Source organism: Trachypithecus francoisi, unplaced genomic scaffold (assembly GCF_009764315.1).
Source record: "Trachypithecus francoisi isolate TF-2019V2 unplaced genomic scaffold, Tfra_2.0 Lachesis_group10, whole genome shotgun sequence".
NCBI classification, from domain to species: Eukaryota; Metazoa; Chordata; class Mammalia; order Primates; family Cercopithecidae; genus Trachypithecus; species Trachypithecus francoisi.
This window is the reverse complement of record NW_022681455.1, coordinates 54,876,315-55,020,493: the sequence shown is the minus strand read 5'-3', so window position 1 is coordinate 55,020,493 and position 144,179 is coordinate 54,876,315. Positions and strand designations below refer to the sequence as shown.

The 144,179-nt window shown below is 36.5% G+C and overlaps 1 protein-coding gene across 1 annotated transcript; it reads right to left on the bottom strand.

The window, feature by feature from the left end:
* Positions 1-30,505: 30,505 nt before the first annotated feature.
* FAM83B (family with sequence similarity 83 member B) lies at positions 30,506-134,911 on the bottom strand. Its single transcript, XM_033217492.1, has 5 exons — positions 134,821-134,911; positions 107,223-107,726; positions 50,031-50,195; positions 48,929-49,053; positions 30,506-35,894 (listed from the first exon to the last, which is right to left on the bottom strand). Exons 2-5 carry the CDS (start codon positions 107,664-107,666, stop codon positions 33,593-33,595), a joined length of 3,036 nt encoding a protein of 1,011 aa, XP_033073383.1. The 5' UTR covers positions 107,667-107,726; positions 134,821-134,911; the 3' UTR covers positions 30,506-33,592.
* Positions 134,912-144,179: the final 9,268 nt, after the last annotated feature.

Here is a 144,179-nt window from a genome sequence, read left to right as displayed (position 1 = left end):
ATAATTTAAAAGAAAATTTAGAATGTTTCATCATTCTAACATATTATTTAAAAAGTTAATAACTTTAATTTTTTAACTTTTATTTTAGGTCTGGGGGTAGGTTTGTTACACAGGTAAACATGTGTCATGAGGGCTTGTTGTACATATTATTTCATCACACAGGTATTAAACCCAGTACCCAATAGTTATCTTTTCTAATCCTCTCCCTCATCCTTCCTCCTCCATCAAGTAGACACCAGTGTCTGTTGTTTCTTTCTTTGAATTTGTAAGTTCTCATCATTTAGCTCCCATTTATAAGTGAGAACATGTATTTGGTTTTCTGTTCCTGAATTAGTTTGCCAAGTATAATAGCTTCCACTTCATCCATGTTCCCACAAAAGCCATGATCTATCTCATTCTTTTTTATGGCTGCACAGTATTCCATGATGTATATGACTATGTTTTCTTTATCCAGTCTCTCATTGATGGACATTTTTCCATGTCTTTGCAATTGTGAATAGTGCTGCAATGGAGATTTGCATGAATGTGTCTTTATGGTAGAACGATTTATACTCCTCTGGGTATATACCTAGTAATGGGATTGTTGGGTTGAATGGTAGTTCTGCTTTTAGCTCTTTGAGAAATCTCCATACTGCTTTCCACAATTGTTGAACTAATTTACACTCCTGCCAACAGTGTGTAAATGTTCCCTTTTCTCTGCAGCCTCACCAGCATCTGTTGTTTTCCAACTTTTTTATAATAGCCATTCTGACTGGTGTGAGATGTTATCCCATTGTGGTTTTGATTTGCATTTCTCTAATGATCAGTGATATTGAGCTTTTTTTCATATTCTTGTTGCCCACATGTATGTCTCCTTCTGAGAAGTTTCTGGTCATGTCCTTTGCCTACTTTTTAATGGGGTTGTTTTTCTGTTATAAATGTGTTTAAATTCCTTATAGATGTTGGATATTAGACCGTTGTCAGATGCATATTTTGCAAATATTTTATCCCATTCTGTAGGATATCTGTTTACTCTGTTGATACTTTCTTTTGCTGTGCAGAGCTCTTAGGCTTAATTAGATGCCACTTGTCAATTTTTGTTAAGATTTGTTTGCTAGTTTTTGTCATGAAATCTTTGCCTGTTCCTATGTCCAGGATAGTATTGCCTAGGTTATCTTCCAGAGTTTTTATAGTTCTGAGTTTTACATTAAAGTCTTCAACCCATCTTGAGTTGATTTTTGTATATGGTGAAAAGTAGGGAACCAGCTTCAATCTGCCTATGGCTAGCTAGTTATGCCAGTGCTATTTATTGGATAGGGAGTCTTTTCCCCGTTGCTTGTATTTGTCAGCTTTGTCAAAGATCAGATGGTCATAGCTATGCAGCCTCATTTTTCGGCTTTCTGTTTTGTTTCACTGGTATGGGTCTGTCTTTGTACGAGTACCATGCTATTTTGGTTACTGTAGCTTTGTAGTATAGTTTGAAGTCAGGTAACATGATGCCTCCAGGTTTGTTCTTTTTGTTTAGGATTGCCTTGGGTATTCAGGTTCTTTTTTTGGTTCCATGTGAATTATAAAATAGTTTTTTCTAGTTCTGTGAGGAATGTCTTTAGTAGTTTGATAGGAATAGCATTGAATCTATAAATTGCTTTGGGCAGTATAGCCATTTTAATGATATTGATTCTTCCTCTCCATGTTCATGGGATGTTTTTCCATTTGTTTGTGTCTTCTGTGAGTTCCTTGAGCAGTGTTTTGTTATTATCATTGTGAAGAACTCTCACCTCCCTGATTAGCTATAGTCCTAGGTATTTAGTTTTGTAAATGTGACAGTTGTGAATGGTATTGCCTTTCTGATTTGGCCGTTGTTGGTATAAGAATATTAGTGCTTTTTGTATGTTGATTTTGTATCCTACAACTTTGCTGAAGTTGTTTATCAGCTGGAGGAGTTTTGGGCCGGTGACTATGGGGTTTTCTAGATACAGAATCATGTTGTCTACAAACAGAGATAGTTTGACTTCCTCTCTTTCTACTTGGATGTCCTTTATTTCTTTCTCTTGCCTGATTGCTATGGCTAGGACTCCCAATACTATGTTAAATAGAAGTGTTGAGAGAGGGCATCCTTGTCTTGTGCCAGTTTTGAAGGGGAATGCTTGCAGCTTTTGCCCATTCAGTATAATGTTAGCTATGGGTTTGTCATAGATGACTATTATTATTTTGAGATATGTTTCTTCAATACCTAATTTATTGAGAGTTTTTAACATGAGGGGGTGTTGAATTTTATTAAAAGTCTTTTCTACATCTACTGAGATGATCATGTGGTTTTGTCTTTAGTTCTGGTTAAGTGATGAATCACATTTATTGATTTGCATATGTTGAACCAATCTTGCATCCCCAGGATGAAGCCTACTTAATCATGGCAGATTCACTTTTTGTTGTGCTTCTGGATTTGATTTACTAGTATTTTTTGAGGATTTTTACATTGATGTTTATCAAGGATATTGGCTTCAAGTTTTCTTTTTTGAGCAGTGTATAATAACATGTATCCACTATCACAGTATTATACAGAACAGTTTCACTGCCCTAAAAATCTTCTGGGCTCCATCTGTGTATCCTTAAACTCCTCTCCCCTGAGCTTTGGGCAACCACAGATCTTTTTATTTTGCCCATGGTTTCAGCTATTTCGGAACATTACATAGTTGGAAGCATACAGTCTGTAGCCTTTCCAGATTGGCTTCTTTCACTTAGCAATGTGCATTTAAGGCTCCTCCATGTTGTTTTGTGGCTTAATACCTCGTATCTTTTTATCTCTAAATAGTATCCATTGTATGGATGTACTTCTACTTCTGTTTGGTTATCCATTCACCTACAAAGGGCATCTTGCTTCCTTCCAAGTTTTGGCAATCATGAATAAAGCTGCTATAAAAGTGTCTAATGCCATAAACCATCATTCTCATATTTTTTTCATTCTATAGTCCTCTGGATTTAAAAATAGGAAGCCTAACAGATCTCCATGAATAAATTCCAGAAGCTGGTTAAAAAGAACAAATTCCTGATTCTAACCCATTTATAACCATTTTACGTATCCATAGATTAAGGAAGTGTTTGTAAATGCATGCTGTAACTTTAAGTTTTAGATAAATAGGTGTATAATTATATGTTATTTAAAGGCTAAAAATAATCAAAATTCAAATTATAATAAATGAAGTCCATTTTCTTTAATTTTGGAAATGACTGAAAACACAATTTACTCTCTAAATTACATTACACTATATAGCATGTAATTTTTTTTCTTTTCTAAAGGACTTAAAAATTTTTGCTATAGCATACAATATTATGTTAATTTTCTTTTGTAAAACAATTCTGGTTTGCAGAATAAGCAACATAAAGCAAATAATCAGATTGCCAATAATATGTATAAGTATCTACAGTTAACACTTTCATAATGTTTACTAAAAGATTCTCTCTGGAGCACTTGCATCAACAAGATAGCAGAAGCAGGAAGAGAGCTGGCTGGAAGACACGTACCCCATGAAGACCCAGAGAGAGGCCATCCGGGTACAGCCTAGCAGTTATATCAGACTGAGACGCTTCCTGTTTACAGGAGACTATAAAACCCCTGCCTCGTCCTCATTTGTTGCTGACGCCATTTTAGGTCTCAGCGCGTCTGCACCCAGGCTCTCATTGAAAACAGCATGTTGCCCCACACCACCTTGTGTTGTTTGCTGGCATGCTCTATGGGTTCAAACCGATACAAGAGCCTTGCATTTACTATGTGCAGGCACTGTTTTGAGTGCTTTTATATACATTAATAAATTTTTTCCCTTACGATAAATGGGTGTGTCAACACTATTAATAACTCCATTTCACAAATAAAGTGTTGTGGTCACCCTGAAGAGGCAGAATGGGCCCTCCCCACTCAAAAGTTGGTTGAGTTGTTGAGAATGATGACACTACACATGCACAGAGGGTATGAAAATATTTGTTACTCACATAATGAGGTTTTCTGAGAGAGGAGGCTCCCAAACAGTCCCGAAATGGCTTGAGAGTAGCTGCAAGAGACCGGCTTGGCTTTTAGGGTTTTTGTACGGTTTAAACTTTTTACAAGAGCCAAAGGAGGGAAAACTCAGGCTCCCTTATCACTTTCTCTAGAAAGGAGGCAGAGGATCCATAAGGCGTGGCAGGGCTTGAAAGCTGATAGCAATCAAACAACAGAAATGGAGTCAGATTCTTCGTTTAAAAGACAAAAACAAAGGCTCAGCTTGGATAGTTTACCCTAATCACAGAACTTTTAAATTGCAGATCTCAATTACAATTCAGTCAGTTGGTTTCAGTATCCATGCTCTTAACTCAGGTACAACTTTTCTAACTATAAAAGCATCACTTGCTTGCTGTAGAAAATATGGAATTTATAAATAAGCTTTGAAGAATAAATAAAAATCACTCAATTATACAACTCAGGGGAAGGCCATTGGTTATATTTAGTTTAGTTCTACATTGTCCTTTAACTGTTACACTGTTTTAATATTATGTACGGTGTTTTGGATTTTTTCTAAATTAAATATTATATATAAAACATTTTTTCAATATATTAAATATTCCTCAAAGTGGTAGATAGAACTCTAAGATGCCCCTAAGAATCCAGCTCTTGATGTTATGCCCTGCATTATCCTCTCCCCTGTGATTTGATTCTAATGAATAGAACCTGGCAGAGGTGATGGGCAATTAGTACCATAATTACCCTACTTTATAAAACAGGTGTAAATATTTTAGAGATATGACTGAGGTCCCTTGAGTTCATCAAAAGGGATATTATTCTGGATAGGTATAATGTAATCAAGATAGTTCTTTAAAAAAAAATACTATCCCCGAAGAGAAATATTCTTCTGCAGGTCTTGAAAAAGTAAGCTGCCATGTGGAGAGAGGGACTAGGAGACGCCATATGACCAGGAACTGCAAGTGGTCACTGGGAATAGCAAATCCTGGCTGATAGTCTTATAATCACATAAAATCAGAGAAAATAGGGACTTCACTCCTATAATCACACATACACACAAATGGAATTCTGCTGGCAACCACGTGAGCTTGGAAGAGAATGGTGAGAATGGAATGCAGTCCAGCCAACACCTGGATTGCAGCCTCGCGATACCCTGAGGAGCGGATCCAGTAAGCCACCCCTGGACTCCTAACCCATGGAAACCATGAGATAATAAATGGTTTAAGCTGCTTTCTGTGGTAACTTTTTATGCAGCAACAGAAATCGCATAAACGTGTGTTTTCAAATCACGGCGCAAATAACTAACAGATGACTCAGACTTAAATTATTTAAGTATTTTTAACGTAAACACCACCCTAAATCCATGATTGTTTTCTTGGTATAGATTTAAGGAAATATAGAGAAGAGAGTGCACATATGTTATTTTTTGCATTTTCAAATTCATGGCACCTTATTTTAGTAATAGCAACTCAATTGTCCCATACTTGCAGTCTTGATGAGACGTCAGCCTTGGTATGCAGCCTTTGCCTGACCTGAGGAGAGTTCTGGACCTAACAAGACCCATCAGACTCTCTTCCTGGAATTTGAATCTAAAAAAAACAAACAAAAAAAAGGCACTGAAAATCCATAAATCTGATTCATGCTTATTATGACATCTGATGAGACTTTCTGTAATTCCCTTCCAACTGGATCCCCATGTGCCTGTTTCATACCACTTCTTATGCTTCATTGTTCAATTTTTCTTTAACTCCATGAGTGCTGACACATATCCTTCAAATAAATCTCTCTCTCTCCCTCTCCATGCATACACACAAACACACACACACACACAAGTCAGTCCTCATTATTCAGTACTTGTGAATTTGCTTGCTAAATGTATCTGTAACTCCAAAATTAATATTCACTATGCTTTTGTGGTTATACCCTCACATGTACAGGGCATTGAAAACTTTGTGTCACCCGTACATACATTCTCTGATGGGATGGGATTCCACCTTCTTGTTCCAGCTCTCACACTGTAAACGTGCTCCTTACACAGTCTATGTAATGCCATTTTCACATTTTTGTGCTTTTTGGGGGTGACTTTGATGTATAAAATGGCCTTTATGTGTTAGGCTGAAGTGCTGTCTAATATTTCTAACCATAAGAAGGCTGTGATGTTCCTTAAGGAGCAATGTGTGCTAGATAATCTTTGTTTAGGCATGTGTTACAGTGCTGTTGGTCATGAGTTCAACGTTATGAGTCAACACTACCACATGTCTGGAAAAAGAAAGCGAAAACTCACTGATGTGTACATGAATGAACACACAAGGCTGCTTTGGAAGGTGCTAAAGTAGCATAGACACAGGATATAATGAAACAGAAGAGACAAAAAAGTAGTTAAACGTTTGGATTCATGTGATGACTACGAATTGTTAAGAAGCATAGTGGTCAACATTGTTGTGAGGTTAAAACCCAAAAATATGTATGGTCACCTTATCCATAGTCAAGAAAATGTTAAACTATTCTCAGCTAGTGCTGGCTGGTTTGCATGTTTCAAAAAGCAATGCTACATGGAAAGTGTTAAACTGGCAGGCAAGGCAATTAAAAAACACTTGCCAACTGTCATACAGAAAATGGGTTGTGTAGAAGAGCAGATTTTCAAAGGTAATGAGACTGGATTGTTTTTCAAAGACTTTGGCAAACAAACCTAGATAACACAAGTGGTGTTTGGAGTGACAAAATTTTGTGACTACAGGCTCACAGGAACCTAATCCTGTATTTCTCCTTGGAGCAATCGTTTGATATCTGCTATTCATGGTGACTTTATGGGACATAGCTACCATGAATAATGAGAATTAACTATGTGTGTGATACACACACACACACACACACACACACCCCAATGTTCTGTTGCTGGCAGCTAAAGAATCCAATCAATAATACACTATATCAAAAGATTGAACTTCAATCACTTTTAATACAGCTTGCCAACCAGAAAACTTTATCAGCTTGCATCAGTGATATTTCCAGTTTCCCTATATCATAAATCTTGTTATATCTTTCCAATTTGCTAGACAAAATATTTCCAGTTTCCCTATATCATAAAACTTGTTATATATTTCCAATTTGGTAGACAAAAGAGAAACATCTTTTTGTTTTAATCTACACTTCCATTCAAGCAAAATTTGCCTTCTCTCATTTATTGTATGTGCAATTCTCTTTTGTTGTTGTTGGGATGTATTCAGGCACTATCAAATTTTCTTAAAGCTTTCTGAAATCATTTTTTACAATCTTCAGACTGAACCAATCTCAATTTTCTGGTCTAATTCAATAACCTATATAGTTTCCTCATTCTTTTGTGTTTCTTGTTTTCCTCATCTTCCTTTTGGATTCATTTTGTGATAAAAATCTATCCTACAATATTTCTTCAACTAGGAATTTTGAGAATAAGCTTTATGAGTCCTAGAGGTTTGAAACTGTCATATTGTCCTCACATATATAATTCATTGGTTCTAGAAAATTCTAAATCAGACCATTTTTTAAAATCAGATCGTATATTCAGAATTCTGGCAATTATATTCAGAATTGCCAACTAGAATTCCAATGTCAATGTAATACTTTGTCCTTTAGAGTCTCTGATTTTGTTCATCTTGAAGCTCACAGTAAGTTTCACTTTATCCTGGGTTTTCTAAAATGTTATCAGTATGTCTAGGTATGAAGTTTTGCTTTGTTTCATGTATTTACAGTATGTTAAGCACCCAGTTAACAAGATTAATGCACACCTTTCTTCAATTCTGATAGTATTTATTATTTCCTCCTTTCTAATTTTGAGTATTCTATTTATAATGAAATTACTTTAGACATATGTTGGAACTTTTAGATCTAACACTCTTTTTTTCTCACTTCTGTTTTCATACATTTTAATTCTCTGTCTTTTGTGGGTTGAATTAGGAAGGATTTTTTTTTTTTTATTTAATCTTGTACTTCACTAATTCACTCATCTGAGTCCCATTCTGACATCAATTCTATCTGCTAATTTTATTTATTTTAACAAATTTTAGTACTTGCAAAATTTATTCTTAGCTTTTTTTGTGTTTTGGGAGGTGTATTAAATTTCTTCTTCATCACTTTCAGGATAATTCTGTCTATTCTAAAGTTGTGTGTTCTATTCACGCTGTTTCATTAGGCATTATTTCTTGACATTCATGTCTTTTCTTGATGGAGTTTTGTTGCTTACAGTAAGCCCAGATTTTTTTTTCTTGTGTGCTCATTTTACTGGGCAAACTAGTGAGAGGCAGGATGCTATAGAAAGAACTACATCAGAAGTTAATTTTCTGGTCACAGAATTTTACATTTTACATTTCTTCCTGGCTATCTCTAGCTCTTCAGTACATTGCCATGCTTCTGTGACCCAAATGACCAATTTCACAGCTTGTGCCTGGCCACAAAAACCTCTACTTGGCCTTAAACTAAGAGAGACAGGGAAGGGTTGCATGTCTTTGGGGTAGCCTCATCTACCAAGGCTCTGTTAGTTGACTCAGGGCCCCTTTCTCCTTAACACATGCATCATGTCCAAGCTTGGAAAAACTTCCCCCTACATCCCCCCAGCCCACCATCTTTATTTTTTCTATCAGTTTTCTTGTATATAGCTTTTGAGCGGTGACTCCCTCCTTTAATCTCATTCTGTTGTCTGCCAACTTTCAGTGATTCATTTCTGGTCCACTGAGGTTATGACTTTTCTATTCCTAGTTCTAATGAATGTTTTTTTTTTAAGTATACTGTTCAGCATTTAGTAAGGGAGGGTTGTTTAGAGTGTGTACTCTGTTAATCATGTTAAGGTAATCCTTAAACAACTTCCTAAGTTTAAAACCATCTGAAAACCTAAGAAATAAAATCAGCTTTAGATTTGACTTATTTAAAAATTCAAAGCTACATTACATTAAAAAATAAATAATTGAATAGAATAAAATGAAGTAATGCAAAGGGGACATTTGCAATAAACACAACAAAAAAGTGTTCATATGAATATATAAAAAATTAATATTCCAATAGATAAATAAAAAAATTAAATGGAAATTTAAATGACAAAGATAAACGTAAACAGAGAAGTACAATCCAAATAGTAAACAATATAGACACTGAAAAACTGGGAAACTTTTATGTTTGCTAAATTCACTCATAAAAATATATTTTAATGAGAATATTTAATACTACCAAGTATGTGGTAAAATAAGCATTATTATATACTGCCAATGAGTATTGGAATTGAACTACTTGCTAATGCATTTCAAATACCCCAAATGTTTACCTATTTGAGCCAAATATATGACTAGATTTTTAAAAATGTTCAACTGATGATATGTTCTATAGAAAATGTATAATGAAGAAAAACAAAGTGTTCTTTGAGAGAACAGTTAAGTGAATTAGAGTTCAGCCACATCATAGACTATTCTGTGGGCATTAAAATTGATGTTTACAGAGATTTATTTTATAGGGAAATACAATAGGTTATGTCTTTAAAATAAAATATAATTATGTATACAGGTTTATTTTGACTTAAAAAAATCCACATATGAGTAAACCAAAAACTAAAAGGATGTTTATGAAAATGTCAAGGAAGGTTTTCTTTAGTTGATGAATTTATTTTAAATTTTAAAATCTTCTTAGGCATTTTCAAAATCATCTGCAGTGAGGAGATAATAAACTGATAAATAGTAACAGAAATTATTTTAAAATGTAGTTATCTGAAAAATACTTTACTTCTCAGGATCCTTTCCTTTTATTTCATGTCTGGTAGCTTTTTTCTTCTCGTATTAGTTTCCTAGGGCTGGTGTAGGAAATAGTATACATTGATTCTGTGACGGTTCTGGACACCAGAAGTCCAAAATCAAGATCTTGGCACATCTATGCGCCTTTGGAAGCCTGTGGGGAAGAATCCCTCTTTGCCTCTTCCTAGCTTCTGGTGTTGGCCATGGATCCCTGGTGTTCCTTGGCTTGTGAGAGCACAATTTCAGTCTCTGCCTCCATCTTCCCATGTTCTCCCTGTGTCTTCGCATCATCTTCCTTCTGTGCAAGTCTGTCCTGTGTTCAAGTTCTCCTTTTTATAAAAAGCACACTGGTCCTATCAGTTTAGGACCCACTCTAATGATTCCATTTTAACTTGATTATCTCTGTGAAGATCCCAAATAAGGTCACATTTGGAGATACTATGGGTTAGGACGCCAGGGTATCTTTTTGAGGGGACACTATTCAATTTACCGTAACCCTGCTTGCCAAGTAATGATGTCATATCTATGTCTGTCTTCAAAGAGACTATCTCTTGATTCTGAACATCTCTCTTAATCTTCTCAATTATCAAGATGTACTGAATTAGTACGTTATCGCTTCAAGTTGTCTTCTCAATTAGTTGGAAATTTTCTTACAGAAAAGGGCTTGATTTTAAGGTAGGCTTAAGGTACAGTAATGGCTTATGGGGTAAGAGTAATTACAGTCTGGAAGACATTTGCAGCACCTCTCCAATCATGTCGTATGGGAGACGTGATAAACTACTTCACCTAATGCAGGGAGAGCAGAACCAAGCAGCTGTCACCACGCTGGCTCACTAGAGGCAACAAAGGAAGACAAGATTCAGGATCATTGAGAAGTGGCAAAAATGTCATGTTAGATAATATGTGTAGTGACTCTTTAAATTGCTTCCTTAATTTAATATTGTAATTTTTGTTTAGAGAAACCTCTCTTGGAAGTAGTAGTAACCCTTTCAAAGTAGAAAATAATAGCATGAAGCTAGAGTCAGTTTCCTGGCTTTCTTTTCAAAGTCTGCATCCAAAATACAAAGAAGCAAAAATATATAATATGTATGGTAATTTAGGTGGTCTTGGAAATTCTCAGTAAGATGCATTGAATAAGGTATCTATTAAGTACTTGAGAGGTACTAAGCATTACTTATTCACTAAATGGGTTATAGGTTTCATCATCAAAATAAATCTTTAATTGTGAAGGCAGTAAGTGAGAAATCTGGGAACAATACATTATTAATATTTCTTGATCCCCCAAAGTGTTCTGGTATGCATTATGAATTATACCTAGAAAGATTTTTGATTTTAAAGCCACTTTGGAACCAGTGTCAGTGTCTATCATTTAGATCTCTATATTAAATTACATGGCATTTTTTTCCAGTTTATTTCCACATTTAAAATGTCTATGCCACACAGTATTACATCTACAGGCAGACTTGCAGGAACTAATTTCAGAGGTAACCCTGTTACAGAATCAGTCCTAACCCATTACCTCAGCATGACTTTGTGGGATCACACTGGGAAAAAAAATGCCCTTTCTTTTATGGTGAGTGATTTTTTTCTGGCCCTGTCCATTCAGTTCATGAGAGCAGAATTAATGGTTTTGACATGTAGAGATTATTCTAAGCCAATCCAAAATTACAGATGAGTGTCCTACCTGTGTAAACACTGCTGCTCTTCCAAATGGAAGGCTTACATTTGAAATTTTCTAAAACAAATCTAAGCCCTATTTTTATATTTAAAACCAGATGTATTTAATATATTAGTTTTGTTGTTATTCTGAGGGAAATAATGATTTAATACCAAAATATCTTTAAAAATCCCTGAATCTGAGAGGTAATCATTCATGTTGCATTACTCTCCCAAGACATTGTTTTATTTTTTTTTCTGCTTCATAAATTCCTTAGTCTTTATGATACTGAATTCAGAAAAACACTGAAAAATTTCAAACAAAAGCATGGGTTTGCTAAAATGCCTAAATTATCTCTCAGAAGACCAACTGGACATCTACTGGCCTATATTTTCAACTTCCTCCAGGAAGATTTTTCTGGTAATTTTTATCCAGCATTAGCCACTTCCCTATCTTGAATTTCTCAACACCTTGATTATTATTGGGGTAAATAAAACTGCACAGTTTTATTTACTTTTATCCAGCATAAATGTTCTTTAAATACTTTTGGCTGTTTCTCTTTCTTGTGGTAGAGATATCAAGTCCTCAGTTTTGGAAAGGTCACTGGAATGCCATCCCAGTAATTACCTCCCACCATCCCCCACCCCCACCAAAAAAAAGCACATGACCAAAGTCATGATGTATTTTGTGTGGGTGAAGATTTTTGGCTTAGACACTGGTGTTGGATGGTGGTGTATTATGAATGCACTGCCTTACCTGCTGTACGTCTCTGCATCCAGAAATTTACTCAGAGATGAAGGAGAAAACTAGAAGTATTGTGAAGGAAACATCTGTTCCTTTCTTTTAAGGTTTGAATATTTAAAATAGGAAAATATTTTTGCCATGATAAAATGAAACCAGGGTTACCCTGGTTTTAAGATGGGGATTTGGCCCATGACCCAAATTGCCACGGAGGCTTTGTTCACTGTGTGACTCTTGCTGGAATCCCGTGGAGCCATTGTACATAGCATAGGTGGGTGTGCCTTAGGATTGGAGGCTGTAGGTAAGAATAAAAGAGCTGCTCTATAAGAACTGAGTCTAATTCTGGAGGGAGATGGACTCCTACTTAGAACTCTTGCCATTTAAAAATAAGTGTAGGAAAATAAATATAACATTTTACCCCAGTGAATAAATGCAGCATACCAGTTACATTTAAATAACATTTTTTGTATTTTTGTAGATGGTTCCAGCATAGTAGTTTTATTTCTTCAAGAAGGTTATCTCCCTGAGAAAAAGAACCATATTTCCTACAGTTTTTTTTGGTTTATGATAACATTGTGAATTGTATTAATTTGTGGATAGTAAACATCTGATGTGTCGTTGTTGAGAAAATGATATCTCACCTTTGTATGGCTTTATGGTTCATAATGTGCTTTCACAAAATTATCTTACATCTGAACAGAGAGGCAGCTATGCCAAATAAAATTGTGTCCCTGAGACTTGAGGACACAATTTGTTCATAGCTGAAATCTCATAGCTAATAATGGGAGAAACCAAAACTCAAAAGTATGATAACAGAATCTGAATAAATTACTAGTTCAATGAGCACTAGAGGCAGCAATCTAGGAGACTTCAAGCTAGAGTTTAGTCACAGATTTTTTGTTTGTTTGTTTGAGATGGGGTCTTACTCTGTTGGCCAGACTGGAATGCAGTGGCACATTCATGGCTCACTACAGCCTTGAACTCCTGGGCTCAAGTCATCCTCCCACCTCAGCCTCTCAAGTAGCTTGAACTACAGGCATGTGACATCACACCTAGTCTTTTTTTTCACCTACCACTTGATGAGATGGTCTCTCTCCAGTTGATCACATTACTCAGGACTCACAGTTAAGCGATGCCTAGCATTTCTCAGTGACTTATGTTACCTGCCTAGTCACTGAAGACATGATTGCCTAAACTTCACTATAAACTAATACAAGATGTAGAGCTTCTGTATCAGCTTGGGAACTTGGCTTAAAACAGAAATTATTAGGAGTTAGAAAAAAAGCAAAGTAATCAGTGAATGGACTTGGAAGGATGCAGAGCTGTGGGAAAAGACTTTTATCAGAGATCCTCATGAAAATTTCAGTGAGCCCTGAGACCTCCATCATGTAATGATCATCCCCTCATCCCTTCTTATAGAATGCAAAGGAATTACAAACTCTGAATTTTGGTTTTAAGCAAATAAATCTCTTAATACCCCTTTCAAGAAATAAGCACCATATAAAAAAAGGGATCCAATTATGGAAGTCTACAGTTTCACCCGTATAATCTCTCAGTGTCTTTAAGGGATCTCAACATCTGCAAAGTCCAAGCATTTATCTGTGTTTCATACCCCGTTACTGTGAGAGAACCATGAGCCTCCGCTCAGAATTGGCAAGATAAGGAACAAATCCCAAATCAAGCCGAAACTGGAAGGAGTGCTAGTACTAGTAGATTCACATTGCTTAGCGCCGTATTTAATAGGGAATTGAAAGGTAGGATATCTCTTTCTAGCTGTCTATATCTCTAATTTTCCTGGAAATTTAATCTTCTTGATGCTCTTTAAAAATCAAATAAAACTTAAGCTCAGAGAAGGAAATCACTCTTAATTTTCTTGAAAGAGGATTGCTGTTCTAATTTGTACTGAGGGTCTTTGAATCATTGAAATGCCTTAACTTGCATCACTTTTATTAAAAATCTCTGTCCCTTTCATTTTCTCTAATTCCTATCACATTTTTCAAGATTGCATAAGAAGGTTCTACACATTTTTTAAATAGAGCCCTTTGGAGAAAAGGGTCTTTCTGTGGAAAACAAGTCGTTAAAGATTTAGGTTTTATTCCTCTGTTGATCTATTGGTAGTAGTTTTCCACAGCAGTTAGTTAAGAGGAACTATAAGTCTATGTTGGGCTCAGTAAGAGTTTTAAATCAATTTGTGTCTTTTTCAGAGGCTTCCAAGAAAGAGTGAAGACGGAAAGGCCAGGCACTTAATGTGATCACTATGATAATCTTGTTATGATCAATATGTCCACATGATTAACTCAGGTGACTATGGCTCCGGTTTGCTGGAATCTCAGTAAGAAACAAAGGCTAAGGACTTGGTCAACTGTATCACAAAACTAACAGCTGACCCTGGCTTACCCAATGCCTCAGAATAAAATTGCAGCATGCAGAAGGTCCAAAGGAACTGAAGCTCAGGCAGGTCCATCCTCAAAAGGCCTGATGTGGCAACTACAAATCAATTCAAATCTTAATACGGAAAATAACTTAAGGTGATGTAAATGCTGAGCGCCTGGTGGATTCATCGTCTGTTTATGACTCATGGCAGTGTTTTCTAGGGGAGAGGAACACAGGAACTGGATGGCATCAAGGGTCAGTTGGTCAAGGCTGAGCCTAGTAGGAAATGGGGCTGGGAAGTAGAAATTGAGGTTAAAAGAGAGTAACAGCAATTGGGAAAATCCGGCCAGGGCGAGCAGAGGAAGCTTGAAGTTAGTTAAGCTGGGCATCCCAAATCCTGACGATAGTGTTGAAGACTGCAGACCCCATGACCAGTTCAACATAGTCCTACCTTTTCTCCAGCCAGCCCTCTGCTCCCTGCCTCATGTTGAGTTGCAGGGGCGGGATGGGGATTCTGCCTGGGACTCCAGGTCAAACTGGGTCCACTGAGAGTAGTGTGTCATTGGCATCATTGAAAGAAGATCCTTTTCTGAGCTTCCTAGGGAATACAATCATCATGGACCTAAACTTGGAGTAACCATTTTGACAGGATCTCCACTTCTAACTATGGTGGAAGAGAAGGGTTCAAAACATTTTACCTACAGATTTCATGCTGCTCAGTACATCTCTTACTTATGCCAAAATGCAAACATTTTTACCAAAATCATTTTGATTTTTTCATAGGTGTGGTCTTAAAAAGAGCAATTTATAGACAACAAATCCAATACAACAAACTGCCTAGTGTCATGGAATGCATTCCATGTAAAAAACTTCTAATATATTTAAAAAATAATTATTATTTATTTATTAGAAGATATTGTCTGCTTTATAATTCTTTCCCAACACTGGAACATTGGGACAACGCCAATAAGATAAATGACATAATGTGGATGTTAATTTATCCTGAAAAACTGGACATATTTTGCCATCAAATAAAATATAAGAAAAGAAGAAATCATGATGGGTAACTGCTCAAATCTGGAGTTGCCATGGTTCAGTACAAAAGTTTCTCAAAATGTAGTATATGAGAATCACCTGGCGATCTCTTTTTGAGTCATAAGTTTGAGGATTGCAGATTTATCCAATTTAGAAAATTATCTTAAGTAAGATAGTTTCCCAGGTTAAGTTTTAGAGACCCAATTATGAATGTTAAATGCAAACTGTATACAGCAAGAAATTATGAAGATTATTTTATATGGTGTACTATAATTTTAAATTATTCCATATATCAAAGGACTGTTATCTCTGTCTTTAAAAATTGAATTGATTTTCATAATAATGAATGTGAAAATGCTCAATAAGTAGAATGTTCTAAATCTACTTCAGCTATGGAATACTATTTTTTGTTTGCTTTTTGTATATGTGCATTTATCTATATCATTAAAAATATAAAAGCAATGCCATTTTCTAATGTACTGGAGAAAATACATGGCAAAAGATGTAACTGCTAAAAGACATGTAACTTCTAAATAAGAAGGATATGTTAATTTGGCATACTGAAATACATTTTTAACTATTAGGTTGGTGCAAAAGTCACTGCAGTTTTTGCTACTGAAAGTAATGGCAAAACTGCAATGACTTTTGCACCAACCTAATACATAACTACATAATTGATGACCTACCAAAAAAATGGCTAGTAGACCTGAACTTGCTCGGTGGAAGAACACAAGGTCTCTAGGTAAAGGCAGTGCTGGTGTTCAGATTCACCTGGATTTTTGCATTTTCTAACCAGAAACATTCAGACAAATAATACATTTATCATCACAAGTAGTAAGAAATTTGTTTATTTTGTATTAATGCCAGTATGGGTATTTTATCTGACTATATGGAAAGAATTTATTTTTCTTATTATCAATAGCTGTGAATTCAGACACATAATTTTAAACAAAACATAATTTAATATGACTTCCTCTGTACACTGTGCAGGACTGGGTTTTTGTTCTTTTATATTTCAAGCTGAATTCTAACTGCATTAGGAAGGAAGTTAGATATAAGTTTGCCTTGAATTTATAAAATAGTTTTCTTCCCAGGAACTCAAAATTACTTGTATTTATTCTTTGGAAATGTTTGTCAGGCTGCCAGTCTTATTGTGTTCTTTTATGCACTAAGATGTGCCTGGTAGAATGTCTGTTAACCTCTCCTGCCTTCTAATCAAGAGAACTGGGCAGACTCAGGTGGAACTATATGAGTTATAGGTCTGATTTACTTATTGACACAATAAAACTTAGACATCCATGTGTTTGTGAAACTTCATCAAAGTGGTCACCTTGGAAGGATAAACATTTAAAAGAGATGTTATTGTCTCAAATGTTTAGTGCCCTTTTTGATAAGGGATGGCATTGCCTTCAGAGCCAGTGGATGGACCCCTTTAGCACCACACATCACTCTTTCATCTTTCATCCCAGTCCTCCTTCATCAAACACAGCTCCCACTTATTTTATTATTGTTTCTCTTGTTGTTGCCTTCTATCAAATTATTCCCATGAGGAAGATTTTGTCACCACTGTAAATATGCAAAGAATGATAAACCAGCTCCTGCCTTCATAGATCTGTTTAACAAAAATGATGTTCATAAACATAATGTTATGTTTTGTTATGTTATGTTATGTCATGTTATTTTTTAAAATTTGCTGAGGTTCATTTTTTCATTTCTAATAAATATACAATTTCTTCCCCTATCATTGTTCACATTTTTGTAATCTTTTTCTTAAAGGGCAGATTTTTACTGAAAGTTTTCTGTAAGCCAGAAACATTCTGAGTCCTTTGTTTGCATAATTTTAACATTCAACACAGCTCGGTGGAATGGGAACTATTATTCCCATGGAACAACTTTGAAAATGAGATATTGAGTGATCTCAAGCCTATAGTCATAACTTGTAAAATGTTCATAGGCAAGCTTGATGTTGCCCATTTTCAAGTCATCTCTGACCAAGGCAGGGAATATATGGGAAGGTGACACAGACATACCACTAGCAACACAGAGAGTGAGAAAAATGTACTATAAAAATATTAACAAGCAAAAAGTTTGCAGTAGAGTAGACATGACTCCTCATCCTCCAGTTTTCTATTTATCAAAGAAGCAGTATTGTGCTGGGCACGATTGCATGCCAAGAAAGAAACCCACCCTTGGACTCAGCTGACTCAAATTTTGTGGTGCCTGAAGCATTTTAATTCAGGGGCCTGCCCTTTAAGGAAAAGATTATAAAAATGTGAACAATGATAGGGAAAGAAATTGTATATTTATTAGAAATGAAAAAAGGAACCTGAGCAAATTTTAAAAAATAAACAGTATCCCAAGTTTCACAAAATAAATAAAAGAACACAATAGTATTATTAATTAATAACCTGTATATCTAACATTTTATTTCCTACAATTTTTGGTGTATACTCTCTGACTGTCTTTTCCCATGGCAACAATTTTGTGACATAATTTTCTAAAAAGAAAATAAAAAGGTAACAGGCAGTCTTTCTTCTGACATGCTTGATGGAAAGTTGGGTGTACTTTTAAAAGTTATTGACACAAAAGTGTCTGTGTATGTCACATTTCTTTACTAATAGTGCCACATCTGCTCAGACAGTGCTCCTTGTCAGGAGACAAGTCATCACAGAACTGAAAAGACAGCAATTGGACCACCTTAACTGTGTCTTCCTTGAACCATACCAGCCGTCACCAGACCATTGGTGTGCAGAGCATGAGGTAACTATGAAGCTTTGTCATAGTAACTTCTGGATAGGAAGCAATGGGGCAGACTCTGAGTCACTTCCCTCTTCTTTAGGTCAAAGAGGGGGTCCAGATGAATGATGACATCTACTGGGAACAGATCTAACTACTGAAGGCAAAAATGGAGCCTATTGGCCCACCCTCAGCCCCAGGGCCACCATTGGTGAACAGAGTGTGGGACCTAAGCTAGGCATCATGCCATGCTCCCAGCACTTCTCCACATACACTATGAAGAATTCTCCTACTCATTTTTTATCAGCTTCTTGATTAAGCCGTCTCTAACTGCAATATTTTTCAGTAGTTGGGAGCAGTTAGGAGGTGGCAAGTAACACCATGGACTATGCAACAATGGAAGGTTTTAGCCAGAGAAATGTCTGGTTAGAAAATGCAAAAATCCAGGTGAGTCTGAACACCAGCACTGCCTTTACTTAGAGACCTTGTGTTCTTCCACTGAGCAAGTTTAGGTCTACTAGCCATTTTTTTGGTAGGTCATCAGAACTTTGAGAGACAAGAGGATATTTATTTATTTATTTATTTATTTTTTTTTTGAGGCGGAGTCTCGCTGTGTCGCCCAGGCTGGAGTGCAGTGGCACGATCTCGGCTCACTGCAAGCTCCGCCTCCCGGGTTCCCTCCATTCTCCTGCCTCAGCCTCCCGAGTAGCTGGGACTACAGGCGCCCGCCACCGTGCCCGGCTAGTTTTTTTGTATTTTTAGTAGAGACGGGGTTTCACCATGTTAGCCAGGAGGGTCTCGATCTCCTGACCTCGTGATCCACCCGCCTCGGCCTCCCAAAGTGCTGGGATTACAGGCTTGAGCCACCGCGCCCGGCCGACAAGAGGATATTAAGGAGAAAAATTTTCTCCTTCCTAATGCTCTAAGAAAGAATGCGTTTTGGATCCTGATAGACAAGGTCTGACTCTATTACTATTTTTATAAAATTGGAGTAATACATACGGTGTAATGTTGAGTAGAGATTAAATGAAATATTTTATGTGCAAATAACAGTGTAGTGCTTGGCTCATATATGTTTTATGATAAATCTTTATCATCTTTCCTGAACGAAATAGGACCAATATTTTCCACCAGTGGAATAAGTTTGACTGCTGTAAACTTGGCAGGTGGGGCATCTTGTTGAGCACTGGAAATTCAAATATGCACCATTGCACAGCCAACCTCAATCTCTGCTATGTTTGATATTGCACTTTTGAGCATAGTATGCCAGATCCCCAGTGGATTGAATCTGTGCTGTAAATCTCTGCTCACTTGACTAATTCTGAATGTATTCATCACTAGGATACTTTGTGTTGGCCTCTTAGTGACTTAAACATCCTTTGATGTGAGTGACCTTTGCTGCCTTGTTCAATCAACTAAATTAGATTGCCTTCAGTGTTGTTGCTGACCTGTCTGAAACCTAGAATTATCCAATTCCTGTGGCACCAAGGGCCTGGCTACAAAGCTAAGTCATTTGATTTTACCTGGAGCATTAGTGCTTCTCTTTGCTGCTGTCTCATGCTGCCAGGTACTCAGCCAGAAGGAGAGTCTAACGCAGTCTCTTAAGCCATCCCTAAAGGTGGACATGAAACTGCTCTCAATAACAACATAGTTGAAAAATACAAATTGGCTTCTAGGATGACAAGTTTGAAAATCCACACTTACCTGAATAGAAATTGTAAGGGCCAAAATAATGCTCACAATTGCGCCTACCTTCTCTCTCTTACTCTTCAAAAGAACTCTGTAAGGGAGCTATATTGTTATCACCATTTCATAGATCAGCATTTAACAAACTATGGCTCGTGGATCTGGCCTGCTACCTGTTTTTGTATGATCCATAAACTGAGAATGGTTTTCACATTTTTTAGTGGTTGAAACAAAATCAAAGGAAGAATAGTATTTTGTGACATGTGAAAATTACATGAAATTCAAATTGTAGCGTCCACAAAGTTTTTTTCAAACACAGCCACATCCGTTTGTTTACATATTATCTATAGCTGATTTGGCTCTATAAGACAGAGTCCAGTAATTGTAACAGAGACCCTATGGCCCACAAAGCCTAAAATATTTACTATTTGACCTTTTATGGAAAGCTTTGCTGACTCCATTTACCAGACAACGAAGCTCAAAGAATTCTGTAACTTACCTAAGGCTACCCTAAAAATCAGTGGGGAGATACATGAAAACCCATGTCTGATTGCTCCCAGAGATCATGCTCTTAACAACTACTCACTGTCACTGTAGTGCTTGATTGTTACGAAATCAGTGAATTTCACACATGAAAAGTAAATCACATTTTAGTGACTCTTTAGTTGTATTTTCTATCTAGAACATTGCAGAAAGGTTTGGCAGAAGGTGACTGCTACCACTTCTGTAAAGTGGCATGCTGCTGAATTTAGGAGAGTGTTTTGTTTTGCTGACATCTGCACAGCACGGTGAAGTTCCGGTCCTAGTTCAAGTGCAACGGTTGCCAGCCACAAATTATAAACACTTCTACTTCTAACCTAACTTCAGAAGCACAGCACATATGCTAGGGTTTTGGAATTGGATAAAAGGTATGGGGACCATGCCCAAGAAATAATTACAAATGATTATTCAAAATTATACATTCGGTTAATTGCCAGTGAAGAGAAAAAATAATCCCTTCCTGGTTTCAGAAGCCAGAAATAGTGGCAAGATTTGGTCCAGTAAACCAATGAAAAAAAAAATTATTATGTCAGAATTATTCTGTCACAGCAACATTTTAATATCCAATATTCATTTTAATATCCACTTTTAAATGCATTTATAATATTTTTAGTTTGCACCTTGACAAATTTTACATTTTAGATATTAGGGTTTAAAACAATCATACAGCCTGGTTTTTTAACTATAAAAATGGCATACTGCTAATATTCAAGAGTACTATTTTGTATTCTGTTACGGCACCCAGGCAGGGCCATGAAGGATTGAGGGATATCTTTTTAAAAATATTTGCAGAGATGTGTAGACAGGGGCACAGTGGCTAACTAATAATTAGTTTGGGGATTATATGTTGACTTATGAATTAACAAATGTGTCATTTGTATCCAATGCCATCCATGTTGTCAATGGTTTTAGGATCTTTGGAGTGAAACACTTGATCTGCATTTGTTTCATGGCCTATTCTGGAACATGTTGTCCTCCAATGATTGTTATGTTGGATCTTAGGATGTCTATTTTTATGACTTTGCAGCAAAGATATATAGCACAGCTTGGAAGAGCACTGCTTTGGTTAAATTAGTATTTACCTTAAGTGGAAAAGGCAGATAGTTATTAGAAAATTATACAGAGTAAATGTCTTGCCTAAAAATTAAACTGGATATTTCTAAACTTTGTTACTTTTGGGTATCTCTGATTCATTTTTTGGACAAAGTTTGCTTCAAAACTAAGTCATTTTCAAACAGCAAGTAAAGCATGAATTTTCATCAGGTTATGTTTTCTCCTTCCTCTGAGTCGTCTTAGTATTTTGTGTACATGGCTCTTACTGTACTTTTGATCTTTCATTACAGCTATTTATTTACCTCAGTCATTCTACATAGCCCTATATATTATTAAGTCATTGAAGGCAGGTACCAAATCTTTAAATGATATTTTTTATTCTGGTTCTATGATAAAAGGGAAAGCATTAATTAAAATTGAGTAAAACATTTAATTGCGGAAATGTGTATTATAAGGAAAGCTGTGTGCTTTTGTTTGACAGACACAGGCAAATTAGGTGCCACATAGTTTTCTGTGTTCAACTAAAGTAAACCTGACCACTTATAATGTTTGATTTGCTTTGATCATTTGCGATGATGAAAGAGAGATATATATGTAGCAGAGAGGGCAATTTGTATTTTGAAGAAAAGGAAAATAAGGAGAAAGGAAACTTTAGGGAGAAGTAAGAAGACTAGACATGAAAAGAACTTGCAGTTCCTAAGGCAAGAAAAGTATAAAGATATAATATTAGGAGCACTGGAGAACACGCCCAGTCTGAACAGTTTTCAGCATTATCCTCTTTTCAGATACAATCACAGTATCCAAACATTTTCCTCTTTTTTCACTGTCTCTAACATTTATTATTTAGTATATGCAGGACATTCTGCTAGGAACCATATCTATACCTTATAGGCTATATGTGTCAAATTAATTTTAAAGAGGTAAATAGATAAATATGACTATTTTAATTTATAAGAATAAATCTGGTCTGAACAGACTTTGTGGTTAAGACATTAATGGGCATATAATGTGTTTTGAACCACAGTCAATCAATCCAATGAAAGATGAATCTGCTTTAAAATATGTTTTTTTTCTTATGTGGACTTTGAAAGCTAATTTTTTCAGTTCAGATTCTAATTCTGCCACTTACTAGCTCCTTGTCCTGTGAGTCCATTAAAGGAGTTTCAGCTTCAGTTTTCTCATTGGGTGAATGGAGATGTTAGTAAAACTGAGTCAATACAATTATGGGTACCCAGGTGTCTCATGGTCAACTGAAACATAATCCAACTGCAAATGACTCACCATCCCTGTGCCCCGTACCCGTCACACAAACACACATTGAACATGCTCTTCCTTCTACATGCCTTATCTAAGCTAAGGAGACCATGCAGTTTCCCAAGATAAAAATATTGGAATTATCTAAAATTCACCCCCTTTTAAATAAAAATAATACATTTGTTATTAATTTTTATTTCAATTCCATAGTATAGTATTTCTCAATTTTTCTCCTATTCTTCCCCCAATGCCACTGTATTAGTTTGTCACTCATTACAAATTTCTTGGATTACTGAAATAGCTGCTTAGTTGGTCTCCAAGCCTCCAGGTTTCCTTCCAGTCCATCTTCTGTATCACTTGAGATTTATTTTTAACAAAAATAAAAATAAAAATAAAAGTCATTCTGTACCTAAGAGCCTCCAAAAATTCCTCGCTGTTTCCAAGGTAAAGTCTACTTCAGCTAGGCACGTAAGACCCCTTACAATTTTGCTCTAAAATCTGTTTTCTATCATTTACTGTTTCTCCTTTGCACCTCCATAAATGCTAAGTTCAAACCACACAAACTTAATTGTTTTAGAAAAATACCTTTTATGCTCTTTTTTGGGGAGTCGGGGGGTGGTGGGATGGAGTCTTGCTTTGTTGTCCAGGCTGGAGTGCAATGGTGCTATCTCAGCTCACTGCAACCTCCACCTCACCTCAGCTTCCCAAGTAGCTGGGGTTACAGGCACCCACCACTACACTCAGCTAATTTTTGTATTTTCAGTAGAGACGGGGTTTCACCATCTTGGCCAGGGTGGTCTTGAACTCCTGACCTTGTGATCCACACCCCCCTTGGCCTCCCAAAGTGCTGGGATTACAGACATGAGCCACCACGCATGGCCCCTTTTATGCTTTTGCTTCTTTTTACAGTATATGTTTTTTTCTCTACGTGGAGTATCTCTTTTTTTTATCTTACTGGCATGCAGTATCTCCACTATCGCTTCTCAAATGGCATGTTAGTTGTGTGTTTGTGACTCTTTGCTCATTGAACTGTGCTCCTGGAAAAAGGCATGATGAGTATACTGTAGTTATCTAGCAAATAATGGACATTTAATTTAAGTGAATGATTAAACGAATCAATACAAGGCAACATGCTTAGTAAGTACACCTATAAATAACAATTGTAGTGATGTTTGAATAAAGTTGATAAATGAGTGAGTAGTAAATTGTACATATTTGAGGAAGGACTACAAATCTGGAAAGATACCAGTTTTCTTCTCATTTACTTGCAATGTAAAGGAAAAGTTATCTTCATGTTTAAAGTACACCATGTTTGCCATTTTACATCTCTGTCGAAAACTAACTCAAAAATTTTGTCAGAAATTTTCCTCATCTAATATCAAGTCAATCCTCAGTGTGTAATATTAAGGACACGTCTTTTAAGTGAAGTTTAATGTTGACTATGAGCCAAACAAAGAAAAACATTTTTGGATCTTTGATGATATTAAGAAATAACTTGTACTGGTATTATACAGTTACATTAGATAAGAATCTTTAAATTTTAGAGATACATTGAAAACACAAATATGACTTGTGAGATGTGCTTCAAAATAATGCAAAATGGTGATGTAATTAAGAATGTAGACAAGACATGCTTATCCACAGTTTAATGGGTGTATTAGTCTGTTCTCACGCTGCTGATAAAAACATACCTGAGGCTGGGTAGTTTATAAAGAAAAAGAGGTTTAATGGACTCACAGTTCCACGTGGCTGGGAGGCCTCACAGTCATGGTGGAAAGCAAAAAGCACGTCTTACATGGTGGCAGACAAAAGAGAAGTGAGAACCAAGTGAGAGGGGTTTCCCTTGTAAAACCATCAGATCTCATGAGACTTATTCTCTACCATGAGGACAGTTATGGGGAAAACCACCCCCAGGATTCCATTATTTCCCACCAGGTCCCTCACACAACATGTGGGAATTATGAGAGCTACAATTCAAGATGATATTTAGGTGACAGCCAAACCATATCAATGGGTATATAGGACAGGTGATGGATAATGAACATTCATTCAAATATATGTTCACTTTTGTGTATGTTTGAAATACTCTACAACAAAGTTTAAAAAACAAATACATTTTCCATCATGACCAGTGCCTACACAAATATGAACAATTAAAATGACATCAAATGCTTGTTGCTATTTGTGACATACTCTAATATTTTCTTTTCTATTCTATTTTTAATTTAAATTAAGCCTACTAAAGATGAACCACTAAATTTATTTCAGTCTTTGCTAAAAATTAATGGCAAACACTGTTCTGTTATAAAATAATCCTTCATGAATTAATCTCCCTCTTATCCAATGCCCACTTTTAAAATCTTCCATAACTCATATTAAATATTAACCTCTCATAAAGCTCCTAATCTTTTAAGCATCTCCCTAATGTTACTCTAATTTCATCACATGGTTCTTGTCATAAAGTCTGCAGCAGAAGAGTTTTCTGGGGTTGGTCTAAACAGTTGAAGACTAAGACACACTATGGACAACGTTATGTTTTGATTTCATGTATTGTCCTTCCTTCGAAAAATTTTTTTCTGACTCTACATATTTAAAGATAAAACAATAAGCAGTATTGTCAACAATATTGTCCCAGATGATTAAACTGTATCCTTTATTTAAACTTGACCCTAGCATAAAAAGAGTCTTCCTGAACGTTCACCCTTCCCTGTGTTCTGTTCTGTGTAAAATCATCTGCAACTCTCTTTGTTTTGCTGGACTTTCTAGTGTTACATTCGGATTGTTTTTTAGCTTTGCAACTACAGAGAAACTTCCAGTTTCCTATATTCTCCAGGCATTCCAAGTCACTCCTTAGATTTTATTTGTACAGTCCATTTTTTTCTGATTAAAAAAGTGCCATTCTGTTTTTATTAATAAATACACTTGCTTTTACCCATGTCATTTGTTTTCTATGGTACAAGCTAGGCCTCCTGGGATGTGCCACTAACAAATAATAAACATTTTTAATATTGGACCAGTTAGTGATACTGTTGCATCTTATGCAGTCCCACTTAACTGCCTTTATTTTTTGCCCAACTTAGTTGGCAAAGAGATTAGAGTCAACTTAGTTGGACTCTCAAATCTATTTTAACTGATCAAATAAGTATACTTCCTCAAACCTGTTTTCAAGTTTCAAACTTATTTTAACTGATAAAATAAATGTTTTACCTCAGACTTATTCTCAAGCCTCAAATCAATTTTAACTGGTCAAATAAATATGTTGAAAATGAAAAACTGACTACCACTAAGTTCTTGATATTAGCAAGCCATATAGGCATCTACATAGTGACAAATCAGTTTTTGAATTATTTAATAGATATTATCTACATTACTACATTTAAGAATAGTAAAGCTTGATAAAAATGAATACATTTAACCTATACATTGTGTTATAATCTCTAACCCTTCAATAATTGTTCTTATGTATTTACATTATTTCTATAGATGTGTTTTAAGGTACTTGAGGCCTGCACCCCATAATTTTGAAGACAGTGTTTGATGTGTGCTAGCTAGTTTGACAGTATGCATATTGAATTAAAGTACCAACTCATCAGCTGGGCACGGTGGCTCACGCCTGTAATCCCAGCACTTTGGGAGGCCAAGGCGGGCGGATTACCTGAGGTCAGGAGTTCAAGACCAGTTGGCTAACATGGAGAAACCCCGTTTCTACTAAAAATACAAAAAAATAGCCGGGGCATGGTGGTGCATGCCTGTAATCACAGCTATTCAGGAGACTGAGGCAGAATTGCTTGAACCTGGGAGGTGGAGGTTGCAGTTAGCCGAGATAGTGGCATTGCACCCCAGCTTGGGCAACAAGAGCGAAACTCTGTCTCAAAAAAAAAAAAAACAAAACAAAACCCCAACTCATCCTAGCTCTGTAATGTATTACTGTGGTCTAGGGAGAAATAAGAACAAGATAACGTCTAGGTGTAAAAAGAAAATAATTTGGTAAGCACTTGAAAAAAACTGACCTATAAGTAGTTTTTGATTATATACATCAAGTAATATTATGGGGGGAAAAAGCCTTGCCTGAATCTGATGAGTCAATATGGAGTCTAACATGGAAAAGTTTGTAACTAATCTAAAATCTATCATGTAGTATAATAATCAATCCTGGTTGCCACCTTTAAACACAGATTTTGCCATTAACCAAACTGAGCTGTGTTGCTATTGTGGTAGAAGGTTCATAGAATCTCATTCTTGTAATTGCCTGACATTAGATAAAGATAACTTAAAAATAACTTCCCAGGTTTATTAGGTATTAAAATATTTTACAGTCTCTTAAAATTATTGTCTGTAGGATTCCAACAATAAGAAATGGGTCCTGTCATTCTGACTGATGGAGTCATTGTTACTCTACGCATGTCACAGGGTGGCTGCATCAGAACACGTTCAATCTTGGGGGCACTAGGAGCAGCACCTGCTACTGGCATGCTCTACCTCTAAATCACTCTGTTCCAGCCAGTCTCTGACCTCTGATTATATGGGCCTTAAAGTTTATACATAAACATTTAATCTAGATGACATTTTAAATTATATTTTACTCTCAAATACTTAGTTTTAATTCCAGCATCTGGAAATCTACCCTTTTGCCAAACTCTGAGTCTAGTGAAGAGAACTACTAAGAATGTAAATATTATTACTGTTTTTACCTAAGTAGAAAAACAATGCAAGAGGGATGATGATCTATGGTAATATTTGCCTTGTGCCCCTTTCAAAGGGGTACAACTTGTAAGATAGACGTCTTTAATATTTACATATTCCCATAAAGTAAAATATCATGTTTTATTTAATATGAAGGAAACCAAGTACAAATAAGTTTAGTGTCAAAAAGTGAGTTACCAGAAGGTAGAAGTAACATTAGGCCTTTCACCTGTCCTGTGCTCTTTTTTCTATTTCTATCTAATTTTATTTCAAAACAGTGTCTTTTGCCTTAAATTATAATGCAAAATCTCTCTCAAATTCTTCCTCTGAAAATCAAATGAGATCAGCACTTATTAAGTCCCTTTCCTATGTCAAGTACTGTGAAAGCACATGGTGTAGCCAGTATTGTTTAATTTTGTATCACACGAAACACATTTTGTAAATGCTTTGCAAAGCAAAATATTTTTTCATACTTGAATTAGCAAAATACATAACAATTTCCTTCTGTCTTTAAAAAGCTACATTATATTCTGCTTGAAGAAGAAAAACAAGAAATCAAACTTCAAGTATTTTAGACTTTCCACTTATAGAAATACATTTAGTTCTTAGCTTTATGGTAGATCCCAATTAACTAGAACACTTAATAACTATCTGACTTAGCCTTAGCAGTTAACTAACATTAAATTTTGGTAATGTGTAAAGCAAACAACAGGCAAACCAAAAATACACAAACAAGAAAAAATAAGTTTCTTTCTGAAATGTAGGCTATTGAGTCTAACTGAATCTGCCAATTGAATTGAGACACATACAGATTATTAAAATGCTAAAAAGAAATTTAGAAGCAAAATACACACAGATTAAAATATACACTGAATGTTGTTTTGTAAAACAAATCCCCGATAAAAGGTTTTGTTGTTGGACTTAAAAAAAATTTACCTCTTTTATTCTTTTAGATGGAGTCTCGCTCTCTCACCTAGGCTGGAGTGCAGGGGTGCGATCTTGGATCACTGCAACCTGGGCCTTCCAGGTTCAAGCGATTCTTCTGCCTCAGCCTCCCGAGTAGATGGGACTACAGGCATGCATCACCATGCCCGACTCTAAATTTACCTTTCTAATGAAAGTAAAATAGTGATCATTCTGTCAAAGTCAAATTTTGTATATTGTGTCTGCAGTTGTTATAACCGTTAAACAATAGCACAAGGGCTGCTGTTGAGCGCAAGAGGTCGAGTGTTCTGAGGTCCTCAGTAAAGGTGCTCACCGCTGTCACTACTGACACCAGGCTGTCTTCACTATAGAGATTTTAGAGGAGCCATTCTTCAATTACGGTTCCCATACAACCTGCCTATGGTAGCTGAAAATCTAAAGGACTAACACAAAATCACCACTCCCTTCCCTCATGTACCAATTGCCTTTGAACTTGATAATACAAATGCCTCTTCAGGTAGTTATAAAATGTCTATCTTAATGTATGGATATTAATGGGCTATTATCTTTTCCTAACTGCAGCTAAGGAAATGACTAGATTCACACATCAGGTATGTATCAGGTATCTTTTATACGCACCCTTTTTTAGGCACTAGGAGTACATTAAGTAACAAGTTAACAAATACCCCTCAAGTAACATAGGCTTTTGCTGCAAGTTGGCGTATTCTTAAAACATGTATGAAAACTTGCTGGCAGCCTCTGATCATCCTGATTATCCAGACAACCTTTTTTTTTTTAATTTTTATTTTTTCCATCAAAAGCCTACTATAACCTACATACTTGGAACAAAGTAGGTCCCCAGTATAAGTGTTAAATAAATCAGGCAGATTGTTGAAACATTCATATTATAGCAGAAATGTCCAAACTTAACATACTAACCCTTTGTTAACTCAGAAATATTCCTCTGTATATCTCTTGCTTATGTATCTCACTGCTTGAAGCTCAGGTAATTCCCCTTATGTCAAGTGTTTACCTGGACAGGATACACACATATCCCCTTCAGTGCCCTTCCATCTTTCCCCGGTCCAATTACTCAAGATGGTCTTTGACTCCTTAAACTGAACCTATTGATAACTTCCCTTTCAGATGGCCACAAAAGTGAAGTCTTATCCATTTCCCTTACTATGTTAACTGAACTAGGCTTTTCCTAAACATAGGCACTTATGATTAATTTATTCTACCATTTGTTCTACCATTCATTATAATTAACTAGTTAAAAAGCACATTTGCCTTTAAAAGGACACAACTTTTAATTTGCAATACATACTATTTCAATTTTTTCTAATAAATTCTGAGTCTTAATTCACTAATTCTCAGACTGTAACTTAATATCACTAATACAAATGTGCATTTAGAATATTTTACTCAAACCAGATGATATGAAGTTATACAGAAGTCAACCATCATTTTTTTTTTTCTTTTTTAAAGATTCTCTATCTTTTAAAGTAAAAATCAGGCCAGGAACAGTGGCTCATGCCTGTAATGCCAGCACTTTGGGAGCTCAAGTGGGGGCGGATTACTTGAGGTCAGGAGGTAGAGAGCAGCCTGGCCAACATGGTGAAACCTCATCTCTACTAAAAATACAAAAATTAGGTGGCAAGTGCCTTTAACCCCAGCTACTCAGGAGGCTAAGGCAGGAGAATTGCTTGAACGTAGGAGTCAGAGGTGGCAGTGAGCCGAGATGGCGCCACTGCACTCCAACCTAGGTGACAGGGCAAGGCTTCATCTCGAAAAAAAAAAAAAAAAAGTAAAAATTATTTAAAGTAACCACTATATTACAGTAATAATAGAAATAAAGAGAACGTGGATATATAATATTTCACTTAAAGAGAATTGCCACTGAATTTGAAATATGAATAAATTACTACATGAAATATAATTGCTAATCAAAATAATGTTTTAAAGATGATTTCAAAGTTCATGGAGAAATATTTAAAAATACATCCACATCTGAATTCCTGATTAGAATAACTAGGGGAAAGACTGAGCTTGAATGCAGAAATGCAGAGTATGAAGATTAAAAAAACAACAGCTTACAATATATTGATATTTGTACAAAATAATTTATTATTCATTTATTGATTTAAAAACAGAAGTTCATTTGGAAGAATATTTCTTTATAATATCGTACGTATATAAAATGTTGAGCTACTCAGGAACCTGAGGCTGGAGGATTGCTTGAGCCCAGGAGTTGGAGTCCAGGCTGGGCATACAAGCGAGAACCCATCTCTTAAAAAAGAAAAGTTAACAAGTTGACTCTTTGGTTTATCATTTTATCCTTTTTGTTTTAAATATTCTAGAACCCAGAATCTATCTGAATATCATGATAAAGTTATTTTAAAAAAACAGCATTGTACATGTCACACATATAGTCAGTGTAAAACAATTCTGCTTTGCATCCCTTAGCCACAGGCACATTAAGAATCAACAGATATTCACAGAACACAGAAATATCTGTGGAACGATACTTGAATATGTGGATCTTGAGTAAAGCTGAATTCAGCCAGAATTAAACTTTTTGCATTATTTATCTAGATGACACTAGACATCATCTTGATTAAACAAGATATTTGCTTCCACAAGTGTAGACTGACAACATATCCCCATATCTGAACACGCCCTGTCAGAATTATGGCTAACCCCAAACTTGTAATAGAGGGATATCTGCGTATTCGGGATATAGGGTCACTTACAGTATTCTCTAGCCATCTGCCAAGAACTACTTTGAAATTATACCCATTTTCTTGTGTTTCTGCTTAAAAACTAATGTACAGTATTTACATATAAAGTAAAAACTGCATTACCAAACTTTAATATCAATGTACATCAAAGTGATATTATCTGTCCCCCAATATTAATATAGGGAGAAAAAGACAGAAAGTATATGGCCTAAAACTATTTCATCCACAAACTGTGATGGTGTCTGTTTAAAACTTAAACAGTAGCTGTAAATTTTTTGAAGTATTATATTCTTGCTCAGTCTTATCTCTGGAGAGTTTCTTGGCCACAGAGACTTTGGAAAGTTGCTACGTACATATTCTCAAGTATAGATATTTTTGAAGAAAAAAGATGCAAGAAAAACAATTTTTTAAAAACGCAGAGAAAAGTAAATCTGCTGTACAAAAGCCTAAGTTACCTGTCAGGGGATGATGAAATAAAGCATTCTGTACTCCTCAATTCCACTTAAGAGGAAGAGCTCAGGAACTATTTAAAAGGATGTTTTCATAAGCTATCTATATTTCCTGAAATTAAGGAAATTTCTGTACAAAAAGGCAACAGGCTTTTGGTTGTAATTAAACATGATTAAACTTCTACTCTTTATATAATTTCAATTTTAAAGTTACATTGCACTAAATTTCAGGGCTTTCCATTTCAGAACTGCCTAATGGCTCATTATCCTAATTCCCCATCCAATACTAACAAAGAATGGGTAATAACAAAGTCAGTCTAGTTTGGTTAACTGTGGGTTCTTGGCTTTGTTAGGTTTTCTTTTCCTGTCATATTTTCTCCTGCTATGTTTTCTTTTTCATGGTTTCTAAACACTATGTAAAATTATTTTAATGACATAGATATTTTATACCATTATTTTAATTATTTTAATGAGATATATATATAAAAATTTGTCTGAATCTTGCATTTTTAAAACAATAGTATACTGCTCCACACAGCAACTTAGAATGTATTAAGTAATATATTTAAAGTGATGTAAAAACACTTCACACTTCTCACAGGATGCATTGCTTCTTGAATTCTGTTCTTTGTGAATGAAGCAAAGTCAAGTTAAAGTCTCTGGAACAGATATGGAGCTTATACTTCATTACTGTAAGAAAGACAAAGGGTATCTTATAATCTGAATATCATCCTCAAATCATGGACAAACTAGCTCAGTACAGCTTTTCATTTTCCCGATGGTATTCTTACAAAAACACTATGCAGTCATATCATATTTGGCACAACTTAAAGAAGAGCAAGACCTGTAATCCCAGCATTTTGGGAGGCCAAGGCGGGCAAATCATGAGGTCAGGAGTTCAAGACTAGCCTGGCCAACATAGTGAAATCCTGTCTCTACTGAAAATACAAAAATTAGCCAGGTGTGGTGGTGTGCACCTGTAATCCCAGCTACTCAGGAGGCTGAGGCAGGGGAATCGTTTGAACTGGGGAGGCAGAGGTTGCAGTGAGCCAAGATCATGCCACTGCACTCTAGCCTGGGAGACAGAGCGAGACTCCATCTCAAAAGAGAAAAAAAAAGGAGCAAGAATTTTCACAAGAAGGACCCCTTTGCATTGTCATGCCAATCTAACAAAAATTTAGGCAGAAATTTACATTTCTAAAAGCTTTTACACAAAAGAAAAAGGAGGGGGAATCCATTCAGATTTTCTAAATTCCTACTGGTTTGTTCTAAATGTGAAGTAAGGAATGACTATAAAAAATCAGCAGCCTATGGGTAAGAGGGGGACAGCTCCCTGGGTCCAGTGTAGAGAGAAGCACATCCCAGACCGTTTTCAAAGGCTTAGGAAAATAAATTCCTACGAATGTCATTATACTGCATGAGACTGATACTTTGCAAACACTTCAGGCCAAAAAAAAAAAAAAGTTTAAAAGGTACTGCTGTTGCCCAAACAGCTGTACAATGCTCCAGAGAAAAATTAATATTAATAAAATATAACAAGTTATCCTATAGAATTTAAAGTTACTCTTAAAAAATGCTTTGTCCCATTTGCTTATATTTTTGAAGATATGAAAATACTATAAAGACATATTATAAAGGGTTACTGAGGGTAGTATGACCTTTTTAAAAGGAAATGGTTAAAATCCATACACCATACACTATACATCATCCACGAAAGTTTCTAAGTGAGACTTAAAATCTTCAGTCTAAAGAAAATGATTTAAATACACCTGTTATTTTTACCATTACCACTTACAAATCATGTGTTTACAGAGAAATCCTATCTACAGCAGACCCTAACTTTATCACACAGAAAAATAACTTTATACGAGGACACTGGTAAACATAGATATCATACCCATAATTCTGTCCTTAGGAAAATCTATTGGCATGTTACAAAGACTGTCCACAATTTTCTTTGGACAAATATTTATAGTCTCATTCATTTTGCATTTTAATAGCTATTTATTTTTGTGTATAAAGTTTCCAAACTTTTGCATAAATCCTCGAAACTTGTTCTCATTGGGTTGATACGAGCGATAAACACCAGCGTTGTAATTCAGCATTGGACTAGACCTGCCATAACTGTTGCTCACAGTCGCAGATTTTATTTCTGGGCGATTTATACTGGTATTTGGCATGTTGCTTGTTGGCTGAATAGAGCTCTCAATCTTACAAAATGGCTCAAAACGACTGTAAACACGCCTATCAGTTGAATGAGAACGTAGAAGCTCATTGGACGTTGGCCTTGGAGAAGAAGTTGGTCTTCTTTCAGGAGTAACAACTGCATTAATCTCCCTTGAGTCTCGGTATTGGATCTGTTCAGTGTTAAATCTTGGGGCAGAGGCATCTCCTGCTCTTTCCAAGAACTTGCTTTCAACTGGACCTGGAGAAGGTGTTCTTTTATTTTCATCTGATGGAGCATTTATCTCTTGAGATGGACTAACTGTTACATCTTCCTTACTCTTGTGGATGCTGCATTGAGAATTCGATGAGGAAGAATGTTTTCTTCTAGGAGATGAATCAACTTTTGTGTCTGATTTCTTTGGTTTTTGATTTTCTTCACCCTCAGAAACTAATGTGTCAGAGCTACTACACAATCTATAAAAGGCAGGTGCTTTATTTTTGGATAGATTTTCTTTCTTATCTGGGGTAAGGCTAAGTAATGACCTTAACTTCTGAGACCCCTTCTTCAAAAAACTTGGGGAACCCTTAACTTCCTTCTTTGAAGTGAGTTCTTTGTTGGATTCCTCTTTATTCACATCAAGTAAAGCAGCAATGGAAATTGATTTGGTAGTAGTCCCACTTGGAGGGTTTTCCTTGGTGACTTCCTCCTCATCCTCCTCCAAGTTATGAGCCACGTTGTGCATGCTTTTAGAACTTTTCAGCAAATCTTCTTTGGGCTTTTCTGGTTGTCTAACTCGATTCCTGGTAAGTGTACTATATACATAATGCTTACTATTTCCAGGATCTAAGTTGGTTCTTGAGTTGTCAAATAATGGGAAACTTCGCCTTTTAAGTAGATTCTCAGTCTGTTGATTCTTTAGATTTTCTGTCTGCTTATTTACACACAAGGTTGTGTATATATAGTTATTTGATTCAGTATGGCCATTTGTAGTTTGGTTTAAGGCTACTGAGTGGTTTTCAGGAACCTGCAAGATGTGCATTTTTGGTGCCTCTGACTGCAATGGGAGCTTGGGGATTGATTCTGGCAAGGGTTTGTCTGTCAAATGCTGTACATTTGTAGGGGTGTCTGGGACCTCTTTAGGTGTCTCACTTCCCTGAGAACCAATGATAGTTGAATTTGAGGAGCAAGTTGTGCAACTGTTAACTTCCTTTTGCTCAGGTAAAGTGGGTTTAAATACTAAAGAGGAACGAAGCCGAGAATGAGTATAAAGGGCATTGGCCTTCAAATTATCAGGATTATCATAGCCCTCAAATCGGTCACCTAAAGCTGATCCATTTGAGTCTGGTATAGCTTCTGAATGATCATTTAAGTAGGATTCAATTCTCCAGTTACGCAGGAATGACTTTGTAGTATGTTCAAGAGTTGGCATTCGTTGTTGCAAAAAGCGGATATGGTTATCTGTTCCATTAAAAGACCTCCGAACATTTGAATTCCTGTCTGCAAGATTTGTTGTTTTTCTCTGTGCAAGCCGATTGGCAAAACTCTGGGCGGGTGCGTTGTGGTGGCTTGCATAGCCTTCCCGTAATGAGGACGCCACACTGAGACTATCAGATGGCTTTTTCCAATTACCAGGTGGATTATTGGTTCTATTCAGAGCTCTGTTAAGCAGGAGGTATGGCACTGTTTCTGGCTGTTCCCCAGCATAACTATGTCTTTTCCAATTTTCATTTATCTGACTGGGTTGAAACTGACGTATTGCGTTTGGACCATTAAAGTTTGGAACAAAATGAGGTTTGTATCCATGACTTCTTATGTTATATTTGTCATGTTCATTTAAAGTATATATCCCTCTGTTTTTGAAGTAACTAGAATCTAGTTTATGAATCTTGTCGTGTCTACCAAAAAGGTTTCTTTGGCTGGAAACAGATGCTAATGAAGAAACCGAATGCTGGTAAGTGCCATTTTCCCAGAGGGCTTTGCCATGCTTCACCCTTGCTGATTCTTCCTGAGCAAATGAACTGGGGACACAGGATCTGGCATAGAGAGTTCTAAATTCTTCATCAAAGGACTCAACAAGTTGTCCTGTAATTATCTGAACCATGCTGAGGTGAGCTTTCTCAAATGACCACATATAGCTGGGGAAAAAAAATGGAAAAATTTTAATCATTTAAGTTAAAAGATTGATAATAACATATAGTTCTACTAGAAAAAGTAAAACTTAATGACTGAAATATGTTTTTGTACTTTTCTTTGGCTACCATTATTTAGAATATTTACCATCATTACATGCACTACATGTCTTCCCATCCTCATATTCACATTTTAAGTATCAATGCAACTCAAATTATGGCTTTGAATTCACTACTTTCCAGAAGTCCAAAGAAAAACTTGCTGTGCATTTTCAAAAGCAATCTGCAGATTCAATGCAATTCCTATCAAAATACCATCATCATTTTTCACATAAGAAGAAACAATCCTAAAATTCATATGGAACCAAAAAACAGCCTGCATAGCCAAAGCAAAACCAAACAAAAAGAAGAAATCTAGAGGCATTAAATTACCTGATTTCAAATTATACCACGAGGCTATGGTCACCAAAACAGCATGGTACTGGTGTAAGAATAGGCACATACACCAATGGAATAGAATAGGGAACCCAGAAATAAAGTCAAATACCTACAGCCAACTGATCTTCAACAAAGCAAACAAAAACATAAAGTATGGAAAGGACACCCTATTCAACAAATGGTACTGGAATAATTGGCAAGTCACATGTAGAAGAATGAAACTGGATCCTCATTTCTCACCTTAAGCAAAAATCGACTCAAGATGGATCAAAAACTTAAATCTAAGACCTGAAACCATAACAATTCTAGAACATAACATCATAAAAACTCTTCTACACATTGGTTTACGCAAAGAGTTCATGACCAAGAACCCCAAAACAAACGCAACAAGAACAGAGAAAAATAGATGTAACTTCATTAAACAAAAAAGCTTCTACACAGCAAAATAATCCTCAGAGTAAAGAGACAACCCACGGAGTGGGAGAAACTATCTGTGAACTATGCATCCAACAAAGGACTAATATCCAGAATCCACAAGGAACTCAGATTAGCCAGAAAAAAACAAATAATCCCACCAAAAGTGGGACAAAGACATGAACAGACAATTCTCAATAGAAAATACAAATGACCAACAAAAATACAAAAGAAAATGCTCAACATCATTGATTATCTGGGAAATGCAAATTAAACCCACAATGAGGTACCACTTTACACCTGCAAGAATGGCCATAATTAAAAAATCAAAAACTAATAGACACTGGCATGCATGTGGTGAAAAGAGAACATTTTTACATTCCTGGTGGAAATGTAAACTAGTAAAACTACTATGGAAAACAGTACAAAGATTCCTTGAAGAACTAAAAGTAGAACTACCATTCAATCCAGAAATCCCACTATTAGGTATCTACCCAGAGAAAAAGAAGTTGTTTTATCAAAAACACTTGCACATGCATGTTTATAGCAGCACAATTTGCAGCAGCAAAAATATGGAACCAGCCTAAATGCTCATCAACCAACAAGTGAATAAAGAAAATGTGGTATGCATATACCATGGAATACTACTCAACCATAAAAAGGAACAAAATAATGGCATTTGCAGCAACCTGGATGGAATTGGAGACCATTATTCTAAGTGAAGTAACTCAGGAATGGAAAACCAAATATTGTATGTTCTCACTTATCAGTGAGAGTTAAGATATGAAGATGCAAAGTCATAAGAATGATATAATGACTAGAGGGAGAGGGTAGGAGAGGGGTGAGGGATAACAGACTACACACTGGGTACAGTGTACACTGCTAGGGTGATGGGTGCACCAAAATCTCAGAAATCACCACTAAAGAACTTATTCATGTAACCAAAAGCCAACTGTTCCCCAAACACTAATGAAATAAATAAATAAAATAGAACATTAAAAAAAAAAAGAAAAATTTGCTGTGTATTTTGCATCTGTGTCAAAACTTTGTGGCATAAAAACTGATATTATATTTCATATATAACATCTTGGCAGAATGCAGTAAAGCCAGTGTTGGAGAAAAAGTCGAGAGGCCTAGCTTCTGCTGAATTGTAGACACATGAGCTTGGGCTTCACTTTCCTCATGTCCAACGTAAGGATACGGACAGCATAATAGCTATAATGCCTTATAGCTTTAACATGATATAATGTAAGATACAGTTGTGCTAATGCATATATTTTAAGAGTCTATAAGTTTTCAGACCGCTATCTCTGTGGTTTACTTAATAAGTGTAATTTAGGATGCCAAGAGCTGTAAACAGGATTTGTGGCCAGCTGCCTCAATCATTAAAGGGCAGACTTCACTGTACTTACTGTACACAGTATTAGTAAATGTAGACCTCAGAAACCATGCCAGTCAAAATGCCAATCAGGATCTTTTAATATAAAATATATTTTTTAGGAAATTAATGTTTATATGACTTTATAGTACTTTATGGAAGCTCCAATTCCTTTCCTAGAGTTTAGAGGTAACAGCTATCTTTAAACTTCATATCAAATTTTAAACCTCATTTTTGAAAATCTAATGATTTAATATACAGTCTCTGAGCTGAAAAATAAATGAATTGCTGTTATGCTATGCATAAAGTAATGTATATGACACAATGGGGATTAATACAAAAGAAAAAAGAGACACTCTCCACATTGAAGCATCTTATTTCTATAAAGGAGACAAAAAATGCAGAAAAAATAACTAAAAGAATGTGCAAACATTTAAAATATATAAAATATTACATATCACAAACAGGAGTATGTAATTTAAGAAACTTCTTATTTGGATATGCTTAATTTTATCTAGCATGCCTACAGGAAGCATGATATTGGAGGAATATTGATTATGCCACTGGGCTGACTTAAAAGAAATGGTACAAAAGTAAGTAACTAAAGAAATTTTCAATCTGACTAAAGGTATGAATACAAAATATTAGAAACAGCAAGCAATGGAATGAACAGTCAACTATCAAGTATGAGGAAATCCATGAAGAAAGTGAAGTTTTGCAATATTTTGATACATACTAGATTCCCAGTTCAGACACAAAAGATGTGGGAAGACAATTTGTGTGGAGGGAGTAATATGGAAAAGGGAAGAATGCAATAAGGGTCATGTTCTAGCTGAACACAGAAAACATACTATATATAGCTGGAGCAAAGAAGCCATATAAGAGACTGATGAACTAGTGGTGAAAATCTTGAAAACAAAACAGAACGTTTGATTATGTAGAATTTGTTTCCAAATTTGGATAAATTATAATAGAAAGAACTGTCTGAGGAACTATTTTTTTCCAGCAGCTATTTGTAGTACTATTGCAGTATAGACTTAAAAGTAAGAGCCCAACCAAAGTAGAAATTGGAATAATGCGTGAAAATGTTGAGCCAGTAGTAAAAAGAAAGAACCAAAAGATGTCATGTCAAAAGAATATCCATACGTTATTAAATAAAAACAACTTCCAAGTGTTGAGGTTAGGAAACTAAGAAGATATTGGTATTGGCGGGGCGCGGTGGCTCAAGCCTGTAATCCCAGCACTTTGGGAGGCCGAGACGGGCGGATCATGAGGTCAGGAGATCGAGACCCTCCTGGCTAATACAGTGAAACCCCGTCTCTACTAAAAATACAAAAACTAGCCGGGCGAGGTGGCGGGCGCCTGTAGTCCCAGCTACTCGGGAGGCTGAGGCAGGAGAATGGCGTAAACCGGGAGGCGGAGCTTGCAGTGAGCTGAGATCCGGCCACTGCACTCCAGCCTGGGCGACAGAGCGAGACTCCGCCTCAAAAAAAAAAAAAAAAAAAAAAAAAAAAAAGAAGATATTGGTATTGATGAATGTGTGGCAATTGGAAAAGTTTCCCTGCTATAGTAAATCAGAAAATGATATTGTAAAAAAAGTTTAGGCAACAGGAAGACATTCAATTGAATATATTCAGTAAGTAAATCTGAAAACCTACAGACACGCTTTGGGGCTTGGAAATTAATCTCTATATTCCTCTGTTATCATAGGTGATTTCTATGCCATTAACTACCAAGTCTGTATTGTCAGTGCTGACCTCTTCCTCATCTCTGGAATCAGTGTTCCATCTCTACTCAAAATTTTAGTGGGCCTTGCAAACCTAACATGTATGACTGGTAAGTTGTCATCTAGCACTCCTCCTTCCCCGACCTATTTCTTCCCTAGTATTACTTATTTAAGTCAGTGACTCAACCATCTTTCAGGTGATCAAGACAGGAAACAAGCAGTCATCTTTGAATACCCTCTTTTTCAGAACCAAAGGTCCTGTTGACTCTGCTTGCAAAACCTCTCACAAATCAGTCCTATCCCACTATCACACTAGTCTTAGCATTATCAGCTAATTTGACTCTTAGCGTCCTCATTTGCTCATTTTTCAATCAACAGAACAACAGAAGTGATCTTTGCATAAAACAAATTGGGTCATGTCACACTTCCATACAGAACTTTCTATTTTGTTTAAAAGAGAATTCAGACTCCTTACCTGGCCTAAGATAATTCCTCCCCTGCTTGCTTTCCAATTCTACTACGGATAGCTCTTCCCTTGATTAATGTGGTCCTACCATATTGGCCTTTCTGCTTATCCCCCCAGATATTTACTCCAGGATCTTTTATCTATTGTTCCCTCTTCAATACATCTCTTCTCTCTGACAGTCCTGGGCTGACATGCTCTTAGAATACATTTATGATCACTCTATTCAAAGTATCCATCTGATTAAGCTTTATCATATTCCCCTGATTTCATTTATACAATACCCCATTACCACTATCTGACATTTTCTTGCATGTTCTCCCTTTGTGAATCATCTATCTCCAATGCCCTACTAAAATAAAATTTAGCTCAACAATCTTGTATACCTTATTTAGGACTGCATTCCCAGGGGCTAAGAATGGTGCTTGGCATATTGTAAACTCTTAAAAACATTAGTTGTAACTAAACAAATGATAATATAAATGAATTATTAGTTTCAAAATCAAATAAGACTAAAAGGCAAAGATGTTTCTGTTGGTGGAAAACTTCAAAGGTTTACATTAAATCCGGATTATCATGCATGTTTATTTCTTTTTCTTCCCTACACACTACTAAAAAGATAGAAAAGGAAAAGGGAAGTAGCAAGTGAAAGTATTTAATACAAGTTTAGAATAGAGAAATCTGATGGAGAAGTGGTAGCTGACTTAGAGGAAGTTTCCATGAGGTAAGCACCAATGAGAATAAGCCAGTTAATCTATGAATTCAACATTGGATCAAAAGGTAATAAAAATGGTGGGTTAGAAAGGTCATGAAAATAGAGAAACAGGAAGATTGAAAGTCCCATACAGAGCAGTTGGGCCCCCAGTTTCCCTACTCTTTCCTTTCCCATGAAGCACTCCTTCCTATCCCTTTCAGAAATCCTAAGGTTTACTTCAGCAGAAACCAAACCAGAGAAAGTCTGAATTCAGAAACTTTAAACAACTCACGACTGGGATAAAGGTGAGCTAAGAATGAGGCTTATCAGACCCTCAGCTCTCTTCCCCATTCTGTTTCTATAGTATCTTCAGCTAGGATCATATTCTGACTTCGTTCCAAATTCCATCTCCTTTGACAATCTTTTGGAGAAAGAGATTATTCTCTGGAAACATCGAAAAACCCCAGATAAGTGATGTTTATATTGATAGTCAGGGATCCTCCTGTAAAGTTGCCAGGACCCCAGTCTATCATTCAGCTGTAAACTCAAACGTTGATAAGCATTTCCCCGCTCAGTTTCTAATCAGCTTTACAGTGCCTTGTTCTTAAATATAAACACATAGCAAAGATTAACAGACGAATAAAGCAAGTTTCAAAGACAGCTTATGAAGCTTAAGAGCTTAGATGCAATCAGAGATCAAAACAAACTGGAAAATGGCACCTAGAAGAAACAGACACAAACCACAAATAAAAATACTTCCCAAAACACAAACACAAAGTGAGTAAAGTAGCAGATTAGAAAGTTACAGGCCCTACTTACCCCAGAGAGATACTAAGTTAACAGCAATATGTGAAACAGAAGACCTCTGTGAAACGCTAGAGACCAACTGCAAAGACAGAGCACCCAGAACATTGTATTCCAGCCAAACAGGTTGGAAAACCTGTGATGTTTGGCAAGCTCATTCCTATTCCTCCCCCATATGGTATAGCATGAAGCAAACAGAGGGAAACTTTTCCCCCAGCCCCCAGATTGGGGGTCCTCCCTCAGGATGGAAATGGAAGAGTAGACTATGGATCATAATTCTGGCTTGTCTTCAGTGCAGCCCAAGAGACTGGCTTCTATCTTGCCTGAGTGCTGGTAGGATTGGAACCAGAGTTTAGAAATCATTGAAAATAGAGGTAAGCAGCATGCAGTTCCATGGGCAGACACCAAGGGAACAAGAGGTCAGAAAAGATCTGAAAGGTCCTAGAATCTGCATCTGGGCTGAATGATAAAGGTCTTCCCCAGAACAAAGACAGCCCATAAAGACTGGGAGAGGTAACTGATTATTTATAAAATGCCTGAATACTAGTAAAACATTACAAAGCATATGAAGAAGCAGGGAAACTAAGCCCAATCATAAGAAATGAAATAAAACTCCAGAAACTGACTCCAAAGAATCACAGATCTATGAGCTGCCTGATAAAATATTTAAAATAACTATTATAAAAATGCTCAATGAGCTAAAAACAAACAAAAACTAACAAACAAAAACATCAACAACACACACACACAGACAAGTAAACAAAATCAGGAAAATGATATACCAATGGAATGAGAATACCAACAAAGATAAACTATAAAATAGAACTAAAAGGAAATTCTGGAACTGAAAAATAAAATAACTGAATAATTCATTAGAAGGAAGGATTCAACCACAGACTTGATCAGGCAGAAGAAATAATGAATAAATGTGAAGACAGGTCATGGATATAATTGAGTCAGAGGAGCAAAATGAAAAAAAAGGAATGAAGGAAAGTAAAGATATACTAAAGAATTTACAGAACTACCAAGCAGATCAATATATGCATTATGAGAAGCTCAGAAAGAAGAGAGGCAAAGAAGCAGATGACTTATTTGAAGAAATAGTGGACAGAAACTTCCCAAGTCTGAGGGAAAAAAATTGACCTACAAATTTTAAAGAACTCAAACTGGGATAAATTCAGAAAGAATTATACCAAGACACATTATAATCAGACCTGTTTAAAGTCAAAGACAAAGAGAAAGTCTTGAAAGCATCAAAAGAAAGGTGATTTGTCACATACAAGGGAGCTACCATTAGACTATCAGCGACTTTCTCAGCAGAAAGTTTGCAGGCTACAATGAAGCAGGAAAATATAATCAAAGAGCTATAAGAAAAACACTGAAAACACCAAAAATCCAGCAAAATTGTCCTTCAAAAGGAAGGAGAAATTAAGACTGTCCCAGATGAATGAAATCTGAGAGAGTTCACTATTAGATCTACTGTACACAAAATGCTAAAGTGAATCTTTTAAGTTGAAATAAAAGGATGGTAGAGAGCAACACAAAGTCTTATGAAAACATAATGTTCTCCAGTAAAAGTAAATATGTAGACAAATGAAGTGACCTGTACTATTGCAGATGTGGTTCATAGAATTTAAATGTAAAAAATATGAAAAGTAACTTTAAATCTGTGTTCATTGCTATACAATATATAAATATGTAATTTGTTGCAACAGTTATATAAAGTGAGGAGTAGAGCTATAAAGGAGTGGAGTTTTCATATGTGATTGAAGTTATCAGTTTAAAATAAAATGCTGGCCGGGCGCGGTGGCTCAAGCCTGTAATCCCAGCACTTTGGGAGGCCGAGACGGGCGGATCACGAGGTCAGGAGATCGAGACCATCCCGGCTAACACGGTGAAACCCCGTCTCTACTAAAAATACAAAAACTAGCCGGGCGAGGTGGCCGGCGCCAGTAGTCCCAGCTACTCGGGAGGCTGAGGCAGGAGAATGGCGTAAACCCGGGAGGCGGAGCTTGCAGTGAGCTGAGATCTGGCCACTGCACTCCAGTCCGGGCGACAGAGCGAGACTCTGCCTCAAAAAAAAAACAAAACAAAAAAAAAAAAAACAAATAAAATAAAATGCTATAACTTTAAAATGTTTTATGTAAGGCCATGCATGGTGGCTCATGCCTGTAATTCCAACACTTCGGGATGTTGAGGTGGGCAGATCACCTGAGATCAGGAGTTCAAGACCAGCCTAGCTAACATAGTGAAACCCAGTTTCTACTAATAATACAAAAAATTAGCCAAGCGTGGTGGTGCACACCTGTAATCCCAGCTACTCAGGAGGCTAGCTTGAACCTGGGAGGCAGAGGTTGCAGTGAGCCGAGATCGTGCCATTGCACTCTAGCTTAGGCAACAAAAATGAAATTTCGTCTCAAAAAAAAAAAAAAAAGGCCGGGCGCGGTGGCTCAAGCCTGTAATCCCAGCACTTTGGGAGGCCGAGATGGGCGGATCACGAGGTCAGGAGATCGAGACCATCCTGGCTAACACAGTGAAACCCCGTCTCTACTAAAAAAATACAAAAAACTAGCCAGGCGTGGTGGCGGGTGCCTGTAGTCCCAGCTACTCTGGAGGCTGAGGCAGGAGAATGGCGTGAACCCGGGAGGCGGAGCTTGCAGTGAGCTGAGATCCGGCCACTGCACTCCAGCCTGGGCGACAGAGCGAGACTCTGTCTCAAAAAAAAAAAAAAAAAAAGTTTTATGTAATTCCAGTGATAACTGAAAAGAAAATATCTTTAGAATATACGCAAAAGGAAATGAGATGATAATCAAAGCATATATGTGCAAAAACAACAACAACAAAAACCCCACAAAAAACTGCAGTAAAAGAGGGAAAGAAGAACAAAGAAGCTAAAAGACATACGGAAAAAAAATGACAATAGTAAGTCCTTCTCCATCAGTAATTAGTTAAAAGGTAAATAAATTAAATTACCTCATCGAAAGACTGTAATTGACTGAATGGATTAAAAAGAACAGTATCCAAATATATGCGATCTTTAAGAGACTCACTTTTGATCTAAGGACACACATAAGCTAAAAGTAAGAGGATAAAAAAAGATATGCCATGCAATTGGTAACCAAAAGAGAGAGCAGGAGTTGCTATAAAAATATCAGGAAAAACAGGCTTTAAATTAAAATAAAAAAACTTACAAGAGATAAAGAAGAATATTATATGATGAAAAAGGGGTCAATTCACCAAGAAGATATAACAATTATAAGTATTTGTACAGCAAACCTCAGAGCTCCTAAATATACAAAGCAAACTTTAACAGAATTGAAGGGGACAGACAGCAACACAGTATTAGTAGGAGACTTCAATTCTCCACTTTCAATAATGAATGCAATAAGACAGAAGATGAAAAGGAACACAGACAACTTGAACAAGAGTACAGACCAACAGCACCTAACAGACATAATAGAGAACACCTGACAAAAGCAGAATATACGTTCTTCTCAAGTACACATGGTACATTCTCCAAGATAGACCACAGGTTAGGCAAAACAAACCTCAACAAATTAAAGATTTAAATCACACAAAGTATCTTACCTTGATTGCAACAGAAAATAACTAGAAATCAACGGTATAAGGAAAATTGGAAAATTCACAGATATGTGGAAATTAAACAACACAACTTTGAATAGCCAATGAGTCAAAGAAGAAGTCACAAAGGAAATTAGAAAATACCTTAAGACAAATGAATATAAAAACACAAGATATCAAAATTTATGAGATGTAGCAAAAGCACTCTTAAGAGGGAAGTTTACAGCTGTAAATACATATCTTTAAAAAGTGAAAAGATCTCCTCTGACTTAACCATTACCTAGTCTATGCATGTAATAAAATATAAAAAATACGACCTATACCATATGTACACATATTTTTATCAATAAAACATTTTTTAAAAAGCTAAAAGATCTCATGCTACAACCTAACTTTATACCTCAAGAAACTCGAAAAAAGAAAAACAAACTAATAGGGAAAAAAGGGAAATCCTGAAAGGTTCAAGAAAGACAAAATGGCTGCATGAAAAGAATGTGACTAATAAAAATTGTTGAAACTTCTCAGCAGCAACTTTGATTACGGGGCAATACCTTACCAAGTCGGAGGAAAAATGGTTCAACTTAGAGTTCCATCCCAAGTTAAGCCATAAATGACCTAGAAGTATACATTTTTTAAACTTAAAAGTCCTTGAGCAATTTTGGGAGAAAGATGGAGACGTAGAAACAAAATGAGGAAATATGGGATTTAAGAAATCATGGATCAAATCACTTAGAAACACAAAAAATATCAGGCCCCCAGGTGTGCTTCCAATTTAAGGACCTGCTAGTTCAGATGGGATGTCATAGATGGTTGGCTGTAACTGAACATTTGGGAAAGTTATCCATGTGTTGCAAAATCTGTGTGGTCAACTGGAGAAAAAAGTAGCAACAGATAAATAGAAAACAAAGACAATGAATAAAAACAAAATGGCCATTATTAACTTGGTTTTGAAAAAAGAAACACATCACTCTATGGCTCATCAGTGATCCATTTTGACAAAGTTTCAATAATGTAGACCTGGACTTCTCATTTAACCAAAAATTGTGATAAAACTATAATGCAGACAAGAAGGAATAGTAGGTAGGAAATACAATTCTCCAAAAATAAAAAGTCAAGATAATATATGAAATTGGTAAATCAAACAAGAATAGCATAATCATGTTATTTAAGGGATGAAATAAATATCGGAAGAACCAACTAAAAGAATTGAGCAACTGCATCTGGAGATCGAGTTGGCTAGAGATGGAAAACAAAAATCACTGTTTTGTACTGCACATATTTTAGTAATATTTGGTTTTTTAGAAAAGTATGCAAATATTTTCATGGATAAAAAAGCTAACTATCTACTCCCAGCTCCACTAAACACACACTGTCAGACATTAGTCACGAAGTTGACTTAAAAATTCCGAGTTCCTGGCTGATGGCTTAAATAAGTCCATGAGTGTAAATAGTAACAGTATGTTGGTTGCAGCATGGACCTCAACTGTGATGATTTTTATGTGTGGTTAAAAATGGAAGCTGAGAATTGCCAATATCAGCCAACTTGTCTTTTGAAAGTAACTTTTATCGAGCTCATGAGATTAAAAATGAAAAAGCCTATAAAATTATCTCTCAGTCTGATTTATAGACAATGGTTTATCAAACATTCATCAATGGTAGTATCACGTTATGGAAAAACTCCTCATGCTTTCCTGATAAAGTCATCATCATGTGAGTGAGCTGCCACACAATGTGTAATTGTGGAAAATACAGATTCTGGGCCACTCCAGGAACGGGAGCAGTTTAGAATCCAATTATATCCCATGGCAAAGAATACTGAATTAAAGAAGAAGGCATTTTCAACTCGCCTGTGAGGAAAATAATAGCAATACTAGAATATGAGGGACAAAGGCTGTTTTTAAACCAAAAGGAAATTCACTTGTAACCAAGCTAGTTCATAACTAGTTCATAACTAAGTCTACCACATCCTGTTCGAATACTGTTAGCAATAGGAAAGGTCCACAATAATGTCAAAAAAATGAAAAGGACAATGATTGACAACTACGAATTATTTAAAGAAATGTATTTAAAACGAACTTGAGATAACACAGAGGGTGTTAGTTAAGAGTTGTGATGAATTTTTATAATCCATGGTCCTGGGAATCCCATAGTTACTATCATAAATAGTAACTTAAATTCTGCCGCTGGCTTCTGATATAGACAGAGAGATACAGATATATAATTTTTTTGTCATTGCTGTTGTTTGATTTTCCCCCAAATTAATAGAAAGTAGCTCAGCTACACTCATTGCAACACTAGGAACTACTAATATCTAGTGGCAGCAAAACAAAGTTGAAGTAAATTTACTGTCAAAGATAATCTTAAAACTTAAATAATAACCATAGAAACTATTAATTGTGATGAGCTTAAATAACAATCATTCTACAACTCAAGTGAACTCTCAATTTTAATTAAAAGTTCAATTAAAACCTCTCTAAAACCAAGTGGGTCTGGACAAATATATTCACATATAATGAGTCTTTAAAAGGACTCACTAATTTCAAGCACTAGTTGTATTTTCTGCTCTTAATATATTTTCATTTGGAACTCCAAACAACATTTTTTTAAAAAAAGGTCCTGAGCTTAAAGAGAGGGTTAGCAGAAAGTAACAAATCAAGTCCTAAAATAATAGTTAACATTAGGGGTTTGGGATGCATGAACTCATTTAATCCTCACAACAATGTCATGAGGCCAGTTCTATGATTCCCCTCATTTTAGAGCAGAGGAACCTAAAGTGCGACCATATAAAGTAACTTGCTCAAGGCCACCATCTCAATGTGATACTTCCTTCCCATGGGCTTTCTGTTACTAAGACAGGAGACAAAGGTTTCGCCTTACACAGTCATGTTCACATCCATAGCTCTTCTGGATTCTTCCCTCAGTCTTTAATAATGAATCTACTCTGCCTCAGTGACCTGGCAGTTCATGGGTATTTGCTGGTGCTTTTATCTGCCTGTTTGTATAGCCTCACTCTGTATCTGATTCAGGACTGAAGCTAGGGGATTTATTTACAAAAGAATATTAGGGCAGGCTTACACTCTGGAGCCAGCCTCACCTGGACTGGGCTGCCAGTTCTACTTTGATCAGATTCTTAAGAATACAAAATAAGAAAAATCCATTTACCAGATTATTTAAAGTGGTAACTAACTTATGCTTTCACAAACAATTGTAACTAAATTCATACTATATAATGTTTCCATAAGGAGCAAAACCACTGTAGTACCATAGAGCTGTAGGGAACCTTAGATATTGGTCAACGTCTTCATTTTCTGGATGAAGAATCTGAAGCTCAAGGAAGTTATCTGATTTGCCTAAGACCTTAATGCTCTTTAGTGGCAGATTCATAACTCAAACCTAGGTCTCTAATCTCCCATGCAAGTGTTCTCTCTCTCTCTTTTTTTTTTTAAATTTTAAGAAAGAGCTTAACTGATTATGTTAAAATTTGAAACTAATAAATCATCTAAATGATTTTTAACACTGAAGTTAAACACAATGATCTTACCTGTAAGAACCGTACATCACTTTCTGGCAGTCAACTAACAAAAATTTCTGTTCCATTTTTCCATGGAATTTTGCCCCTGTTTTTGAAAGATAATCTTGGCCTTTTACTGTTCGTACTCGAATATTCTAGAATTATATATAAATAAAAAGCAGACATTATGGGTAGGAAAAGAATATTTTGAAAACTAAAACCCATGAAATAATCTTAATAAAAAAAAATTTACTTCAGGTAATTTTTAAAAAACTCCCAAATATTAAATCCTTAAGGAAAATAATCATTTAAAATATACATTTCAACACAGCTTAAATAGGAGACTTCACTTTACATTTACACAGAATGGCACCAAAAATCATCAGGCTCTGACTATAAAAAACCCTTTTGGGTTATAATGCCTTGATCATAAATTAACTAAAATAAAAATTAACCTTCCTTTTAAAAAGTCAAAAGTAACAGAAAATACTACGCAAAATGATTCTGATAAGCAATACATGCTGAACCACAGATGCTTGTGAGTCACTGGTTTCAAAGCCGTGCATGCAAAACTGATATATGAAATATTAATCAGTAAAAGCACAGTAAAAGCCCTCATGAAGGCCGGGCATGGTGCTCATGCCTGTAATCCCAGCGCTTTGAGAGGCCAAGGTAAGTGGATCACGAGGGTCAGGAGTTCACGACCAGCCTGGCCAAGATGGTGAAACCCCGTCTCTACTAAAAATACAAAAAAAATTAGCCAGGCATGGTGGTGGGCACCTGTAATCCCGGCTACTCGAGAGGCTGAGGCAGGAGAATTGCTTGACCCAGGAGGTGGAGGTAGCAGTGGCTAAGATTGCACCACTGCACTCCAGTCTGGGAGGCAGAGCAAGACTCCTTCTCAAAAACAAATAAACAAACAAACAAACAAATACACACTCTCATGAAGATGTGCTTTCAGTCACATTCTAAAAAGTACAGGGGACCTTTCTGTGATCAGTCATTTCATAACCTTAAATATGTATACTTTTTTCTTTTTAACTTTTATATTTATCTACCTTAATATGCCTTACATTTGACTGAGTTGAAAATGACACACAAAATACTTGAGAAAAAAACGCAGAATTCTTACCCTGAGACGCTGAACTGAACAACCTTGTTTCTCAGTCATATTTAGAAAATGATTAAAATTGGACTCATCAAGCAGAATGTAAACAGATACTCCTCGAGTTGATGCCTCAACTATTTCTTTGAAAATGTCCACATCTGTAAATATATCCATCACTAAAGCAATGACCTGTTAAAGAAAAGAATATGAAACAATGTTAGATCCTTGACAGAGAAAGATTACGAAACTGCTTATTTTCAGTAAAGGTCAGATAAAATTTTTAAAAATTAAATGCATAAATGTACAGATGTGTAATATATATGTATATACAAATACACAGTTCATTTTCTAAAATGGAAGATAAAACCATATTAAAATAAGCAAATAACTATATGCAGATTTGTAACACTAAGTCATTTTCATATTAGCTTTAATTTAAAGGAAATCTGCATTTTAGTAAGATTTTGAAAAATGGGCAAATCCAAATCATGGATTTCAAGACTGCCCATCAGGTAGACAAACGGGACAAGGTGGAAACCAGTGTTACTATTTTTCTAAGAGACATTTCCAGGGGAAAGTAGGATTTTTTGAACAGTTGTTAAGAATAAAGGTCTTAGGGGAAGTGAGACAGAGAAAAAACTATTCTAGAAATAGAAATATACCTAGGAAAGGATGAAAGATGGAGAAAGAGTATAAGATGATTTGAAGACCAAAAAATTAAATATACAGTTGTTCCTCAGTTTACTGAGGGAATGGTTTCAGGACCTCTGCATATACCAAAATCTGCACATACTCAAGTCCACAGTCAACCCTGAAGAACCCACGTATATGGAAAGCAGGACCTCCATATATGCAAGTTTCATACCCCTTAAGTACTGGGGTATTTTATCCATGTTTAGTTGAAAAAAATCTGCAATAAGTGGATTGAAGCAGTTCACACCCATGTTGTTTAAGGGCCAAATGAACTTGCCTAAAATTAGTTTAGCAGATAACATAAGCAAAAGAAAAAAGTGAATTAAAAAGGTGATATAATTGAGAAGGAAAATGCCCTAAAGAACAGGTCCCTAAGATGTAGAGTCCGTGTTGATTGTTGGAATAAAAGTAAAATAATGCTAGAAGAAGGGGAAAAATCATTTAAGTGGTTGTCCACCTTCTATGTGCCAGGCATATTTATTGAGCACCTACTATGGGCCATGCAAGAAGAACAAAATCCTGCCCTTATGAAGCTTACATTTTACTGGGGGAAGACATAAAAAGTAATAAAGATAATAAATAAGTCCGGCCGGGCGCGGTGGCTCAAGCCTGTAATCCCAGCACTTTGGGAGGCCGAGACGGGCGGATCATGAGGTCAGGAGATCGAGACCATCCTGGCTAATATGGTGAAACCCTGTCTCTACTAAAAAATACAAAAAACTAGCCGGGCGAGGTGGCGGGCGCCTGTAGTCCCAGCTACTCGGGAGGCTGAGGCAGGAGAATGGCGTAAACCTAGGAGGCGGAGCTTGCAGTGAGCTGAGATCTGGTCACTGCACTCCAGCCTGGGCGACAGAGCGAGACTCCGTCTCAAAAAAAAAAATAAAATAAAATAAATAAAAATTAAATAAACAAACAAATAAATAAATAAGTCAATTATGTAACAAGCTATAGGTTTTTTGGGGAAAAAATAGAGCAGAATAGGGGATCATGGGTTCCCGGAAATTCAGGAGGAGTTTGGGGGTTTCAGGGAAGGTCTCTTTGAGAGAGTGTCCTTTGAATAGAATTTAAAGGAAATGACATTATCCACATTGATATCTTCAGGAAGACTGTTGCAAGCAGAGGAAACCAGCAACTCTGCTCTGGCAATCCAAAAAACAGAAAGGAGATAGCAGGAATGAAATGAGAATGGGAGAGTTATCACAATGTCTTAAAGGCATTAAAAGCCTTTTTTTTTTTTTTCCTGAATAAGACTGCAAGCTATTAAAGGGCTTTGAGTTGAAGTAATAAAATGATCTGGTTATGTTTTGAAAGGATTGTTCTGGCCACTGTGTTAAGAACAGGCTTTAAAAAAAGGTAGCAAGGATGGAAAACAGGGAGGCCAGTTGGAACTATTGGGGCAACTGAAGTGGGAGGTGATAATGTGTAGGACTAGGACGGTAGAGTCAGGGATGAAAAGAGATGGTCAGATACTGGATATCTTTGAGTCTAAAGGTCTTGTGGATGGATTGACTGTAAGGTATGAGAGAAAAGGGAGAAAAAGTGAAGAAGACCAAGGATCGAACCCTGGGACACTCCAAGTTAAGAAGTCTAATACCAGAAAAATTCACAGCAAAGGAGACTGAGGAAACAAAGGGCAGGTGGAATCCTGAACACCAATAAAGACAGTGCATTTGTAAGAAGGAAGGTGAACTTGAGAGGTTCCAATCCTACAGCTAGGCCAAGAATAGTTTTAGTGGAGATAGAACAGCAAGAGCTTCAGTGGAAGACATTTAGTAGAGACTTGGGGCAGACACTAGACAGAAGATACAGAAAATCACTTTTGTGTAATTTGGCTATAATAGGAAGCAGAGAAATTGAGCAGTAGGTGGGGGTGGAGCTGAATCAAAAGAGGTTGTACTTTTTATTTTTTAATTGACATAAAATTGCATGTAATCATCATGTACAACATGATGTTAAGATAGAGACTCAATCTAGGTGTCCATCAACAGATGCACAAAGAAAATGTGGTGTGTGTGTGTGTGTGTGTGTATAAATAAATACTATTCAGCCATAAAAAGAATGCAATTATCCTGTTTGTTATAATGAACGAACCTGGAGGGCATTATTTTAAGTGAAATAAGGCAGACACAGAAAGACAAATACTGCGTGATCTCACTCATATGTAGAATCTAAAAATATTTTAAGGTGAGAGAAATAACAGTATGTCTTTATGCTAATGAAATGCTACAGTAAAGAGTAAAATTAATAGTGCAAGAGAAGGTGGGAGGTGAGGTGGAGAAGGGGAGAATTTCTGGAACAATGTCTTTTAGTAGACAATAAGGTACAGAGTCTAGTGCAAAGGTAAATAAAACAAAATAAAATAAAATGAAATAAAATAAAATAAAATAAAATTATAGCACAAAGAGTAAAGACCAGTAACTGATCATCTGTTACATGAAGACAGAGGGCCAAGTATGAAAGTGCAGATGCTGGTGGGGGAGACAGTGCGGCAGTGGTGCTGTAGATGTTCTCTTCTGAGTTCTTTGATTTTCTCAGTGTAGTGGGAAGCAAGGTCTTCAACTCAGAGTGAAGATTCTAGAAGACATTTAAAAGATCTAAGGAAAAGGTTACTATGTAGTCATCTAGGAGAGTACAAAATAAAATACACTAAGAAAATATAATATGGTTGCTGGTTAGCTTTAAGGCTCACCAGGTCATAAATTTAATATGGGACCAGTCAATGTGGTTGTAAGTTATTCTCCAACCCTGTTTGGTGGCAAGACTATAGACATGGAGTAGGCAGAGTTTGATTTAGCTATGGCTGTGGTTCTGCCATGAGTGTATAACAAATTGAAGGAGGACAGGGAGATTGAAGGTGTATATAATATGGAGTGGCTGAAATGACTGATCATGGGCTTTAAGTTTGATATAGAAAGGAGAGAAGATGTCATGAATGTGAGAAACAGTGAAATGAGGGTAGGATAAATCAATTTTAGATCCTGCTGGCATTAAAGAACATTAGATATTAAAGGATTATTGTTAAAGATTGAATATATATCTTATCTTTAAAATATACATGTCAATATAGTTATAGATGAAAGCATCATACCTTATATTTACTTCCCGTTATAATGGATGAAAAACATGGCCATGAATGATAATTGTTGAAGCTAGTTGATTGTACACAAGGGCTCCACATACTATTCTTCCTACTTTCAAAACTTTTTATAACATGAAGTTTAAAAAATTAAAAAGACAAGAATATTTTACACTAGCAGATACTAGAGATGATAAGCCAAAAATAGAAGTAGAGGTGGTAGTCAGAAGAATAGTGTTGAAAAGAGTGACACAGACCAGAAAACAAAAACTGTAAAGAAATGAGGGGGAATGGAATGACCTGAGAATAGGCGCACGGCTATGTACAGCATAATGTAATGGATACACTGTGAATACATTAGAAGATGAGCAAAGTTATGGATAATATATGAAATAATTTTTATTTACTCTAATTAGAGTATTTAAACAAAATTCTGGACCATGCTCAAATTCTATCTGTGATGACATTCTTCAAACTACCTGTGAAACATACTCCAATCAGATTTTCTCTAGAAATAACAATTTCAATCATTCCAGTAGCTTCCCACAATCTTTTTCTTGTTTGTAAATGGTATGAGGAGCCAGATGAAGGGAGAAACTAGTGATAACAATCTCATCCATGTTTGAGAATATTTTTCATAATGTCAAATACACAAAAAGTCTTAAAATCATATCCCAAATTATTAATTTAATGCATTAGCTATGCATTAATGAGGGGTGTAATGATATATAGGCATTAAGATTTTTTTAAAGTCCATATTATACATTTATTTTACAAAATAACTTTCAAAAACATATGTCTGGTGCAGTCTGGTACTAATTTTTTTTACCAGAATTTTTTGAATACAGAAACAGTATTGTACAACATGGTATTCTTTAATTAGCACATCTAAAAATTTATTTTTAATTTGTCAGATAGTCTCATGTAACACATTACTTTAGACTTTGGAAGTGAACAAAAACACATTACTAGGATACATAAAGGGTTTTGTTTGCAAAAAGTAATTGAAGTCACTCAGCCAATGGATGTTTCTGTCACACTAAAGGCAGAACAAATGACAGTCTTTCTTGCATGACAAATAATACGCTGGATCAGGATCCAGGAGACTAGATTACCCATCTCTGACAAGCTTATCTGATGTCAACGAAGCCAGGTTGCTTTTCAGGGCTTCTGTTTCTTTGTACTCTCACTTGATGTGTGGAAAAATTACATGAAATCTACAGTAACTTTTAGCCAAGCTGCAAAAGGCAAAATAAAATGTAACTTTTAAAAAAAATGATGGATTACATTCCTGGGAAAGAATAACAATTAGAAATGAGGTATGCCAAATCTGATCTGAAATTATTACATGCTTGGTTAGTTATCAAAATTACACTGTGTTGCACACATGGCCACATGGCTACATATAATTGAAGAAAAGTTATATGCCTGATTAGTATAAGGCTTTTCAAAAGGTACATCAATCGATTATATTAATACAGAAACCGGTTCTATTAATTGGTATTCATTAAAATACCATGACATTATATAGTTCTTAAATTATTTACTTGCTTCTTCATTAATTCTTGTCATTAATTCACAATTCTTGCATTATAATTTGAAAAGGTAAATAAATAAATGCATTCATCAGAAACATGAGACTTAGAAAACTTTTAGAATGCTATCCCAGGACATTTTTAAGATCTGAGTAAAACTTCCCATCTTTTTGTATTAAAGGTCTCCGAGAACCTAACCCAAGGACATTCGCCTTCACTCATCTTTCTTACAGTACTAAATTTTCCCGAAGTGACCCAGACCCCAGAGCATACCGACGGTATATATTACATATATAGTCAATGAATATTTTGATAAGTTCATATGCATTACAAAATTTAAGGTCATTCAGGAAAGTACATAATCAAGTGTTAAGTAATACACGGGAATGGTAATTCAGAGAAAGAAAAAACAATAATCTATATGTACGTGGTTGTAAAGGTGGGTATACAGTAGAATGAAATAAACAGGCCTTCATGGATAAGCAGTAAATAATGAGTAAAATTATTTTTAGCCATTCAAGGTGAAAGGCTAGTACTGCAAAGATACAGAGGCAAAGGTAAAAAAGATGAGAGTTCTAACAAATGTTTGTTGAATTAACATAAAGTTAAATACAAAGATCATTATGCTCACAAATAAGGAATATAGTTAGACAGGATTTATACAGATTATGAAAGATCTTGAAAATCTGATTCATTATTACATCTGGTCTGGAGACCAATATAAGTGCTAGAAAAGAGAATATCTAGTCAAAACAGTGTGTTGGGAAAATGTGTCTGATAGTAATATGCATACTGAAAATATCTAAGTTCTACTGAGTCATACAATTGAATAAGATTGTGAAGCCTTCTGTATGATGTTTATTGTAATTTAATAAATGCACCAAATAACCAAAATGTATGGTAGAACCCAGTGATAAGAAAAGTGAAAATAAATGACAGATTTCATAGAAAATATTCATCACAGTGTTGACATTGAAAACTTGCATTTCCTTACAAATATGCTTCACTATTTTCAATATTTTATGTTGAACCCTACATTGTTTTTCCCTTTGAAGTCTATTATAATACAGAGCTATTAGCAATATGCTTTGGTATGACCTAGATACTTAATGAAATATAGGTGTACCTTGGGTTAATGTTCTTTAGTCACACAACTGTCATTATCACCCTCACAGCTGAATATTATTCAGACTTCTTTTGTAATTGCCTAAATAGAGACAGGAGGATTTTTTTTTCAACAGAAGAAAAACTCATAGGGAGATCAAATTAAAAAAAAAAAACAGATTAATGGAGCTCTAGAATAACATTAAAACAAAATTCAACACAACTGAAAAACTTTAAGAATTCAATAACAGAAATAAAGGGAAATGATCACTTAAGGGACATATATTTCCAAGTCTGTAAACCCTGTCAAAAGCAATCTGCTAAATGATTTCAGAAAAAAAAAAAAAATGAGGCTGATATAAAGAAGTACCTTTGGCCCAAATCCGTCTATAGCCTAAGTAAGAGTATGCATTTTGCATGAAATTTATATATAATATACTGTGTGTACTATAGTATTGCTTACTAACTTATGACTTTACATTATGGATGTATTAATAATTTCTCAGATATTTAAGAATCTGTCCTAACTGCTATATCTATATATCTACTGGTTTGGTCTGCCATAAATTAAGTGATTCTGGGAAAGTCACTGAAATGACTTTGAGTCTCACACACCTCTAAATATAATAAACAAATAAACCAGAGAATATCTTGCGTGTACCAGGTTCCAAAATTTTATGTTTTCAATAACCATTCATTCACTCCATATTATGATGGATAAAGTAATATAAATAGACATAGATTTCAAGCACTATCATAAAAAAGTATTACAGAGTTTCATTTATATATATTAAAACATGAGAACGGAGTCACACTAGACATGTTGCCAACTTATTATTCAAAACTGATTTATATATTACTAGGGGGATACAAACAAGACTTGATAACTATAATCCTAATTATCTAGACTTTGTAAATAATGAGATCTCAGTAGTTTTTAGTAATTGGATTAAAAGGTACATTGTACATAGCTTGCTTGGTGAAAGCACGGAACAAATCTAGAGTATTGTAATAAAAGTCAATTGGAAATATAAAGGGCATGTTTGGGTTCCGTTATGGCAACAGTAATCTATAAAATGAAAGTTAGTGTATGGTAATTCAGAAAGGAATTTGTATACATTATTTCCGCATGATTTGCATCATATCATAGAACTGAAAATACTTAATACCACAAAAATAAATCACGTTTTTACCTTTGTCCAATTTAAGGAAATCTTTATATCAGCTCTGTATAAGTAAGCATCTTTGATTTTTAAAGTAACTTTTGCTCTAATAAGGAAATCTACAAGGAATTAGGAGGAAAAAGAATGAGGAGTAGGCCTAAAAGAAACTGCAAAGATGAGTCATAGTTTTATTTTTACTTATTTCAACAATTCAATCATCTTTCATGTTCTAACTTCCTCCCTACTTCTTGAAAAGTTACTTTGTTTGAAACTTGGTCTGGTAAGTTTCCCAAGCATGGGCCCTCAAAGCCAAGATGTCGGAGGGTAATTAGTGGTGGAAAAATGAGCTCAAGACCCCTCAGCCTCTCCTATATTAGAATAATCTAGCTCTGTGATCACACAAATAATGCACCTTACAAAGCATAAGAGGAAGCTCTGCAGAGAGTTACACCATTTGAGGGGATGCTGGAAGACAGAGAGGAGGCAATGCCAAAGCATATTTAGTTCAACCAGAAAACAATTAAAATGCCCCTAACTTTGTGCACAATCTAACTCTCAGTATGTCAGAAGGATGTTGATATGGTTTGACTGTGTCTCCATCCAAATCTCAGCTTGAATTGTAGTTCCCATAATTCCCATGTGTTGTGGGAGGGTCCTGGTGGGAGGTAATTGAATCATGGGAGTGGTTACCTCCATGCTGTTCTTGTGATAGTGAATGAGTTCTCCCAAGATCTGATGGTTTTATAAGAGGCTTGCCCCCGCTTCACTCTGCACTTCTCCTTAGCTGCTGCCACGTGAAGAGGACCTGTTTGCTTTCCCTTCTGCCATGACTGTAAGTTTCCTGAGGCATCTCCAGCCCTGAAGAACTGTGAGTCAATTAAACCTCTTTCCTTTATAAATTACCCAGTCTGGGGTATTTCTTCATAGCGGTGTGAGAATGGACTAACACAGATGTTCTTTAAAATAAAGATGTGTGCTGTATTACTACAGAGTTAGAAATCCCAGTGTTTTCTGACTTGCTGCTATTGAAGAATCAGGGCCAGTTTTAGTCAAATTCTGACAATATTCGTAAAAATGTAAGGAGAACTGTATTTGAAATTAATAATAGACCTAAGAAACTATGAAGCATTCATAATTTTTCTTTCTCTCTCTTTTTTTTTTTTTAGATGGAGTTCCGTTCTTGTCACCCAGGCTGGAGTGCAATGGCACGATCTCGGCTCACCACAACCTCCGCCTCCCGGGTTCAAGCAATTCTCCTACTTCAACCTCCCAAGTAGCTGGACTACAGGCGTGCGCCACCACGCCCGGCTAATTTTTGTAATTTTGTTTTAGTAGAGATGGGGTTTCACCATCTTGGCCAGTCTGGTCTCGAACTCCTGACCTCATGATCCACCTGCCTCAGCCTCCCAAAGTGCTGGGATTACAGGCATGAGCCACCATGCCTGGCCAGCATTCATAATTTTTCTAAGTGTATGTTATAGTATTCTAATACTTCATTACCATAGAATCACTTCATTAGGAACGAGTATCAAAATATAATATTTATATATGATTTTTTTCCTTCATTCTCAATTTTATTATTAAAATTGTCAAACCTACAGAAAAGTTGAAGGAATAATACGAGTATCTATAACCCAACACCAATATTTTTAAATGTTAAAATTTTGTCATATTTAATTTTACAGGTATTTATTAAGTGACATGGGATCAAAATTCAGAGTAAAAACAGATACATCTGATATGGCTATATTTTTTAATAAGAGTTAGAGGGTTTCAGATGGATTCATAAGGCAACTTGCTAAAACAGAAGAATTTTTTATGAGACTTTTTAAGCCATGCATTAAAAGTAATAAACATTTTTCTACTTAATTTCTTAATAGCTTACTATTAATTTTTCAATTTTGCACTATAACCAAGTGTGTAATTGGTCATTTTCACTGGTGCTATTTAAAAGAAAACTTATTATGGAGAAAATTAGTATTATAATAACTATTATTTTAGATTCTTAATTTAAACCAAGAAAAGCTACTCAAAATTCTGACCAAGAAGGTAAAAATTCTGAACAAGAAAGCAAAAGTTAGATCATATATTTTTAAATTTTTCTCTGGCTTTTTTTATTTTCACCAGTCATGAATACAGGCATGCATTAAAATGAGAAATGATTAAATTATTAATTTAATTATGTAAATAAGACATTGGGAAGGGAATATTTAAAATGGAAATAAAAAAATCATTTTAGAGTTAAGTGAAAACTTTAGTTGTAAATAAAACCTCTGGGTTAGACTAAACCATATCTGATCTTGCTATGCATGTGTTTTGTAATTATTGAGTTAGTTAGATCTTTCCATAATTAACCGTACAGCTTGAGAGTACTTACTCTGTTATACCTAGTTTCTAAGGTAGTTATAACTGATATATTTCAGGTATTCAATAAATTTTGGTTGGGATGCAGTGTCTGCATGGCACCTGTTCTCAAAGAGTACACAGTATTGAGAGACTCATTAATAGAACTACAAATCATTATGACATTTGGCATAAAATGTACATAACACAGTAGAACAAACTACTGTAAGGGAATAATTGTTGATGACTAAGAATTATGTGTCATCAGTATCTACAGCCTACAGTGAGTGAGGCATCCCTGTGGATCTTGTTTAATAAGGGAAATGAGACTGTCTTCTAAGAATTAAATGTCAACAAATGAAAGCATTCAAAGTCCCTTAGCAGACAGCAAGGTCTGCAAGATGTAATAATAGCCAGATGAAAGATAGCAACATAACATATAAAAGTGGACATTTCAGTAGAAAAATGTAGAACTTGGTTGGTAAGTCATGCAAATAGAGTCACAGAGACAAATACTGCCCACGTTCATCTGTGTACTATCCAGAAGAGAGGAGGGGTATCAAAAGGCATGAACTTGATCTTTCTATAATATTGGCTAGGTATATTTGGTTTAATAATGGCATCAGAGCCAGAAGCATTTTAAACATCCTATTAGCTCCTCTTATTCTGATTTTATAGCCTTCAAATATATTGGGACTTAGTGTGTATATTGCCACAAAGAGAGACTGAGCCAGTTGGAAAATGCAAATCTGCTAGGATATTGAGCATTTACAATTGGCACTGTAAAATGAAATTATTTTGTCAGATATCCGCGTTCCAAGCTTAGTCAATATGAGTCTGTGAATCAGGCTTTTAATTCTTAAGTGTAAGGTTCAGATTCTGGATTTTGGCAAAGTGACTAAAGAAAAAAAAAAAATTCCCCTAAGACCTCTTGGTAGGTAGCCTTTTCTCAGTAATGTAATTATCCATGGTCCTGAGATAGCTATTATCTTATTTTGTACTATAGTGATACAAACGGGTTTCTGTCATGAAAAAAGGAGTGAATGGCACTGCAGGCAGAAAGAGAAAGAGGGAGGAAGGAGTAAAAATTCCTCTGTGTAAGGAAAATTGTAAAATAGTGCATGAAGAGGAGTTTGGGGAATAGGAACAGAAGCTTTAGGAAGGTTGAGCAGCAAAACAGCACTACAGCAGAAATAGCTAGAGGCCCAGTTTGTCGGGAAATGGAATTCTATTAAGAAAGAGATGGCCATAAAGCTAGAAAGATTGTAATGGTAAATTTGGCCGATTGCAGAGGGAAGTCCTTGAATGCTAGGCTAACTATGGATTCTATAAGGCACAACGGTGAACCATTCATAACTTTATAGTCAAAGAATTACATGATTAAAACAATACCTGAGAAGATTAATGTGTTTGTATACATAGGATGAGTTAGAAATGTGAGTTTCTGCCAGTAGGTAGAGGAGTTAGGGGGTTTCAGTCCTAGTCTAGCATGAGATGCCAACGTGGATGGCGAAAGCAGGAATAAAAGGGTTGGAAGTAAAGTTGTAAAGGATGATGTGACAAGACTCATTGGCTAATTGCTTCTAATGGACAACAGAGAAAGGATAGATAGAAATCTCTAGGGTGTAGAGACCTAAATTACATGGAGAATTATTGTAGCATTAAAAGAAAACCTAAAATTCAAAAGTAGTTTTTCATTTTTGTGTATAAAGAAAGCCATCAGACTAAGTCAAAACAATATGACAAAAAGTTGTGTTACTTTTTAATCTACCTACCATTCATCCATCTATCCATCCACACATCCACCCATCTAACTATCTATGCTTTTTTTTTTAACTATAGAAACTCGAGAATTTTTATGCATAAAAACAGGTGAGTGAACATCAAAAGAATAAAATGGGATAGAGGTGATTTGCTTGATGATAGAAGATATCAGTGGCATCACAATGATATGGTGTAAGCACAGGAGAAAAAGTCTGCCTTAGAATTAAGTTATGCAAATATGCTAAAACTATAGGGAAGAAGAGAATGGGTAAAAATGAAAAGGCATATTTCGGTGGTGAACAGGACATAAAGGAGAAATGGCAACCAGATTAGGGGACTGTCACTTGATGCCATTAACATACCATTCATGATTGGAGGTAAAGTTTTCCTTTGGGTGCAGTCAGTGAGGGTTCAGATTGTGGGCTTGGTAGGAAGTGAAAAAGATCAGAATAGCCGCTCTGAGAAATACAATAAGACTTTATGAGAAATTTTTAAAGGGTTGGCAAAATTCAGTAAGAGCCCAACTGAGATTCAAAAATGTAAACTTTAAGTTGACATTTTTTACAAATTTTTTAGACATTTTCCAGCAATGCTCATCAAGCCCGGAGTGAAAGCAAAGGCAGCAGGAAGTGGGTTTGATTCAGGATTAGGGGTTCCTCAGGTTAACAGACAGATGGGTTCTAACACAAATGACCAAACAGCATCCAAAGAGACTGATGGATGGATAAGAAGAATGTGAAGAGACCAGAAATCAGCGTAAGAAAAAAAGTCAAACGCAGTGGGTTTGATGAAAAGTGACCTCTAGGGTGAGACAGAATGTAAGTGCTAGGTTCAATATATAAATAAATAGGTTATTTTTTATTATGTCATGAAACTTGGCATTTCTAATATGTAACATAAACTTAAGGTTTTGTCCTTTCTAGCAGCAATGTTATACAACACATAATTCATGAATAAATTCTAGTTTTACACAGTACTTTGCTGATGTTAACAGGAACACACCCATTGGTATCTTATGTTTAAAAGACACCTAGAACACAGAAAATACCCCACCACTATTTACCGAAAAAGGAGAGAGAAACTTTTAGATTAAAAGATTACTAAGAGGCATATCAACAAAATGCAACGTGTGGACCAGAGCTTGTTCGGATTTCAACAGAACAACTGTTAAAAGACATTTAGGTAAAAATCAGGAAAAGATCAACACTGACTGGATATGTGATAATATTAATTATTATTTTTATTCTTTAGGTTTGATAATTACACATGGGGTATGTTTTCAAAAGCTTTTTTTTTAATATAAAAAAAGACAATCACATTGAAACAATTCAGATGAAATTAAAAATATATGATGCATGAAATTTGCTTTAAGATAATTCAGCAAGAGTGGGAGATATGAAGGAAACAAAATTGACAAGTTGATAATTACTGAAACTGATTCTTCATATACATATGTTTGAAAACTTCCATAACAAGATGTTATGTATTCAATGACCTATTTTAGCTTTCACTCCATCTATCTTATTCCTCTTCTCATGTTTTTTTTTTTTTTTCTATTTTTATCTCTCTTTAACTCATATATAACATTCTTGCTAAATTTTCCCTTTTTATTTTTGTTCTCATTCTCCCTAAGTCACCTTTCAGTACTTCCTTTTCTTCCACAAGTGTCTGTCTCTGGGTATCTATTTGAATCTGGGATCTGCCATTTTCTACTGCGGTAAACTGAGAGAAGAAAATTATCTCTGAACCTCTATTTCCTCATCTATAAAATCAAGTAAGTACTTTCCTGCCCCATGGGATTATTGGGAAAATTGAGATTATGAATACCAAGTTGTTAGAGCAGTAGCACATGGTAAGGAAGCACTAAGTAGTGGCTACTATGAATAAAAATGTTGGTGACAATATAACTTGAAGAATAGAAATTGATAGTTCCACACGTAAAGAGAAGATTGGTGAGGTGTTTCACATTTCTCAAGCCATTATTTTAAATTTATGTTGACTTTAACCAAACATTCTTCCAACAATTAACACAACAAATACGGCAAAACAAAACTTTCTATTCCCATTTTAAGAGGTTGCATTCTTTACTTGGGTGATAATTGTTTCACTTTGATGTCAAGTATAAACAATTAATTAACCTAGCATAAAAAATCAAATATACTGCATAGCAAAAATATAGTTCTAGTCATTCTTTAGTAATTTCCATTTTAATAAAAAACTTACATATAAAGCAGTTACATTCAAGTCATAAATTGGTAAAGTAGCAATTTTGTATTTAATGTAATATATTCCTACATCTGTACCCAATAGTCAACTTCTATCTACCTAATCTCCTGTTTATTTCACTCCACTATTCCTCATTCTTCTCTTGGATATTTTCACACCAATAGCTTTCGTAAATTATGCATTATTTTTCACTTTCAAGCCTGAAACTTGAAAGACAGCATACCTTTGGTGGTAGGAAACATTGGTTCTCAAAGCTAAAGATGTGAGAAATAAATTTTCAGGGGGCCATCAAGCTAAACTGAACAACTTCAGCCATATTACTTAGAATACTAACTGAATATTCCTCTCACAAATATTTAACAACTAATGATAAATGAAAACAGATAATCTATAAACAGATAAATAATATATAAATATACAGTTCAAACTATAAAACTTAGAAGATATTTTTCAATTGGGCTGTAAGATGCAGAGTTCGTATTTTATTAACAATTTCTATTTTCAAGTTTTCAGGTAATGATTAAGATCTCACTATCAGAATTTTTTTTTTTGGCTGGGGAAATTATGAAGTATAATTCACTTCCTTTCCTAAAGCAGGTTCATAAAAAAGAAACTGTCAGTGTTCTGATTTGGAAGGTTGCTTCTGTTTATTACGTATTTTATGTCTAAAAACTGACATTTTATTGAAATTGAGATTGCCTATATCAAAAGCTAAAATAACCACATTTACTCCAACCATTTTCATTACATTAAACCAAACTGTTTTATTTGTGAAATTCAAAAACTTTCATAGCCTTATGTATCACACTTGATTGATATTCTAAATAAATATGTTATTTGAGAAAATAAACCATGCTTTATATAAATATATTCCCAAGCAGACAGTTAAGTTACAAACAGAGGGATCATGAAATATAATGATTAAAGAAGAAGAAAATGAGACAAAGAGGGCAAAACATAGAAAAACAAGTATAAAAGTTATCTTGGAGCAATACATTAAATGTGGTTATTGTACCAAAAATATAAAATGGCATTTAAAAACTTACTTAAACTTTAAGTATTTCCAAAGGCTGAATAATTTCATCTTTCATACATAAGGACACAAATAATATTAAAAAGATAAATCTATTGTGATAAGCAACATTCAAATTAGAATTTCAATTTGGGCAAATGAAATATTTTGAGAAAATTTAAATATGCCTATCATTTGGAATTCTTGAGACTTCATTTTCAGAAACAGATTAAATGGCAAGAGAAAATTATATCAGATGGCCAATAAAAATCCCAATAGTCACAGCAAAGGAAAAATTATCCAAATTACTAAAATGTGAAGCAGTTCAGCAAAAAAATCTAACCCTTAAGCTGTTATTACTGACTTTACCAAATACAACAAAGCCATATACTAAGAAGGGGCCCAAAGTATTGTGTCATCTGAGAGGAGGGAAGAAAAGGGTTTTGTAAAATATTCTTCTGAATTTATAATTCATGACAGTATGTAACATATTCAATAAAATATTTAATTTTAAAGTAAACTACAATTTGTGAGCATCTAAAACAGGCTCCTAACCCCACTTTCTGAGATAACCTTATCACTAATTATCCAATTAAAAGATCTTCTCACTGCTTTTTTAGACTTAATGTCAGACTGCCTTTTTTTTTTTTTTTTTCTTTAACTCAAACTTCCTAAGTTAGGGGCATTTCTTTCAATTCTAACATCTGGATCAAAAAACAAAGAAACAAACAAATAGTTGGTAACATTCTATATAAAAATTGTATGACATATTTTTCTATTACACACACACATACACACACACACACACACCACACACACACATAGGCTGTGTGTCATTCTCTATTCCTCTCATGCTCACTCTCTCTGTACCCCCAGAAGAAAAATGATAGAACACAGACTAAGAAAAGAAAAATAACCATAATTTTACAACCAGGAAAAGTGATTCTTTTCCTTTCATCTTGATATATGTATATTTTTACAAAGCTGAGATCATCTTATGCATGTGATAATTGTGTGTTGCATGTTTATCATTATAGTATATTTTCTTATAACAAACTTGTTACATCCCATGTTTGGGGAAAAAACAGTTCTTCAAAGCAGTATGAAGAATGCAGTCTCCACACAGAAAGACCAATCATAAATCTATTGCAGAAGTCCAGAAACGAGAACTTAACTTAATTGGCAAAGGGGATTCTATCATTCAGGGTTCTGGCAGGAATCCAAATTTCCCTAAGAGATTTAAATGCTGACATTTATGAAAATGAGACATTTATGAAAAGACTATTTACTGAAGTGTGAGCATGGCTAAAGAAACCAGCAAGGAAGACAGAACTGTGGCACTAGAGGAGTGAGGGAGCAAGAGAAAAAACAAGCAAGCAAATAGAAAGTGAACTCTGCCCCGCTCCAGTGTTCTACTCTCCTGCTGCCACCTCCTGTTGGGCAACCTCGTCACCGCCAGCAAGGCAGGCAACAAGGAAGCTCAGGCAATGCAGTCCGTGGCATCAGCCTCGGAAATTCCCCTTTTGAAAGGGCAGAGAAGGATGGAAAATAGATCTGGTAGGGCGGGGACAGAGAACAGCATGCTCAGGGATGCAGAACAATGGACTCGGATTTCAGAGATATTTAGAAACTAGATGGCAAATATAAAATCTGACAATTAATTGGATGGTAGGGTACATGAGGAGAATGTATTTCCAGGTTTCTTGCTGGCTAAGTGATCGGTGTTGTCAATGACAGACCTCTGGAGATTGATTGTTGGAAAGAACGCATCTGGCTTTGGGTCGCTGAGTTCCAGCCATCTATGAAACAGCCAGGTGGAAACTCATAGTGTGCTGGTTTTCACGGCCTGGGACTCAGGAGACAGCTCCTGGCCTCTAATTTCCAATCTATCTTTCAGATAAACTATTTAAAAATAATTTATGGAATCATATGTAAATTCTTTACAATGATATTCAGTGTCTATCAAAAGTTAACTTTTCTTCTTAGTTTCACACCTTACTGCATCTTTCCATGTGTGCTGCTCTGATGGTCATGTACTTTCCCAATATCATGCTCATGTGGCACCTTTCTTCAGAAATCCCAGTCTTTTTTCTCTAAGAAAATTCAACTCATCTTTAAAGGCACAGGCCTCTGCAAGCCTCTTTATAAAGCCTTTGCCAATTCTCTGAGCCTAAATTAACTGCACCCTAATGTATGCTTCTCTACAGTTTAGGTATACTTTCAGTGGAGTGTTTATTTCATTCAGCCTTGTTGCTTACGTATTACTTTCTTGGGGGCAATAAGTTACTTGAGGGTAGGTGTGGACCTAAGTCATTGTTGTATTTGGTCCAATTAACTAATATAACTCAATAAAACTTATTATTCACTGTTATTTCTACAAAGCATCAGTACTTTCAAATACTAAACATGCAAATAAATATATTTAATGAATATTTCATTTTTTTCTTTTGAATTCCTGAAAATTGTAATAATTTTCTAAATGAAGCAATGCCTTGGAAATCTCTCATGGTATTAGGTTGGTGCAGAAGTAATTGCAGTTTCACCATTGAAAGCAATGGCAAGAATCGCAATTACTTTTGCACCAAACTAATAGTTTCATTTGAAATCTACAGCATTGCAAGAGGGAGTTGGATTGGAATATACAGACTGTTATTACTTTGCTTGCTGGTCTTCTGGTTCTAGGTAATATTTTATGCATGAACACCTGTATGAAACAGCTAGAGGACTCCTAAAGGTCACCCGCCATGTATTCAAATAAAGCATAACCTGAAATATATTCTAAATGCTACAAGTAATAAATGTAAAAAATATGAATCTTAGTAAGTTTGGAATAATAACACTTGCATTGTGGAAGGTACTGTAACAACCAAATTTCTCAAAACAGCCCTATGAGTTGTGTTAGACAAGTAGTGTTATTTCCATTAATACAGACACATGCCAAAGACATCAGCAATAAAAGGCTAAATATCATAGAAACGAATTTTATTTAAGATCACAGAGTAAGTGATGAAGTTATGACTAGAACTAGTTTTCTTCTAGATCAGTACGCTACTATTATACTATATGACTCCAGCTGCCTACCAGAATCAAGGGAAAATGGGTATACCTGAGGGGTTCCAGAACATAGAATCCAAATTGATCACAGATTTATGGTTAATGCTACATTAACAAGAAGGGTCAAGGAACAGTATGATTCAAAGTTCCATTCCTGAAGCACACCTGTACCCCATGTTCTGGAATCCTGCCTCAAACTACAGGCAATTTCCATGTTACCATCATTTGGGTGAAGCTAGTATTGAATTGTACATTGTCTCCAAGATGAGTTATAGCTGAAGCAAGTCTAGGACAGAATCTTAAGTCTGAGAGCTTCAGTTATAAAAGCACCTAGACCCATTATGGATGATTTTTAATATAAGCATAAATGATATGAGATATAAAAACCATTGCTAGGCCGGGCGCGGTGGCTCAAGCCTGTAATCCCAGCACTTTGGGAGGCCGAGACGGGCGGATCACGAGGTCAGGAGATCGAGACCATCCTGGCTAACACGGTGAAACCCCGTCTCTACTAAAAATACAAAAAACTAGCCGGGCGAGGTGGCGGGCGCCTGTAGTCCCAGCTACTCCGGAGGCTGAGGCAGGAGAATGGCGTAAACCCGGGAGGCGGAGCTTGCAGTGAGCTGAGATCCAGCCACTGCACTCCAGCCCGGGCGAAAGAGCAAGACTCCGTCTCAAAAAAAAAAAAAACCATTGCTAGAAATTTTGTAAAACAGTATAGCTACAGGTAGTTATTTGAAAAGTCCACCCCATTTTTAATTAGAAATTCTATAATTTCTAATGAAGATAAATTATAAAATATAATTAATAATTTTTTAATTTAGAAATTAAAAACTAATCAGAATAAACCAGAAATCAGAAAGTGTTCATCTATGCTAAATACATACAATAGTTATAAGACAGACTTCAGAGTGTTTAAAGGAGCTCTTTTCCTTGGTAGTAGAATGATACTTTAGGAATAACTCTCAAAAATGAAAGAACCCTACCTATTCAAAGTTAGAATCTCAACAGTGAAAATACAATAGCTCATGGAAGAAATTGCTTAGTTTCTAATAAAGAAATAGAGGAAAGAAAAAAGAAAAGGGAATAAGGAGTTTGAGAGTAAACAAAATCACTAAACACAACTTCTATCAGTAGAATAGCTATCCTCTACAGAGCACCCATCCTGTCAGCAATTGCTAGATTTTTTTTTTTTTTTTTTTCTCCATGAAATCCCAAGAAGGCAGAAATCTCCATTTGGTCAACAAATTAGACAGCAACAGATGCTTTGTTATTTTGAAAGTGTCAAGCCCACTTTTTTTTTTCATCTTCTAAATTATGGCCAAGAAGAACCTTAAATAAGTAATGGTAATTTTTTATTCCTTAAGTGGACTTTGATTCATAACAGAGGTCTACATCGTATCTGTCTCATGTCATTCCTTTGATAAAAATCATATGGTAACTTACTCAAATTAAACGTGTTCTCATAATACTTATGACCTTAGGTCTCTTCCCAAGCCCATATAAAAAAATGTATTAGCTTTAGAAATCAAGATTCCTTCACATCTTAATATATCCTCCAAAATTTGGCAACATTACAGTGTTTAACCGGAACTTTGCATGGAACAGAAAAAATTCATACATTGAACAAATACATAAATTAGGTCAACTCTGACCTCTGAGGTGCCTTCAAACTCTGAAATTCTATGACACTGTTTTTTAAAAAAATCTTCATAAAACATTCTCTATGAAAATATCATCAAAACCTCTCTTCTACTTGCTCAGTCTCACCCTGTCAGAAGGCTCCTTATGTTAAAAGCTAATGAGATGTTAAGTATAGAAATTGAAAGTAAAGATCAAGTGAGAGCAAAGAGAATAGAGAACTGAAGAGATGCAGTGCTAGGTTTCTGAGAATGGTTACTAATGTTACTGAAAAACTTACTCATACTTAATTTTTTTTTAACTTTTTTAAATTTTAGCCACATTTAATAAAACTTTGCGGTTGTTTGGTTATTTTCCACAGTAATACTTCCAAACCATTGAGATACGTAAATAAAATAATCTATGAAATATTGCATATTCTTAAATAACATTTGATTGAATAAAACAATGATAGAATAATCTTTAATTAAAAACATAATAAGACTAATGTAGATAATAGCTTTTCTATCCTAAAGAAACAACAAAAGAAGCTGGAATACGTTTCCAGCATCTGTTTTATTTTACAGTTAACTAGTATTCAAGAAAAGGCACAGGCTGATAATGGATGCATAGCACGTGTTAAAAAGTAGGCTTTCTCCATATAACTGTAATGAGGAATAAATTTGAAGGTACTGTTCACTCTTAACACATAATAATAATAGAACAAATGGAAATGGGCATTCATAAAACAGAATGGATTTCAATATAATCAGGAAAGAATGTCTAACCAAAAGGGTTCACAAACATATATTAAACAAAAGAGACTACACAATACCTGCTGTATCTGTGAATGTATTATTTCAGTATGTTGTTATTTAGTCATATGACTTGGACTTAAATATTCTTAGCAACATCCTCTATCGAATCACTATTTTTAAAAACAATCTATTAACTGAGAGAATGGTCAATAACTTGTCTTGCTTTAACTATATACTGTACTTTATTAGATTGAGTTTTCAGTCTAAAAATAATTGTTTTCTCGGCCAGATATGGAGGTTCATTCTTGTAATCTCAGAACTTTGGGAGGCCGAGGCAGGCGAATCACCTGAGGTCAGGAGTGAGAGACCAGCCTGGCCAACATGGTGAAACCCCATCTCTACTAAAAATACAAAAATTAGCTGGGCATAGTGGCATGCACCTGTGATCCCAGCTACTCAGGAGGATGAGGCAGGAGAATCACTTGAACTCAGGCGGCAGGGGTTGCAGTGAGCCAAGATCGTGCCATTGTACTCCAGCCTGGGCAATAAAATGAGACTCTGTCTCAAAAATAAATAAATAAATAAACATTAAAAAAATAATAATTGTTTTCTTGGTTTAAATTTAGATAAGAAAATCTGATAAAATAGGTACCAAAACACCAACTCAATTCATTTCATGTATGTTAACTATATAGGGTAATTGTCACAGATTCTGGCACTTTTATCCACTCTTAATAGTATAAATGACCTAGTTTATATTTCAATTGAACTAGACACTCTGTAATTTGAGGGCCTTTGAAAATGTCATTTAAATAGAATCTATAGTCTCCATAGAGATAGAACCAGCTGATCAGTTGAAACAAAGAGTCTTCATTTAGAATATCACTGGTTATTTTAATAAGGTTTTTTTTTTTTTTTTTCCCCCAATAGTAGGTACAGTGGAATGAATGCAAAAGAATAGTGTCAGGGAGAAAACATATAAACTATTCTGTATAGAATCTTAACCATGAAAAGAAAGAGGAAAAATCATAACATAAATAGGATAAATAGTGGGATTCTGTTCTTCCAATAGAAGAGAAAAACATGTTTACAGAGGGGCAAATGGGGAAAAATAGAAATGAAGAATTCATAATATAAAGGAAGCAATTTATATTCCTTATATTATATTCCTTAATATAAAGGAAATTGCCTCCTTTATATTATGATTGTGATCATAAAAGATTATGATCCTATGGCCAAACCTTGATATTTGTTTCAGTTTTATTCAATTTTCTTAATAATATTTATTTTGTTAACATATAAGTTTCAGCCTTTACTAAGTTACATAACCTTTCTAAACTTTTTATTTTCTCAACTGTGTAATGAAGAAAATAGTAAAGACTATTTCACATACACAAAGTTTTAGACAGGAGGAATAAATTTTTGAGATCTACTGCACAGCATGTTGATGATAGTTCATCATAATGTATTGTATTCCAAAATGGCCAAGAATAAAAATGTTGAGTTCTTACCACAAAAACAGGAAAGAATGTGAGGTGAGGGATAGGTTAATTAGCTTGATTTATTTACTGCACAAAGTATACATATATTAAAACTTCCCATTGTACCTGATAAATATATACAAGTATTATTTGTCAATTTTTAAGTTTCAGGTTCAAAATTTAGTCCTTTCAGCACAATCGCACATGTACTGGGAGCTTCGTATTAGGGAGAGAACTGGCTTCCTGAGGATTCCTGCCACCTGGTCAGTAGTAAAGCTAAGACTTTACCACTATGCTATGCTATTCCCAGAACAGCAGGGGCCAACAGTGGTTCCAAACAGCACCACCATCTTATATTTTCTTTGCAGCAAATAAATTCTCTCTGCTGACCCTAGGTTCTTTTCTCCACCTCTTGCTTTTGAGCAAATACAGAGAAGACTATTCTCAGTAGGTGCCCTGCAGCTACTCCTCCTATCCACCTCCTCCAGGTCCTGCCTTAATCACCATTCCTACTACCTCTACCAATCATTTTACACCTTGTCGAAATGTCCTTCCTTTCTTTACAGATCATTGATCTCCTGTCCTCTCCCTCCTCCTTCTTTCTTTCTCTGCTCTCTTATTTCCCTCTAATTTTCTTCTGTCTTTCTTCTTCTTTCCCTGCTCCTCAGAATATATTTTTTCTTTGCTTCTCTTTACTGCTTGCCTTCTCCACAAAGCTGGTAGTATTTGCTACCTACTCCTACCATGCCAACTTTGGCTTGCATTCAGTTCACGAAGCCATGGCTAAATCCTGGCTCCTACCATGTTCCGGCTTCACAGCTCTAGTGCTAATGTCATCCACTAACCTTAGTGTCCGAGTCTCTTAGTCTAATGTCTTACCTGTCAGTCAGAACATCTTTGGTCCACCCATGGAATGAACAGTAATGACTGGTATGGGCAGAGGTGAGGCCATATCCATATGTTTATTTTTTATTAAAAAATGGGCTCTCATTCGCAGACAGGCACTGTGAGAGATATTAAAACAGAGCTGTGGAGTGGGGCAAGGAATGGGAGGTGTGTTTTCCTTAAATTGCCTTAGAAAATAGGGGGAGGCAATGATCTAGATTAGAAGAATATTTAATCCTTGGACAACAGTACCTCTACATAGAAATGGTAGTACCTGTAGATTCACTCCACAGGTACCTTAGAACTTGTGGAAGATCATGCTACTGACTGCTTTTGAAGAAGTTTTGTTTTCTCCGATGGACTTGATAACTGCCTACATATCAGCATATGTACCGATCATCATTCTATAGCACCATTAAAAACTTGTGAAGATCAACTACTTTGTAAAATATTTCAGGAGAGAAAGAGTCTTTCATTTATAATTTTTTAAAAACATTGACTCATTACTTAACAATTTAGCAATGAACAATATGTAAACAGACTTTAAACTGATTAGTCTGAGGAGCCTTAAAATAAGCAATAAATTATCCTGGCCAAATGAGAGGGCGCAGCAACAATCTAGGATGCAGAGGACAGTTTTCAGCCTAACAAAAGAGGTTTCTCCCAGCCATACTGGATAAGGGTTGACATGAAATCTTAGTGAGGAGGAGCTGGGAAGTGACATGAGAATCTACTCTGTACATGTGTGGTACATAAGCATATGGGGCAATGATTCCAATATTTGCCTGAAAAATGAAATGTGAGACTATATAGAAAATGTCAGAGAAAAAAATAATTAAAAAATCTATTATGCTAGAATAAAATAATATGTTACTGGCATATAAGAAACAGACCAGTAGGAAGGTATATAGAAAAAAATAAAGAATGAGTTAAAAAACACATTTGAGTTGATTTTTATGAAGATGATTTTATAGCAGTTAAGACAGGATGAAATATTCTATTAATGTAGTTAGGAAATAATAAAGATTAATACTTCAAAAGAATTATTAAAACCAATATAAGTGGCCAAGAAACATATAAAAAGATGCACAAGACCTCAATAACAGATGATTGCAAATTAAACTACCATGTTTTGCCTGTCATCTTTGTTAAAAATTGAAGCTGTTGACAACACTCAAAGTTAGCAGGTGGTGTGAGAAATATTCACACGAAGTCTCAATGGTAGTAGAAATGGAGACAGTTTTCCTAAATGGCAATCTGGCAATGTTCTTTACAGTGAATATGTGACCAAGCCATACTCTTTTGCCATGTCAGTCCAACTCTTTGGACTTATCCTAAAGGAAAAGCATGATTCAAATATACAGAGATGTATATACTTACACATTCAGCACTACACTCTCTACACTTAGGTTTGTAAGAAACTTAAATGTCCAATAAATAATAAGGCATTCCAATTACAGTACACTTATATAATAGAAAACAATGATTAAAAAGTCAAGTTCAAAGAATGCTGAATATAAACCCACTTATTGAAATATAAAGAAATAAATCCATAGAAACAAATCTGTAACTATATGCAAATCATATGAGGTTATTTTTATTATCTTCTATATATCTTCTTGGAATACATGAGTATTACCTTAAACATGACTTGTTCTATTTTTTCTTGTTACCAAAATGTACTTGTTTTAAATATTTGTGAAAATAAAGTGCATAAATGTCATCTTACACCTTGGGGGTTCAGTTATTCTGAACAAATCATTTTGTTTTACTCCTAAAAGCTAAATAACCCTTCAAGATTCTTGTACACAGAGACAGAACAAGTACACTAATCAGCACTCTTTGAAAAATTCTGTCTTAATAAGACTTATTTCTGCCTGACTGAGTTACAGGTTATGTGGGGATCACTAATAGAGTACTGGAAATAAAATGAGAACAATCTGACATTTACACAAAAGAAGGGGAGTTATTGCCTGGAATTCTATGTTCCTTTTAATCTTAGGACAAACATAAAAATATGGAAATATGTAGAAAAATGTCAAAAACAAGGTAATTATAATGATCAGTGAGGGCATGTGTAGTCTCCAGAAAAGCAAGCTAATTAGAACTTCCACAAAGACGATGATCATAATAGAGTTGAAGACTGAAATCATGACACTGCACAATTCCTAATAACATAACCCCAGAAAAGAAATTTCATATAGCAGATATTGGACCTATGGAATTTCTACCTGTAGAAGTTGGTAGAGTCAAAGACAATGGAAATATGATCCAGAATGAGAGCTGGGCACTGTAGGCCATGGCTGTAATCCCAGCTACTCGGGAGGCTGAGGAGGAAGAATTGCTTGAGGCCAGGAGTTTGAGAAATATAATCCAGAATGAGTAAAAATAAATTCATAGTTTATAAATTTGCAAACACCTCTGAAATGGAACTTGAGGGCACTTGGGGACACAGCTTTACTTTCTAGAGTCAGATCATGGAGCACAATTGCTCTGCTATCTTTAAACATACAGCTTGGTGTCAATGTGAGAAAGAAAACATTGAGATATAGGAAATAATGGTTGACCTAATACAGCAATCCCTTCACTATGAGTTAAACGAAATAGAAAATAACTGTGTTGAAAGTGTTTCAGGCAAATGGCAGCAAATTTGCATATTATGAACACAAATAAAGTCATGATTTCTAAGTAAGAGGGACCATGGATGGGAAGACAGCCGACCTGTAAAGGCTTGAAAAAGGAGAAAAAAGAGGGCTTACAGGAAGGAAATATAGTCTTCAAATTAGCTGTTTGTCATAAAAATGATACACCCGTCACTAAATAACATCAACCTGTCATAGTTAAAGTGCTTAATTACCTTAAGTTGCTTCTCTATAAATCTGGTTTAAAAAATGATCTGAATGTAAAATACTAAATTTTCCTCAAGGTCATTGCAAGAAAGAGCTTAGTGCCTTGACAGCATAACTTCAGCCAGCAAATATTGTTTATTTTCTTTTTGTTATTTCTTTTATAATGTTATATTTCAACATTAAAGAACCAAATAAAGGAAACAATGCAATTTTTAATAAGAACCTCTATAAGTTATTGACTTTTTATATCATAGCAATGTTGCATCTCCACATTTTAAAAGCTTCTTTGAGTGAATATGTGATTTGTTACATATTATTTCATGACAGAAAATACTTTAACATAATGGTTTGCAGGGATAAAACTATTTACCTTGTAACAGGCTCTTATCACATTTGCTCAAGAGGATAATACGATACGGTGTTGTTATTTTTTTAAATCATGAGAAACTTTGTAAACCTGACACAATTTTACTTACTGATATTCTATATTGATCCAGGAGTTTACCAAATTCCCCTGTCCCACTGGTGTTTACAGTCTAAGAACACATGGTAGATGTATTAGGAGGAGTACAACAGTTGTCAAGGATAACAGCCTGAAAAGCAGGATCAATATAAATTGTATTCTGAGTTATTTGTCATATGTAACCTTCAGGCTTTCTTGTTTTAGTCTGTTCAAGAGTCCTGGCTTGACTAGATAAACAAACAGATTCCCAGTTCTTTCCACACATCGATAATAGCTTTTGTTGTCAGTAACACAACATTTTTATGGTGTCAAAGAGCAGTCATGTTCCAATGGGAAATTTTAAATTTTGACCTATGATTACTCTTTAATGTCTGAATACACAATTACAGTTGTTTGAATGTTGAGCCCATGTGTGCCCGCTGTTATTTATTGGATATACATGTGGATACAGAGCTTGTGGTTCTGTGCCCACATTTCCCAGCCTTTCTTACTAAGTAGAAGGGGGTGGTTTATCACACTCATCAGTTTTGGCATCTCTCACTTTCTTGTTAAAGGAACTTATTTGAGGCATACCATCATTTAGCTGCAAGCTATAGAGTCAATTCAGCCTTCCTAGGTCAAGCACTGGATTTCCTATGTATATGTGTTACATATATATATATGTTGTCACTGACACATACTTATTTCTACATCTGGTCTCCCTTTTTTACCCCTGTCAACAACACTCACTTGATTACGAGCAAAGACAGAATCTATGGCATCAAATAACTTTAAAATAAATGCTTCACTTTGAATATTTAAAAATGAGTTATTTTATTTTTTATATTTTTGAACTATGAAACAGAAATCAGATCAGCTATTAACTTCTTCCTCCAACAGTACTCTCATTTTTTCTGCTTCAATATTCTTCAAGAATAATACACTCCTGTTAGGCAAAATCTCACATTACACCTGGTGCTTCCTACTGGGGCCAAAGAAAATGAGCAGTTTGAAAAGGCCCCCCAGAGATCCTGATATGCCGGCATGGGGTGGGATAGGGTCTCCCTATTTTCTCATCACTCCAACCCACTGAAAGGCAATGATCTAAAAATAGATTGGTTCTTTGTTCTTGCTTTCATGTTGTGCCTTGTATTTATATGAAAATACTAAACATTGGAAAGCCCCACCATTAAGGTTATGTGTCCTACAGAAACGATTGTACATCAATAACTTCATGTACATGATTATATTTTGCATAACAAATGTTAATTTTGACAAAAACTTAGCTTTGAAATGTGATACTGTGTTTTGTAATCATCACTAAACTATATATCATGGGATAAATTATTAACTTGTTTCATATATCAGGTTTTCTTTTTGTCTTAATGTGAGTTGTTTCATTTTATTATAATTGAAATACATGCTCTGGGTCATTTCATTCCTGGAGCTCAACTTACCTTCAGTCAGAAAAAAAACTGAAAATGAACATTTGAACAGCATTCAGTTTGGTATTTCCACTAGCTATTGAAAAAAACACTGACTGCTATGGTAACATCCATGTTTGTGTTTCCCTCGAATTCTTATGTTGAAATCCTAACCTCTAAGGAGATAATAGATTAGGAGGTGGAGCCTGTGGGAAGCCTCATGAATGGAATCAGTGCCCTTATAAAGCTGGTACCAGAGAGCTCCCCGCCCCTTCTCTCATGTGAAGACACAGCAACATGCTAGTCATCTAAAAACAGGAAGTGGACCCTCACCAGACACTTAAACTGCCAGTGTCTTGATCTTGGACCTCCAAGACTCCAGAATTGTCAGAAATAAATATCTGCTGTTTAAAAGCCACTCTGTTTATGGCATTATGTTATAGCAGTCCTGAACAGATGAAGACACTGACAGAAACAAGTTGAAGAGAACACTGAAGTCATTAGGTATAACAAAAGATAAAATGTGTGTTGTGAATCCATGTGGAGAGTTGCTGCATTTACTGCAATGAAAGAATCCTAAAATCTCAATGCAAAATTACCCATGCTTGTGATTTCTGACATCCTTAGAAGAGAAATATTTAGAAAAATCTCGAACCCATTCTCCCATTCAGCCAAGTGTTATATGTAACACTCTTCAAAAATAATAGCGCCTTTTCTTTTTCTTTTTCTTTTTTTTTTTGAGACGGAGTCTCGCTCTGTCACCCAGGCTGGAGTGCAGTGGCGCCATCTCGGCTCACTGCAAGCTCCGGCTCACTGCAAGCTCTGCCTCCCGGGTTTAGGCCATTCTTCTGCCTCAGCCTCCCGAGTAGCTGGGACTACAGGCGCCCACCACCTCGCCCGGCTAGTTTTTTGTATTTTTTTAGTAGAGACGGGGTTTCACCATGTAGGCCAGGACGGTCTCGATCTCCTGACCTCGTGATCCACCCGTCTCGGCCTCCCAAAGTGCTGGGATTACATGCTTGAGCCACCGTGCCCGGCCTAATAGAGCTTTTTCAATTTCTACTTTATTTATATGACTAACTCTAGATTTCACGACAAATTTAAACTCACTTTTTCTATTTCTCATTTTTATTTAAGAAATATGCTGGGCATTTACTATGAGCTAGAAAAGGTTAAATGGGGAAGATAAGTTTCCTATCTCAAGGACTTCAAAGATTAGTTGGAGCAACAGGCATAAACAAAGATCTGTAGCACTGCCTGATCCAGTGCTACAGAAAATATGCTGGAAGGCAATAATGAACTAACTTGGAAAGTTCAGGAAATGCTTAATAGAAAAGACACTTTAAACCTTACAGAAGAAGTCAAAAGGAACACTGCAAGAGACCACCATCAAGTTAAAAGGTTCCTGAAACAGTCAAAGCAAAAGATCATGCAAGCCTAAAGCATAGCATGTGGCACTGAGAATAGAGAAAACAGAACCAATTTGGTATATACTGGTGATAGAATCAACAGGTCTTGACAAAAATTTGGATGGGGTTAGGGAAAGGTAACGGGAAAGAGCCGAGTTAAAAATTAACTTCAATGTTACTATGTTGAATGAGTGGTTAGACGGTAATATCATTATCCTAGTCAGAAGCTATAAATGGTAATAACCAGTTTGGAAGTGGAGTAGAGATAAGGAAGGAGTTCAGTTGGGGAAGTAAGTACCTAGTCTGGGGTCTATGGAACACTCAGGTAGGGATATCCAGAAGACCATGTTCATGAACTAGCAATGATGGGCAGCACTTCATTTATTGTGGCCTTTGTCCCATTTCTCAACAAGTAATAAGTGACCTACAAAGACCAGCTATCTTCATTTCTGAGTCCGTGAACAATGTAGAGTGGGCCCAAACCTGCTTTACACTTGAACAGAGCTAGTGATAAGTCTCCCAGGAAATCCTGTTATTCCTGCACTGTTGCGGAGCTAGCAGGGAATTTCTTTCTGAGCTAGAGACAGGTTGGACGGAGAAGAGTATCAGAAAATAGCAATGGGCAGGTTGAAGTATGTCAGGCACCCATTGTTTCTCTCAAGCATTAATTCTAAGAGGAAATACAGAGAAAGCTATATTGGATTCTTAGACAGCCTATTTAAGCCAGCAATTTTCCCCCAAAAGGGGAGGAAGAATATATCATTAGCCACCCTAAGAAAGACCTACTGAATAGAGGGAGAAAAAAAAATGTATTAGCTATATACAACCAAAAAGTATACATGGCATCATATTCTTTCAATTTTCTGATAATTCTAGTTTAAACATATATAATAATTCAGGTATGTTTCTTATTCATTCAGGTCTTTTCTCTGTCCCCACGTAATTGTTTTACTTGATTATGTTGTAATTATAACACCAAATGTCCTTAAATATTAAGGCTGCTGATTAGAAAGTATATAGTTCAGGCAATATTTCTATTTTATACTTATCTAATCCCTATATGCTTGCCAAAAGCATTACTGATGGTGAACTGGCATGTGAGTTGTTTCATTCTTTTTCTTCTAGATATCTTTGTGTTGTTTAAATTTCTTTTTTACTGAATCATTATCTTACCAGTTCAGACAAAAAGAAAGAGAGTGGCTAAGAAATTCCAGAATATAACTCTACCCAATAAGAGATTAAACACTTGGACCAGACTTTGACAACTAATTTAACAGTCAGGTTTCTACGTTGTTTTGCTTTTTTCCAGACATCTGCAGTTTTCAGATGGAAACTGTTATTAGGATTTTTGTCAAAAGTTCTAAAAATAATTTTAGAGCCTTATTTCCCTATATTCTATTTATAGAGAATAAAATGATATATAAGTAGATGTCAGAAATTTTAACGTCATTTAAGGCTTTCCTGTTTGTAACATTTAAACTACTGAGAATGCATAATAATGCAATCAAGACTTTCATTATCAGCAAGGAGATTATAAATATTGTTTTAGATTAATCATTGTACCCATGACTGTCTCCCATATGTGATTTCCCCACTATCCAGATGGTTTTTTTTTTTTTTTTTTAAGATCACAACATGGTTTACTACCATACCAGTGTGGCAGCAGTATTAGCTGGTAAAGCTGTCCCCAGGTTTGTCGTGGGAGTAGCCTAAAGGGTCTCAGAGAGAGGACAAGGGAAGAAATTTGGCAGTGACAATAGTATTAACAGTAATGAGGAAAAGGAGGACTCCAGGGAAGGCAATACAGAAACAAATTCTAGCTAAATACTAACAGGATGGTGTCAAATGTATTTTCATAGTATTGTGCATTCTTACTGTTCCAGTATGACCTCTAAGAATCTAGACTTAACTATAATATCCAATTATGTTTAATTTTCAACAAATAGAATTGATTTTTGTTAACTTCCTTCCAAAGGTTGTGGCTAAAGTTTTCCTGACAGTTTTAGAAATGTGACTTAAGTATAAAATTATTTTTGTTGTTTTCATTCTGTCAACTTTAAATGGAAAATACTATTAAATATAGAAGATACTTTCCTGACTTCTCAGAAATAGTGTCCAGAACATAATTTAAATTTAGTGTTATTTAAAGATACTCTGAGACATTGACAATTTTAAAGGCTATTGAGAGTGGCAATGGCCGTATTCTATTGCTTTATGGTGCTGTGTTATGGTATTCTTTTGTACGCTTCTTAACAGTATTTCTCTTGCTTGTTTTCCTTTTAGATGTCAAGCTAATACTTCCTTCTCTTATCAGTGTGGACTGACCTCTTGTGTTCCAATTTCATACTTTGATCTGGGTGTGGAAAGAAGATCAGGGAACTTACTTGAATTATGTATATAACAGGGGTAAACGAACTCTGAAGTAGGACCAGGAGGCCTCCTCTACCAACAAGCTTTTATTTGGCATGTCCGTTTTGGCGGCTCAGTGAATAATTTGTTTATTTCTTGGTTTTTTTGCATCATTCTAGATGGATGTTACAATGTAGCCAAATCCAGAAAGGCAGAATGTTAAGATTATGCTTTTGGTACGATCAACTGATGAAGTATTTTATCAATAGTTGTTTTTTTCTTCTTTGTTTTAAACCTACATCATGTTGCTGGGCACAGTGGCTCAAGCCTGTAATCTCAGCACTTTGGGAGGCTGAGGAGGGGGGATCACAAGGTCAGGAGTTTGAGACCGGCTGGCCAACATGGTGAAACCCCGTCTCTACTAAAAATACAAAAATTAGCTGGACATGGTGACGCGTGCCTGTACTCCCAGCTACTCAGGAGGCTGAGGCAGGAGAATCACTTGAGCCTGGGAGGTGGAGGTTGCAGCGAGCCAAGATCACCCCACTGCACTCCAGCCTGGGTAACACAGCAAGACTCCATCTCAAAACAAAACAAAACAAAACAAAACAAAACAAACCTATGCCATGTTACTGGTTACTGGTTTCAGAACCCATTTTTCCCTAATTCAGTTGAAGCCCCTCTCAACAAAAACAATCATTATATATAGCATACATACTACATACAATATAAAAACTATAAATGTCAACTTCACATATTTAGTTTCAGAATCTATGATGCTTGATATGTAAATGTGTGTTAAAACTGTGATGCAATAACTGTGTTTGAATAGATAATGGTTGTACAAGTAATACTGCTTAAAAGATACTGCTTAAAAAGTTTAAAAAGTAGTAAAAGTCAGAAGCAGAAATTGGCACAACTACCTGAGGATATGGAAAAGACACTATATGTCTTATGAAAATAAATGTACAAGTCCCAAGGAAGTATAATAGAATTTTATGCAAGGCTAAAATAATAAAGACTGAAGAGACCTTGAAATGCTATTGAATCTGTTCCAAGACCTTTCCAAGACCATGGCTTTTCTAGGTAAACCAAATTTGTTCTCTTCATACTCAATAGTAATCATTTCTTCAATATCTCTTTGTAATGTTTTTCTCACTGATACAGGTTTTGGATGTTGTTGTTTGGATACAGGTTTGGATGTTGTCCTTTCTGAGTTACAGAATCTATACAATACAGTACTTTTAACACCCCTGGTAATGCATGAGTTAAGACCTAGTCTTTGCAGTCAGAGACTTAGGTGTCAGTCTTGGAGTCAGCTGCTGACCTTGGTCAAATTACTTAACCTCTTGAAATCTCAGTCTCCGTGTGAACAATGGGAAAATAATACCTTACCCACAATGTTTTCAAAGATCAAGTGAAAGACTCTTTGAGGTATGTGTAGCATCATACGTAAGACACTGTAAAAGCTAAGTGGTAGAGATGAGATTCAAAGCCAGGCAGTCTAGATCCCGAGTTCATGCTCTCAACCACTGCCCTAAGCTGCCTCACAGTGTCTTTTCAAAAACCACAATATCAGATTTGTCCCTGCTTCTAAGTTTTCTGACCAAAGAAGCCATTTTGTAATTGAATCCTAAATTCTGAGGGCCTGCTACCCTTTCCAATATGTCATCAACTAAACAAAAAAACTTAAGTAGCAGGTTTTGTATTCTATTCGAGTAAAAATCAAAATTTGTTAAACACCAGATGGTAGAGGCCAAACCCCGTGGAGTTCTATTTCTTAGGTTACCTAAGATGACATATATTCTTAATTAAAATCTCTTCAACTATGTTCTCTCAAGTATAAGATATCTGCATAAACTAGATTGTATGTGTACATTTTGTATGGCATGAGTATGCATTTTCTTAGCTGACATCACACAAATAAGTTAGAGAATGCATATCATATTTCCCCAATTTACCTATGAGACTATCATACTAAACAAAATCAAGAGATTCATCAGAATCCAAATAGACCAATGTACCATCTTACCAAATTCTGTAAGAAGAAAAAAAAAAAAGTTCCCAGGACATCAGTTTGTAAATTCTTGCCAGATTCACTGCTTCCTGAATTCAGATACAGAACACTTGCAAGAACCACTTAAATCAACGGACACTACAATCCCTGAAGGCCACTGGTACCCATATACAGCATTTATGTGATGAAAGCACAAAAGACACACTTAAATATAAGCTTTGAAAGAACTCTTCTCCCTCATCCTTAAGTTAAGCCTCTACAGAAAAATATAAAGAACCAAGTGGAAAGGAACACAGTTTACTTCATGGAATAATGAAGAGTGTTGATCTCTGACCATAATAAAACATACTGACTCGGGGCAAAATAAGGTGAGAAGAAACCAGTGATCTTTTATCACCTATAACACTTCAAGTGATTAGAATGTCAAATCATTTCCAAAATGGAAAGAAGTAGAATGGCTATAGTAATAAATATTGAGACCTCACACATATATACATGTGCACTATAAATTACTCATTGGAGGTTCCTTTCATATTTCTCTGCATATAAATAGTATCAAAGGAAACTCTTTGGCACTAAACTTAAGAAGGTCCTTCTAAAAAAAGAATCATTTCCCCTGTATGTCTATATATATATCTATGTTTATCTATCTATACACACATAGATATATATTCATGTGTCTGAATTTGGATTTAGACACTGGCTCTATATATAACTTAATGTAGTAGAATCGTAATTCTTTAATTGGTTCATGTATATTGGACATATAGCATAAACAGAAATATGAAGCTTAAGATAAGGAAGTCATTTAAGAACCACCTGGTGATGATAAACATTTATATCTAGAAATATCCCAAAATATGAAGTATTAAGATACTAAACACATAACCAGACTGGCTCATATTTTGAGCTTTTATGTATTTACATGTTTCATTAAACAGTATAGACTTGGAAAAATTTGACCTAATACACAAAATTATAAAATGTATTAACAAATAACCACAATATGAATAGACTGTGGCAAGGAACAGGTTGATGGTATAAATAAAAAATTCTCAGGAGAAATATTATCTTACTAATAGAGACCAGATCTTCTCGAAAATATACTGTATTAGTTATCTATTACTGCATAACAAATTGTTCCCAAAATTTAGTGGCTTACAACAACAAACACTTATAATCTCACAGTTTATGTGGGTGAGGAACCTGAGAGGAGCTTGACTGGATGGTGCCAATTCAGAGTCACTTGTGAATCAAAGCTGCAGTCATCTAAAGTTGACTGGGAGAGAGTATCTGTTTCCAAGACGGTTCATTCACACAGTTGTTGGTGGGAGGACTCAGCTCCTCACCGCAACAGCCTCCATATAAGCTGCTGAGTCACCTCATGACACAGCAGCTGGGTTCCCATAGAGTGGGTAATCCAAAAGAAAGCAAGGGGGAATGATGATACCTTTATAACCCATGATTCATGCCATCACTTCTGCTATGTTCTACTCATTAGAAGGGAGTCACTAAGCCCCATCCACATTTAAGAGGGAGACAATTGGCTCCACCTTTTGGAGGGAGGTTTGTTGAAGTGTTGTAAATGTATTTTAAAATTATCACATGTAACATTTAAATTTGGTGTTCAAATATAAATATAAATATAAAATTTATATTTTATATATATATATATATAATATTAATAGGAGGAGATGGAGAAGAGTATTTTTGGAAGAAGAAAGGGAAAGGAAAGATTCAGAGGGACCATGTCCTTCGCAGGAACAGGGATGGAGAAGGAGGCCGTTATTCTCAGCAAACTAACACAGGAATAGAAAACTAAATACCGCATGTTCTCACTTATAAGTGGGAGCTAAATGATGAGAATACATGGACACATAGAGAGGAACAACATACACTGGGGTCTATTGGAGGGTGGGAGGAGGGAGAGGATCAGGAAAAATAACTGAATACTAGGCTTAATACCTGGGTGATGAAATGATCTGTACAGCAAACCCCTGTGACATGATTTTATGTATATAACAAACCTGCACATGTACCCCTGAACTTAAAATAAAAGTTTTAAATAAATAAAAAGATTCAGAGGCAGAAAAAAGTAGCATGTTAAATCTTGAAAGGCAGGCTAGGCTGTTGGATGAAGTGAGGGCTTCTGTGGCACTTGCAGAATGCAAAGATACAGAGATTTATATTCAGAAAAGAATCACATGATCAGTGATCATTCAGGCAAGTGGCTATAGGAATACTGGAGAAAGCAGAAATGTTCCTTAGCAAGATAATTTAAGGATACTGTTGTAATTAATTATAAAATGTAGAGGGCAGAACATGGATGGTAGCAATGGAGAGCATTAGAAGGAGGAAGACATGGCAATTTCCAAGACCCAGTGCCTGTAGCCAGGCATGCTGGCTCATGCCTATAATCCCAGTACTTTGGGAGGCTGAGGTAGGAGGATCACTTGAGTTCAGGAGTTCTATACCAGCCTGGACAACATAATGAGAACCAAACATTTCTATATAAAAAAAAAAGAAAAAAAAAAAAAAAAAAACAAAACCCACTGCCTAATGACAAAAGTGAAGGTATACAATGAGAGAGGAATGAATCATTATGTGATTCCAAGATACTGTAGTCTTGGCATCTAAGAATGCGATGATGCCTTTAACAGAGAGAGAGGATGAGAAAAAGTTTAGTATGTTTTCCAAACTTCTAATTACTATTTTGGACATGCTGCATTTGATAGGCCAGTGGGCCACAGGTAAAGATGCTGGACCATCAGCTAGAATTACATAGGCTAATGTTCAGAAGACAGGCCACATCAGGTTGTAAATAGCAATAGTGCCAAAGTACGAAGGTGGAAAGCAGCAGTAAGTAATAAAATGTAGAGAGAGAATAGACCCAAGGCTAAAAGTCTTTAAAACATTCACTTTCAACAGATGGAAAGAGCAAAGAAAATCAAGAAACAACAGTTGAAGAGACAGGAAAAGAACAAAGAGAGAAATATCACAGAAACCAATGGTAAGAGAACTAAAGGCAAACTACTTACAGAGGAGTGGAAGAGACTAAAGGATATTACAAGGTAGCAGGCATGTCTTGGTCATGTGGACGACAGTAGCCTATCAGACACAGTTTAGGAGAGGAAGGAAAGTAAAATTCAGAGTGCAGGGCTAGAAGGAAAGAGAAGTAAGGAAGTAGAGCCCTTTATGGAAACTACTTCTTTCAAATGTATAATGGTTAAAAGGTAGGGAAAAGGAATAATAACCTGAGACACTAGCAGCAGGGAGGCAAGCAACTCACTCCAGAGGACTGTCATGATGGAACACAGAGGAGAAGTAACCATAAATACAAATTAAAGGTATAAAAATTAAATAGAATCTCAGGAGGCTCAAGATCACAACTTTATTTTTTTCTCTGAAGAAAACAAATTAGAACAAATGGTAGCTGAGATTAGGCTTTTGAGACTGGGGAAGTTTAAAATTCATTCTGAACGTCCCCTATTCAACATCAGGGATTTGTTGAGGGAAGGAGAACAAAAAGGTTCAGTCGAGTTTACAATGTGAATGCACGTGATAAATGTATAAATTTTTAAACTGATCTAATCACTGTTTCTTCTCACTGACTACATAAATTGAATGCAGTGATACACAGGTTACAGCAATCTATAGAATTCTTCTATTGTGATCGTGGCAAGTGCTGGGGGAAGATGCGGGGAGGGCAGGGAATGGACTTTTTCTGCTTTTGAAGTTGAGATATTTCACATGTGTAACTGATGAGTGCATTCTTTGGGTCACATTTCCTGTACTATTATGTTAAAATAATTGTTTGGACTCTTAAGTTCTTTGATCTCACCCTTAAAAATAAAACAATATGGACATACAAGTTAACATGAAACTAAGCTTTGGGAAATCTATAACTTTGAGCTCCAGGAATTTTAATATTGTGAAACTATGTAAATAAATCCTAAAAAACTCTGTTGATTGAATGAGAATTGGTCCAGTTTTACAAAAATAGAAAAAGGCAGCTGACAAGGCAGTCTTTTATTTGGGGAATTAATTGCAGTTTTTCAACTTGGGTTGTTAAGAATTGAAATAAATTATCAAAATGTAACTTAGCAAAAGGTTGGTGTACTCGGTTTTCAATATAGCGTTTCTTATTTCAATGTGTCAAATAATTTTGAAAATCAGATTAAATGAACATATACTCAAAAAACTTTTGACATTACATTTTCCAAACCTATGCCTTCTACGATACAATTATTTTCTAGAATAGCTGTAAAGAATATGATGTGATAAAATTCTTGTATTTGGTTTTATTTATGGCTGTTCTTTTCATGTTTTGAATAGATCATGACTATATATGTATACACATATATATTTAAAAGAAGTTGAACATAAATGGTTAAAATATAAAACTTAAAACTATCAAGAACTTTACTACTAAATTATGTATGTCCGTAGGATATTTATAATCCCATTTAAAAAATACACACCCATAATTAATTTTTTAAGGCTTTAAAGCCATGAGTAGTTAAACTCTACTATGTTTCCAATAGAGTTAACCGTTTGTAAGTGTGTATCAACAACTTGGAGATCATTCTCTAACTTTATGAAGTAAGAAAATGAAAAGTCTACACATATATCCTCATATGTATACATATACAGTCAGCCCTCTGTATCCATGATTCTGTTTCCAGAAAACATTTAACTAAAAAAAAAAAATTAAAAAATACAAATTTTTGATATACAATATAGCAATATTTAAACAGCACTTGCTTTGTACTCGGTATTATAACCAATCTAGAGATGATTTAAAGTATTCAGGAAGATGTATGTAGGTTATATGCAAATACCATATCATCTTATATAAGGGCCTTGAATATTCAGTGATTTTGGTATCCCAGGTTGGTAGGAGAAGGGGTGTGGGGGTCTTGGAGCCAATATTCTGCAGTAGCATTATTTTAAACATAGGAATTATCATATGTAGCTTAAATAGACAACACTTCATTGGGATAATGGTGAAAATCATGTTTCATTATGTGCACTGCATAAATAAATGTTGGGAAAATAAGACATGGGAAGAAAAAATAAAAGGCAGGATGTTTTCCATCCATTAAAATGTTGGAAATGCTTAAAATAAGAAAATAAAAACAGACAAAAGAAACAGGCTTACAGGTAATGCAGATATTGGTGTTATCAAAAACAGACTCAGACATAACTGTTATTGAAGTATTCAAGACAATAGATGCCAAGAAAGAAAATTTCAACAGAGAACTGAATATACAGACTAATGAGAATTATAGGACTGACAAATGTCAATAGCAAAATTAAAACTCAACAGATGGGTTTCATAGTTAATTAGACTCAACTGCAGAGAGGATTAGTGATTGAAAGATGTCTATGTAGAAAATACACAAAATGAAGTACAGAGAGAGAAAATTATAAAAAAACACAAAAATGAATAAGAGATAGATGGAACATGGTTAAACAAACAAACAAACAAACAAACCAAACAATGTATGCCAGACCTGTAATTAGAATTCCTAGAAGAAGAAGAGAAATAGAAGGTAGAAGCAGTATTTGAAGCGATCCTAGCTGATATATTTTCAAAACAGCAGGAAAACCTTAAGGCACATATTCAAGAAGCTCTATTATGTCAAGGAGAAATAAAAAATTTAAAAAGTGTTCCCCTAGTTACATCATGTTAAAGCTATTAAAAATGAATGACAAAAAGAAATCCTTAAAAGTAGAGAAAAAATACATACTTTGAAGCAACAATAAAAGTCAGAAGACTTTACAACTGAAATTATGAAAGTCTAAAGATAAAACAAAGTCACTGAAGTGCTAAATAACAATAATAACAACTTTTACTCCATATCAGGTATAAATTATCTGGAAAAAAGAAGGAAAAATCAAAAAAATTTTTAACAGAGTCCTCAGAAATAATACCACACATCTACAGCCATCTGATCTTTGACAAACCTGACAAAAACAAGAAATGGGGAAAGGATTCCCTATTTAATAAATGGTGCCGGGAAAATTGGCTAGCCATAAGTAGAAAGCTGAAACTGGATCCTTTCCTTACTCTTTATACGAAGATTAATTCAAGATGGATTAGAGACTTAAATGTTAGACCTAATACCATAAAAACCCTAGAAGAAAACCTAGGTAATACCATTCAGGACATGGGCATGGGCAAGGACTTCATGTCTAAAACACCAAAAGCAACGGCAGCAAAAGCCAAAATTGACAAATGGGATCTAATTAAACTAAGGAGCTTCTGCACAGCAAAAGAAACTACCATCAGAGTGAACAGGCAACCTACAGAATGGGAGAAAATTTTTGCAATCTACTCATCTGACAAAGGGCTAATATCCAGAATCGACAAAGAACTCAAACAAATATACAAGAAAAAAACAAACAACCCCATCAAAAAGTGGGCAAACGATATCAACAGACATCTCTCAAAAGAAGACATTCATACAGCCAACAGACACAGGAAAAAATGCTCATCATCACTGGCCATCAGAGAAATGCAAATCAAAACCACAATGAGATACCATCTCACACCAGTTAGAATGGCAATCATTCAAAAGTCAGGAAACAACAGGTGCTGGAGAGGATGTGGAGAAATAGGAATACTTTTACACTGTTGGTGGGATTGTAAACTAGTTCAACCATTATAGAAAACAGTATGGCAATTCCTCAAGGATCTAGAACTAGATGTACCATATGACCCAGCCATCCCACTACTGGGTATATACCCAAAGGATTATAAATCATGCTGCTATAAAGACACATGCACACGTATGTTTATTGTGGCACTATTCACAATAGCAAAGACTCGGAATCAACCCAAATGTCCACCTGTGACAGACTGGATTAAGAAAATGTGGCACATATACACCATGGAATACTATGCAGCCATAAAAAAGGATGAGTTCATGTCCTTTGTAGGGACATGGATGCAGCTGGAAACCATCATTCTTAGCAAACTATCACAAGAACAGAAAACCAAACACCGCATGTTCTCACTCATAGGTGGGAACTGAACAATGAGATCACTTGGACTCGGGAAGGGGAACATCACACACCGGGGCCTATCATGGGGAGGGGGGAGGGGGGAGGGAATGCATTGGGAGTTACACCTGATATAAATGATGAATTGATGGGTGCTGACGAGTTGATGGGTGCAGCACACCAACATGGCACAAGTATACATATGTAACAAACCTGCACGTTATGCACATGTACCCTAGAACTTAAAGTATAATAAAAAAAAAAAAAATTCCAAGAAGATTCATTGCCAAAAGACTGGTACCAAAAGCAATCCTAAAGGGAATTCTTCAGGAAGAAGGAAGATTATCCCAGATGACAGAATCTTAACAAGTATGGAATGAACAGCAACAGCTAGAGTGAATATGTATACATAACTGAATATCAATAATTTAAAACAATAATAAAAATATCTTGGAAATAAAACATACATCGAATTTATGACAGCAATGACCAAGATGCAAGAGAGGCATTAGTAGAATTAAAGTTTTCAAAGGTCCTTGTACTGTCTAGATTGTACTAAGAATACTAAATTCTAATACAGTCTAAAATGTCAGGAATGTAAATTTATTATTATATAAATAACACACAACAAACAAGCTCATAAATGAGGAAACTGAATAATAAAACCTATGTGAATGATCCTACAGAAAAAAAAAAAGGAATAAAGAACAGATGGGGTGAGTAAAAGAAATCAGTAATTACATGTTATACACTAATTATACCAATTAAAGGACAAAAGGTGGTTAGAGTTAATTTTTTAAAATGTAACTATACACTGTTTATAAGGAACATACCATAATTACACAGAGAAAAGTTGAACATATAGGGATGAAAATATATACCATACAATGGATAGTGTGTATGTGTGTGTGTGTACATAGACATAGACACATAAAATATATATATACACATTTTATATATACACACATATAAAATACTAATTTTATAAAGTTAAATAGTTATGTAATTTCAAATTGAGTAAATTATAAAGAAGTTTTTTAGGAGATAAAGAGAATTGTTTCAAAACAAAATAAATTTTATGTACCTAAGAAGAGTCTCAAAATATTCCTTTTAAAAATAAAATAATTACAATTAGTAATAACCAGGTACATAATTGATAAAACAAGCAATAAGACAAACAAATAAAAAAAACCAAAGTGAAAATAGGGAGGACTATACAAGAACTAAAACTTAACCTAAGGAACAGAAGAGTTCACCTAACAGCTATTGAATACATAATATAGTCATCCCTCGGAATACACAGGGGATTGGTTCCAGGACTTCTGTATGTTCCAAACTCTGTGCATTCTCAAGTCCTGCAGTCAATCCTGCAGAACCAGCATTAGGAAAAGTCAGCCCTCAACAGATGCGAGTTTCGCACCCCAAGAATACTGTCAAGAATACCGTATTTTTAATCTGTATTTGGTTATTGATGCAGAACCCTTGGAAATGGAGACCTACTGTATTTGTTGAATAAAATCTACATATAAATGGACTCATGAAGTTCAAAGCCATGCTGTTCAAGGGTTAACTGTGTTTTTCAAATTCTCAAACATTTACCAAAATGCAACACAGGCTGAATCATAAAACATACTTTAAATATTGTCAAAGTACATAAGTCATACAGAGTAAATTACCTGATCACAGTATAATTCAAATAAAACTCAACAACAAAAAGATAAAAATTCAAAACGATTTGGAAATTTAACAAACACTTCTGAATAATCCAGCAACCAAAGGATCAATTAAAATTGAAACTAAAATATAGTTTAAGTAATAATAAGGCAAATATAAATATTGAATCTCGTAAGATAAACCTAAAGCTATATTTAAAGAAAAAATTATTTTCCAATTCATATATTACAAAGTAAAACACTGAAAATTAATAGTCCAAGTATTTAAGAATCCTGGAAAAATAAAACAACTTAAAATAGAAAAAAGAAAAAGGGAATAATGAGATCAGAAATCAGTAACATAAAAAAATCAACACACTAAATTTGAAAAAGAAAATCAAGAAACTAGTCATGAAAAAGAATACACCTCCAATATGAAGGATGAAAAGACAACATCATCACAAATCCAAGAGTCATTAATACAATGAGGAGATATTACAAACAATTTTATGCCAATCCATAAGAAAAACTCAGGTGTTCCTGTAAAAAATATAACTTAAAAACAGCAAAAACAAAACAAATACAAGAAAAAAAATAGAAAATCTGAACGGCCTTAAACCTACTGAAGAAATTAAACCCAGAATTAAAGTTAGACTCATAAAAAAGACTTTAAGCACAAATAACTTCATTGGCAAATCTTTCCTAATATTCAAGGTTGAAATCTTACACAAACTCTTCCAGAGAACTGGGAAAACAAAAAACACAAAAACATCATTATGAGGGAGGCATAATCTTGATACTAAAAACTGCTGACTACAGTTATAAGAAATGAAAACTACAAGCCAGTATTTCTTCTGAACATAAACACAAAATGCATAAATAAGATACCAGCAAATATAATCTAGCTTTATAGAAATAAAATATCACAACTAATTCAAATGAATTCTAGGATTGCACTGGTGATATATTTCTAGAAGATCAATTAACGTAGCTTAAGATATTACCAGAGTAAAGGAGAAAAATCATATGACATGATAAAATGATAAAAACTTTTTAGGAATAGAACTTCCTAGATACGATAGTTTTTTTAAAAAAAATTTACAGCAAGTATTGTTTACATTTAACATTATGTTAAATATTGCAATGGAACACCTACCCAAGGTACTAAGGCAGTCAAAAGATTTGAAAGTTATATGGGTTGGAAAAGAGAAAAATAAAACTACCATTATTTACAGATAATATATCTAGAAAATCCAAAATAATATATAAACTATTAGAATTAATAAATGTATCAATCCAGTCACTGGACCCAATGTCAATATACAAAAAATCCATTTCCATATTAGTAAAAAGAAAAAAAATTAAAACAAAAAAGTTAAAATATTTCCAACAGGATGAAACAACAAATAATTAGGAATAAATCAAACAAATGTTATGTGAGATCTATGCACAGAAAACAACAAAATTGTACAGAACGAAATTAAGCACAACTTAATAGAGGAATATACCTTGCTCCTGGATTAGAAGACCCAATATTGTAAAGTTCACGTCTACTCAAACTGTTCTATAAATGCAATGAAATTCTAATCAAAATCCCAACATTATTTTTTTATGGAAAGTTGACAAGATGATTCTAAAATTCCTACAGAAGAGTAAAAGATTTAGAGTAGCCAAGGCAATACTGAAAAAAGAACAATACTGGAAGACTCACTACCAAATGGAGAGGTTTACAGTAATAACCAAGACACTATTGTCTTGGTACAGCAATGATAAATAAACCAATGGAATTAGAATAGAGTCCAGAAAGATACCCATATATAAGTGGTCACTTGAGTTACGACACAGCAGTAACTGCATATTCATATGGAAATCAAAATGGACCCTGAGCTCACATCATATGAAAGACAAAAATAAAACGTCTAGAGGTCAATTAAGGTGAACATCTTCTTGATCTTGGGAGGAAAATATTTCTTTTTTTTCTTTCTTTCTTTTTTTTTTTTTCGAGACAGAGTCTCACTCTGTTGCACAGGCTGAAGTGCAATGGCGCAGTCTCGGCTCACTATAACGTCCGCCCACCAGGTTCAAGCAATTCTCATGACTCAGCCTCCCAAGTAGCTGGGGTCACAGGCATGCTCCACAAATGCAGCTAATTTTCTTTTTGTCTTTTTTTTTTTTTTTTTTTTTTTAGGGGGAGTCTTGCTCTGTCACCAGGCTGGAGTGCAGTGGCACGATCTCGGCTCATTGCAACCTCTGCCTCCCGGATTCAAGCAACTCTCCTGCCTCAGCCTCCTGAGTAGCTGGGACAGAAGGCACACGCCACCACACCCGGCTAATTTTTGTATTTTTAGTAGAGACGGGGTTTCACCATGTTGGCCAGAATGGTCTCGAGCTCTGGACCTTGTGATCCACCTACCTTGGCCTCCCACAGTGCTGGATTAAAGGCATGAGCCACCATGCCCAGCCTTTTTTGCCTTTTTAGTAGAGACAGGGTTTCCCTATATTGGCCAGGCTGGTCTTGAACTCCTGGCCTCAAGTGATCTGCCCGCCTCAGCCTCCTAAAGTCCTGGGATTACAGGCATGCACCACTGTACTCCGCTGCAAATATTTCTTTGATAGAACACAAAAATAGCTAACCTTAAAATAAAATATTAAAAAATTGGGCTACATTGAAATTAAGAACTGTAAATTAAGAACGCCTGTTAGTCAAAAAAAAAAAAAAAAACATTATCAGAGTGAACAACTAAGCTACAGAAGATATTTGCAACATGTGTCTGACAAATAATTCATATACAGCATAAAAAAATTATTGCAAATAAATTTAAAAAGAAAAATAACCTCGTTTTTAAAAATCGGCCAAGTGTGGTGGCTCAGGCCTGTAATCCCAGCACTTTGGGAGGCCAAGGCGGGTGGATCACCTGAGGTCGGGAGTTGGAGACCAGCCTGACCAACATGGAGAAACCCCGTCTCTACTAAAAATACAAAAAAGTAGCCGGGCGTTGTGGTGCATACCTGTAATCCCAGCTACTCGGGAGGTTGAGGCAGCAGAATCGCTTGAACTTGGGAGGCGGAGGTTGCAGTGAGCCAAGATTGCCCCATCGCACTCCAGCCTGGGCAACGAGAGCGAAACTCTGTCTCAAAAAAAAAAAAAAAAAAAAATTAAATCACTAAAAAATCATGGGTCCTATGACAAAATGGAGAATATATCTCATATAAAGAACAAGTATAATGTGACAATAATGGCCAGGCACGATGGTTCACGCCTGTAATCCCAGTAATCCCAGCACTTTGGGAGGCCAAGGCGGGCAGATCATGAGGTCAGGAGATCGAGACCATCCCGGCTAAAACGGTGAAACAGGTCTCTACTAAAAATAAGAAAACAAAAAAATTAGCTGGGCGTGGTAGTGAGTGCCTCTAGTCCCAGCTGAGGCAGGAGAATGGCGTGAACCTGGGAGGCAGAGCTTGCAGTGGGCTGAGATCATGCCACTGCACTCCAGCCTGGGTGACAGAGCGAGACTCCATCTCAAAAAATAAATAAATAAATAAATAAATAAATAAATAAATAATAAATAAAGTGACAATAATACAGAGGATGACGAACTGAAGTCTGGTAAGGGAATCAAACAAAGCTTTCCCAAACAAGTATAATTAAACATGGATTTTAAAAGATGAATTGGAGGCAAAAAGTTGGGAAGGAATGCTCCAAATATGTGAATAATCATGAACAAAAGCTGGAAGGAATACTTCTACAGTGGAAGACCCAGAGCAGGCCCAGTAACGCTGGAGTGGAAGTGACTGAGGGAGGAATAAGATAAAGCACAAAGCCTCATCATATACTCCATGCTTATGAGTTGGAGTCCATGTGGCAGATAACCAGGAATCAAATGCAATAATACTAGAACTAGATACTATCCAATAATAATAATACTAGAAAGCATGGTTGTGAATGTTCAGTTGGTTTGCATGGAGCCTGCCTGGAGTGGTCTATATCAGAGGTAATACACCATAATGGTTAAAAGCCCAAGCAGGCTCTGTCTGAACCCACAACCCAGGCTCAAATACCAGACCTGTAATTTTCTACTTCTGAAGCCTAGAAAAAAATTATTTAACTTTTTTATTCCTCACCTCTAAAAAAAAAGGGCAATAAAGGTATCTATGTTAGAGAACTGTCGTGAAGATAAATGTGTTAATACATTAGTACATACAAAGTGCTTCAAAAAACCCCTGGCACATAGCATTAAACATTAGCTATTACTGGTGTCATTAACAAATGTATTTCTCCTTCCCACTAGAGAAGCAATATGATACAATAATCTTAGAATAGAAGCCCAAATGCCTGAGTGCTGTCAGTCCTTACAGTCACCAAATGGGTGACTTTGGACTTTCTCAATTTCTCATTGCCCAATTGTAAAAAGACTACATGATCACAAACCTCAGATTTTTTTTTTTTCAGTAACTGCTCCAGAATTCAGCAGGTTGAAATATGACTACTATGACTCAGGTTTTTTTTATGATTATAGATTTTTTCAGCAGCATATATTGGATTGATATTTAGCCAAATGACAATGTTTTCCCTTTCATGTTTATTTATTGCCTGTGTTTGAGTTCAAGGAAGAAAAAAATCAAAATGTGATTATTAATATGAAATTAATACAGCCCAAAGGAAAGTTCTCATTTTCAAAAGAAAATGTACCGTTACCAATTTTTCTTACTGATGATTACACAAAAACAGTTATGAGGCTTTCTTCATTTCTGAAGGAATATTACCATGAGACTCTCACCATATCAGCACTGGTATGCCAATGGCTAGAGGGATGAGTAAGAAATGGGTGGAGGTGGCAGTAATGAAGGAATATATTATCACTAATATTATTTACAGTTGTCAGCACATGCTCTCAAAAGCAGACTGTCATCTAGTCAATCTTACTGTTTTTAAATTCCGTGGGAGACACAGCAGCTCCCACTGCCCCCTATTTTATTATGCCATTGCATTTCAGTACAGGAAATCAATTATTTTATTGTAAGAAAAATCCTAAGTGAAAAAAGACAGGAGGCAATTTAAAAAATATTATAAAATATATAATCTCAAATATAACACATGAATATTCTAGTTCAGGGATTTATATAAGATATTAAAATACATACAGATACACTTGTGTATACATGTATTTCTCTATTTATTTAATCGGTAAGAAAATTTCTAACATTAGTAGCAGTGATTATCTCTACTGGGAGATTACGATTGCCTTTTCTTAACCCTTTCTGGAATTTTTCCATATTGCCTATAAGGAATATATGTACCCTAACAATAAAAAATAAACCTTCGACTGGGCGCGGTGGCTCACACCTTTAATCCCAGCACTTTGGGAGTCCAAGGTGGACAGATCATGAGGTCAGGAGTTTGAGACCAGCCTGACCAACATGGTGAAACCCCGTCTCTACTAAAAATACAAAAATTAGCAAGGCATGGTGGCGTGTGCCTGTAATCCCAGCTACTCAGGAGGCTGAGGCAGGAAAATCGCTTGAACCTGGGAGGCAGAGGTTGCAGTGAGCTGAGATCATGCCACTGCACTCCAGGCTGGGCAACAAAGCGAGACTCCTTCTCGGGAAAAAAAAAAGACACGTTCTATATATACATTTGTTGCCTTGGTGAAACATATTTGCTAATAAATATTTTGGAGGTATTTTATCTGTATCATATATTTGCTACTTTAAAATTTCAATAATTGTCTGTATAATCCTGATACTTAAAGAGTAAACAGGTGGGAAACAATCCAGACCCTATATAATACATAGATCATTCGGGTAATGCCCATAAACACATGATTTTACCTATATATTTCCAATGAATCTTTTACCATATCCCTCAAATATCAGACTTTAAATCACTTGAAGTGGGTTATTCTCCCCATCTGTATGAATTAACAGAGTGCCTTGCACATAGCTGGGACTCAATAAGCATATGTAGACTTAAACTGTATATAGATAGTTAAAACTTTTTTGTACAGAAATACATTTTATTAGCTTAAAATCAGATAATTAAGACATCTTAAAAATAGCTTTAAAACAAACAAAAAAAAGGCACTGTCCTTAAGATACAGAATTAAGTAGTTATATTTACATTCTATTCTAGTAGGAAATTGAAGATATATTTTCCCCTGGAAGAGACATTTTGTTAGCTATCGAACGTCAGCTTCAGCCTATTGTCAGTTTGTTGCTGACCATTATCCCAATGCCTGTTACAACCTGTCTTATATTATTCTCTATGTATTAACTAACCAAAACGCAATATTAATATGTCCAAAATCAGATTTAACAACATCACTGTCACTAAAAAACATCTCATGACTTTCCACTATTCACTTTCACAAGGTTTGATCAAAGGACCTTCACAATTTGGCCTTAATCAACCTCTCTCAACAACTCTGCCTTCCTTTTTTTTTCCACCCTACTCTACTTCTCTCACACTCCCCCATTGTCTGAAAATGCCCAGCTCTCCACCATTCATCTCCTACTTATCAAAACTATCCATCCAAATGGCCTGTTAAAAAAAGGGACCTCCTACGTGACCCCTTCCCAGTTTCTCCTTCTGTGTCTTCCACTCACCTGATCCAGCATAAAGGAATTGCGAAATAATTGCCTGTAAAAGTTTGTTTGAAAAGACTATGTGTTGGGAGGTTCTGCTTCCCAGCAGGGTAGATAATCTCCTGTTTTATTAGGTCCTAGGAGAGCATCTAATCAGTCATGTTCTTATCTCATAGTCTCTATTTACCTACTCCTTTGCATCTGAATCTTATCCAAGTTACTTACAACTAGGTCATCGGGGTCAGGACTATTCTCCAAGTCAGTCACTATTTGGGTTCCAGTGTGAACCCTCATCTACAGATACTTAGACATGTGTGTCACCAGATGTCAGTGGCTGGGGTTACAGATCAATCATCCAAAGGCTATGGTGAAGTGGTAACTTAAAAGTCTCCTTAACTCACTCTCTATGCCTGCTTCCTGCTCACAACTTTGGGACCTCTGACACCAACCTCAAATGACAATGCCATCACTCCAACTGCTCAGGCAAAAAATGTTGAAGTCATCTTGCATTGTTCAACCTATTTCACATCCCATGTTTCACTACCTTCAAAATATACCTAAAAACTAGCCATTGCTGCCACCATCTGACCATCTAAGATACCATCATCCCACACCTGAATTATTTTAGTAATATCTGATATGCTCATTCTGAGTCCCCTACAGTCAATTTTCAATATTACAGCCAGAAGTATCCTGTTAAAATATAGCCGGTTTAAAACTGATGTCTCTCTTTTGCACAAAATTCTCCTGTCGGTTCCTAACTTACAGGAATCATTCCTTAAAATGGCCAGTGGGATCCCCAAGATCTACCCTCCATGTTTCCTCTCTGACTCATCTTCTACTCCTCTCTTCTTTGCTGTCAGGTCCAATAACTGGCTTCCGCTCTTCTTCTAAAAAACAAGAAAGCTTCCCCTATGTCTCCTGTGTTCTGTCCACAAATATATGCAAGGCTTATTCCTTCTTTACTCAAATCTTGGCTCAAATGTCACTTTGTTAAGGCCTACTCCAAGCACCCTATTTAAAATTGCAAGCTACCTTCCACCACCACTAGTAGCTCCCTTTACTCAAACATATTTGTTTTTTGCTTCTTCCTGCTAGCACTCCTTATTTATTAGTTGATTATTCCCATTTGTAGGTAAACTTCATTCAAGGGCAGGCAGGGTTTCTTTGGTACTTTATTCACCTATGTATTCTCAGAACTTAGAATAGTATCTGATACATCACTGGCACTAAAAAATAACTGTTAAATGAATAAATGGCCTGCAATACCTTTAACCTATAAGGCTGGCCAAAGACTTGCTGATTCCCCTCATAACTGAACCCAGCAGAGGCCAAAGGACAACTTCACTACCTGATTCTCCTTTTCTTCCTGCTTCAAATCTACCTTACATTTGAACTCAGAAGCATTTCCTTTCAGTGTCTCCTGGCCTGGTCTGCACTCTAGGTACTATCACCTCATCTACTTATCATAAACTTTTGTCAGCTCCAACTGAGTTACTTCTGACTTCTAATAACAACCACATGATACTTTTTACCTGACTCATTTAGAAATCAACGCTTCCACATCTACACCCACTGATCTCAATTTTAGACCCTCTCAACCAGGTCTTTGAAGACCTCTGATTAGGAATATGTAATCAATACCACTTTCAGGTTATGATCATTTTGGTTTCATTCTGCTTCATTATCACTGACCAACCTACCACATGAACCCAGTATTTTTCATCAGAAAACTGTGGATGATAAAAGGACACATTTCACAAGGTTGCTATGAAGGTCAGCTTAAGATAATGCATGCAGAGTGCTTAGCGCAGTGCCTAACATGTCAGTGCTCAATACATGTTACCTGATACTGTTACTAAATTACATAATATAAATTCATTACTCAAAATAAGATGTGAGTTCCAGTCCTTAGGATAAAAGCCGCCCAATTTTTTCAAGATAATTTGAAGAGTGACTAGTTAAAGATATCAATAACTGATATAAAAATGTATGCCACATGATGGATCTGTAGCAACTGTAAGAGAGCAGGCAGAATCCTTAAAATGCAAAATGTCAGTGTGTCAAAATGTCAGCTCTCATCATCTCAGAAAGGCTCCCATGGCAAATCTTCATGACTTTTTACATCTCATTGAGAGGACAGACAAGCAAAGTAATATCCCCTTATTTTCATGAAACTTAACTTTTGATAAGATGCCTCAATGTGTACCTAAGGTCCTAAGCTTATCACCTCTATAACAAATGCCTAAAGAATGCCTTACATCGGGTCAAGTTATCTCTTCTTCCATGTTCCTTTCATTCCCTATTGGAATACCACCTGCCCTTTCTCCTTTGCAGAGTTATTTTTGTGGCTTAGCTCTGAAGATATTTGAGTGTGTAAAACTGCTAATTTCTACCCCTCTGGAATTTAGGTGTTTAGGCATTAGGAACTCTCAGTATTTTATGATAAGGTTTTATGATGACAATTAATTTTGCCATTCCAACAAACTACTAAAGGAGTATCATCAGAAAATATTACATATTTCAATAAGTAACTGGTTTTTATTTTAAACCAGAGACAGAAAAGAATGAGTAAACATAAACAATCACAAAAAATAAACATTCTACTTCAGAGATCCCCAAATATATAGAACTGCATTCTGTACTGTGGTCAGTAACACTACCTCAAAGCTCAGAGAAGGACTAAACACGCCATGTGCAGTCCCTACAAAAATTGTTTCTCACGGCTTATTTTTACATTAAAAAAGAGAGAGAGAATTTGAAAGTACTAAAAAGTAATAGCTGAGTAAAGAAAATAGTCTCAAAAACATTTCTCGTAATCAGATAAATTATATGCGCTCCGGCAGGGTGCGGCGGCTCATGCCTGTAATTCGAGCAATTTGGGAGGCTGAGGCGGGTGGATCACCTGAGGTCAGGAGACCAGCCTGGCCAATGTGGTGAAATCCTGTCTCTACTGAAAATACAAAAATGAGTCGGACGTGGTGATTGGTGCCTATAATTCCAGATACTCGGGAGGCTGAGGCAGGAGAATCGCTTGAACCTGGGGGGACAGAGGTTGCAGTGAGCCGAGATCGTGACATTTCACTCCAGCCTGGGCAAAAGAGCAAAACTCTGTCTCCAAAAAAAAAAAAAAAAAATTAAAAAAAAAATATATATACATATATGTGTATATATATATGCACTCCTAAATAACTCGCATTTTAAATTATTTCTTTCCAACTATTAATAGAGGTATAGGTTAGTATTAGCAACACCAAGATTCTGATAAACTTACTGACACCCATAAGTAACTGTATTTTTTCTTTTTAAAGCCAAATTCTTTTCTCAGTTGTCAATTTTTAAATGAAAGTCTCTTAAAAATACAAGTCACTGATGATCCTTAGACTTTACCCGATAATATACAACAGAGTAAAATATCTGAAATTCCTAAGTTACTGATGGCTTTGGTGTGCAACCAAGTTGGAAATCTCATATAACAATTTCATTTTCATCTTTTCATACTTTTTTAATTTTTTGCTTCAACAACTATAAAACAGATATGGAATGTGTTGTGTCTGTATAGCACCAGGAGCTTGTTAAAGACACAGTACTGCTATACAGACACAGCAATAGTTGGCAGGATGAAGTCAGCGCAGTTTTAACCGGATCTCTTTTTCTTTCTCTCTCCCTCCCTCCTCTCCTGTCTCTTTCCCACCTTCTTTTCTCTCCCTTTCTTCTACCTTCCCTCTTCCCTCTCTTTCCCTCCATCTCTTCTTCCCTCTCTCTTCCTCCTTCTCTTCTCATGCCCTCTCTCACACATACACACTCAAACATAAATATATATTAACATGTCATACATTTTATTCACAGAAGAAATGTTCAACTTAATGTTCCAGGATAGTAATGTCATTAAATTTAACTAAGCAAAATATATTTCCAAGAAGAAATCAATTTTGACTCAAATTCAAAGAACAACAAAATTCACAGTGAGAGTTGGGATAGGGATAGGGTAGAGAGGAAATTCTTAATAAAAATTAGGAACATCAGGACAGATCATTCTAGTCTAATGAAGGCACAGATAAACATATAAATATCACTTAGCTGGGCAGGACATGGTTGCAAAGGGATGCAGTTGGAAGTAACATATCACCAGAGAATAAAAATCATTTCTATCACGAACTAATTCAGCAAGAAGTATAACATATCAAAATAATCTTAAGTTGGTAAGCAATATTGGAGATTTGGTTAGGAACACCAGATTTGAAAAATATGAAAACATTTTTGCTTCATATCTTTCCCTAAATAAATGAAGATACTTGAGGAGGTACAACGACTTGTTTAATGCCACACTAGTTAGAGTCCTGGTGACAAAGTCTCTAGTCCAGTTCTACTTTTATAATATCAGCTTATTCCCAGAAAATTCCCCATCACCTGTTCATCTTCCTCTTTGCATCTGTGGGGTCAACTGATGGTTAATATTTCTCTATATTACTAATAACTCCTAAGGCCATAATAGACACACCCAGGAGCAGTGACTCAGTGAGGAAGCAAGCCCTGAACTCAGGTAATGTGGTACAGAGCACATTAGGAATTACTCTGCCCTAATTCTCACTAGACTTTTGCTTATGTGTCTTGATTCCATATTTCGCAAGAGTAAGATTCACATCTCACAAAAAAATCTAGCCTAGAATTAGGAAACAGAGATGCAAATAACATTGTGGTTAAACATTCAGATATTCAAGACTCTCAGAAGTTATAACTTTGTAAATACGTACCACTGAGTAGCCAGGAAAAAAAATACTTTAATGAAAGATGACTTTTTTAAGTAATTAGAGGGGATGTTTTCATAAGAGGAGTTCACAGTAATTAGGAATATGTGCATATATCATCCTGGGAACACTTCTTGACAGACAAATAATTACCTGGGAAAAGTCTGAGTAGACACTATCAGACTTCACGAAGTTGACCCAAATGTAATTATGTCAATCACAAAGTAAAAAACAGTGTTTTAAAAAAAGAACCAGTAAATTAAAATATGTCCCTTTAGGGCACAAGTAGGATATTATCTACAATTGAATTTTCCCAAAGGAAAGTTCTCAAACAAAGTAAGCAAACAGACAAAAGAAAGAAAGAAAACAAAACAAACAAAAATCTCTAATCAATTTCTAAGTGACAATTAGCAAAAATAAAATTAAAAAGTAAAAAAGTATAGATTTTTGAAATACTATAAAGATCACATTCTGCTTATAAAAGAAAAATGATGAAGAGATCATTTAACTATATAACTTAAGCTAGAAATGAGAGCATATAAATTACTGAAATTCAAAAACAAAAACAAAATGTTTCACCTCTTTCCAGTAAAGACAGTTGAGACTGAGAATCATTTTTAATTCCTTTCACAAGAGACTGGAAGCTTAACTTGGTGCTTATAATCAGACTTCAAGTGTTTGGGCCTTTAAGCAGATATCTTATATTCTTTTCATTAGTTGAAGATTTTTCCATAAAATGGCATTATTTTCAGAAGTACCTTATCTCAATTGCAAACACAAAAGTGAAAATGGATTTAAATCTTTATCTGAGATCTTTTCCTGGGTTCTGTTTTGCTGGTGTCTAGTCCTACTGGTTTGGCTTATCTGTAGAGTTTTACAACGTTTATTACCAAAAGACTCTCCCTGAGATATTTGGAAGCAAAAAAAAAAAAAGAAACTTTAACCATTAAAACATACATTATCCAAACACTTTATGGAAAAAAAGGTCATCCCTTTACAATGCCATGACAATTCATTGAGTTACCAATAAAGACAAATTATCCTCTGAAAAAAATTCAAAAACAGAAAGCTTATCCTGATGACTATTAGGCTTCCATTGATTCTGAAAGATAATAAATAAAAGCAAGACATCTGTTGAGTAAATGATAGTCATGAAAACCACATTTAATCTTTAAAAAGCAATGTGTTCTGGTAAGCTTTTATTTCAAAGTATTTGTTCTTTTAAAAATTCTTCACAGGACAATGTCCAGTTATAAGCTAAATAATCTTAATTTCTTTAAAATGGGGTCAATAACTTTTTTTCCCAGAGTACTTAATCCTTCAAAAATCTTTAAGTAGATATGGTGACATATGAAGAATCTTCCACAATAATTGAGAAATACATATTCCATGCAAAGACAGCCAATTAGACTTCAATATTTATTGCATCTGGGTAGAAACTAGCATATTCCCTAACACCTTAAAAAATAACAGCTGGGTGTGGTGGCTCATGCCTGTAATCCCAGCACTTTGGGAGCCTCAGGTGGGAGGATTACTTGAGTTCAGGAGTTTGAGATCAGCCTGGATAACATAGGGAAACCTTGTCTCTGTGTTAAAAACAAAAAATCAAAACAACAAACAAACACACACACACACACACACACACACACACACACCATGTTCACCAAATCGAAGTCATCTGTTATAATTTATATTTGATTGGCAGTATACTCAGTTTACAAGATCAAATAATTCTCTTACTTTGAATTCAGCTTAGATACAGCTATACAAGTAGAAAAAAAGACACAATTCTCTTTCTTATTTTTATGCCACATTGATTTTATGAAAGAGAAGCACACATTACTGTTTTACAGTATGGACTTCAATTTCTTCAGCTCACTAATTCAAGTGGGAGTTCTCAATGGACGGTGACCGGGTAGAAGATATTACTTTTAGAGGCTTATTAAATACATAGCTGCCACATTAGAAAGAAAAATACATCAGAAGATCATGACTGATATTCAGTTCCCAGTGAGTGCTAGCCCAAAAACTTATAATATCTCCTGAATTAACAGTTTGTGTCATAATAATGCAATGTCCCAAAGGAAACTAGCTATCATGCAGGATGACACATGCATTACTACTAAGTTACCACAATAAGAATCTTCATCTTCACTGATGTATTTTCAAAAATGGATTTCAATTATCTGTTAACACTGCGCTTCAAAAGCATATCATGTCCCCAAATAAAATTAGCAAACAATAATACTTGACATTTATTATTTTGCCATTAGAAAGACTTATATATATCCTCAAATTTTGTACTGTTGCCTTACAAAATACAGCTGTATAATTTGTTCAGATAGTACTGTTAAAAAAAAAAATTATTGGTTCAATTCAGAAAATTGAATGACAGTTCAATTTATTCAATAAAAGTTTGGTCACTTACAGTGAGCCTGATTCTATAGCTATTTTTTAACAACTAGAATGGATTAGTACTTTATTTAATATAATACTGTTAAAGGAGTTAATACAGCTAAAAAGACAGGTTATTTGAACTCAAAAGGTTTAGGGAAAAAATTACCCCATTTTTGCAAAGCTTGCATTTGACATTAGCTTCAGAACACTGTGTCTCCCTACGTGATTGTTAGCCTTTTAGTTGCCTGTCTTGCAAACTGCCATGTCACTGAGGAATTCAAGGGTCTTATATTGATGTACTTCATAAAAGCATGCTTTTGCAAGCATTTCTGTGCTTATTGGCATAGAAGAAAGCAATGTCATGCATGTGTGCTCCTAAGGTCCTTTTTAGATCTAAATTTCTGTATCAAATAGTCATAACTAAAAAATGTACACTTTATAATTAAAAATTATAACTTTTTGCCTATCCTTTTTTTTTTTTTTTTTTTTTTTTTTTTTTGTGAGACAGGATCTCACTCTGACAGCCCAGGTTAGAGTGCAGTGGTGCAGTCTCGGTTCACTGCAACCTCCACCTCTCAGGTTCAAGCAATTCTCGTGTCTCAGCCTCCTGAGTAACTGGGACTACAAGCACCCATCACCACATCCGGTTTATTTTTGTTTGTTTGTTTGTTTTTGTAGAGATGGGGTTTCACTATGTTGGCCACGTTGGCCTCAAACTCCTGACCTCAAGTGATTCACACGTCTCAGCCTCCCAAAGTGCTTGGATTATAGGCGTGAGCCACCATGCCCGGCCTTGCCCATACATTTTTAAAACTCTAGATTGAGCTTGGTGAATATAATTTTTTTATAGTCTCCAAAGTGCCTACCATGGTGCTGAGTAGATAGAAAACTCTTAATAACTTTTGCTGCTTGATTAAAGAGTTCTACAGTTTTACCCAAGCTCTAAAATAAGATCTGTGAGATGTATAAGACAATATAAACATTTGATAAAGAACACCAAAGCCTTAAAATGCTAAATATCTCAGAATCTTACTTTAGAATTTTACATTATTATGTTGATTTTATACTGTTTCCACACAACTCAGGAAAATAGATAAGAACATGTATGGTTTATTTAACTGCATAAACCACATCCAGAGCAAGAATTGGCATTCAGTCCTGTTAAGAACAAAGAAAATTTCACCATATCCACCAACTACTTTCTTTCAGAGAAGAAGAAAAATTTAAGTGTTTTAAAATTGTGAGTGTCAAGTCATCTTATTCCCAGTCAACATACCTCAGTCTTCTGGGAGACGAGATCTCTTCAGTACATTAGAAAGACAGGAAATCTCTTTCTTTAGCAAAGACCTAATGCCACTTTCTTGGAAATGAAGAGAAGAGATCTCTTCAGTACATTAGAAAGAAAAGGAAATCTCTTTCTTTAGCAAAGACCTAATGCCACTTTCTTGGAAATATGCAAGATATAAGAAATACAGCCTTCCTGTGTATCATTGGTACATTTCCTAAAAATAAAAGACATGGTGTATACATATAGAGATTCTTTTGTTAACATACATATTTGTGTTATTACTCTCTGTACTTTTCTATGTTTCAAATTTTTCATTTCAAAATAGAAATGTTATTACCTTTCTTGCTTCTTTTATCATCTTCCGAATGGTTTCCTTTATCGTAAGTAGATGTGCTCTTGGTGGATGAAAAAGGAGATCTATATGGGTGCCCCCTAGGAGCCCAGGCATCACATATGGCCAGCCTAAGTCAAGATTTGGAGCTTCCACATCAGACTCAACAGGCCAGTAGGTCCCTGAAGATGAGGTATCATCACAGGAATCATCAGTACCATGTGCTGTGCTTTGTGCAACTTTCTGGACATTTTTCAAAATATAATTAATTTCTTCCTCAGCAAGAAAGTCTGAAACTCGTTCCTGGACAAGAAATTCTTGGTACGCTTCTAACCCATGTTCAATCAGAATATCAATGGCTACTCGATACCATTCCTTGTAGTGAGGCTCAATGTAGTTGTCAGATTTACACTCATCATTCAATGAGGAAAGCATTGATGAGGTCTCCATGCTTGCAAGTGTTTGGCTATGGCACTTTCAAATGTCCATTCATGCAGTGGTGAGAAGTATCTGGTATTGGAAAAGAAGAAAATCAAGATCAAGTTAAAATTCTGCAATAGAATGTTTTATGACACATATCAACTGTTATTTTTTCATTTACACATTTCCATTACCAGAAGTTCAAAATGACAAATATTTCAAATTCAAAATGACATTAACAGCACCACAATTCACACATCTATCACAAATAAGCTAAATAATTTCCCTTACAGATTGCTGTTGGATTTTCCTTTTCCAAGGTATCTCAATTTAAATTAAAAGAGAATTAGAAAACAATCAATGCCTACCCAGTCATTAATGTCTCTACTGAGTACCTGTCATGCATACAGTAATATGCTAGATGTAATGTTAAGAGCACAAAACACTGGTCTTTCAGGAATTTATTAATTAGTTGAGGCGGCAAATTGTACACACAAAATGTTAATTACCACTTTGAAGAAAGACATACATCGCTAAGGGCCAAAATGAGTAACACCTATATTCAGTGCTTTAAGAATAAAAGCAAGGAGAGATCAATATGGAACAAATGAGTTATGAACAGCCATGAGCAAGAGATGGGCTTCAGCTGGACCCAGAGCAATGAGTAAGAATCTGATCAGGTGGCAAGAAGAAATATTTCCATCCCATACAAGTAAAAAAACATAAGCAAAAGCACAGAAGAGATACGAGAGTTTGGTACATTCACTAATAATGAAGGAAGAAAAAAATTTAAAGGAAAAAAAACCTGGCATGCTGGAAAACAGGTTCCTTTTACTAGGAGTAAGAGATAAAATTGAATAGACAAGATAAAGCCAAGAATGGAAGGACACAAATTTTTGTGATTCAACAAAACTTCTGTTTTAAACAATTCTGGCAGTAGCAGGGGACTGGAGAAGAGACAGGTAGCTAGGAAAGTGTTTCAGTGTTCAAAAACCCAGTGAGGAAGTAGACAGAGTATTCCAGAGATGGTCTGAAGGAAGGAGCCTTGCAATTCAGTGACTTGACAGAGTATACAGGATGAAATTTAAGACATGAAAGATAATTCAGTAATTTCTCTTATGAGTCAAAATCTGCCTATCCAGGCTCACATTCCATCTCTCATAATGCCAACAGAATGCTCTTCATTCAGTCATTCAGTCACTACTCCACACTGTGTGAGATACTGGAATGGGCTATCTCAATCAGATGATGGACTTTCCAGTCTTTTGAAGTCATAATCTCCATTGTGTGGATTCAAGGTACAGCTTTATGATGTGCTACAAGCATTAAAAAGCTGACTTGATGAGATATATGTCAGTAATCCTGCCTTAATTTTAAATTTTATATTTTCCACTTGACTCAGTCTTTTCAGTCTCAGGCCTACCAAAATTCAAATCTTATTTGGGAGGGTAGCCCAGAGAACCGTTACCATTGAATAACTCCTTAGCTCAAAATATGGAACAGGAGTCATAAGCTAATCATACAGAGCAGTCCTGAAGAATGGACAACAGAGCAATAAATTTTGCTGGGGAACAAGGATCAGAAAAGATCCAGCAACTAACATAGAACTGAGAAGCATGGAAGACAAAGGGTGCCATTTTAGTGGAGACCATCCTGTTCCCATCGCTGAGCTCAGAAGTTTTACAAAGGAAGTCTAACAGTACAGAAAGCCCAAAGATTAAATATGATACAGGAATAAAAATAGAACATGTTCTCTTCTGTCTTTTGGAAACCCTCAGTTTGAGTCATAATTTGATCCAAGCTCAGACAACTAGAACTATACCTGGATCCTAGGCTCCACAATGCAGCATCTGAATTTTGGGGATGGCAGCATCTGAATTCTGGGGATGGCAGTCTTCCTGCCCTAATAGTATTATGGTGAAGTTTTGCAAAAATATTATCTTCTCCAAGAGAAAAAGGAAGAACACCTATCTTGTCTGCTAGTACAAAAGCTGTCGACTGAGGAAATAAAATTTCTTTTGTTATCTAATTAAAATTAATCTATTGACATGCATGGGGATACATCCTGAGACTTTCATAAATTTCTCAATCATTCTAGGATATGTCATATTTTTCCCAATCACATTTCAATCAAGTTCAGTGGTTCTCAAAAGGGAAGATTTGTCCCTCATGTGACAACATCTGGAGACATTTTTTTTTTTTTTTTTTTTTTTTTGTTGAGACAGAGTCTCGCTCTGTCGCCCAGGCTGGAGTGCAGTGGCTGGATCTCAGCTCACTGCAAGCTCCGCCTCCCGGGTTTACGCCATTCTCCTGCCTCAGCCTCCTGAGTAGCTGGGACTACAGGCGCCCGCCACCTCGCCCGGCTAGTTTTTTGTAGTTTTAGTAGAGACGGGGTTTCACCGTGTTAGCCAGGATGGTCTCGATCTCCTGACCTCGTGATCCGCTCATCTCGGCCTCCCAAAGTGCTGGGATTACAGGCTTGAGCCACTGCGCCCGGCCAACATCTGGAAACATTTTTAAATAGAATCACTTGTGAGGAGGAGGGCTACTAGCATCTAATGATTAGAGAACCAGGATGCTGCTAAACATACTACAATGCATGAGACAGCCATCCATATTAAGAAATAACCCCACCCAAAATGTCAACAGTGCCAAGGTTGACAAATCTTCATAAAGTTGCTCACTTCATATTCATGATACCACACCACGAATTAATAACTTTCAACATTCACTGAAGTTCTCTTTTGCACATAATGCTCATCTTTATTAAAAAAAAAATATAAGATTTACATTCACTTGAAAGACTCAATCCTTATGCTTACAGTTTCCTAAGGTTTAATGAGGTACAGTTTTCACTTGAAAATTCCAGCAATGAAGGAACAAGTATCTGGTGATTACATGATAAATCACATCTGTAATTTATAATTCTTAAGTCATAGGTAATTACTAGTTGTTCATAAACAATCAAAGTTTCCTGACAACTTATTCATTTAATTTTTAAAATGTAACTTTTGAATTCCTATATATGTGATGTTAAACACCTGTTACCTATTTGGAACTTAAAATGCATAAAGTACTTTTAAAATACTACTTATTTCTGAGCTATACCTATGCAAATAAATACTTTGCAACTGTAAAAAATTCTTTCTGGAACTGTGTAAGCTCTGAAATCATAGACCTCAAAAGGACCATGAAAACCAAATAAAACCATGAAGACAGATAAATTAATCTGAAGAAAAAAATGGAAATAAGAAGTGAAACTTATTTATAATTAATTACAATTATAGGACTAATCAATAGCCAGATACCACACAGAAAACTATATTACACAAAAAATACAACAGAATGAACAATGAGGTTACAATATTATGTACAAGACTTAAGATTACTACTAAATATACTTGATATTGTTCTGGTAGAGAGGCTATGTTCTAGCCAATGTCCAGAGATATTTATCACAAGAGCTATTTGCATGGAATACTTGTGAAGGAACCATCTATAAACAAATTTTATCAGAGAACTACAAGGTAATGGCACTTGCATAGTGAGTATTGCAATAAAATATCACCTGTATTTAGTTATAGACTTAATAAAGCACTCTCAACAGCTCAATCCCTGAAAATTTGGAGGGCTTTATTTGAGGACAGAATTAATTAGGTGCGCCTTTAAGTATATATGTAAAAAATAAGGCATTATTTTATTAATAACTATTAAAAGCTCCTAGGAAGTACATTCTTTTATCATATACAGTAGAGTTAATGAGCAGAGGAAAAAAAAAAAAAAGATATCACTATGCCATGTAAGCTGAGCAGACCATTAGGCTTATCTAACAGTTAAATGACTCATTCCAGAAAAAAAAGTGGCCTTACAAATCCATGCCTCAAAATAAATTAAAAATTGCATTTGATTTTGAGCTTTAGGGTCATTTGTAGCAAGTAGAAATTCCGCTGAAACTATAAATACAAAGGATATACAATAAGTCATAAAAATTGATTTCAATTCATGGGCTGCTATGGAAAAACAGTTTGGCAGTTTCATTTACAAAATGATACATGCAACTAACATACAATGCAACAACTGCACTTTGGTGATTTATCCAAGAAAAATTGAAACTTATCCTGTACACAAATATTTATAGCAGCTCTATTCATAACAGCCTGACAATGGAAACAACCCAAATGTCTTTCAACAGGTGAATATTAAACTATGGTACATCCATACTGTGGAATACTACTTGGTAGTAAAATAAGTGGCCTACTGATACATGCAATAACCTGGATGAATCTCCAGAGAATTATGCTGAATGAAAAAACACCAATCTCCAAAGTATATATGCTGAATAATTTCATTTGTTTAGATGCTGCACTCTTAAAATGACAGTGGGAGAGGTAGATGTGGCTATAAAAAAGCAATCAGAGGAATTTTTGTAGTTTTTTTTTTTTTTTTTTGAGACGGAGTCTCACTCTGTCGCCTGGGCTGGAGTGCAGTGGCCGGATCTCAGCTCACTGCAAGCTCCGCCTCCCGGGTTCACGCCATTCTCCTGCCTCAGCCTCCCGAGTAGCTGGGACTACAGGCGCCCGCCACCTCGCCCGGCTAGTTTTTTTTTTTTGTATTTTTTAGTAGAGACGGGGTTTCACAGTGTTAGCCAGGATGGTCTCGATCTCCTAACCGCGTGATCCGCCCGCCTCGGCCTCCCAAAGTGCTGGGATTACAGGCTTGAGCCACTATAGAAACATTCTGTATCTTGACAGTATCAATATCAGCATACTGGTTAGATACAGTATTATAGTTTTGCAAGACAGCAACACTGAGGGAAACTGGGTAAAGGATACAAGGAATCTCTCTGGATTATTGCCCTCAACTGTATGTGAAACCACAATTATCTCAAAATAAAAAGTTTAATGAAAAAAATCTTAGGCCGGGAGCGGTGGCTCAAGCCTGTAATCCCAGCACTTTGGGAGGCCGAGACGGGCGGATCACGAGGTCGGGAGATCAAGACCATCCTGGCTAACACGGTGAAACCCCATCTCTACTAAAAAATACAAAAAACTAGCCGGGCGAGGTGGCGGGCGCCTGTAGTCCCAGCTACTCGGGAGGCTGAGGCAGGAGAATGGCGTAAACCCGGGAGGCGGAGCTTGCAGTGAGCTGAGATCCGGCCACTGCAGTCCAGCCCGGGCGACAGAGCGAGACTCCGTCTCAAAAAAAAAAAAAAAAAAGAAAAAAGAAAAAAGAAAAAAATCTTACTGATGAGCAATGTCATGAGCCTTAGAAAAAAAAAAAAAAAAACTATAGCATACAAGATAATTGTTCATCTGTAAGGTCAAATTGCCAAGTTAAAATTCTGCCTCATCAATTACTATGAAGCTATTGAACAAGTTACACATGTCCACAAGCCTCAGTTGGGGCAGATGTAAAGAGAAGAATAACAACAGTTTTTATCTCCTTGGGTTATTCTAAGGAATAAATAAGGTAATGTACTTCAACCTTATTATGATGATGATATTTTACATGTTCACAATCTGCTACAGTATAATTACTACAAATATGTAATAAATTTGATAAGAGATTTTAAGATTTGAAAAGAGAATTTTTTCATACCATTGGCAATATCGTACAATTTGTAACTATTTAATCATCTGCAGTATAAAACAACCAAACCCAGTCTCAGTTTGTTCCTGGTTTCTGATCTGAGAGAATTCATTGAAAAGGCTTCTGATCTAATAGGTCAGTGGGAAAATGTTCCAAAGAGAAATTACAACTTTCTTTTTTGTTTTGTTTTGTTTTGTTTTGCTTTGTTTTATTATTATACTTTAAGTTCTAGGGTACATGTGCATAACGTACAGGTTTGTTACTTATGTATACTTGTGCCATGTTGGTGTGCTGTACCCATCAACTCGTCAGCACCCATCAACTCATCATTTACATCAGGTATAACTCCCAATGCAATACCTCCCCCTCCCCCATCCCCATGATAGGCCTTGGTGTATGATGTTCCCCTTCCCATGTCCAAGTGATCTCATTGTTCAGTTCCCACCTATGAGTGAGAACATGCGGTGTTTGGTTTTCTGTTCTTGCGATAGCTTGCTGAGAATGATGGTTTCCAGCTGCATCCATGTCCCTACAAAGGACATGAACTCATCCTTTTTTATGGCTGCATAGTATTCCATGGTGTATATGTGCCACATTTTCTTAATCCAGTCTGTCACTGATGGACATTTGGGTTGATTCCAAGTCTTTGCTATTGTGAATAGTGCCGCAATAAACATATGTGTGCATGTATCTTTATAGCAGCATGATTTATAATCCTTTGGGTATATACCCAGTAGTGGGATGGCTGGGTCATATGGTACTTCTAGTTCTAGATCCTTGAGGAATCGCCATATTGTTTTCCATAATGGTTGAACTAGTTTACAATCCCACCAATAGTGTAAAAGTGTTTCTATTTCTCCACATCCTCTCCAGGACCTGTTGTTTCCTGACTTTAATGATTGCCATTCTAATTGGTGTGAGATGGTATCTCATTGTGGTTTTGATTTGCATTTCTCTGATGGCCAGTGATGATGAACATTTTTTCATGTATCTGTTGGCTGCATGAATGTCTTCTTTTGAGAAATGTCTGTTCATATCCTTTGCCCACTTTTTGATGGGGTTGTTTGTTTTTTTCTTCTGCATTGCCAAGACAATCCTAAGTCAAAAGAACATAGCTGGAGGCATCATGCTACCTGACTTCAAACTATACTACAAGGCTACAGTAACCAAAACAGCATGGTACTGGTACCACAACAGAGATATAGACCAATGGAACAGAACAGAGTCCTCAGAAATAATACCACACATCTACAGCCATCTGATCTTTGACAAACCTGAGAAAAACAAGAAATGGGAAAAGGATTCCCTATTTAATAAATGGTGCTGGGAAAATTGGCTAGCCATAAGTAGAAAGCTGAAACTGCATCCTTTCCTTACTCCTTATACGAAAATTAATTCAAGATGGATTAAAGACTTAAATGTTAGACCTAATACCATAAAAACCCTAGAAGAAAACCTAGGGAATACCATTCAGGACATAGGCATGGGCAAGGACTTCATGTCTAAAACACCAAAAGCAACGGCAACAAAAGCCAAAATTGACAAATGGGATCTAATTAAACTAAAGAGCTTCTGCAGAGCAAAAGAAACTATCATCAGAGTGAACAGGCAACCTACAGAATGGGAGAAAACTTTTGCAATCTACTCATCAGACAAAGGGCTAATATCCAGAACCTACAAAGAACTCAAACAAATTTACAAGAAAAAAACTTTCTTAAATCAAAAGTCTGAAGCTATAATTACCTAATGTGCAAGCCAATAATCCAAAGTCAGAATTTTGACTGAAACAAATATAAAATATTATCACAGGTGCTAACATCGCTGCAGTCCATTTTCCAGTCTCTCTCTTAAACTGTTTTTCTCCAACTATTGAATGCTTTATTATTTGCACTACATCCTCCAACAGGATATGTTGAAGTCCTAACCTGCAGTACCAGTGAATGCGACCTTACATGGAAATAGGGTCTTTGCAGATGTAATCAAGTTAAGATGAGGTCATATTAGACCCAAGCTGGTCCTAATCCAATATGACTATATGACTTGTGTCTGTAAGGAGAGAGGGGACACAGAGACAGACACAAAGGGAGAACTGCATGTGACTACAGAGGCAGAGACCGGAATGCCAAGAATTGCCTACAGGAGCAGAGATAAGAGAAATGCATGGAACAGATTCTCCCCTAGAGTACTTCAAAGAGAGCATGGCCCTGCTGACACCTCGATTCTAAGCATCTAGACTTCAGAAGCATAACAGAATCAGTTCAGCTGTTTTAAGCCAATATTTTTGGTATTTTGTTACAGCTGCATTAGGCAGCTGACACAAATGCATACAAAAATGCTTTTATTGGCCGAGCGCGGTGGCTCAAGCCTGTAATCCCAGCACTTTGGGAGGCCGAGATGGGCGGATCACGAGGTCAGGAGACCATCCTGGCGAACATGGTGAAACCCGGTCTCTACTAAAAAATACAAAAAAACTAGCCGGGCGAGGTGGCGGGCGCCTGTAATCCCAGCCACTTGGGAGGCTGAGGCAGGAGAATGGCGTGAACCCGGGAGGCAGAGCTTGCAGTGAGCTGAGATCCGGCCACTGCCTCCAGCCTGGGCCACAGAGCGAGACTCCGTCTCAAAAAAAAAAAAAAAAAAAAAAGCTTTTATTTTGAAATCTTCACAATTTTAAAATAAGCTTAAATTAACAAGTAAATTTACCATTTAGAAATGATTGGTTTCTGTAGTTTATATGATATTGTTAAACTAGTTACCTGATGTAACTTCAATATTAAGCAATTTTATTAAGAAATACTTTGCAAACTCTCATATATTGAGGGAAAAAATTCTTGAATTCGTCATTTCTTTTGGTAATTGACTTTATGATACGTATCAAAATGAATACATAATGTAAGAAAATGTTTCATAAAGGATTGTTTCAGAACATCTCTGAATCATTATTCATGATTATCATTATCCATGGTCCACAACAATTGAAAATCATATATCTTTTCTTTCTTCAGCTAAGATTGTGTTCTTCTTCTCATTTGATTACCAGAAATTTAAGATGACAATTAAAACATGAAAGAAGTTTCTATTAAATTAAAAATTGACTATAATATTCAAGCTGTCAAGTGCAATTTTATATCTCATGTTGACATCCAAACTCATTAAAGGATTCTAAGCTGGCTTCATAATAATACTTATAACAACATGGCCCAATAGTGCAGATTACAGTCATCCTCACAGTATGATATTCAGCAGGTCACAGAACATATAAACATATGACGCACTCAGTCACAGGGTGTTGGATGCAAACATCTCCACAGGTGGATTACCAGTAGAATCACCCATCTTATCAAACTCATAAAAACAACAAACATACCAAGCCTGTAATCCCAGCACTTTGGGAGGCCGAGATGGGCGGATCACGAGGTCAGGAGATTGAGACCATCCTGGCTAATACAGTGAAACCCCGTCTCTACTAAAAAATACAAAAAAAAACTAGCCGGGCGACGAGGCGGGCGCCTGTAGTCCCAGCTACTCGGGAGGCTGAGGCAGGAGAATGGCGTGAACCCGGGAGGCGGAGCTTGCAGTGAGCTGAGAGCCGGCCACTGCACTCCAGCCTGGGTGGCAGAGCAAGACTCCGTCTCAAAAAAAAAAAAAAAAAAACATACTTCCAATTCATTTTCTAAATCTCAAACAGGAATCCCATTTGCTCAATACCTAATAATTATTTAATTTCCTCAATTTACTTTAACTGGAGGGAGGGGACAGCAATATCACTTTCACACCAATATGATTCCAGGGTTTGTTTCTATTGGCTGCTATTTGCCTTCTTAGATCTAAATTATAGGAATTTTAGATATCGGGGGGAAAAAAACACCCAACATATGTTAATGATGTTAAAACACAATTATTCAATGTAATTTGGAAGCATTTATTGAATACTTCCTGTAAACAAATTAATTTTTTAAAAAAACATTTACATAGAGAGCATATACTGAATGTTCAAATTCACAAAGGATTATACATGGCTTAAAAATGCAAACAAAATTAAATTATTATTTTTACCAACATCTAAACTACAAGGCTATCCTGATAAAGTTGTGTCTTGTGCCATACCAAAGTGCTGTATTCTTGTTCTGGCCCTGATCGGTAATCATTTGGATGAGTAAATAGAGACATATTCTCTAAAATTTCTGCAAAAAAACAACAAAAAACATATATGCTAGATGCCAAAATAGACATTCCAAATAGTGACAAAGTGGCAAAATAATAAATCAACATGAATATTATTAAGTTCAATTGTAACAAATTTGGAGGTTTTAATTTATATCAAAAATTAACTACATTCACACAGGATTAGGCAGGGTTTGGAGCCCATTACGTCATGAAAAATAGTGGAAAAATTGGAACATTTAGTCCAAAGAGAATACTAGGAGACGCACTAAGGGTAGTCTTCAATTATATGAAGTGGAGAAGTAGAATTATTAAGGACCAAATGACAAAAATCACACGTTGGCTCAGCGGCGTAATTGGTAAGACGGCACAGGTTTTGACCTCTACTCTGAAACTTACTGGTTGTAAAACCTCAGTCATGTTATTTAAGGGCTTTAAGCCTCATGTTGCTCACCAGGAAAAAGGGTAAAATAACAGTACTGACCCCGAAGGGTTTCTATGTGGGCTAAATGAGATGAAGGCCCTCAAGTATACATCTGCCATAAAAACTGCTAAAAACTGTTAGGTAATAATCTGAGATGGAGTTTTATTTAATAGTAAAGGTGCATAAAAATAGAATTGGTACCTCTATTTTGTTATTTTTTTTATTGTTGTTGTGTTGTTTTTAACTGAAACCCCTCTTTATGCATATAATTAAGCAGAAGACACACTTTTGGAGAGAGTCCTATAGGATAACCAGTTGGATTTCTGAGACATTCTTCACAACAGAATTCCAAAATAGTATTTGTTTTGCCTGCTCAAAAGATCTGTGAGGTTCATAAGCTTGCTCAGCAGTGAGGTGTGTTGTGGTTTCCTACACCAGAGTAACAAGAACTTGCCTCCTACTCTTCTTCCCAGTTTCTCCAGAATCAGCCTTCGAACTTCAGCTTTATTTATTTTTTGCACTAATAAAAAGTATTTAATTAATGAAAACAAGACGGCAGGTGGGTTTTTTTGTTTGTTTTTTTCACGGGTTTTTTCGTTTTCTTTTTTTTTTTTTTTTTTTTGAGATGGAGTCTCACTCTGTCACCCAGCCTGGAGTGCAATAGCATGATCTCAGCTCACTGCAACCTCCACCTCCCAGGTTCAAGCGATTCTCCTACCTCAGCCTCCCGAGTAGCTGGGACTACAGGCGTGCGTGGCCACGCCCGGCTAATTTTTTTTTTTTTTTTTTTTTTTTTTTGTATTTCAGTAGAGATGGGGTTTCACCATGTTGCCCAGGCCAGTCTTAAACTTTTGAGCTCAGGAAATCTGCCTGCCTCAGCCTCCCAAAGTCCTAGGATTACAGGCATGAGGTACCGTGCCTGGCCAATGACAGGTTTTTAAAAAAGAAGAAGAAACACTTGCTGATCCGCTAGCCTCTCATTTTACGGAAGAAGCAGCAAATGTACACCACGGGCCACATACTGAAAGTCACATCTTGGGAAAGAACTCTGGTCTGTTAACTGCCACCTAGTGTCCTTCCCACAGTCCTAGCTTTCTCAGCAAGGGTTACTTCCCTCACTGTTTTTAGGGTGTGCCTTGGATCACTCCAACTATACCCTGATACCCAGCTGCTCAAAGGCTGGACTACACCTTCTCCTTTTGTTCCCCTCCTCCTGTGACCCACTGTACTCAGCCCAGATTGGTCATATAATCTGAATAGACCTATAGCCTCTCAAAACCTGTGGTCTTCTGTGGCAAGCCAGGTTCCCATTAGCCACCAGAAGAGTCAGTTTCTACTAACCCTCTATTATAACTCTGATGTGTGTATAAGTTAAACATTAAAGAACTGGAGAAACTGGAGTACAAGGGCTGGAATATGAAAACAAACCCATTATGACCCCACCTGGGTTTTCTTAGACCCTAACGTCTGATTGAATAATAAAGGCATTCTTACACTACCTTGTACCAGGGCCCACTTAAGAAACTTTCCAAGACTCTAGAGAAAACTTTCCAGACTACAGACTCTAGTTAAAGAGTAGATATAGATTGAATGAAACACTCCGGCTTGTAGGTACACTCCCACAAGTAGGCATGGAGCTTAAAATGTACCTAAGCACGAGAAAAAAACTTGTAACTTGGAGTTGGTCTGGTGAGTTACTCAGGCCTTTTCCCTATAACCGGTTGCAGAAATAAACTCCCTTCTTTCCCAGTCTGTCTGCATCTCGTTACTGGACAGTGAGAACAAGCAGCCGGACCTTTGTGTCTGGAAACACTCCAACTAGATTTGGGGTCATTTTACCTGGGATTCATTGCTTCTTCCATCATTTTTTAAACTGAAATGACATTTAGGGCCAGAAAGAAACCAAGACACCACATCATGGACCGTTCCTCTCATTTTATGAGATCACTTCTTTTTTGTTTGTTTGTTCTGGAGGTAGGGTCTCCCTCTGTCAGCAGTGGCACCACCTTGGCTCACTGCAACCTCCATCTCCCACGCTCAAGTGATCCTCCCACCTCAACTTCCTGAGTAGCTGGGACCACAGGCATGCTGCACCACTCCTGGCTAATTTTTTTGTATTGTCAGTAGACCCAGGGTTTTGCCATGTTGGCCAGGCTGGTCTCAAACTCCTATGCTCAAGTAATCCACTCATCTTGGCCTCCCAAAGTGCTGGGATTACAGGTATGAGCAACTGTGCCCAGCCTAGGCCACTTCTATACTGGGACATTTTGATGCAGTATAAAGAATGCAATACTAAACTCTCATCTTAAGAAAGATTTGCTCAAATTCATCTCAAATTAATAATGAAATACTGCCTTAATAACTGAAGGTAACAGAGTGACAGTTGATTAAAGTACAAACTAGAGACTACTAAAAAATAAATTTGAAAAAAAAACACAATACCCATGGCCTGGTATGGTGCCTCACACCTGTAATCCCAGCACTTTGGGAGGCAGAGGCAAGCAGATCATCTGAGGTCATGAGTTCGAGACCATAACATGAACAACCACAATACCCTCAAGTCCTGGAGAGGGTCAGGGATAAGCAGAGCAATGAGTCAAGGCTCAGAGAAATCTGTGGTTAACATGCCATGAACATGTACAGAACAGAGTTTTATATTTTGATGAAACATTTTCCTTACGCAGCTTTAGAGTTTTAGATTTTAAATGTTAGGTCTTTGAATCATCTAAAATTAATTTTTGTATATGGTGTGTGATACGATTATGTACATATATTTATACACACACACACACAATACAGTTGTTACAGGGCTATTTACTGAAAAGACATTCTATTTCCCATTGAATTGATTCATGCTTTGGTTGAATGTGACATAACTATATAAGGAGGGTCTATTGCTGGGTTCTTTCTTCTGTTCCATAGATCTCTTTGTTGATACATACGTCAGTATCACACAGTCTTGGTTACTATAGCTTAACAGTCAGTCTTAGAGTTACTCAATGTAAGTTCTCCACTTTGTACTTCTCTTACAAGATTGTTTAGGATATTCTAGTCCCTTTGCATTTCCATATATGTTTTAGAAACAACTTGACAATTTTTTTTAATGGTATACAATAAAGGATACAACTCAGGAAGAACCAAATGTATAGGGCAAGGTATAAGAGTATAGAGGGAGTGGAGAGCTTTCTCATGCCTTCTCTAAGCACATCCCCCTCTCAGCAAGTCAATGTGTTTACCAACCCAGAATCTCCAGCTTCGTTTTTTTTTCTAAGTTAACTAAGCAACATTATCAACATCACTATTCAAATGCAAAAACAAAACAAGAATGTTAAAAGCTGCCTCCAGTGGTTTTAATAGCATGCAGAAAAGCTTGTTACAATGTTATGTAGCTAACAAGCAGGCTACAAAACCATGTAAGAGCAAAATTATAATTGGAGAAAATATACCCAAAAACAAAAGGAAAACACATACACACACACACACACACACACACACACACACACACAGACACATATAATGAGGGTGGTTTTCTGAAGCTTCTTTTCACTTTTCTGTATTTAACATTTGTTAACTCATTATATATACAATACAATGTTAAACCATTAGTAATACAATACAATGAATATGTATTATTTTGCAATGGGGAAAGATTTTTTTAAAAGAAGTACCTCAACAGTTATTTTTGAGTTTACAATAACCACTTCTTTTCTCATTCACAGATTGTTGGCTGTAATTAGTGATTCAAAACTCTGCATATCTAAGTTTAATAATTCTTACAGAGCAACACATGAACAAGTACAGAATATCCAAACTAAAGTCATATGGGTACAGACCCATAAAGGAAAAAAATTAAAATAACTAGATGTACTTAATTAGGGCTTAGTAAGTAGCTCACTGACACAGTGTCATGCCTAACTCTCGGGAGCTAGTACAACAGTCAGTGAAAGGAGCTCCCACAGTAATCCCCAATACATGTTATCCCTTCTCATGCATTATTTAAATGCATCATACTCTACCCTCTCCACCAGATTGTGAGCTCTATGACAGCAGAGATTATGTCTGTTCAGCACAATTCTAAATGCTCAGTAAGTACATAATTGTTAAATAAGCTCATGATATACTGCCTTAATAACTGAAGGCAACAGAGTGAGAGTTGACTAAAGTATAAACTAGAGACTGCTAAAAAATAAATTTAAAAAAATCATAATACTTATGGCCGGGCGCAGTGGCTCAGGCCGGTAATCCCAGCACTTTGCGAGGCCGAGGCGGGCGGATCACGAGGTGAGTTGGACTCCAGCCTGGCCAACACCGCGAAACTCAGTCTCTATTAAAAATACAAAAATTAGCCGGGCGTGGTGGCGGGTGCCTGTAATCCCAGCTACTCAGGAGACTGTGGCAGGGAGAATCGCTTGAACCTGGGAGCAGAGGTTGCAGTGAGCTGAGATCACTCTATTGCTCCAGCCTGGGTGACAGAGTGAGACTGCGTCTCGGTCGGGGGAAGGGGGCGGTGGGGCGTGGAGGGCGGTGGGGGGAAGGGGGCGGTGGGGGGGAGGAATTTTAATACTCATACAGAAATTGTTAATATTTGAACACACATTTGCTTATGTTAAATCGAGGTTAGGTTTTTGGTAATATAAAATATTACCCATTTATAAAGGGCTTCAGAAAGAATAACCAGAAATGCATTGAGTACTGTAAAGGTGATTAGGTAAATGGATAGATCTGTATCAAAAACATAAATATTGATTTCAAATGATAACTTTGTCAGAAGAAAAAAGGTGGTATCAAGTGTCTTTGGGGATTCGCCATAAAATTTGCATTTTTCATTGTTTTATTATGTTAAAGTCATTCAGCAAACAGTTTCTGGGCATTTTCATTAATCATAACAAGATAAATTACCAAGACTTGTGTTTTCTACACAAGTAGTGATACAAATTAACTATAAAGCATGACTCATTTTTTCTGGTGTTTCTGATATCAGTTATTATATAAACTTACTTCAATAGCAAGAAAAGATAAATTGGGTGTTTAAATAAATTATGGTTATGTATGTTTCGTATATCAATAATGTGAAATTGAAGTAACTATATATTGCAGAGCAGTCCCTGGGAAGCTGAAGTCTATATTTTACAACTTGATATAATATATTAGTATATGGCTTAAGTTCATCCAATAAGTCATCCAAATATGAATCTAGATTCTTTTTTCAAGAAGAATGCATCCCTCACTCTACTCTAAAGGTAGGTAAAACTTACAACAGGATGAGGACCTCCTTTTCTTGAAAATGTCGGATAGGTGGGGGAAATGACTTTTATTTTCTTCTTTTTTTTTTTTTTATTTTATTTGAGATGGAGTCTCGCTCTGCCGCCCAGGCTGGAGTGCAGTGGCGCAATCTCGGCTCACTGCAAGCTCCGCCTCCCGGGTTCACGCCATTCTCCTGCCTCAGCCTCCCAAGCAGCTGGGAATACAGGCACCCGCCAGCACGCCCAGCTAAGTTTTTTGTATTTTTAGTAGAGGCGGGGTTTCACCGTGTTAGCCAGGATGGTCTCCATCTCCTGACCTCGTGATCCGCCCGCTTCGGACTCCCAAAGCGCTGGGATTACAGGCGTGAACCACTGCGCCCGGCCGGAAATGACTTTTCAATAGTGACTACTGTTAGTGCCAATGGTATCTGAAAATCATTGCTGAGATATGCAGAAGACTAAGAATTTTCCTCAAGTGTCATCAAAGCTGTTGATTTCCTGTCATCAGGGTTTGGACTTAGGAGTTGCCATCTCTCTTAGCTCTTCTCTCATTACTCTCCCAGAAAAATCCCATTCAGCCTTATATCCGTGAATGACTTGCAAACCTCCAGACTTCACTGCTCCCTTCTCCTCTAGACTCACATATCCAGTTGGTTTACGGACATCTTCCCTGGATATGCACCAGGTTTTCTTTCCTTACACCTAACATCCTGAGTTAATTTCCGATTTAGAATCTTTGCACCAGCTGTTCCATCTGCCTGGAATGCTCCTTTTTTTCATTTCTATCTTACCCATATGCCACCTTCTCTGCGAGGTCTTCCAGACTACCCATTGTAGAGAGAACCCACCCTCTCTGCCATACTTAATCGTTTTACCCTGCTTTAACTTATAACACTTATTATGTGAAATAAAATAATTATTTATTTATGTGCTATTTCCTGTACCCCCTTCAGTAAAATAACAGCTGCTTAAAGGCCACTGAGTTGGTATATTCTAATTTACCAGTGGCCCCATCATGTTGGTTATTCCATATTTTGGGTATCATCACTGTCTTGGATAAGACCTATTCTCTTAAAAGTAAATTCAGTTCTGCCCTCACGGTATAATTATAAAGGAGAAATAACTAGAGATCTATTGGCCTACCCCTTACTTATTCACCTTGACGTTCCTCCTCCTCCTCTTCCTCCTCACTTCAGAACACTCATATACAATCCCCTGAACACCACAGGAAGTAGGGTTCAGTCTCTTTCAACCTCAGTTTCAGAAATGTAGTATAATTTATAAAAAGACATATTTAGACAAAAACACCACAGGCAACAAGAGCCCCATGGAGTGAAATGCTGAATGCGTCATGTACCCTCCTGCCCCACCTCTAAGTCTAAAAGGCAATAAAGTCACTCTTGGTACATGCTGACATTTGCAGAGTAAATGCTGTAGGAAAACTAATAAATGTATGTTCCAATATGAACTCTTAAAATGGCTTCCCAAATACATTTAACAAGGGTAGTGTGCCTCAACTAGAAAATAGTGAGGAAGTCTATAAATAAAATGTCTTAAGAAAATATATTTTGTTATGTTAGGAACAGCTTTTCACAAAAAGTAAAATTGTTACATACATTTAGTAGCAGGGAAGCAGTCTCAGACTGTTATAAAGTAGAGGCTTTAAAACAGAAATAATTTTGTGCCAATTGTGTAAGTGGACACAAATTTATTTAGTTTGAATGCCAAATAATATTAAATATTAATAATATATCTAGCCTGGAAAGATTTCAGTTTTCACGTGGTTAAAGAGCCATATAAATAATCAGAATATCTAAAATAATCCCAATGCCTACCAATTCTTTATTAGTCATTTCCCTTAGGATTCACTTTCAATCAAGCCTGGCTAGACAGCTGTATCACAACTGAAAAAAGTGCTTTTCTCTTTGTTACCCCAGAAACTGCCAACAAACCTGATTAGAAAACCAGCCCACTCTAGTTCAACTTTTTATTCTTTTTGAAATAACCTTTTTCGTTGGCTTCTTCACTTGTTTATAGAGAATTTGCACAGAGGGAAGTTAATAAATAAGAAATAAAGAAATATAGCTTTTAAATGTGTAAAATGCTGCTGGATTTACATAGACAGATTTCTAGGACTTGTGGCTTCCCTACAAACAGTAACCTGGTTTCTCAGCTCTCTCTCTCTACAATTGTGCTCAATTCTTCTGACAGCGGCGCTAACTTGGAAGACTGCAGTTCTGAGACAAAGCTGATGTTTATAGAACTCTGCTAGTCACAGTTGCTTAAACCACACCTGAACCAGAAACTGCACCTGGCAGCTTACTTCACTTTCATCTGTCCTTAAGGCCTATGTCAGCATAACAGTGAGGGAGGAGACGACTTGGCCACATAGTATTGCAGTTATCACTGGTTTACTTATCACTTTGCACAGTTTACCCGTGGGTGTGGATATGTTAGTCTATGAGTAAATCTTGATTTTTCCACTCCTTTGCAGCTCAAAGTTCTAATTGATTTCAAAGACAGGGTTCCTCGCTTCATCTCTCAATTAAGCTTTCCCCAAAGAGCTGTGGCCATTATTTAGAAATTGCTACAACACTATATATCTTAAGTGAAAAGACCTTGGCACCCTTTCCATGGAATCATCATTGATTATGTTATCTAAACCTTTCTTCTCTTTGTTTCAGTTTTAAACATCCTCTATACAAATCAAAAATATTTCGCATATGTATACAAAATAAACTGAATTATTTGGGAGACAATGGAATTTCTACATTGTTACATTAAAATCAAAGATGATTCGTTTCTTTAACTCAAGTAATTAATGATTTTATCAAATCATTTTCTCTGGGTGAGATACATCCACACACACACTTAGGATTTCAAGGGCTCCTGCCCCCACTTTTTGGTGAATCGTATTTTGGATCCACTTGAAATTTCTGTGGAATCACATTTTGGATCTAATGACCTTGGAGAGATTTAACACTCTTCTTTTCCTGTAAATCACTTATTCCAATTCTTCCACATACAAGATTTAACATGCTAAATGGGAGTGAAGCCACTCCATAAACAAAATATAGAATTTCAAAAAGTTTGAAGACCTTATGTTAATAACAGAGCTATGAGTAAGGCTTTGAGTATGAACCAAAAGTGACAGATTTCTCAGATAATATATTGAGATATCAGTGGACATGAATTGGCCTAGTATCATACAAATAAGTGCTTCTGCAATAAAGCATTTTCTATATTTCTTTCAATGTATATGGACTGATGTTTTTATCTGACATTAACAGACACAGAAATTGTAGCCATATGCTGTAATTTTCAATTATACGTATAAGTGATCTCCTACTTAGTTCTTTTGACATTTGAAAATCCTGAACTTTTCTGCATGAGAGATTGACACTCAAAACAACTTTACTAATTCCAGTGTTTAATCTATTATTACTAAGTATTTCATTTTACTGTACATGGGGCTGCCAGCATGTCAATATGCAGTTTCAATAATATCATTGTATTTCTTTTTACCGTGTATTTGCACACTTATTTGAATATTTTATTGCAATTTGAACTTATAATAAATTTTGAAAACTGGAAAAATGAAAATTCTGAAGTTAGTGGCAGGATGTTTATAATTTGAATTAAAGCAAAGATGAACTTCACTGTACATGCCAAAAGAAGTGACTCTTTGGTCCTGATCAGATGACCACTGCACATATGTTCCAATGTGACGAAAAGGAACAATTTTTTAGAAGTATAAAATATTAGAAACATATTGTTGAATATTGTGCTTACAATGTTTAAAGAGTAATTGTCAATTGTATTTATATTTTAGCTACTAGAAAATAAAATTTGCCTTGTATTAGAAAATAAAATTTGACTTTCATACCTAGGCATACGTTGAAGATAATACAGGTTGGGTTCCAGACACCACAATAAAGTGAGTATTGCAATAAAATGAGTTACACACATTTTTTTGGTTTCCCAGGGCATATATAAGTTATCTTTACATTATATTGTGGCCTATTAAGTGTGCAATAGCATTATGTCTAAAACACTAATGAACAACCTTAGTCAAAAGATACCTATCGCCAAAAAAATGCTAACTATCATCTGAGCCTTCAGCAAGTTGTAATCTTTTTGCCGGTGGAGGGGCTTGTCTTGATGTTGATGGCTGCTGACTGATCAGGGTGGTGGTTGCTGAAGGGTGGGGTGGTTATAGCAATTTCTTAAAATAAGACAATAATGAAGTTTGTCAGAAAGATTGACTCTTCCTTGCACAAACGATTTCTCTGTAGCATGCAATGTTGTTTAACAGCATTTTACATATTGTAAAACTTCTTTCAAAACTAGAGTCAATCTTCTCAAGCCCTGCTGCTGCTTTACCAACTAAGTTTTTATAATATTCTAAATCCTTTGTTGTCATTTTAACAATGTTCACAGCTCCTTCACCGAGAGTAGATTCCATCTCAGGAATCCACTTTCTTTGTTCATCTATGAGAAACAATTCCACATCCATTAAAGTGTTGTCACGACACTGAAGAAACTAAGCCACACCATCAGCCTCGTCTTCTAATTCTATTAATAGTTCCCTTGCTATTTCCACCATATCTGCAATTACGTCCTCCACAAAAGTCTTGAACCTTTCCAAGACATCCACAAGAGTTAGAAGCAACTTCTTTCAAACTGCTGTTAATGTTGATATTTTGACCTCCTCCCATGGATCATAAATGTTCTTAACGGCATGCAGAATTGGGAATTCTTTCCAGATTTTCTATTTATTTTGCTCAGATTCATTAGAGGAATCATTTATCTGTGACAGCTACAGCCTTATGAAATGTCTTTTTAAATAATAAAACTTAAAAGTCAAAGTCACTTCTTGATTCATGTGCTACAGAACAAATGTTGTGTTAGAAGGCATGAAAACAACATTAATCTCCATCAGATCTCTTAGGTGACCAGGTGCACTGTCTATAAGCAGTAATATTTTGAAAGGAATCCTTTGTTTCTGAGTAGGTCTCAACAGTAGGCTTAAAAAGTCAGTAGACCTTGCTGTAAACAGATGTGCTCTCATCTGAGCTTTGTTATTCCATTTATATAACACAGGCAGACTAGATTTAGAATAATTTTTAAAGACCTTAGGCATTCTGGGATGGTAAACGAGCACTGGCTTCAACTTAAAAGTCACCAGCTCCATTAACCCCTAAAAAGACAGTCAGTCTATCCTTTGAAATCAGGCATTCTCTAGCTCTGAAATACCAGATGACATCTTCTTCCACTAGAAGGCTGTTTCACCTACATTAAAAATGTGTTGTTTAGTGTCACCTTGTTCATCAATTATCTTAGCTAGATTTTCTGGATAACTTGCTTCAGCTTCTCCATCAGCACTTGCTGCTTCACTTTGCACATTTACATTTTGGAGACAGCTTCTTTCCTTAAACCTCAGGAACCAACCTCTGCTAGTTTCATACCTATCTCCTGCAGCTTCCTCATTTCTCTCAGCCTTCATAGAATTGAATAGAGTTAAGGTCTTGCTCTGGATTAGACTTTGACTGAGAATGTTGTGGCTGGATTGATCTATCCAGGGGTGTCTAATCTTTTGGCTTCCCTGGGCCATATTGAAAGAAGCATTGTCTTGGGCTACCCATAAAATACACTAACAACAATAGCCAATGAGCTAAAAATAAAACAAAACAAAAAATTGCAATAAAAATCGCATAATCTTTTAAGAAAGTTTATATTCAAAACTGTCCTAGGCTGCATACGGCCTGCAGGCCACAGATTGAACAGCCTTGAACTCTAGACCAATAAGACTTTCTCCCTATCAGCAATAATGCTATTTTACTCACTCATCATGTGTGTGTTTACTGCAGTAGCACTTTTAATTTCCTTCAACAACTTTTCCTTTGCTTTCACAATTTGGATAATCATCTAGTACAAGAGGTCTAGCTTTTAGCCTATCTCAGCTTTCAACATGACTTCCTCACTGGGCTTAATCATTTCTAGCTTTTGATTTAAAATGAGGGCATGCAACTCTTCCATTCCCTTGAACATTTAAAGGCCCTGGTAGAGTTATTAAGTGGTCTAATTTCAATATTGTGCCCAAGGAGAGGGAAAGACACAGGGGAATGGCCGGTTGGTGGAGCAGTCAGAACACACACAACATTTATAGACTAAGTTCACTGTCATATGTGCACATATTTGTAACACCCCCAGAAAATTACAAGAGTAGCATCAGAGATCAATGATCACCAAAAAAGATATTATAAAAATGAAGGAATTTGAAATACTGTGAGAATTACCCAAATGTGACACAGAGACACAAAGTGAGCATGTGCTGTTGGAAAAATGGCACTGACAGACTTGCTTGAGACAGTGTTGCCAGAAACCATCAATTAGTAAAAATACAATTGCGCAAAGTCCAATAAAGCAAAGCACAATAAAACGAGATATGCTTCTAATTTTAATTGTACAGGTTTTTAGAATACCAAAGTAGAGAATTGTGCTGATAAAGATGACAGACAGCAATAAAGAACGGTAAATAGGCCAGGCATGGTGGTTCACGCCTGTAATCCCAGCACTTTGGGAGGCTGAGGCGGGTGGATCACAAGGTCAGGAGTTTGAGACCAGACAGGCCAACATAGTGAAACCCCATCTCTACTAAAAATACAAAAATTAGCTAAGCATGATAGCAAGTGCCTGTAGTTCCAGCTACTTGGGAGGTTGAGGCAGGAGAATCGCTTGAACCCGGGAGGTAGAGGTTGTGGTGGGCCAAGATTACACCACTGCACTCCAGCCTGGGCAACAGAGCGAGACTCCATCTCAAAAAAACAAAACAAAATGTAAATAAATCAGTAGTTCAACAGATGGTGAAATGGACAACTAAACAGAAGTATGAAATGGGAGATAAGAAAGATGAACAGGTAAAAAAGTAAATCAGAAGGAATGAGAAGGGATAAAAAGAGAAGGGAGGTGAAGAGAAAAACATAATGGGAAGGAAAAGAAGAGAAGCATAAAAGAAAAAAGAAGGAAGAGAAGCGACAAAAGGAGGGTAGAAAGGATGAGATGTGACAAAAAAGACGAAAAGGCCAATAAAGATGAAACTGGAAAGGAAGAGTTGAAACTAAAAAAAAGAACCACGGGAGAACACTGTAAACAGTTACTTACTCTAAAAACATCTTCGCTATATTGCACTCATCTTTAACAAATAACTCAGAAGTTATATTTGAAAAAATACAGCACTTAAAAAAAATTTTTTTTTGAGACGGAGTCTCACTCTGTCACCCAGGCTGAAGTGCAGTGGTGTGACCTCGGCTCACTGCAAGCTCTGCCACCCAGGTTCAAGCAATACTCTGCCTCAGCCTCCCAAGTAGCTGGGACTGCAGGCACCCGCCACCACACCTGGCTAATTTTTGTATTTTTAGTAGAGACGCTGTTTCACCATCTTGGCCAGGCTGGTCTTCAACTCCTGACCTTGTGATCCACCCGCCTCGGCCTCCCAAAGTGCTCAGATTACAGGTGTGAGCCACCACATCTGGCCGTTAAAATATAGTACTTTTAAAACATCTGTTGAGACCAGGCATGGTGGTTCACGCCTGTAATCCCAGCACTTTGGGAGGCCGAGGCAGGCAGATCACGAGGTCAGGAGATCGAGACCATCCTGGCTAACACGGTGAAACCTCGTCTCTACCGAAAATAAAAAAAACATTAGCCAGGTGTCGTGGCGGGCCCTTGTAGTCCCAGCTACTTGGGTGGCTGAGGCAGGAAAATGGCGTGAACCTGGGAGGCAGAGCTTGCAGTGAGCGGAGATCGTGCCACTGCACCCCAACCTGGGTAATAGAGTCAGGCACTGTCTCAGGAATAATAATAATAAAAAAAATCTGCTGAATGAGTCTTATGAGACTAGGTTATTTGGAGGAACATGCGTTAAGAATTAAAGCCATAATTGCTAGTGTGTATATATAAATGACAGCCCAAACATCTCATGTTGATTGATTCTATTACCACCATTGAGATGGAAGATGTCACTCTTTAGTGCTTTGAAAACTGCCTTTTATTACCCAAGTAGTAATGTTTATGTAATCAAAGAAGGAACCTGATGCTAAATAAAGAACGAAAACCCTTTGAAATGAAAATTTGGCCAAAGTAGTGGAAATAATAAGCTTCACAGTGATATTGTGAGGAAACCTTAGTTAACATTATTTTATGATACTCTCAATAAGAAGTGATCACAGAGAATTTCAGAGCACTGTGGGTGGTACACAGGAGTGGCCACATAGTCTAAACCTTTCACAATACCAGTGAAAAACTTGCAAGCCTAAAGGATGTTAATACTTTGTCAAAAAACATGACAACCCCAGGGCTGCTAATGTTCAATTTCACAAATGATTAATGAACACGAACAACGTCTGCTGTGATGTTCAGAGAATAGGAAGGAACTACAAAAATCAGTGGACTTGATCCATTTATTTATTTGTGCACTTGTAATCATCATTAGGTCCCTAAACTGCAAGCTTCCTAAGATCCAGGAATATATTTTCACTTTCCTACCCCCGGAGAGGAACATACTGCTTGGCAGATAATGGTCAATAAATATGTTTAATCAAAGGGATAGTGTAAAAGAGCACAAAGTGAAGAGCCATTAGATAATCATCATCACTGCATAACTTCTCTATAAACTCTTTAACATAGGCCCCTGCTAGTAACCTGGAGATTACACCTGACCCTATGTCAGTATGCAAGAGAGGCTGACTATGACTGCTTTAAGCTCCCCAGGGACCAGTAATCTACAAATTATTTAAGACACAGCTCAAAAGATAAATGTCATGTGCCCTGAGGGGACATCTCACCCCACTCCTAAGGACAATGTAAAAATAAAACAAAAGACAAACTGGGTAGTAATTAGATGTCCCGTGAGGAAAAGTTTCCTACCATTCATGATCATGTGATTCCAGGACTTCCCAATATAGACAGCAAGCCCAGTGAATATATCCCTCAAATTTGGATCATCTCTCCACCCAGGCTCACCTTCCTTACAGCATCACAGCCCCCGAAAACATCCTTTGCCCCTCCATTCCCCACCCCTACCTTCTGTACATGTTAGCCCCCTGCCTCCTTAGTGCACCCTCCTCCCCAGCATACAGCCCACTTGCCCCCCACTCCACCTCACCTCCATGTGTATCCTTTCCACTGGAGCCTACCATTTCCCCCAGCTCCTGTCTTCCCACAGCACTCCGCCTCCCAATCTCCTTGGGAAGCCTGCTCTACCCTTAGGGGCCAGGATAATTCTAGACAGTGCCCATGCCCATTGGCACACCTCAGTGGGAAGGAAGCTCCCACTGAAGGCTCTAACACATTTTCTCAGAGAAATGTTGTTGGCTTTAATTCTTGATGGAGTTTAAGTGCTATTTGTACAAATTTTTTTCTACAGCATCCTGAAAGCTGGGCTGTGAATAACTGTCATTTAGAACTCTGTTTCCACAGGGGAGTGGAGGTATTCTGATGTTCAAATGATAAATTCAACAACAAAATTCTAAAATACATTCCATTTCCAGGTCAGAAATTAAAGGAACAAAAGCACATTTCAAAATAAACAAAACATTGTGTTTAAAAAGCTGAATTGTGAAACATCCATGGGACAGTCACATTTTGCAACTTATAAAGGGACAGATGTGCAAACTTACCTAACTAGCTAAACAAGGATAACTTGAAATTTTACCAATAATTAATTAAACTAAGCTAGGTGGCCTCTTTTCAAAAGATCTCATCCAACCAGATTTATGTATTGGAAGAGTCCTGCTTTGATGGGATCACAGTTTTTACCCCAAGATTCTGGACACTTAAAAGTATAATAACATTACATTTTGGCAACTCAGTATTGTATAATGTAATTAAATGGGAAACAAGTAGGTGAGTTGCTGCAAGGTGAGTCATGGTCAAGAAAATACTCAGTGACTGAACCTCCACCTTAAACTATAAAGAACAGTGGACGCTAAAGGGAATAAAATAGAAAGATTAATAAAATTAATTACTTCATCCCAAAAAAGTTTAGCCAGTTAGCGTCATAAACTCAAGGGCATAAACGTAAGAGACATCACTGAGTCAGCACCAGAGGTGTGGTTTGTCTGCATCTATACAGTCTCTTTCAGCAACTGTTCAATTGGTAATGCTTCCCACAATAAATTCTCAGCATCTGCGGTCTAGAGCCTGCCAGCTTTAAAGGCAGGATCCACCCAGCCCCTTAGGCAGGCTCTAGAGGGTGTAGCCAGCACCCTAAATAGGTGTATACCCCCCCACGTGTGCCTGAGCCCCAAAGGCAAGGGGGTGGAATTTGCAATTGGAAGGTGTGGGGACTTTTCTGGGAACTATAGGAAGACAGAGAGAAACAAACGCAACAAAGACCGGCACTCCCAGCCTTCCATCATTCTGTTTCATATTATTCTCATTCGTCAATGATTTTGAAGCCTCCCACCGCCACCACCACCACCACCACCACCCCCAAAAAAAACCCAGCTTTCTCTTCTAAGTGCCTTTCATCACTGTCTCCTTTCCTGATGCTAGTCAGCAATGATTCAGCCTCTGTCATGGATTTCCTCCTCGGGGCTCTTGCACTTGTTAGGATGAGAAAGGGAAAGAAGGGAGGTGCCTGCCAGTAACCTGGCAAGATGTTTGTAAATGGGAATTTGGACATAAGGTGTTGGGCATTAAATTCTAGCCTCAACTGCTTGCCACCCTCACACCTTCTTCTTAAGTGTTCTGGCCGCCTGAGCTCTCATTTCCACTTCTAGGTCAGAGAGACCCTATAACCTCACCACTCCAAGCATAGACAACGTGCTAACTTGTGTTCCCATAACCTCCCAGCCTCCTCCTATAAAGCACTGATGTCTCCTGACATACCTATGACCCCTGCAATGAACACAGGCACATCCACTGCCTCTTCACTCACCTTATACAGGCAAGTCCCCCCACATATCACACAGAATAGGCCAAAAGTCGCCAAGTCCCGTTCCAGGAGCAACCTGCTCTAGGCATGCTCTCCTCTTCTAGATCACTCACCACGATCTAGAGCAGTGGTTCTCAAACTTTGGTAGGTACAGACTTTCTCCTGGAGAGCTGCTAGGGCGCACAGACCCAGACTTAGGCCGACCCAAGTTTGAAAAACACAGGTCGCTACCAGTCTGCACTCAGAAACGGGATTCTGTACAATTAAGAGGTTGTGTGAAAAAAAAACTGTCTTTTCAAGTTCTGCTCCTCACTCCGGATCTAAAGAACACCCACGCCCCTCAGCGACCTAAGGTCTCCCACCTTTTCCCGGAACCCTCCACCCCCACGCCCTCCGCTTCCACCCTGGGTTTCCTCCCACGAGAATCTTCCCAGCGGTCTCTCCTCCCGCTTCCTCTCCCGTGGTCCTCGGCGCACTCCTACACTGGGAAAGAGGAAACAAATCCAGCGTCCACGAGCGGCGGCGCCCGTCCTTTGGGGACCCAAACCGACTCCGCCTGAGACAACTTTTCAAAGTTCTCAACTCACTCGCACCCACACGACAATGAAAGAAACGTAGAAAAGACTAAAGCAACTGAGCTCTGCAACCTGGGGAATTTCCAATCCCGCGCGCGCTCCCAAGGGGGAGGCCCCTATCCCTCCCGTACGCCGCGCCGGCCAGGGGCGGGTGAAGCCCTGGGCCCCCCCAGCACCCCGAGCACCTCAACCCTGCACCCGCTGGGGTCCAGCCCGCCGTGGTCCGGGGCAGGGGAGCCCGAGCCCCACTTACGGCCAGGAGCGCCCCAAGCCGCGCGCAACCGCGCCAGCCACACCGCGCCGGCTGCCGAAGGTTTGCCTCCCAGGAAGCAGCGAGCGCCTGGGCGAGGGCGGGGAGGGGAGGGGAGTTACCTGCCCAGCGTCAAGTCGGCGGAGGGAAGCTGATTCCGGGCCGAACCGCGCCTCCCCGAGACCGAGGTGCAGCGCTAGAGGGGGCGGGAGTGGAGACGGGTTACAACAAGTCCCTAGTCGTGGCACGCCAAACCCCAAACAGCCAGAAAGCGCTCGGAACCTGTCTGAACTCAACCACCCAACCCTCTCCCAGCGGAGTATGAAAAAGCCTTTCTTTCCTGCCCGCCCTCGGGGCTACGGGGCAATTACAAGTCCCGACACCCTGCTCCTGGGCTGGGGCGAGGAGCGATCCCGGAGGACAGCGACGCTCACCTGGGAAGAAGGCGGATCTAGGCCGAGCGGGGCAGTGGTCCCGGCCTCGCTTCTCCCTGGGCTGGAGGAGAGGCCTGGGGACCGCGGGGTGAGAGCAAAGGTTGTAGCACCCTCGAGAGTGTGGGGCGGATTCATCCATAGTAGGTAATTCCAGTGGGCATCCCGCAGTGCAGACTCCTTCTCAACGCCTAAGAGTTTTTAGGCTTGGAGAAGACGTGGGGAGTGGAAAAGTACAGGAAAAAGTGCTTGTGCATTTACCTTTTTATGTAAAAGAATTTTTTTTTTTTTTTTGAGACGGAGTCTTGCTCTGTCGCCCAGGCTGGAGTGCAGTGACCCATCTCGGCTCACTGCAAGCTCCGCCTCCTGGGTTCACGTCATTCTCCTGCCTCAGCCTCCGAAGTAGCTGGGACTACAGGCGCCTGCCACCACGCCCGGCTAATTTTGTTTGTATTTTTTAGTGGAGACGGGTTTTCACCATGTTAGCCAGGATGGTCTTGATCTCCTGACCTAGTGCTCCACCCCCCTCAGTCTCCCAAAGTGCTGGGATTACAGGCGTGAGCCCCCGCGCCCGGTCAGAATTTCAAATATCATCAAAGATTTTGGTACTGACTCTCAACTGTCCTAGTTACAGATTTGGGATGAAAGGATATTGTTTAAAATAGGGAGATGTGCGTCAAAAGCAGGTCACTCTAGGTGGGATACTGCGGAGCAATGTTACTGAAGTAGAGACAGTACAATTTAGTTTTAACATGAAATACAGTAAATAATAAAATTTATTTTTCATTTCCTTGCCTACACCTCAGTAAATCTGTCATGAGTATTTACAATAACTTGTGTAATCACGTAGACTTCAAGATACAGTCATTTGCAGCAAATGTTTAAAATGCAGCCTAGTACTGTAAGAATGGAGTTTAGGGTAATAATAGGCATATTTTAAGCTTCTGGCATAATATATAAATTATCATAAAATCGAATTGACCCTTAAAAATGACTTTCATGGCTATTTGGCCCCTAATTAAACAGTTTAGGAAAATGCTAAACCATTAAGGTTTGGATTAATCCCTAACTGATGTGCTGATTTAAACTGAAGAATGAAATTCACATTAGTCTGGATACTGAAACATCAAAGGCCAAAGTCAGGAAAGTAAAAGCAAATTCCAGGATAGTACAAAGCTAATCTTCCAAATCGTGTCTGATTTGTAGTTTCTTTTCTTCAAAACAATGTAGAGAATTGTCTTGTTTTATGTATTTATTTTTTTCCTTCTGTTCCTAATTTTCACATCTCACTTTCTAGTATTTTTTCAGTTCTCTTCCTCATTTTTGGCATGCAATCCATTGACTAAATTAATATTCTGTGTGTGGTACTTAATATACTGGCATGTTTCTACAACTTTTGAGAATAATTCTGGATGTTTCTTAAAGGTGCAATACCTATGAATATTTTGAGACTACACTTATCCTATTTTAAAAAAATATCAAGAATATTTACAGTAAAATGAGGCCCACAGGAAGTCTAATTTTACTAAGATATGCATTCGTGCTAAGTCAAGTGAAATCACAAAGAAAGAAGGATATCTACTAGAGTATTCATTATTAAAAGCAAATAAAAGATCAGAAAATAGAAGTGGAGAGGGAGAATCCATTAAAGGTATTATGGCATGTAATACCTTAATTACATAGTACATTAATGGGATGGAAAAATACATAGGAGCCTAGAAGGTGAGGAATGTGGACAGAATTTTACAGAACTATTAGAATTTGAGTTGGGTCCTGACTGATGAGCAAACTTGTCAGGAGAATGAAATTGGTATGTGATTAGATGCTGAGCAGAGTAAAGGCTAGAGGATGAAAGTTAAAGCAAGTTCCAGAACTCACAAATCAATTACCTGATTTGGCCATGGGCACCACATGGCTGTGGTGGAAGATACGTTTAGAAATAAAGTTTGGAGTAATTTTCTCACAGAATGAGGTCAAAATTATTTACAATCTAAGATTGTTGTGAGAATTATAAATTAGATATGGTATGTGGAAAACATCCCAGCTCTTGATCTGCGGTAAGCACGTAAGTGGCCATTACTATTAATTATACTGGGAATCAGATTGGGAAGAACTCTGATTGCAATTTGAAAAATATGGACTTGTGTCTCTTGCTGGTGATGTGTTGACTAACCTAACAGTTGGTGCCTTTGGTATAAATTCTAGGGAGTCAGGAAGAGTAGTTATGCCTAACTATAGTGTGAATAGTATGACAAGGGGAGGAATGGTGAAAATGAAAAGGAGGAAACCAATTTGACAGCCAATGAGGTTGAAAATCAATATGATTTGCATCAGATAGATTGGATGTAGAATTTAAAGTGAAAGAAATAAATAGGTTTTCTTTTCTTTCTTTCTTTTTTTGAGACAGGATCTTGCTCTGCCCCCTAGGCTGGAGTGTAGTGTCTCAACTCACTGTAACATCCAACTTTTCAGTTCAAGCAGCCCTCCCACCTCAGCCTCCCTAGTAGCTGGGATTACAAGTGAACACCACCAAACCCAGCTAATTTTTGTATTTTTTTGTAGAGACAGTGTTTCACCATGTTGCCCAAGTTATAACTGTGTTTTCAGGCTGCCAAAAGTCATCAATAGAGGGGAAGAAAGAAAGAAAATGGCCACGTATGTGAAAAGTAGGAAGAGGCAGGAGCAGAATCATATGAAAGGTTATTTTCAGGTTGTTGGGAATCTTTCTGTAGCTATAGGTACTCAGGTAATTGTGTTGGAAAGGAAATAGCAGAGAATAGAAAATAATGAGTAATGAACAAGGTCCAGATGATATGGGAAGGAAGATACAAAACCTCAGTCTCTCCATATTAAAAGTATGTCTAATAAATTCTCTATTATTTTTTAAATGGATAGGTTATATTTAAGACAGAAACTAAAACTAGACTTTTACAGTTAATTCTTTAAAAGTAGCTAACAGGATGGATGGGAAGATTACACTAACAGTGGTTCACACCTGTAATCCCAGCACTTTGAGAGGCCTTGGCAGGCAGATCACGAGGTCAAGGTGATCAAGACCATCCTGGCCAACATAGTGAAACCCCGTCTCTACTAAAAATACAAAAATTAGCTGAGTATGGTGGTGCACACCTGTAATCCCAGCTACTTGGGAGGCTGAGGCAGGAGAATTGCTTGAACCTGGGAGGCGGAGATTCCAGTGAGCCCAGATTGCGCCACTGCACTCCAGCCTAGAGACAGAGCGAGACTCCATCTCAAGAAAAAAAAGGCTCTTAAAACAATATCTGTTGAAAAAACTGCAATCTTCATTGCATCTTTCTACAATATTTAATCTAAATATTTATTAAATAATTATAAAAATATTTCCATTCTACAATATTTAAAGTCCAAACAAATTAGTGGAAATATGAAGTTACACTTAACAGGTATGCAAGGGGGTTCAAAAGCAATCAGGTATTTTTTCCTGTCTTGAAAGTACTTATAATTTTTTTTTTTGAGATGGGGTCTCACTCTGTTGCCCAGGCTGGAGTGCAGTGGCACGGTCTTGGCTCACTGCAACCTCCGTCTCCCGGGTTCAAGCGATTCTTCTGCCTCAGCCTTCCCAGTAGCTGGGACTACAGGCATGCACCACCACACCTGGCTCATTTTTGTATTTTTAGTAGAGACGAGGTTTTACCATATTGGCCTGGGTGGTCTCAAACTCCTGACCTTGTGATCCACCTGCCTCGGCCTCCCAAAGTGCTGGGATTACAGGTATGAGCCACCGTGCCCAGCTAGTACTTATAATTTAACTGATAAGATATATGTAAAGTAGAATAATCCAGAAACAATATATCTACACATAAATATAGATAACAATGAACGAGACAGGAGTTATAGAAGAGAGAAAGCAACTAACTTTATTGGGAAAGAAGGAAATCATACTCTGAATGACATTTTTTTTTTTTCAGTTGTTGATTTGTTTTCAACAAACATGTTTCTTCAAAAATCCTTAGAAGTATGAGAAGTATGAGAAGCTATTTCAATTAGTTACCAGGTCTCAGTCATTATCTGTACACAAAAAGAGCACTAAGATTCTAGTTCCTTCAAGAGCTTTAGAATGTATGTATTTTAGTTCAGTTCAAGACAATGGTTTTCAGGCAGATAAAGCCTTTAATACAGAAAGAATGTCATATCTAATGATAAGAAAATGGATGTGTCTCCCGAAAACATTTTCACAGCTGAGCACAGTGGCTCATGCCTGTAATCCCATCACTTTGGGAGGCCAAGGTGGATCAAGAGGTCAGGAGCTCGAGACCAGCCTGACCAACATGGTGAAACCCCTTCTCTACTAAAAATTAGCCAGGAGTGGTAGAACGTGCCTGTAATCCTAGCTGCTGAGGAGACAGAGGCAGGAGAATTGCTTGAACCCGGGAAGCAAAGGTTACAGTGAGCTAAGATCACTCCATTGCACTCTAGCCCCGGAGCCTAGGCAATAGAGCGAGACTTCGTCTCCACAAAAAAATAAAAAACAACAACAACAACAACAAATATTTTCCCCAAGTACTTTGGGGAAGTTACCAAGCAAAATTCCTGTCAGTGTTGGCGAAACCTGTGGCCAGATGAATCATCGCATTAGTTTAATTGTCTTATGACATTTCGTGTAAGACTACTGTGAAAATTATTGAAATGAACATCATAATCATTTTATATATCTCTCACATTTAAATTGTTCATAAAGTATTATGTAAGTGCCATAAATACATTTATTGAGAGCTTTCTAAAGAAAAGGCATTATTCCAAGCACTGGTTGGGGCAGAGGATAGAAAGACTAATAAAGCATAGCAGATAATATAACTAGGAATCCTGTGTTAATTTGATTCCTTGACTGGTGTTTGTGTGTTCATTGGTGTGTAGACAATTAATTAAAGACCAGTTGAAGTTCAAAAAGATGGTACAAACATTTGTGAAAAGAGGTGTGGAAACAAATGTAATAAAATTCAATAGATTTGTAGATTAACATTTTTTTTTCCTGTTTTGGTCATCATGAAGTTCCTTTAGAAGGATGAAAAACACATTATCATACTGTGTGCTTCATCCATTCTTCAAAATTATGGTGTAGTACTGGGTAATTATTTCTTTTAATTTGCAAACATTTGTAAAAGGTTAGATAATTGTAACAAATTATTTTAGAGAATGAGGTAAAGAGATATGAAATGACTTAATTAAAATAGCAGAAAATCATGGTCCTTAATTTTTAAATTGCTAAACTCATTAGATCCTATTCTCTCATGAGAGCATTTCCTCTTCTCTTTCTCTTGGGCAGATCAAACACATGAAAATATTAGGTTGCTTACATTTTTCATAATACATGTAAATAACATTAAAAACCATGCTGGTATTTACTGGTAAATAGCATAATCATGCCATTAGGTGTAAAAACAGAATATAGAGTGAGCTAATAGAATCTGTTTCATACAAAGTACTGATTATTTTAATTATTCAATTTTTAAAATATTCATTCATCTTTTGTTATTAGTATTTGTTAAGACATGATAATTGTCAATATTTAACATCTTTGAAAATACTAAATCTAACTTCTGAAGTCATTCGTTACTCATCATTGTTATGGATGAATATGAATAGCCATCTTCTAAGGTATTTTATCATAGCAATATAGAAAGGTCATTATCACCAACATTGCTAACATAATCATAGACATTCATTGTTACTATATGTTGTAGGAATTACAAAAAAAACACATCAGTGGTGATCATTTTTGGTGTCCTTAGAGTCACAATCTGGACTGGATTTCACAAACTTGAGCTGAGGTCTGGGATATAACTTGTATTTTTTATAATTAAGACAGAGAAAAAGAGAAAACAACAACAAAAATGGAGCATCAGTAAACTGCCAACTCCAACTGCCTTTCTGGAAGGCCTAATTTGAGGATGTCTGAAATTCTGTATCACTGTCTCCCAGACATATCCTGTTTATTTCTACATCACACCTTTGCCCACCTCTGCTCAGTGGACCTCCAGCCTACAATGCCTCCCTCGTTCCTCTGTCTCGCTTCAGGTTAGTCATTGTTCAAAATCTATCTCTACATTGTCTTATTCCAGCTTTGACTGGTGTAGGCCCCTTAAAATGCCTAAGACTTAATCCCTTTACTATTTTTTCTGCCAACTATATGTGACTTTATGACATCCCTTTTGTTTGTTTATTTATTTATTTATTTATTTATTTATTTTTTCCAGCTGTTATTGAAGTCTTCTGGTATAATGTGACATTTCCAGTGTCTTGTCTTCCAGTCAGATCAGTGGCTCTCAGTGGACCAATTCATAAGGAACTTTTGAAAAATGTTACAATGATTGAGGGCTGTACTGGTAATATGGTGGGCCTGGGAATGACAATGTCCTGTGATGTATCCATCACAATGGAAAATTATCTGATGTCTTGGGCAAATAACAGCAGCCCTGCCAGACAAAATGAAGATGAAAAATTCATTTATAATTGCCTAAGTTAAGAGCTTCTCTCCATTCTACATGCAAATACAAGAAATGTTTGGCACAGTTTTAATGTATACTGAATTACAGGAATCCAGTTACAGTACATTTTGCTTAACGTAGACATTTGCTAAAAAGTATTCATCATTTTTTAGATCACAGCACTACAGAACTGCTTCAGAGACATAATAAAACTCATCGTTCTTCCTTAGCATCTGTAGGTCAGTCATCTCACCTCTCAACAGCTTCTTCTGTCTTCTAGTATATTTGTGTATGAATGTTTATATACTATGACAAACAGCATTTTTTATAAATTCCTTTTATTTACATTATAATCAGGACATAACATTATTTTTAAAAGTTATATGTGTAGGCTAAATTACATTATTAATAAATTTCATTGCTTTAGTGTAACAAGACGACGTTACAAAATATTTCTTTAAAACCAAGAAGGGGCATTGAGCCTGGGAGTTGAGAACTACAGAACCACATTGTATGCATTCATGGGAGAAAACTACTGGAAAGGGGACAAGGTGAAGTGGAAAACTAGAATTTATTATTTCCTTTGTGCCAGGAGAGAATTTATTATTTCCTTTGTGCCAGGAAAGAATTTATTATTTCCTTTGTGTCATTGATTCTAAAATATAGTGAATACTCTGCATAGCTCCCCCAGCAATCACTAAGTGTTAAATGGCATGCAATCACTAAGTGTTAAAAAAGGAAATAGTTCAAGGTATAAAACATTTACTGAAGGATAACACAAAGTTCTTAATGTGGCTTTCTCAAATATATGCTCTGACTTGTCTACTTCTCTATTTCACCTGGTATGCCTCCCACCTCTCCTCAACCTATAGCCCCTGACCTCATTTTCTGAGCTCCAGCCTATTTACTCTCCTTTCAGTTACTGTATTTCACCAGGCTGTCTTCTTCCTTGGGGCATTTGCACATGCTGTTCCTTATGCCTAGGAAACTCATCTTTACACTACTCCCTCTCTCTTTTTCTTGAGGAATGCTCTCTCTGGAACTATTCCTGTGCTTGTTTAAATGCATGCTTCTTTTCTCACTTCTCACTACTTCATGGAAATCCCTCCATGTCAAAAGACAGAGCTCTAATTGTTTATTTGAATGGGTGCATAATACCCCTTGGTGAGGATATATTATATATGTAGCACTAATTGATTAGAATTTTATATCCAGATTATCTTTTCTAGTATTCACAATATTGCCATCAACACCCTTGTATATTAAAAATGAAAAAAACAAACCTACTATGAACTCCTCCTTCACAGTTTAACTTAACTCTCTTTTTCACAGGAAAGCCTCCTGGTTTCTTAGACTCTCAATTCTAGGTTTCCAAGCTTCTATGTACTTTTTCTTCCTAATGTATCAGGCCATTCTTTATGTTGCTATAAAAAATACTGAGGGCCAGGCGCGGTGGCTCACGCCTGTAATCCCAGTGCTTTGGGAGGCCGAGGCAGGCGGATCACTAGGACAGGAGATCGAGACCATACTGGCTAACACGGTGAAACCCCGTCTCTACTAAAAACACACAAAAAATTAGCCGGGATTGGTGGCGGGTGCCTGTAGTCCCAGCTACTCGGGAGGCTGAGGCTGGAGAATGGCATGAACCCGGGAGGCAGAGCTTGCTTGCAGTGAGTTGAGATCGCGTCACTGCATATCCACAGTGAGACTCCATCTCAAAAACAAAAACAAACAAACAAACAAAACAAAACAAAAAAACTGAGGTTGGGTAATTTATAATGAAAACAGGTTTAATTTGCTTATGGTTCTGTAGGTTGTACAGGAAGCATGGTGCTGGCATCTCCTTGGCTTCTGGGGAGGCCCCAGAAAGCTTGCAATCATGGCAGAAGACAAAGGAGTAAGCCAGTGTCTCATATGGTGAGAGCCACAGAAAAAGGAGGAGGAAGTGTCACGAACATTTTAAAAAACCAGATGTCAGGATAACTCACTATCATGAACACAGCACCAAACCACGAGGCTGTCATAATTATAATGTTAGGTTTATTTATACAAAAGATCAACTCTTCTGGTTCTCAGAGAACACACAACTGTTTCTGGAGGAAACTGAGCTTCAAAGGATTCAACATCTACATTACTCAATATCAAACTTCCAATATCAAAAAATTATCTCCTAATCACTGCTGTAATTATTAGAATAAAATTATTCATAATTTATAGTGAAAATATTCATATTTAAATCACAAATATAGATACACCTTTTTGTTTTCTGTTTTTTGTTTCTTTGAGACTGAGTTTTCGCTCTTGTTGCCCAGGCTGGGGTGCAATGGCACAATCTCAGCTCACTGCAACCTCCGCCTCCAGGGTTCAACCAATTCTCCTGCCTCAGCCTCCAGAGTAGCTGGGATTACAGGCTCCCACCACCACACCCAGCTAATTATTGTATTTTTAGTAGAGATGGGATTTTACC

Excerpts from the sequence above, each read along its gene's own strand:
- FAM83B (XM_033217492.1), bottom strand. The coding sequence starts at position 107,666 with ATGGAGACCTCATCAATGCTTTCCTCATTGAATGATGAGTGTAAATCT. Across the intron at positions 50,196-107,222 it reads TGATAAAAGAAGCAAGAAAG|GTCATTGCTTTAGTGATGGA; the intron begins GTAATAACATTT and ends TTTCTTTAACAG. Across the intron at positions 35,895-48,928 it reads GTGATGTACGGTTCTTACAG|CTATATGTGGTCATTTGAGA; the intron begins GTAAGATCATTG and ends TTTTTTCCCCAG.